Source organism: Pollicipes pollicipes, unplaced genomic scaffold (assembly GCF_011947565.3).
Source record: "Pollicipes pollicipes isolate AB1234 unplaced genomic scaffold, Ppol_2.1 Scaffold_3447;HRSCAF=4054_pilon_pilon_pilon, whole genome shotgun sequence".
Classification (NCBI taxonomy): Eukaryota; Metazoa; Arthropoda; class Thecostraca; order Pollicipedomorpha; family Pollicipedidae; genus Pollicipes; species Pollicipes pollicipes.
In genome coordinates this window covers 39748305-39891963 of record NW_023596297.1, presented here as the reverse complement: position 1 = coordinate 39891963, position 143659 = coordinate 39748305, and the positions used below count along the sequence as shown (strand labels likewise).

The 143659-nt window shown below is 53.5% G+C and overlaps 4 protein-coding genes across 4 annotated transcripts; 2 read left to right on the top strand and 2 right to left on the bottom strand.

Moving 5' to 3' along the window:
- Positions 1-17383: 17383 nt before the first annotated feature.
- Positions 17384-27254, top strand: LOC119092542 (tRNA-splicing endonuclease subunit Sen54). The gene is made up of 9 exons (XM_037215500.1): positions 17384-17398; positions 17637-17686; positions 20010-20183; positions 22046-22193; positions 23039-23204; positions 23701-24308; positions 24624-24667; positions 27101-27117; positions 27175-27254. The coding sequence occupies exons 2-9, from the start codon at positions 17664-17666 to the stop codon at positions 27252-27254; spliced, it is 1260 nt and encodes a 419-aa protein (XP_037071395.1). The 5' UTR covers positions 17384-17398; positions 17637-17663.
- Positions 27255-43100: 15846 nt separating this feature from the next.
- Positions 43101-55843, top strand: LOC119091969 (uncharacterized). The gene is made up of 6 exons (XM_037214910.1): positions 43101-43258; positions 51798-51915; positions 52321-52417; positions 53167-53367; positions 54203-54449; positions 54802-55843. Exons 1-6 carry the CDS (start codon positions 43219-43221, stop codon positions 55374-55376), a joined length of 1278 nt encoding a protein of 425 aa, XP_037070805.1. The 5' UTR covers positions 43101-43218; the 3' UTR covers positions 55377-55843.
- A 7500-nt stretch (positions 55844-63343) lies between these two features.
- On the bottom strand, positions 63344-89440 carry Dyrk3 (Dual-specificity tyrosine phosphorylation-regulated kinase 3). The gene is made up of 2 exons (XM_037213860.1): positions 88094-89440; positions 63344-65406 (listed from the first exon to the last, which is right to left on the bottom strand). The coding sequence occupies exons 1-2, from the start codon at positions 89093-89095 to the stop codon at positions 64645-64647; spliced, it is 1764 nt and encodes a 587-aa protein (XP_037069755.1). The 5' UTR covers positions 89096-89440; the 3' UTR covers positions 63344-64644.
- Positions 89441-90650: 1210 nt separating this feature from the next.
- Positions 90651-108949, bottom strand: LOC119092541 (OTU domain-containing protein 5-B). Its single transcript, XM_037215499.1, has 11 exons — positions 108552-108949; positions 105297-105469; positions 104600-104828; positions 96772-96927; positions 95751-95907; positions 94987-95207; positions 94249-94368; positions 92925-93070; positions 92835-92892; positions 92323-92428; positions 90651-91723 (listed from the first exon to the last, which is right to left on the bottom strand). The coding sequence occupies exons 1-11, from the start codon at positions 108696-108698 to the stop codon at positions 91581-91583; spliced, it is 1656 nt and encodes a 551-aa protein (XP_037071394.1). The 5' UTR covers positions 108699-108949; the 3' UTR covers positions 90651-91580.
- Positions 108950-143659: the final 34710 nt, after the last annotated feature.

Genomic DNA, 143659 nt, shown 5'->3' with positions numbered 1-143659 from the left:
TTAACCAGAGGTTTTTCTGTAGTTGTCACGGTTTGCTGACCGGCAAATGACTGTACTGTTTATATGCGCTATATTTTTAACACAGTGATACTCTAAGCTGCATAGCAATTATAGCATGAGTTAAATATTGATATGTAACAAATAGTCAAACCACCCCATTTAAAATGTGAACCCAACATCTCAAACTTTGTCATTAAATATGAATAAACAAGCCCAAATGGATGCATTTGCTGCGGCTGAAAAGGCAAGCAGCAACACTGGTATGGTCATCTAAAAGCTACGTTTTTTTTGGAGAAGAGAGATTGTTTTGTGGAGCATACCCTTATTGCCCTTGACATAGGTTAATCATGACCATCAAAATAAGTTGTTCAAAGTGATTTAAAGTGCCTTGATTTGTTTGTTGTCAGCTTGTCTAATGTCAACAAACATACACAAGTGAACTGAATAAAATGCAGGTTGAAACCAGCCAAAAAACTAACTTTAAATATCATGTTTTTATCACAAATGCTGCTGTCAACAGATAGGTGAGTTGAGATGATGTTCATCATATGGGCTACTCCAAGTTAGGCTAAGTTGGTCAAGTGCGTGGCAAGTGGCAATAGGAATTGTGCAAGAATCAGTAACTCACAACTGATGCTGTGATAGAAACAGGTTGTACAGGATGAGATGATGTAAGGCCTGTAAAGTGTTTTATGCTTGTTGCATTTTCTGTTGTTATTTTGTTATTGAATTCCTTTACTTCGTTTTGTTTTAAAAGTGCTGTAGAAGGGATTTGAAAAGTGCAGCATCAAACTATTGGCGTTAACAATTTGTTATGCTCATAACACTGTCATGGAATTACTATGTTTTAACACGCGCCTGGTTGGCCGGCTAGATACCTTTCGCTAGATACCTAGATACCTTTCGAGGGGGGGGGGGGGGGGGCGCGACAATTTGAACCCCCACCCTCTGAGATCCCGGGAACTAAGAAAGCTAGATACACCAAATTTACAGGGTGTCTTGACCTATATATATACGTGGACTCACTTAGGTTAAGGTTTCAGGTTCCTAGGTCATGATATTCAGGTCGAATAAGGTCATACAAGGTCAAATTCCAGGTTGGTCTGCAAAGCGCCCCCAAAACCTAGGCAACTGTCTGTAAGCAAAAGGTCACAAGCCCGTTTGAGGTCATTGACCTTGTTTGACCCTTTGAAGGTTATGGTGACCAAAATGATACAAGACTGCTCTGAGTTTTGCATTTGAATAAGCGACAAAGATTGCGCTAGGCAGTATGTTCCTAAAACAAAGCGTTCGACCTGGGTCATCTTAGGTCAATGGCCCGTTCTGACCTCTAAGAAGTCAATTGACGATGCATAATGCAGTTCCTGCTGTCAATAGATTCGAAATGAGCACCAGAATCTATCCCATACAGCAAGTCCTAGAGTAATAAATCAGGTTGGTTTTGACCTTGATGCGACCTTCATACCTGACCTTAAGTCAACGTAATTTGCTCATTCAATATTTGTGGTGCCTAAGAAAGCATCTCAGAGATGCATGTTTCGTCAAACACCCCGTTGTTGAATCAGATTGAACGATTCCCTTGAAATTGCTTTCGCCGAAACCATGGGCTGACTTTAACCTGCCATAGGTCAGCAACCTTACAATGTACATCTAAAATGTGTATGTCAAACGATCCGGTATGCAATTTTCTACAGCCATTCAAAATTTGGCGGAAGTACGCCGCGACGTTCAGAAACCATTCGGGGAAAAGCCCTCGGGGAGGGGGTCAATTTGCACATCCCCCCCCACCCCCCACCCGAGCGCGTGTTAATGTATTCTGTTTCACTTTAATGGCCTAAGATGTTAAAAACGAAATAGTTTTGTCAGGTTCCTGATATTGCGTCCACGCCAACTTGAAATAGATGTCTTTGTTTGCTGAAGCACCAGTCACGAGCTCATAAGCTCCATCTTTTGTGAGGTGATTTTTTCACTCCCGCGCGGTTTTTGCGATGGAATGTTTCACTCTCACCCTAGTTCAAAAGCGATTCTAGCTCCCTGTTACAGAACACACGCGCTGGAAAAGCAAGGCAAATGAAATGCAATACTCACCTCGTGGTGAGCAAGGAGTCAAATGAGGTTTCTCCTGCAGGGTCGGCTACTTCACGGAGGTACTCAGAAGGATTGAGAGAAAACTGGCTTCGCTGATCAAATCCCACGCGTCGGATATGACAATGAGTGAAAAAATGCAGGAAAGGTGATATACTCTTCTTCACAAATTGGGACGAAATTTACGTTAACAAAATCGCAGCTCATACACAATTATCTTTTTTAATCACAGTTGGACAGATGAGCGCATGCGATTTTATCCGTACAGTAGTTCTCCAAATCGAATTCTAGTTTGTTACGCCAGGTATGTATGCTTCTCCCCGGGGTCATCACCGTTTGAAGTATCAATTGCATATCAGACAGCAGCAATGCTTTATGCACAGGCGTGGGTTTTTCGGATATGACTGAGCGAGATAGTGCGGTGTTCCTGAAACGTTGGTGGTAGGTACCAGCTGTGACTAAGAAATGAGGTTTAGTGGAAAAGGAAGGAAAAGGAAGGTGAACCTATAAATTATTCAACGCTCTCGACCTCGGCTTAGCATTATATATTTAATCCACGAAGACCAGCAGGTTGTGTAAAACGTGTTTTCAGGAAATGAACTGTAGTATGTGAGTCCCGGGTTTTCAAACGAACGTGTGTTCCTTCCTGATCGCTTAATGAACGATCTTAACGTCTACAGACATATGAGTAACGTTCAAAGCAGAAGCGCTCGTGGGATAATCGCGCGTGGAAGCATGAGACAAAGTAAAAATGGATCAGACGCGTAGCAAGTGCGATCATGCAGTTCACAGTCGTCACTGCAGCCCCATATTCTGAGCATTTGAGGCTGACGCTACCTTACTACGAAATGAGATATTGGGTCGGAGTCAGTGATCATTAAAAGAGCTCAAAACCACCAAAACCGGTTACAGGCGATCTCACATTGCGACCTTATGAAAATGATCCCCATCAAGCTTTCTCCATCCAATGTGTTATGACCGACAACTATCCGTTTCAGAACACGGTGACATCTGGTTATGACAAACGATGCTGACGACAGGATCTTCAGGGTCACAGTCGGTCTCTCCGGGGTCACAGCCGTTAACGCTGAGCGAGACCATAGGAAGGACTCTTGGTAACCTCGAACGCCAGGAGACAGAGAAGCGCGCCCATGATGCTAACCGTGCGCGTTTGACGGAACAGGAGAGGGCCAAGGAAACGAACTGGCTCTCAAAGGTGGATCAGCGGCCAGCTCCCGCTGGGAAGGCTGTCCAACCATCCAGAAAGTGCATGGAGGCACCATACAACAACGGAGTGTTTGACGAAGACATACATCTCTGAGATGCTTTCTTAGGCACCTCAAATATTGAATGAGCAAATTATGTTGACCTGAAGGTGAGGTATGATGGTCAGACCAAGGTCAAAACCATCCTGATTTATTACTCTAGGGCTTGCAGTATGGGATAGTTTCTGGTGCTCATTTCGAATTCATTGATAGCGGGAACCGTATTATACATCTTCCGTGGACTTCTTAGAGTTCGGAATAGGTCGTTGACCTGGAATGATCCAGGTCAGCATTTTTTTTTTAGGAACATGCTGCCTGGCGTAATCCTTGTCGCTTATTCAAATGCAAAACCCAGAGCAGTCTTGTGTGATTTTGGTCGCTATTACCTTCAGAAGGTCAAGGAAGGTCACTGACCTTAACTGAGCATGTGAGATTTTGCTTAGAAACAGCTATCTAGGTTATGGGGGCACTTTGGAGACCAACCTGGAATTTGACATTGTTTGGCCCTATTTGACCGGAAAGTCATGACCTAGGAACCTATACTTTGACCTAAGTGAGTTCACGTACAGGTCAGCACACCCTGTAAATTTGGTGTTTGTAGTTTTCTTAGTTTCCGAGATCTCGGGGGGGTCAAATTCACACACACACACACACACACACACACACACACACACACACACACACACACACACACACACACACACACACACACACACACACACACACACACACACACACACACACACACACACACACACACACACACACACACACACACACACACACACACACACACACACACGCACACGCACACGCACACGCACACGCACGCGCACACGCACACGCACACGCGCACGCACGCACGCACACGCACACGCACACGCACACGCACACGCGCGCACACACACACACACACACACACACACACACACACACACACACACACACACACACACACACACACACACACACACACACACACACACACACACACACACACTCCCAGCCGAGCGAAGGGCATCTAGCCGGCCACCCGGGCGCGTGTTAAACACAGGGACCAGGACTCATTCCACTCCTCCATCGGGACAGGCGTCGGCACTGAGCTTGGGTATATCCAGTCCATAGTCCGTTTACAATTCCACGTGGCGAGTTGCAGGCGATGATTTTGGGAGAGGCCAATTCCCAGTATGGTGGCGTTACCGTCGTGCCTCGAAACCAGGCCACAGCGATGGAATTTTAAGAGCTAACTGGAACGCTCTCCAGATGTGGATGTAGACCACCATGAATATAGGACTGGTAGAGGAGTCTTCGTCAGTAGAGGAAATCACAACAATGCTGCTAACATCTACTTAAGATTGTGTACCGTGGACATCTGGCGCGGCTCGTCGCCACCTGTTCCATATTGGGCGGAACGATGCCGTGACGCAATTCGTGTGCGTAAGAGAGCCCTGAGAACGTTTGATCGCCACAGTACAGCCGACAATCTGACTGCGCTCAAACGAGCGCGAGTCGCGACCCGGTGAACTGTTAAGGTCCAGCGCGCGTCGTGGCGAGCGTATGCTGGTCAGTAAAACGATTACACCCCAGCATCGAATGTTTGGGCAAGTGTAGACGTATTGCTGGCCATTTCTCGGCAGCACCTTCTCCTGTGCTGTGTGTAAGCGGCCGTGACGTTCTCCATCCATTTGAAATGGCAAGCGAAATTGCCTGCGCGCTGCAAGGGCGCTGCAGAAACGGCAACGGGAACCAGCAATTTCTTAAACACAGGGCCCCACTGTGAGGCGACTCGTATCGACTTTACCACTGACGAACACATGTCTTTTAACCGACCATTCACAATGACAGCGCTGATGTCTTTTCCCGTTCCTGGTGCAGCATGGCGGAAGCTCCAGGCTTTACCCATATTGCTATGTAAAGGCAGTTGTGTCCGTTGGCAGCCAAGGCGCTGCAGGGGGCCTTGAAGCGACTGTGGGAGTCTGGCGAGTTTCCGGCGCCGTGGCGGGGCGCCACTTTAGTGCCTATACTGAAGTCCGGGAAACGTGGAACGGACCCAGCAGGTTATCGTACCAACGCACTTATTTCCTCCATGTGTAAGCTATTTCAGCGTATGCTGACTCTCCGCCTGTCGTGGTTTTAAGAACGGTACAACATTTTTGTAAATGGTCAGCGCGTTCTCAGGAGGAGCCGGAATACGTTGGATCGTTTCGCAACACTTAAAACACTTAACACTTCAGTGCGCGCCAGTTTTAAAGGGAGTGTTCCACATTTGTGTGGGCTTTTGAACTGAAATAGCCATCTTGAAGACCATTCGGCGTTGTAAACTGCTCCGATGGTCTTCAAGATGGCCATTTCAGTTCAAAACCCCATACAAATGTGGAACATCCCTTTAAGAAGACCCTAAGTGTCTGGAGGGTTTTGAAGATGACTGCACCACTCTGGTGACGGAGCACTCAATAGCCGGAGGAGTGTTTAGGTGACCAAATGATGATGGTGACCAGTACCCGCTAGACTCCCCCAGTCAGCCGTTATTAAAACGGGTGTTTATGTTGCTAATCCAAAAAGTTGTCACGCAACAGCTGTCACAAGCAATGAAATTCCATTGAAGCTACTTAATGATTTCACATTGGCTTACTAGCTCGTTCTGAACGACACATTAACACCTCACGCTAATGGGGGAGCCAATGCAACGCCCCACCCCCCTTCCATATTTTTTGAGGATATAAGTCTAGCATGTTGTGCAGTCGCGTCGAATTTTTCGGTGGCCTTTGGAGCATTTATTGCGCGTGTTTGTATATCAAAAATGCGTTTTTATCATTTCCGGTTTCTAAGAAACGATTATTTTTAGGAGCACTGCACGATGACCCACGGCTGGTGCGGGGAACTGAAGACCTGCGAACCGCACGCGGACGTCTGATACTGTTACGTATTAACCAAGCCGAGCATTTTATATGTAGGCTAAAACAGATAAAACTATATGTTGCTCTCCTTAAAATTAGCCAAGAAGTACACTTTATATTCAATGTCGCTTTCCGGCATGGTATTGGATACATCAGAATGCAAAGAAAATTAAACGGTTTGATTTTCAGGAACATTTTTTCGTTGGTGTTGCCACAGAACGCACTGACTTCGAATGGCATCGCTGGTGATGCCACGGAAGGTACGCGGCGGGCTGACATCCATGCACCATAAACGTCTGCTCAAAACATAACAGTATGCGCTTTTGTGCTTAGAATTCAACAAAGAACACGCCTGACCAAGTTCCGTGTCGCCACAAAGCTTGGTCTACCAACAAAAGTATATGTCCATCCATTCAAGTAACAAGACACCCCCCCCCCCCGTGAGGCACTACCTTTCCGTGGTGGGGGGGGGGGGGATTGCGTGCCCCAATGATCCTGCGGGCGGTTGGGGAGGCTTGTAAAGCGCCCCTTCCGGCCAAAGAGGAGGGGCCAGACGAAACGTGCCTCCCGCAAGGGCTCTGACTCGTTCAGAGTAGGGATTAGCAACCCCTTGGCCCCAGCTTCTCAGTCTTATCTGGGTCTCGCCGTACCCCGTTGGGTCCGCAGGTAGTGATGAAGGGATCCTGGTCACTGAGGGAGTTGCCCTGCGGGTCAGTCGGGGCAGCTTACCAACACGTGGCTTTGGCCCGAATTTGTGATCCTGCGGATGCCTCGTGAAGTCTCCACACGAGGAAATCGGCTGGTCAGGCGTCGTGTTTTCGTGACACTGGCTTGGAGGCAAGCAGGTCATGTGACGGGTGTTGAGGGGGGAGCTGCCGGGTGCAGTGTCTGCCTCTTGACATCATTAAAGGGGCCGTACCTCGGTTTGCCACTAGGGTGCCTGGCTGGCACCTGCGAACCGAGGCACTGGCGCCCGCAGACACGTGCCCGGTGGATCTCGCAGCAACTCTTTTGGCACACTGGCCTGCGTATAGCGTGCTGGTAGCCCTGGCGGCTCCTCTCTTAGAAGTGGACCGTCCCCGTGTTGGGCTTCGTGGTGGGCGGGGAATCAGCGCACCGAATATCAACACATACTTATGGATACTTTGTCAACAACCAACCCCCAAACCCCGACCGTCGTCCACTACCCCAGTTTCTGGTCGTAGGATCCGCCAAAGTAGAAGACCAAGGAAGGACAGTACCGCTCCGACTAAACCCATTTCAGCGCCAACAAGCATTTTCCAAGATCGGGACGCCCAAGGATGTCTTTTCGTATGCGGACGGAGGCATATAAGTGCATCTAACAGAAGACCGCGAAATCCAGCGCATGCTTAAAACGACCACACTTATGTACAAAGTGCGAGGACAGGGAGAGGTTAGGGTGCCCGTATCGGTGCACCCTCACCCCTCTAAGAACTACCCCAAGGGTGTGATTACTTGCCGGGACCTTCGCGGCGTGAGTGATGAGGATGTTGCTGAGGGCTTGCGTGAGGAAGGGTGACTGCAGTGAGACGTATCAAGAGGAGAGAGAGAGGAGAGATGACCGATACCGACTCAATTATTTTGACGTTTTGCTCTGCAAGAGTTCCAGATAGGGTCCGTGTGGGATATCAGTCGGTTCCCGTTAGGGTCTATGTACCCGATCCAGTCCGATGCTACCGATGCCAGACGTATAGTCACTTCACGGACAAGTGCTGGAAAGAAGTAAGATGCGGAAGGTGTGCGGAAATAGGCCACCAACACTCTGAGTGTAAATCAGAAACCGTGAAATGCGTCAACTGTGGTCAGGGTCACGTGGCGTCATATCACAGCTGTCAGTCCTTCTTGTCAGCGAAAGCTGTCCTGAACATCAAAGTGAGGGAAGGAGTCCTCGTTTCGGGAGGCCCAACGCCGACACAACGATGCGACCACCACAAGGACATACAAAGACGCCCTTACCAATCCGGCAAGAAATTTAGCCCAAGTAACACCGGCAGCCAACGAGGTACTGAAACTGAGTGGACTTGATGATTTCAAAGGCATGACTGTAGGCGAGTTTGTACAGCTGATACTAATCACACTTGTATCAACTGGCTCTGCTATTCCGTCGTACCGGAAGTCGGATCCTCCGGAAAAGAATCCACCTGCGGCATTGGCCGCCGCTAGAGAAGCTCAGCCTATGGGGCTGGAACCCCCTGGTGGAGCTGCCAGAGAGCCCGGGGCTGGGTCGCGACCCGGGAACGAGGGATGGACCACGGTCCAGCGAGGTCGTGGACTTCGCCCCCCCCCCCCCCCCCATCATCGCACCCCGACCCAGCCCGTGCTGAAGACACGCCCTCCCGGGCTCCATCTCCCCCTCCATCCATACCAGCTACGACAGGATCTGTCGTCGCTGGCACAGGGGCGCTACGAGAGTTGGCCCCCTCTGGCTCCCCAGCTAGTGGCCCTGCCGGAAGCGCCTGGTCCACCCGGCTCACGGGAACCGGACAAGGTTCGGCATCCCCCAGTCGTCGCTCCCTCCCGGAGCCGCCCCTCTGAAACTGTTGTTCGTCCGGGTTCTCTGGACCTTGGCCCTGCAGGACGCGCCGCCAGGTCGGCGTCTGCACAGCGGACGGGGGCCAGCTCCCGCTGTCGACTCCGCCCCACTCACCGGGAGGGTCAATGGGTCCGCCTCCCATCCCTCCACCTGGGGACGGGGTTTCGGGTCGGCCTACCCTGCAGTCCCCGGTGGCGGGTCGTGCAACAAAGCGTGCCCCTCCTTGGCCGACGTCGCCTACGGAGGGTGGAAGTCCCAAAGTTCGGCCAGGGGTCCGGCCTACCTCCACTGAAGTAGAGCGTCGCCAGGGAGATTTGTTTAGTGCAAAGCCCTAGGTGAACGCTTAAAGCAGATGTAAGCTGTACTGATGGATCTTAACCGTACACCCCACATACAAGCATACCTAGCATGCCAGTGACGTTTTTTACAATGGAACATGCGTGGCTTGAGGGCCAACATGTCGGACCTACACACACTCTTATCTTATCGTAACCCGGTTGTGGCATGCTTACAAGAAACAAAGGTATCTGATGACACCCAAATTAACGTCAAATGTTACAGCATCTTTCGGAAAGACGTGAGAACTGACTCGATCGCCCATGGTGGGGTGGCGGTTTTAGGTCATCACAGTATACCGTGTTCTCCTGTAAGTCTCAACACTGACCTTCGAGCTGTTGCTGTCGTCGTCGATCTTGGGTCGCTGAGGCTGACTGTCTGTTCTATCTACCTCCCTCCTGCTGAGGAAGTACCGGATTCGACACTACAGTCCATCTTCGATCAGCTTCCATCGCCGTTCTTGTTGCTAGGTGACTTCAACTCCCATAGCCCTTTGTGGGGCTGCAGTCACACAAGCCGCCGAGGCCGACATCTTGAGCGTTTGCTGAATACAAATAATCTTTGTGTTATTAACAACCGGCCGGCGTACCCATATATCTCTGCCGTCCAGCACTACTTCAGCGATAGATCCTTCTATCTGCTCCTCGTTTCTTTTCTGTCGGTTGTCTTGGTTCGTTGAGAGCACTACATATGGAAGCGACCATTTCCCAATATGGCTTGGGATGAATGCTGGGCACCCAGGCAGGAGGCCTTCCTGCTGGAACCTTCGACGTGCTAACTGGCAAAAGTTTACTGATGAGTGCCATATTAGAGTGCAGCCGACCGAGGACGACAATGCAACGTCTCTTGCACAACAAGTGACATCCACAATTGTCGACACTGCAAGGTCTTGCATTCCCTTGACATCACCTGAGCCGCGAAGGATCCCTGTTCCCTGGTGGTCAGAGGACTGCAAGGCGGCAATTCTCAAGCGGAAGCGGGCGTTCAGGGTTTTTAAGCGTTCTGCAACGACCAACAAGCTCATCGCTTTTAAAAAGGCCAGAGCATTTGCGAAACGCACAATACGTGAGGCAAAGCGTACATCATGGAGGGAATATGTAAATGGTTTAAATCGTCACACCCCACTGAGTGCAGTGTGGCAGCGAGTTAGTCGCATTTCCGGTAGGAGCGTCTCCACTGCAGTTCCGGTGTTGAAAGTGGCGGGAATCACGATATTGAACACACAGGAAGTTTCCAACAAAATAGGTCTCGCATTTACAGAAAGGTGCCGACATGGAACAGACGACCCACGCTTTATTCGTTACAAGGAACGAAGTGAGAAGACGGCAATCAATTTTAGAATTCCTGACTCAGAGATTTATGAGTACAACCAACCGTTTACTGTCATGGAGCTCTGCACTGCTCTTAAGAGAGCTAAGAGTGTGTCGCCTGGATTGGATAAAGTCCACAATGATATGTTGAATCGCCTAAAGAAGGAGTCCCTCTATGCCTTACTCTCACTTTTCAACTACATATGGTTGCAAGATGACTTCCCAGAGTCGTGGCGGGATGCCATTATAGTCCCGATACGGAAGCCCGGAAAGGATGGTTCCGATCCACTGCACTACCGCCCAATTTCGCTGACTTCATCCCTATGCAAAGTGCTAGAGAGGATGGTGAATGATCGTCTCATGTGGTGCCTTGAAACCCACGGTTGTCTTTCCAAAGTGCAATGCGGGTTTCGGAAGAACCGATGCACTGTTGACCACTTAACGATCTTAGACACAGCTATACGACATTCCTTTAAACAAAGACGTCACACGATAGCAGTCTTCTTTGACATTGAGCGGGCTTATGATACCACCTGGCGCTATGGCATTCTAAGCAAAGTACACAAGTGTGGACTCCGAGGTCACATGGCACTCTTCATTGAAAACTTTTTACGTCGTCGATTCTTCCGCGTCCGAGTGGGTGGCATGCTATCTGATCGCTATGAACAAGAGAACGGTGTTCCTCAAGGGAGCGTCCTTAGCGTAACCCTGTTTGCGCTGATGATCGATGATATCGCCGACCGTCTGCCACCTACCATCAGTCGGTCATTGTTTGTGGACGACTTTGCCATCTGGTGTGCGGCATCCACAACGACGTCTGCTGAGAGGCAGCTTCATTTATGCCTGATTCGACTAACTGAGTGGAGCCTTAAGAATGGCTTCAAATTTTCGACCACCAAGACTAAGTGCATGCACTTCTGCTCACGGAGTAGAGGCTGTAGAGACCCGGAGTTGCGACTGTATAATGCCACTATCCCAGTTTGTAGCGACATTTGTTTCCTGGGCCTCACGTTTGACCGTCGGCTCACGTTTAAGCAACACTTTAAGATGGTTAAGACTAAATGTCTCAAGCGCATGAACCTCATGAAAGTAATGTGTCGTATGACCTTTGGAGCCGATAGAAGCACCCTGTTGAACCTGTATAGGGCCCTAATTCGATCAGTCATCGATTATGCTAGTCCTGTCTACGATAGTGCTCCATCATCTTCAAAGCAGGTTTTGGACACAATCCACCATACATGTGTTCGTATAGCCACTGGGGCGTTTCGTACGACCCGAACAAGAAACTTACTGGTGGAAGCGAATGAACCGCCCTTGCCTCTTAGGAGACAACGACTTACTTTGAATTACGCTACAAAGGTTTCACAATTTCCAGATCACCCAGCCTTTAAGTTCATCTTCTCTCAGACGTTGATTCGTTCTTTCTTGAGGGGGCGGCCCACGTCAGCGCGGCCGATGTGCCTGCGCGTCCGGGACTGCCTGGACGAGGCGGATATTACGCTGGATGACATTGCCCCGCACACTCTTCGGGACCCAGCACCGTGGAGACGTCTGAGTATTAAGTATGATTTGGGACTCTGTCAGCATCTTAAAAATGGCACTTCACCACGAGAGTTCCTCACGTAGTCGTTGGAACAGATCTCACAATACGCGAACTCATTACAAATATTTACCGTATGTCTATGCCTCCCGCAGCACCTGTCAGTTTTTTCCTCAGAACTGTTTGCCATTTTAGCAGCGCTTCAGTACGTTGTTTGTCGTCCTTAAAGGGATATAGTGATTTTGACCGACTCGCGTAGTGCACTTTTATCATTAGACCCGACGGCGATGTCGCGTGACCACTCATTTTTGACTCGCTCAATTTGGGAGGAATTGAAATGGCTGGACAGCACTTCCTGTCGTATCACATTTGTGTGGATCCCCAGCCACATGGGAATAATGGGGAATGAAAAAGCCGACGCCGCAGCGAAAGCTGCGGCATGTGAGAGAAACCCAATACTAATTTATGTACCCGCTCGAGATCTGAAGTCAGTCATTTCCAAATACGTTCGCAATACGTGGCAGCACATGTTCGACCAACATCTCCACGCTTTCAGGGAAATCAAGCCCCAACTAGGTGATTGGGAATCCTCCCATCGCCGAAGCCGCTTCCAGGAAGTCGCCCTTTGTAGGCTTCGGTTGGGTCATACATACGCCGCACACTCGTTTTACTTGACGCGTAGGGATGTGCCACGGTGTGATAGATGCGGGGACCGGTTGTCTGTTGAACATGTGCTCGTCTCATGTAGGCGCCTTGAGACGGAGAGGCGACGATTTTTTCCTCCAGCGCCCCTTCATCGGTTACTCGGTCGAGACCCATGTGGTGAACTTGGAGACATACTCGCATTTTTAGCACACATTGACTTTGACGTTATTTTCACTCAGCCCTCAGTGTAAGTGCGCCAGTGATGCTACCTGTCATCAGCTGACAACACACTTATCGCGTCGTCGCAGAGGTAGATAACCGTCATCGAGTGGGCGCAAAATGGCCCCGATGCCGACGCGCCCTTAAAACACAAATCACCACCATCACCAAGAAAGAAGACACAAGATGGAAGACCCCAGAATGATCGAATGCGCTCGAGCAGATGAACAGATTAGGGGGAGGGAGTGACAAGAGCGTGGGGGCCTTCATTCAAATGCGAAACACCCCGACACAATGTGGAAGACCCCGGACGATCGAGCGTATCCGAGCAGGCTAACAGATAGGGCCCCTGACAAGAGCGTAGGGCCCTCCGCCCAAATAGGAAGTACCCAAGACCCAGTGTAGATAGCCCCCGAACGATCAAAGGTGCCCGAACAGGCTACCGGAAGGGCCCCGACAAGAGCGTGGGGCCCTCCATTCAAATAAGAAGTGGCTAGGGTCCAGTGTGAGGGGCCCGAAAAAGATGGAGCGTACCCGAGCATGTTATCAGATGACCCCGACAAGAGTGTAGATTCCTACATTCAAATGTCAAGACTCAGTTTGCAGGGCCCCCGAGCAATCTAGTTTGTTCAAGGAGGTGAACCGATGGGGTCCTCGACAAGTGCATAGGGACTTCCATTCAAATAGGAAGTACCCAAGACGTAAGGTGGAGCCCCCCCCCCCCCCTCCCACCCCCTCCCCCGACCGATCAAGTGTATTTGAGCTGGTTATCAGAAAGAACCCGATAACAGTTTAGTCTCAGGGTGTCCTCGAACGATGCAGCATAGCCTCTGATATGTCAGGTCACAATCATACGGCTGCCATTCTATATGTGACCCGTAACCAGTCTATATGTGAAGGTCAGTCCGCAGCCAGTCTTTCGGGCCCGTATGCTCCCTAACCGGGCCTTTGATGCACGTTTTTGTTTGGCCGCCCGGGCCCCCCCTTCGGGCCTCATTGAACACCGCCCTCTGTCGGTCGGTGCCCCCTGCTAGCACGGGGCCCTTTGTTAGGTGATGTGGCCCTGACAAATATAGGGGCCCCGACGAGTGAAAATCACTGGCCCCGGCTTTGTAGCTGATTTGGAAATGGGCGCTCAGGTCCATACCGACACGGAGCCGACTGCGCGGCACAGGTGGTACCTGACCCATATAGGTCCGTATCGACACGTGGGGTCCGCGATCGGTGCAAAAGGCTCTGTGACATTTGAGAGCTTCTCCACGCAGGCGGGGTCGCCTGCATAGGACTCCGACCAGCCCTTCGTGCCCTTAGACCCTTTAATCAAGCCCTTGATCGTCGAACCTGGTGGGCCCTCCAAGTTTTTCGAGCCTTCCCGAGCACTGCTTCTGGTCAACTCGGGGCCTTTTGCCAACACAGGGCCCTGTTAGTGGCTGTGGGGCCCCGACGAGTGAAAGACACTGGCGCCAGCATTGGTCCTAACTGAGAAATGGGCCCTCAAGACCATGTCGCCACGGATCCGACTCGGCGTTACTGGTGATGTCTGGCCAACGTATACGACATTATCGGCCCAGGGATCTCTCATTAGCGCGCAGGGCCCTCTGGCTGGCATTGGAGTGCCCGGCCCTGCGAGCGGGGACCCCTAGATACGACGTCCGGCCGGCCTTTCGGGTCCTTAATCGTAAATCCCGAGGGACCCAAATGCCCCTTGGAACCTAAGGGGGAGAGGGCGCGTATTGCCTGTGCCCTCCCTCTTCTTGCGCTACTGCTCCCAATCAGTAAAACATTGTTTTTGTTTATTTGTGCGCCCTTTACTCTCGATTGTTCTGAGACTCTTCTCACGACTGCTTTCGGTTGCCAGGAAGCCCAATTTTGTCGCGTTTCATGTAAAAAACTGCGTCTTTTCGGCCGGTTGACCCCATCGAAGCATATGGGCCCCTGTGCGGCCCAAGGGGGAGGACCATGCGTCCCCTCCCCCTCTGGATCCGACCCTGAACCTAAGGTACGGGCACAACCAGGTCCCGGTGTTTCCGGGTGCCATTACCTATAACCTATTAACAACACTGTGACACAGGATCAAAGAACATTCGGCTGATTCATACACGACGGCATAAAGTCATTACGGCTAATTGACGTTCGATGGAAGAAAATTTTGGCAAAATAGCAGTCGATTAAAAACACATGGACCATTAGCATTCGTGTAAAGGCAATGTGGCGAATAAGCGCTCGACTCAACGGAGCTTAAGTAATTAGTAATGGTAAAAAAACCCTGCATTGTAAAATCTTGCAACTTTGCAAAAACGAAACGAGATGAAACCTTTAAATGGAAAACATCGGCGTGTGGTACCCATATCCCCATTTCACATCAATGCAGATTGACCACTTAGCATCCAGCAATTAAGCACCTGACGGCATCAACTAGTGCAAGTCTGCAGTTTGGCGCATCGGCACTAGCATGTCGGGAGTCGGGAAATTACCGTTCCAACTTGCTCTACGCTCTTCAAGAACTTTCAACTATTTCATCGACTTTTGGCGACTTTTTCTCTCCATTTTTGCTAATTGCCGTTTCACCTTTTCGAGACAGCGGCAAAAGGCAAGGCTGACTGTCAATCTGCAAGTCTGTCAATCTAGTAGCAGATTAATATCCAATTGCCAGTTGGATATTCCGGGGCGTCACGATCGCCTCCAAATTTGGTGTGCAGGGCCTTCTCAACACGCTGATTCCGAAAATCACTGTCTTTGGGGTGGAATTTTGCGTAATTTCCGAGTTATACGCCGCGTAACACAACAGTTGGATATTGCGGGGCGTCTCGATTGCCTTGCAATTTGGTGTACAGGGCCTTTTCAACACGCTGATTCCAAAAATCACTGAGTTCGGTGTGGAATTTCGCGTAATTTTCGAATTATACGCCGCATAACATCCCAATGTGATGTTGCGGGGCGTCTCGATTGCCTCCAAGTTTGGTGTGCAGGGCTTTCTCAACACGCTGATTCCGAAAATCACTGCCCTTGGGGTGGAATTTTGCGTAATTTTCGAGTTATACGCCGCGTAGCATCCCATCGTGATATTGCGGGGCGCCTCAATTGCCTTGAAATTTGGTGTGCAGGGCCTTCTCAACACGCTGATTCCGAAAATCACTGCCTTTGGTGTGGAATTTTGCGTAATTTCTGAGTTATACGCCGCGTAACACAACAGTTGGATATTGTGGGGCATCTCAATTGCCTTCAATTTTGGTGTGCAGGGCCTTCTCAGCACGCTGATTCCGAAAATCGCTGTCTTTAGGGCGGGATTTTGCGTGACTTCCGAGTTATACGACGCGTGACACCTCAGTTGAGCTTTGGAATATGTGTCCTGGAATTCGCCTTTGGGCCTGTCCGTATCAGTTCACTGGAGAAGGTCAGTTCGCGACATGTGAGTGATAGCCGTGTGGTATGTCATATCATTGACTTGGTGGTATCATCCAGTGGCATCCCTTTCAGCTTTGTTTCTCTGCTGACTTTTAAGGTGGTTGAGTAACAGTCCGACGTAGTCACGGGCATTGTTTGTCCCGACCAAAAACTGACGAGATGTCGCTGGTGACCAAACCAATCGTGCCTCACCGCTGGAGCATGAAGATTTGGGTGATGCCACCGTCTGTCTTATCTCCCAAGGACGCTGGTGACGCTGGTGGAACAGCGCATGCTACTTGTGCACGCCATGCCCATGTTGTTGGCTGGCCGGCCACATCAGCCCGCTGCTCCTGACCGCGGTGGAGACGCTGCACTTCGCGAGCCTGCCGGACGGCGGTGGCGACACACCGGTGGTCAGGGGGCCCGCCAGCTGATAGCCGGCCGGACGACGGCGTCGACACACCGGCGGTCAGCGGGCCCGCCAGCTGATAGCCGGCCGGCCGGCGGCGTCGACGCGCCGGTGGTCAGCGTGTTGAGAAGGCCCTGGAAACCAAATTTGGAGGCGATCAGGACGCCCCGCAATATCCAACTGTATATCCAACGCGGCGTATGACTCGGATTTTACGCAAAATTCCACCCCAAAAGCAGTGATTTTTGTAATCAGCGCGTTGAAAAGGTCCTGCACACCAAATTTCAAAGCAATCAAGACGCCCGCAATATCCAACTGTTGTGTTACGCGGCGTATAACTCGAAAATTACGCAAAATTCCACCCCAAAGTCAGTGATTTTCAGCATTAGCGTGTCGAGAATGCCCGGTATACCACATGTCAAGGCAATCGGAACGCCCCGCAATATCCATCTGGCAATTTGCTATTAATCTGCTGCTAGATTGACAGACGTGTATTTATTTTATGTCTCCGGACGCCAATTGAATGCACGCGCGACATACGCCAGTACAGTTACCTCTGACTTATGAGTTTTATTGCCCTGCTTCTGACTACACTTATTTCTGGCACCTAAGAGTGTTTGTTGTAATGTAGGAATGGTTCTTAATGAGGAGAATTTGATCATCGTTCAGTTCTGGCGCACAAGTGGCGTTTCTATTTATGCCTGTTTCGTACAGTGTGCGTGCTGCCACATTGCCCAAGTAATCAAAGGCGGTATTGGGCATGCATCAACAATAAATACATATACATAAATGTGTGTGAATGTTACTTTAGAAAAGAAATTTAGTTTGAGAACAAACCGGGTGTGGTGGCTTCATTCACTTTTTTGGTTGCAGAAACATTGCAATCCATTTATAAGAGCAGTAGCTGAAACCGCCTCATGTGTATATACTTGAACATTGTTGTTAATAACTGTTTGCATTATGTCATTGGTTGTTGGTTTTTTGCTTAGGTCCCACATCAGTGAGTTGACCTCACTATGAATGAGGAGTTTATTGCAAGGTAAGCTTTATAAACAGAATGACAATGTGTGATAAATCAACATTGGTTGATAGATCAGCCTCCGCTGGTTGCCTGCAGCTGGGGTTTTGTAATTTGCATGTCCTGTGGCTTTTTGGCATTAGTTGTGGTTAGTTAGAATTTAAATGTGCCATTTCTGCTGGTCTTACTTTTACATTGTAGGATACCTGATTAGTTGCATGGGATATTTTCTTCATAACTACTAACAAATCAGGCTTTAAGGTATGTTTGTCATGATGAAAGTAATGAATTAGCAGTGACAGCTTGTGCCATCAGGTCTTAACATGTGCCCCCTTGGCCAGTTAGATGCCCATTGCTGAGGTGGGGGTGGTCAACTTGATCCCCCTGAGATCTTGGGAACTAAAAGAGCTAGAGACACCAAATTTACAGGGTGTCTTGACCTGTATGTGAACTCATGTAGGTCAAAGTTTGAGATTCTTAGGTCATGACCTTCACACCAAATAAGGTCAAACAAGGTCAAATTCCAGGTTGGTCTATGAAGTGCCCCCAGAACCTAGGCAACTGTTTGTAGGCAAAAGGTTACAAGCCCATTTGAGGTCAGTGACTTTGTTTGACCTTTTGAAGGTCATGGTGACCAAATTTGTACAAGACTGCTCTGAGTGTTGCATTTGAATAAGCAACAAAGATTATGCTAGGCAGTACTTAGTACTTGGGCCAGTGACCTGTTCTGACCTCTAAGAAGTCAATGGAAGATGTATAATGTGGTTCCTGCTGTCAATGAATTCAAAATGAGCACCACAAACTTTCTCACACAGCAAGACCTAGAGTAACAAATTAGGTTGGTTTTGACCTCTGTCTGACCTTCATACCTGACTTTAGGTCAACATAATGTCCTCATTCAATATTTTTGGTGCCTTAATGAAGGATCTCAGAGATGTATGACCTTGTCAACATTTCCATTCATGGTACCAGATTGGATGATTGCCTAGAAATTGCCTTTGCTGAAGACATGGCCTGACTGACCTGCCATAGGTCAGTGACCTTATGAGGTACATCTAAATTCTTCATGTCATATGATTGGCTATTTAATTGTCTACAGCTATGCAAAATTTGGTGTGGCATAGCCGCGCCATTCGGAAACCATTCTGGAAAACCCTTCGGGGGTCAACTTGACCCCCCACCCGAGAGTGTGTTAAGTGTAAGATGTGCTGATTTATAGATTAGTTGATTCTTCAAGAGATTATTTTTACACATTGATGCAGGGTTGGGTTTTGCATGCAATAAGATATCCAGAAAAGCTGGATTTATTTTACTTTTTCTTCTGTTGTAAACTTTTGAAGACATTCAGCTTATTTGACATGTATGCAGTTCATATGGAAATAGGAAAGCTATGGTTTGTGGTTCTTGTGGAAAGCTATGGTATGGTTCTTCAGTTATACCACAACAAATTCATGGGTATAAATCTGTGGTTACAAACCTGTGGTTTGCACATGTTTAAGTGGAACAGAGGGTTGTAAAGCATGACAGACCTTGCTCAAAAGTTGGTAAGGACCTCATCTTCACATAGAAGTGCGAGAAAGCACGCCTTATTTGTACAAGTGGTGTAGCTAAGACTAAAGGATTGCCAACCTCATGCAGATCATTTAGAAATGTTGTATATATGTGGACATATGATAACTGGTCTATGATGACTAAAGACATAGTCAATGGGTAGGGCAGAAGGTGTGGCTCCCCTACTCCGTTGAGGGGTTTGGGCCTCTCCAGCTGCTCAGAGGGCACCTAAAGACATGATCTATGGATCCTTCTCTTGATGTTTTGACATGAAACAATGTAAATTCAGTTTTTGTAATGCTTGTGGGAGGATCTAGGGCTCTCACTTAGCCAAAAGGATTTTGCTGGTTTGAAATGGAGCCCAGTTGTAGAGTGAGCTGAATCTGATGAGAAGGGTGAAATCCATCTCCCTAAGTGAACCCAGATTGTTTGAGCCTCCCAGCAAAATTTTGCCCCCTTGGAAAAATCATGGCTATGTGCCTGGTTCTGATGTGAGTATGAGGGCCACCAGTACATGTGACAGGCAACAGACTGCAATGTGAGGGAAAAGGGAGTATGGTTGGGCTCCATTATGCTGCATACATGTGGGGTAACTGACATCTTGAGTTCTCATGCTCTCATGTATCATGAGAGCATGCTGAGATTGTGATGTGAATGATCTCACATGAGTGATGTGAGATTATCAACATGCAATCCCACAGTTTTGGTGTTCAGCAGCTTGTGTGACAGATGTGCAAGGGACAATCAATCATGCATAGAAACAACTGTTAATGTCGGCTTGTCCCCTCCACAGCGCACGGGAGATCCTGCAAATGACACAGGGGGGCCGGTCGCGCTCGCTACCAGAGAAGGGGGACAAGATTGCCCGGTCCCTGCCGCTGGAGGATGCTTGGCTAGAGTCTCAGATGCTGCGCGCCAGGACAGAGGAGCTGCTCGCGCTCGTCAGTGAACCGCTCGCCGCTAAACGGTACGCCAGGACGGCACAGACGAGGGCCATGTCGTGGGATGAGCAGAGCATGAACCGGTGTCGAGTACATTGGAACAACTAGTAAAATACTGTGCGCAACGGTGTTAGAATCGGATACAGACCACTGTGTAACATCTGGTATCCCGTAACTATTTGATGCTTTTGTTTATCTGGACTGAAAGGGCATACGCCATATTCGTGTTGGACTGGAAGATCATACAGATGAGTTTACAGCTATGCCTTTTTAAAGACTCAAACCCTTCATGTGTTTGAGCTTGATGGCCATTACCATGTGCAGGCCATTTCAAGGTCCCTCGGGCATGCATGACGTCACAGTAAGTTCATGTGAACCTGTGAATACGGCCACCTCAGTGGCCATGTAGTACTCAAGGACAAAACAAATATGATCAACGAATCATTATCAGTGGTGTCTGGCCTACGCCAGCACTATCCGCGGTAACATCGGAGGCCAGCTGGCCTTCAGCCGAGTTATGGCGTGAAGCGCAATTCTCGAATACGAATTGCGTTTTGTGCTACATGATACAGAAAATTGGACAGTGGTGCGAGTTGTGATAGAAAAAAGACTGGGGATAGGGTCCAATAATGGAGCGCGACAACCGGGTATGCGGATGCAAGAAGACGATATAAACTCACGGACACTACGAAAAGGGTTAAAACACGAGCGCATAGCGATGTTTGGGTTCCAAAAACAAGCACGCATCATCAAACATTGCCACGTCTGGGAGAGTCGAGCCGCTATGGCCGACTCGGCCCGCTGCCTACAGTGGTAGTTCTGACACAGCGAGCCTGGCAGCGACTCTGACGTCGTGAATACTTCCCACGACTTAATCAACCGACGATGCACTGAGCAGCGTATTTACTAAATGGTGACATTTTATTTCTATAGCATTCTTTCACGCTTGAAAGCAAACCAGTAGTTACAAGGGAGCTTATTTCATAATATCTGATGCTTGCCTCAATATCTTCAAATGTGTAACATTCCCGTTAAAGCGTATTTGCTTAGGTTGTTCCGTTGTGTTTATGCATTGTCAATATTTCCTCAACTAGAAAATATCACAAAATGTCGCGTGAATCGGGCAAATCAGCCAGAGTAATGTAATGTCAACTTTCGACACATCTCGTACGAACACTGCAGCTGCGTTTACTTGTAAGCAAGACCCATTGACTGTCATATGAAACCCACAGATCCAACACGCCACCGGTGGGTAGCGAGGTTTTGATGGAGTCCTTCCATATGACGGTGCCCCACATTATCTTACGCAGCCCCTATGCAACTCTGTTTAGCTCCCTGTTCCTCTTTATCGCCCTCAGCAATGTCTCTGGCAATCAGCATTACTTGTCGTCCGATGGTTATCGGTACCCAGCCGTCATTCGCGCAGTAATCAGTATGTGAAATCAGTTTGTTGGTCCTTTCGCTTCCTGGAAAACGCCACAGCCCATTAGTGGAACCTGTTTCACCGAAAAGATGCCCATCGCACCCGTGCATTGGTTTGAGGACATACCAACTTATTTGTGTGCAATACGTTCCCGGCTGCTCGGCAGCTTTACTTCGGCTACAATATGCCGTTGTGGCCGGTGGCTGCTGTAATGTTACCTGACCTGACCTGACCTGGCCTGCCGGAGCTGTGTGGTGCTGTGTGCCGCGGTATACCTGACCGGATTTGACCTGCCGGCGCCGTGTGGGCGGTGTGTGCTGCGGTGTACGTGACCTGACCTGACCTGCCGGAGCTGTGTGGCCTATGTGTGCTGCGGTGTACGTGACTTTACCTGACCTGAACTGACCTGACATGACCTGTCGGTGCCGCGTGGCCGGCCGGCTAAGCTGCCACTGCCGGCTGCAGGTCGGAGCTACTCACAGCCGCCTGGGAGCCAGCTCGAGATGTCGCTCGTCTCAGCGCAGTGCCTGGCAAGTTCTGGCAGTACATGGGGTTCGAAGAGAACGGCTGCAAATTCCTGCATTGGGAGGAAGTCGTCATGCTGAGTGAGATGGTAAGAAGCGGATGTTTTTCGACGCCTTGAGATCACTGAGTATCTTGGCTCCGCCTGGGTTTTTCATGGCGCGTGTCCATGTCGACACGTGGACATATCGTCGTACCGTACAATGTCCTATGCCTGTTGACGCACCAGTTCGGCACCGGCATGGTCCCAGCAGCGGCATGGCATCGCTCGCTGCTCGAACCGGCGGCCCCAAGACAGTTTTCTACTTCTGGCCATAAGGTAAATGACAACCCAGAATTGTGTTGTTCAAGGTCTGGTACAAGCAGGCAAAATAGCTAATAGATGTTACCGTGATAGGGTGAGTGACAACCGGTCTCCAGTTCAGCGGAGCGTGCACTCTGACCCCCTTTTCCGCCCATAAACCTTTACGATAAAACAGTACCAAAATAGTATTACAGATTAGGGCACCGGCCGCCAGCGCCTGCCTAGCTCGCCGGGCCGACTGTGTAGCGCAGCTCGGACTCGGTGCCGGGCCCGCCGGCTGGGCTCCGTCGGGTGTCGTGCGCCGATGTCGGTGCAGCCGCCGGCCCGGACGTGTCAAGCCCCTCCTCCCCCCCCCCCCCGCCGGCCCGGACGTGTCAAGCCCTTCGCTCGCCGACCCGGACGTAGCATCCCCCCGCCGGCCCGGGCGTGTCAAGCCCCCCCCCCCCCCCGCCGGCTCGGACGTGTCAAGCGCCCCCCCCCCCCCGCCGGCCTGCACGCATCTCCCCGTCTGCCGCCGGCCCGGACGTGTCTCTTCGCTCGCCGCCGGCCCGGCTAAGGGCGCTGTGTCGGTGGTGCGCACCGCACCTGTCGTGTCAGCGTGGCCAGACCTGTGCCCCCCGACTGGCGGCCAGGGCCTGCTGCGTCTGACGGCGGAGGGCCAGCCGTGCTGCAGCCAGCAGGAGGTGCGCGCCCGCCTGCTGGCCGGCTGCGACGCCCGTGAGCGGCGCTACCGACTGTACGCGCACCTCACGCGGCTCGGCTACCGGCCCGTCCGCCACCAGGGGCCGCTGGCCACAGGTGCGTCTGGGCCGACCCCGGCAGGCGCGCGTCTGCCGGTGACGCGGCCGCCGTCGGGCCCCCGGCAGGCTTCGCTGGGCTCCGGCCGGCCCCGGCCGGCCCCGGCCGACGCACCCCTGGCCGCATATTGTGGACTGGGCCGTACGACGTCAACACGTATTTGAAGCTAACACTGTTCACGCGCGTGTGTTCCCAGTTTGCGAATGCGGAGTCACAATAAAACGAAGTCAGTGGCACGGCTGAAGGTGCAGTCGTTCATAGTATGCATGAACCTTTTGTATTGTGTAGACATCGATCGATGTAGAGGTATGGTTTTGAACGTTGGCTGGTTGATGGTGATGGTGAGTGGTATAGTCCCGTGAGTATATTGTTTGCCGCACATACTTCGTCGCTGCATTCTTTACTAGTCATTGATTTTTGTAGCGGCATCGCTTACTTTGGGTGTAAGTCTGAAACGTAATCTCATGGTGGATGAGATTTCGTTACGACGTTTCAGAGTATGAGCGCAAGATCCGTCTCGACCAGTACCTCCGAGAGCGCAAGGACAAACGTCACCGCACGGCCTCGCCGGGCACCAGCCCGGATCCCAAGGTGCTGCGAACCAGCGAGGATGCATCCAAGGGCTCCAGTCACGCATCTGAGCGGCAAGACCAGGAGCCTGAGCACACGTCGGATCTCTTGGGGGTGACGCGCAATGACGCCGGAGGTGGCCGCGACCTGGCGGTTTCAGGAGCCGTCGGCGCCGAGGACTGTTGTGCGCGGTCGTCGGCGAGTCCGACGGAGTGCTCGGAGCGCCTCGACGCCCCACTCGACGCCGGCCAGGCGCGAGGCGGAGCACCGCTCAGGCAGCTCGATTTCACCGAAGAAAAGCGCCTGTTGCCAAACGTAATCGGGTGCGCCACCTGGGTGAGGATGCGGCCGCCGGACAAGGACCTACTGCCGCCTAACGTCACGCCGCGTAACGAGTACTTGCTCGACATGGCCGCCGTGCGGCGCAGTGTGCGTGCGCCCGTCTGCAGAGAGGAATCTCAGCGGGACAGATATCCGAGCTGCATTCCCGTCTTGAAGACGCCTGCGCGCAACTGGTCCGAGTTTAAGACGTGGGTGAGTGTTTTAACCAGCGATGTGTTGAGTCTCTAAGAAGTGAGTTTTGGTCAACAGATCTTTAGTGCGGGTGGTTAATAAAACCTGCCGCTTTAGCAGCGGTTTTCTTTTTCCACTGACAAGCCTTGAAGGCACGTACGGTATGACAATTCTTGGACCGGCTTTAATTAATTCTGTCTAATAGCCGCAAATTTGATGCTCCCAATAGTTCAGAGCCATCGTGGCATCGTTCTCTCGTACCTAAACTATAAGTGATATCAGTGCTGGCTGCCAGGCCGAGGCCCACGTGTGTACCGCGCCGCCTCCGCCGTGCAGATGGTCATGCTTCCGTCAGCGGACGGCGACGGGTCGAGCCTGGTGCCGGCCGGGTGGCGCGGCTCGGCGGCCGAGCTGCTGTCACGTCTGCGCCTGGCGCCGCCCCCGCCGCCGCCGGCCCTGTCCGCCGGTCTGCCGCCGCCTCTGTACGACGTCTACGGGCCGTCCGACCCCTACCGCAAGTCACTGCCGCCGCCGCCCGAGTTCCGCGTGCTCATCGTCAGGTGAGGGTCGGGGTCGGTGCCATCGTCGGCCGGTGACGGCAGGCTGCCGCCGAGGTCGGTGCCAACGTCGGCCGGTAACAGCTGGCTGTCGCCGGGGTCGATGCCATCGTCGGCCGGTAACAGCTGGCTGCTGCCGGGGTCGGTGCCATCGTCGGCCGGCGACGGCAGGCTGCCGGCGGCGCCATCGTCGGCCGGTAACAGCTGGCTGTCGCCGGGGTCGGTGCCATCGTCGGCCGGCAACAGCTGGCTGCTGCCGGGGTCGGTGCCAACGTCGGCCGGTAACAGCTGGCTGTCGCCGGGGTCGGTGCCATCGTTGTCCGGTAACAGCTGGCTGCTGCCGGGGGTCGGTGCCATCGTCGGCCGGTAACAGCTGGCTGCTGCCGGGGTCGGTGCCAACGTCGGCCGGTAACAGCTGGCTGTCGCCGGGGTCGGTGCCATCGTCGGCCGGTAACAGCTGGCTGCTGCCGGGGTCGGTGCCATCGTCTGCCGGTAGCAGCTGGCTGCTGCCGGGGTCGGTGCCAACGTCGGCCGGTAACAGCTGGCTGTCGCCGGGGTCGGTGCCATCGTCTGCCGGTAGCAGCTGGCTGCTGCCGGGGTCGGTGCCATCGTCGGCCGGTAACAGCTGGCTGTCGCCGGGGTCGGTGCCATCGTCGGCCGGTAACAGCTGGCTGCTGCCGGGGTCGGTGCCAACGTCGGCCGGTAACAGCTGGCTGTCGCCGGGGTCGGTGCCATCGTCGGCCGGTAACAGCTGGCTGCTGCCGGGGTCGGTGCCATCGTCGGCCGGTGACGGCAGGCTGCCGGTGGTGCCATCGTCGGCCGGTAACAGCTGGCTGTCGCCGGGGTCGGTGCCATCGTCGGGCGGTAACAGCTGGCTGCTGCCGGGGTCGGTGCCATCGTTGGCCGGTGACGGCTGGCTGCCGGCGGTGCCGTGCAGCTGGGTGTGCGGACCATAACCACCGGAGCGGCCGTGGCCGGGGCCGGCGCGTTCTGCCGGCTGTGGGTACTGTAGAGGGACGATCTCTTGTGCTGCTTCATCCAGCGGACAGTCTGCACAGCCGCTGGAAATGTGTTCTTTCTTGTAGTTGTTCTCTTTTCGAACGTTCTTGTTTGAGATTGCGTCGGCTAGGTTGGTCATGTCGCCGCGAGTTAGGCCTGACTGCAGGCCTGTGTTCATTGAAAGCATCGAAACGCCGGATATTTTCCACCGCTGTGCTCGGTGGAACTCTCTAGTTTACTGTTTTTACGTGCTCCCCTGTTCATTTTTTTGTTTGTCATTGATATCTTAATGCCAAAGATGCGTGACTTAGGCATGCCAGCTGGCAGCAACATTGTTAGTTTGCCAGTTGATGTATAAGTCTTCTGTCCATCTAACTAGATCGTTTTCGAGCCTGTCACCTGGGATGCCAGCCTTGTCGGTGCCTCAGGCCGGAGGTGCCCTGCTGTGTCACACCCGGCTGATGCGTGCGACCCGAGGTGTTTCTGTGGCCAGTGGCGGCGACTTGAGTCATCCATATGGGGCTGAACCTCCAAAATTCGGTGCTGGCCCCGCCCACAACCTAGCCTAACCTGAGTAATCTAGTCTAATCCGACTTAGCCTGGCCTAGTATAACTGCCCGGTCCGGCCCGGCCTAGTCTAGCCTAGCCTAGCCTAGCCTAGCCTAGCCTAGCCTAGCCTAGCCTAGCCTAGCCTAGCCTAGCCTAGCCTAGCCTAGCCTAGCCTAGCCTAGCCTAGCCTAGCCTAGCCTAGCCTTGCCTTGCCTTGCCTTGCCTTGCCTTGCCTTGCCTTGCCTTGCCTTGCCTTGCCTTGCCTTGCCTTGCCTTGCCTTGCCTTGCCTTGCCTGCCTTGCCTAACATAACCCAACTTGACCTGACCTAGCTTAGCCCGGTCACGGTGCAAACAAACACTGCGGTTGGCGCGTTCTTAAAACCAATGTCTATTAGTACTACCCAAGCTCAATGTCACCCGACATGTCTCACTAGCTGTTGCAACTTTCGGAAGCCATGTAGTCTTGAGGTGACCTAAGTGGCCTAAGGTCCCCCATGGGACTGTATCTGTGGCTGGAGGTGCCTCGTTCCAGCGGCGCCTATTGCAGGCGCTGCCTTGTTTGACTCTCGCCTATCACCTGAACGCGCTCTGTGGTCCTTACATGGCCAGTGCTGGTGACTGGAGGTGCGCTGTCCGATTGGTGTTCGTGACAAGCACGTGTGACGGGTGGCCGTGGCCTGATTTGACCCTGTGTGACTGACACGCAGACCGGAGGACGAGCTGGGTGAGCTGGCTGCGCCGCCGGAGGACGGTGTGCCGCTCTGCGCCGCCGTCCTAGCAGACACGGGCTCGCCGGCGCTCTACACTGTCCAGCGGGGCACCCTGCCGCTCGAGACGTCCGTGCTGCACCAGGCGCTCTAGGTCAGGTCTGGGTGTCAGCCCCTGCCACCAGGCGCTCTAAGTCGGGTTCGGGCATCAGCCGCTGCCACCAGGCGCTCTAGACCAGGTCTGGGCGCCAGCCGCTGCCACCAGGCGCTCTAGGTCGGGTTCGGGCATCAGCCGCTGCTACCAAGCGCTCTAGGCCAGGTCTGGACGTCAGCCGCTGCCACCAGGCGCTCTAGGTCAGGTCTGGGTGTCAGCCGCTGCCACCAGGCGCTCTAGGTCGGATCCGGTTATCAGTCACTGCCACCAGGCGCTCTAGGTCAGGTCTGGGTGTCAGCCGCTGCCACCAGGCGCCTTAGGCCAGGTCTGGGCGCCAGCCGCTGCCGGCGCCGGCCGTGCTATGGCGACGACAGCACTGCCTCTACCGCAGCCTGCCACCGAGCTGGTTGAGCTGGCGCTCACCTGCTGCAGGGTGGACCGGCGCTTCCGCTTACTATCCAAGCGCAGCATGATCTGCGGTCGCTGACCTGAGGCGTGCCCGTGGTAGCTGAGCATTCAGTAGGTGCTGCCAGAGGCCGGAGGCGATATGCGGGTGGATAGTTTTTCGAGGCAAACTAGGGTGCAGTGCGGCTGACCCAGTGAACTTTGTCCTGGTATTGCGTAGAGCGTAACTTCTGTTTGTTGTTCTTTAACATGTGATTTGATCTTGTCTCTTAGGAGGGGCAGCTACGGACTGACTTTGATCATTGCCAACGAGGATACTTCAGCGCTACGTTTGTTCCCAACCAATTCTGATTGTCGGTTGGGTCGTGGCAACTGCTCGGTGCAAAAAAATTCCCCTGCGACGCTTTGGTTCAGCGAATGGGAAGATGTATTCCGTGCATCAGGGTAATGCATACCAAATACATTTTCCAACCGTTCTTTGCGTGTTTGTCTTCCATCAGTTTTCAATAAGCCATGGGAGGTGCTTATCACGGATCAGTTGAGACACAGACATTAGTATGAACTTTTATCCCCACCCCAACTATGATTGCAGTTGGCAATTTATTCAGCGATTTATTCAGCGTCGAGTTTCAATTTCACTGAGCAAACGTCAGTTGTCAATTATGGCGCGTGAACACCGAAAAGGGCGTTTATTTTGCAACATTTTGTGACCTTAAAGGTCAAATTCAGAAAAAGGCATGAAGAACTCCATATTACCAAAAAGTTGGAGGTGGATTTAACTATTTAAACATCAGAATATTCACCTGCGCAAGAACTACCAGCCGTCAAAAATCCTGGCTTTTCAAGGTCAGTCTTTGAAGTTAAATTCAGGTTCAAATGACAAACTCCTTATCACCAAAAAACAGCCGGCCGATTGGGGATTTTTAAGTACCAAAATAACCATTAGCGCATGAACTATCGTCTGTCAAAAAAACCTGACCTGTCAAGGTCATCTTGAAAGGTCAAATTCAGCCTCAACTGACGGAGCACCGAATATCACCCAGAAATTACTGGCCAATGCAACTTTTCTCAAATCGGGCCCAAAATTCTGTGTCCCGAGGGTCCAAATGTGGGCGGGAGCATGTGTCCCCTACGCCCCCTGCCTCACATGTCCTCACATGTCACATGTCAGCCTCATATGCCTGTACATGGAATGATGGTGACATCACCCGCTGCTCAGCTCCTGCCTTCGGGCCTGTGTGCCCGCAATCGTGTGCGATTGTGTTGGCCGGCATATCCCGTAAAACCCTGCGTGTCCCCTTATCGTAAAGAACGAGTCTGGTACCCACTTTGTCTCTTGCAGCTGGTGCTGGTGCTGCAGCTCAGTCTCGGCAAACAACGGTCTGGAGCTCTCGTGCGTTCGCTCTTAGGCCTATGCAGCTGTACTGTCAAAACACGTGTAAAGAAGCATGTTGAAATTGGGTTGAGATAGGACCGGATTAGAACAAGAAAGGTTTAAAAGACCTGAGAAGGACCAACCTTGCAGGACCCACGGTAGTCATGCAATGCCACCGTGAAGTCCCGAATCGCAGTCAGCCGCACTGAGGCCTTGAGGTCCAAGGCGCACACGCGCGCTGCCGCCTGTGAGAGATGAATGCTGTCTATTGGTCCTCCCACATCTGTGGGAGGAACCAGGCGGACCACGTTTCTCCGGTCACACACGGAGACGACGCCAGCGAAGCGATGGCGGAGGATGTAGCGGCGGTAGCGGAGGATGCAACGCAGTGTGGCACCGCAGCCCGCAGGGGCCCGAGGGGCCTCTTTTTGTCTTCTGGGCGGCGGGACGGTCTCCCGAGAAAGGGTAACCTCATATCTCGCTCCGTACAGCCGGCTCGCTGCCTTCGCCCGCTCCTGGTGCGCCAGACGCGCCTGCTTGCCTGGCGCGGAAAGGTGCCCGAGCGGTGTGCGTATTGTGTTGCCGGCGTGGCGCTCTGGATACACTGCCAAGCTCAGAGATGTGAGCCAGGTGTGCAGGCTTCCATTTCCTGGCGTGGGTAATGGATGACCAAGCCGGGAGCTGCTGGTCGCGTGTAAGATTCTCATCTGAACTGAAAATGAATCTTCCCAGTGATGCGTTGCTGGAGACGGTCATCAAGCTGCCGAAACTCTGCTGTAGGCGGTCATCAAGCTGCCGAAAATATGCTGTACGCGGTCATCAAGCTGCTGAGAATCTGCTGTAGGCGGTCATCAAGCTGCCGACAATCTGCTGTAGGCGGTCATCGAGCTGCCGAAAATATGCTGTACGCGGTCATCAAGCTGCCGAGAATCTGCTGTAGGCGGTCATCAAGCTGCCGACAATCTGCTGTACGCGGTCATCAAGATGCCGAGAATCTGCTGTAGGCGGTCATCAAGCTGCCGACAGTCTGCTGTAGGCGGTCATCAAGCTGCCGACAATCTGCTGTAGGCGGTCATCGAGCTGCCGAAAATATGCTGTACGCGGTCATCAAGCTGCCGAGAATCTGCTGTAGGCGGTCATCAAGCTGCGGACAATCTGCTGTAGGCGGTCATCAAGCTGCCGACAATCTGCTGTAGGCGGTCATCAAGCTGTCGACAATCTGCTTTAGGCGGTCATCAAGCTGCCGACAATCTGCTGTAGGCGGTCATCAAGCTGCCGACAATCTGCTGTAGGCGGTCATCAAGCTGCCGACAATCTGCTGTAGGCGGTCACCAAGCTGTCGACAATCTGCTTTAGGCGGCCATCAAGCTGCCGAAAATCTGTCGAAGCTCTGGGGTGACGTGTCTGATCACACAAGGTAGAAAAACGATGATTCGATATAACGGCACGAACGGCACGTCTTTAACCACGGGACCATTTCTCGGGCACAGGGCTAGTTCTGATCGCTGTGTTGATGACTAGGACGCAGGAATCCGCAACACATCTCACCAGGCAGTCACGTGATTTCACGAACAAGAAACGAAATAAGCAGAGGGATTGTATTGCAGGTCAAAACCCATACAATCACCACTGGCCATGATCCGCACGTTCTTGTGTTGTCGCCTCTCCGTGTACCGGGACGCGACTTAAACGAGTGGTCCATTAGAACGAAGGCCCTTCGTTGGCGTATATCTGTATTTTTGACACTTAGGAGCCGAGATAAGAGCTTTGGGTCAGCTAACCCATGCGATAACTAAACTCGCTCTCCCGTACTTCTGGGCGTCTACGAAGACACGAAAATAGACTACATTTAACATAAAGCTACCGCGGCACTGACCTCAGCGAGCCCGGGGATAACGCCAGTCATGAAGACGACAGACTCGATGAATCGTCATGATTTTTTCATTCGTGACCGTGACCAAAGTATTGGGATGTGGGTGGCCTGGTGCCAGCGGGACTCCGCGCCGCCGATATCTGAGTACGCTTTCTACCCGTGTCGTGCAGCTATAGCGTAATCGGCCGCTCTTACATTTCTAATGATAGTGGAATGGACAATGAAGAAATATTATGCTAACAACTGACCACGTCAAAGTGATGTTTTTATCGCGTTACAATGAGTCGGAAAGATAGTATCTCATCGAATAGCCTGTTAGAAGTAATTACATTTGCACATGAAAGGAAATGAATCAGCGCTTCATGAATCGGTGGTTGCAACCTTACAATCTTTAGGAGAACCGGATGGTCTGGCTGAACCCAGCTGTATAAACTGAAAATATTCATCCTTGTTCGAGTAAGCTCGCTTGACCTATATGTTCGCCATCAAATATTGCGATTCATGTACCAGTTATTCAAAACTGCATTCCCGACGAAAATGGTACGTGCCTTTTACCTTTAAAATTTGCTTGTACTTTTAAACTTTTGCTTGTAGCTTGTGCTTTCAAAAATTTTCACAGCTTGTGTCTTGCTACCGTATCGGTGACTTATGCAATTCCCAGAATTAGGGGATTCGGGCGATGTTAAAAAGAATGTCCCACCTTTGTATGGAGTTTGGAACTGAAATGACCATTTGACAAATGACCAAATGACCAGAGATCATTGAGTGCAGCTCACAGCCCTGCCCCTCTTAAGACCCTCTGGTTTCTAAGCTTGACTCCCGCGAACTTATGCGGCCTATTCCGTGTAGGCTGCTTCAGGGTCACCCAGGTATGCATGACACCATAGAAACACAACACGACTGCCATTTCATTGGTCATTGGGTGCTCAAGGCGATGCAAAAAGTAATTATTGAGTTGTTCGTGTCTGGCGAGCGCCAGCACGATTTCTTGCACCAACAGACTTCAGTTAGCCCTCAATCAATGTGATGCGTTCACAGCACCTTTTGAGCACCGATCACGTTCTGTGCATGCAAGGATTTGGGTCGTGCGCTGCCCAAATTCCACTGCAGTGGTGCGAGTTATGACGGAAATAAGACGAAAAATCTGATCAGTTAAGAAAAGCGCCATAACCGAGCAAGCGAATGCGCTTGAGCAATATTAAATCACGGGCAAGGGCGTCACGAGAAAGGGCAAAGACACGTTCACATAACAATATCTGGGTTCTGCAAACAACACACCGATCAACAAGACACCTGTCGACAGGTTTAAGTACTACAAGTGAGTTAGCCCGTTCGCTACGGTAGCAGTTTCGCACGATAAGTTTAGCAGCCACTCTAACGTCATATAAACGTTTCATGACGCAATGAAGCGATAACGTATTAAGGAACACATTCACCGAAAAGTAAAATTCTGTTGTCTAGCCCAGTCTTTCGCAGTAAGAAGCACACCAAAAGTTACAAGTGAGTTTGGTTTCATCACATGCGTTGTTTGCCTCAATGTTTTCAAATGCAGAACATTCCCTTTACGCCGGGTTCAAGATGAACTTTCTTACATATTGTTGTGTTTTATGTGTACATATATAGATACCATTTATTAGATATATATATATATATATATATATATATATATATATATATATATATATATATATATATATATATATATATATATATATATGTGTGTGTGTGTGTGTGTGTGTGTGTGTGTGTGTGTGTGTGTGTGTGTGTGTGTATGTGTGTGTTCGGAAAGCACTGAAATAGATGCCTAAATATATTGTGGTGACTAACAGCTACTGGAAGTCCCATGCTTACGCTCGACCTTGTACTGGTGCCAGACGTTGCAGCGTCCGAGGATGTGGGCCGTCAGAGTGGCGGTCCAACAACAGCCGCGACGCCGCCCGGCAGTCGGTGTCCGCCGGCCGACACTGATATCGCGCGGCTCATGCAGGCCGCTGGACGGCCGTGTCGCCGACCCGGGCGGCCGGCTGCGTCGGCCGGTCACGCGGAGCCGCGGCGACGATAGCGGCGCACGGCCGCCAACACTTCCGCTTCCGCGTGTGCGTTCCGGCCGGACTTTCCGCAGTCTCGCCGTCTTTAGCGGGAACGGCGGCGGCTCTGCGAGGAGACGCGCTCGTTGGACGGACTGTATTGAGCTCACGGATGGGCTGGGCTATATTAGCGAGAACGGCGACAGTTCTGCGACGGCACGCGCTCGTTGAGCGGACTCTATTCAGCTCACGGGCGGGCAGTAGCTGGGGTGACTCGGCGTCAAAAAGCCTGCTTATCATGAGAAAACTATTCCGGATCGGGTTGTTGGAGTTTTTGTCTCTCCTGAGGAGACTTGGTCTTTCCATGTTTGTCTCCATTTCCTGAGCATAGGGATCCAAATCACGCACGAACTTCTTCCCCCAGCTTCTGGTTACCCAAATGATGTCTACATTTCGTTTGTTGCATGTTGATTGCCTACGTGTTTTATCTTTTGGCCCTCAAATGGCTTTTAAAACTTATGTCCCATTATTTCTCTTATGCTTGTGTCTCATTGGTATCTCATCTCGTTGTTTGGTATGCATAGACACCAGATGAACGCGTCCGCGCATGGCCCTCCAGCCAACGGGAGTCGGAAAGCCGCCTTTGCAACGGCCGCCTGCAAACGAAACGATGAGCATTCCGCACTGTCATGACCTTTAGGCATCTCGAATATGTGTCATGGCTGCTTGCATGTATTGCTGAGCTGAAATTCAGATTGATAGTAGAATGTGGGTTGCACTGTTCCTGCAATAAAAGAACTAATGTCATCCACAGTATTGACGTGTGAATGGTTGCATGCGAGGCACTGATGAGATTGGGTCTATGTTTGGTGCGGTATTTCTCGGCACCAGTCTCGCGCCGCCGCGGGCCCATTTGGATCCGTCGGACGAACCCGGACGGCCACGCCCTAGCCTGACGGGCGCGGCGGTCTCCCTCACCGATGCCAGCCCGGAACGGACGGCGCCGAGTGAAGCCAGCTGCCAAGCCAGCTGTAGCGTGCACAACTGCCTGCTGGTTGCGCCAGGTACATTTGTTGTGGGCATCTGGGCGGAAACTCCATGTAGTCCTTGCTATTTGCCAAGCCATGTTCGTTCTGGGCTGCAGAGCCTAAGATTACACTCGTGACTGCAGCATTAGGGACGACGGGGACGGGAGGCCCCTGCCTTTTGTAAAGTTCAGCATTAAATCAACGGCGAGGCACGGACAGCGGCGGCTCGAAGAGGGCGTGGCCCTCCCACTGCCGTAGCCGCCCGACATTACGGTTCACTGCCGTAGCCGCCCTACATCACGGCTGCCGGTTCGTCACGCGGGATAGCTGAAACTTGTTTCGTAGCATGAATATTCCAAGGTTATTGTTTGCTTTGCTGTCTTCTTTCTTGACAAGAGTTGCGCCCTCCACGCAATTGTGTGCAACGTTGAGTGCGTACTATTACATGGTTGTTGTAACTCTGATCAGCTATTTTACAGGACTGTGAATACTGAACGAAAGACCGGTGAACATGCTGGACTACGGTGCATGCTACTCTGCTAAACGTGTGGACTCCCACTTGAAATGTTGAAGGGCTACAGAAAAGCCAAAAGAGAGCAGGCCCGACAAACATCATCTGATTTCCTAACGCGTCGCCGAGGACAAGAACTGGTCCCGTTGTGTGCGCCGCTGACTGTCGACATCTTGGCCGCAGCTGGCGCAGCTGCGGCCGGCGGCGACAGTCTGGCGCGTGAGTCATCTCCGACAGGTCTGCGTTACGCTCGGTTGGCCGGCCAGCCACACACGCGGCGTGCGTCAGCGAGGCGGGGCCGTCGCCTGGGGGAGCACCGAGCTCGGCGCCCCCCCCCCCCCCTCGGCGACCTGACGCGCGGCCGCACCCGTCGCCTCGAACCGGCGGTGGGCTGAAGCGTGGCCCACGTCGCTTTTTGAACAAAATCGGCTGCACCTCGGCCATATCGCTGGGACTGCCTGAATGGGCCGGCGCACTGCGTGCCACCGAGCTCCGAGGTGTGCGGCACTCCTGGGGCGCACGGAGGTGCACGGACGTGATTGTGTGTGGGCGTCGCTAGCGGAGAACGATCTGCTGCACGTGCCATGATGCCTGTATCGATCAAGAACAGTACACCAGTGTCCACTTTCGTCTGCAAGCATGCGGGGTTCCATTCATTGTGTTTCCTCTATTGCATTATCTTACGCTGTAGGCGTGTGTCATCATCCCAGGAAGTGGAGTACTACAGCCGTCACGCATATCGCGGTCAGTCCATGACGTGTCGCTGTCCATTGTCCGCGGCGGCGAAAAAAATGGCCTCGATGCAGTGCGCGACAGCGGGATGAGGCGGATCGGTCCGCTAGACAACAACTAGACAATACCGAACCAGTCTTAAGCTGGATTAGGCGGCGCCAAACGTGGTGTGAGGACACCATTGACCGTCTCAGCGTCTGGATGGCTAGTCTCAGCTCCAGTGTGTGCCCTGATTGTCAGCTTCTACTCCGGTGTATGCCTTGATAGCGTTAAAACCGTCCAAGCTCCCTGCACCAAGACACGAATTCAGGGCCTTCGCAAATGGAGGCTCGAATCTTTGAAGAAGAGCCACAGGCTGTTAGGGGCTCCGTTCAAAGGCTTACTACTTTTTTGACTTGGAGTAGACTGCACGCATGACGCTGGATGAGGCAAGCCGCCATACATTGCACGCAAATCGTGCATATTATGATCTTCGTCGCGCCACGTCATGACTGACCTATGTCATGCCTAACGTTCTGACCATGACTCAAAAGCGATGCTTTGCGCCCGTGTAGAACGGAATCTGGTTGACAGCTCTGCAAATTCCACACTCTAACTTTGTACTCCGCTTCTATCTCTCATTGGAGTCTGGCTATGAGCCTGTGGGTGATCGAACTCTTCTCCCGTCTCACGGCGGGTAGAACGGACCAGCGGCGGAGAGCTCAGTCCCGTCTCACGGCGGGCAGAGCGGACCAGCAGCGGCGAGCTCAGTCCCGTCTCACGGCGGGCAGAGCGGACCAGCAGCGGAGAGCTCAGTCCCGTCTCACGGCGGGCAGGGCGGGCCAGCAGCGGCGAGCTCAGTCCCGTCTCACGGCGGGCAGAGCGGACCAGCAGCGGAGAGCTCAGTCCCGTCTCACGGCGGGCAGAGCGGGCCAGCAGCGGGGAGCTCAGTCCCGTCTCACGGCGGCAGGGCGGACCAGCAGCGGAGAGCTCAGTCCCGTCTCACGGCGGGCGGAGCGGACCAGCAGCGGAGAGCTCAGTCCCGTCTCACGACGGGCAGGGCGGGCCAGCAGCGGCGAGCTCAGTCCCGTCTCACGGCGGGCAGAGCGGACCAGCAGCGGAGAATCCAGGCCTCGCTATGCCGCCGCCGGAGCCGATCGTCTCTGTCTCGCAGCGTTGGAGCCGATCGACTCTGTCTCGTGGCGTCGGAGCCGATCGACTCTGTCTCGCAGCGTTGGAGCCGATCGACTCTGTCTCGTGGCGTCGGAGCCGATCTCTCTGTCTCGCAGCGTCGGAGCCGATCGACTCTGTCTCGTGGCGTCGGACTCGATCGACTCTGCCTCGCGGCGTCGGAGTCGTGCCGTCCCACTCCAGCTGGCCTGAGTCACGCTCGGCGGCAGCGTGACGGGCCGTCACGCCTGCGGGCACCGTCACACGTGCCAGCGCCGCCTACGCTTCCCCCGTCCCCCTCCCCCACACCCCGCCAGCCGGCCGCTGGCGCTGATTAAGAGTGGGCCCGCCCTGCTCCCGGTGACGTTTATTCTGATTATACTGGAACAGGGGCGTTCAGTTGTCGCCGATGACGTAGGTCCGATATCGCTGGGCATGAGGGTATTGTTACGTTAGATTGAATACAGGTAGTTGATAAGCTGCCTCGTTTTCTGAAGAAGCCATGGGGGAGGGGGGCGCACAATGAAGCTAAATCATTGTCCACCTCCATTCGTACCCATTAGTCCCCAATTATGCTGCTATCCCGCACATAACCCTATCGTCGCAGTTCTCCCTCAATGGCTTGGTAACGCCCCTGCTGGAATAGCTCTGTTCCTGGAAACAATGCGCACGCCGGATGTGAGTGGCGTGCCGGGGGGCTGTCAGGCGAGGCCCGAGCGTGCTCCGGTCGTGCGGCTCTAGACTTTGAGGCATTGTCTTCTGATCCACTCGGATCACGTACGCGCCCAGTCAGTAGTTCGGTATGTCAAACCGCGGGTTTTTACCTCGGCATTTGTGGCTGCGTGATGCCATGCAAAATGCGTTGTAATTTATTGGAAAATTAAGGCACTTTCCAGTCAGAGGCGACAGAATAAGGAGGGCCAGAGATATCTCTCCAACTTATGTAAAACTTTACTTCAACAGTATGACGTCGCATTGAAAGAAGAAACGAATTCGTTGTTCATGACCCAGGGATATCCAGAGCATGATGTGTATGACATCGAGCGTAAGGTAATTTGTCTCATGAAATCGAAAATGCTTGGATTGTTGACTTAAAAACGAACAACTGACTGAGTGAGCGCGGATGCTTACACTCTGTTAAGCTATAGGTCACAGCAAGGAATGCATGTATAACTGAACTGGGAGCTAAAGCAGCTTGACGAACCTTTCCGCTACCCAAGCCACACGATATTGGTCAACACAATGCCTATACATATAAGCAGCCATCAAAATGAAGCATCTATGATGTACGAAGTGCACTAGTTTTTAGCACTCCCGCTGGCCGGAAATCGACTTCACCCTTCACTGGGAACTGCTTTACCAGGTGGCACGAGCTTTCATAGTTCACCAGTATGCCACCCTTTGCGGCGTGGGACGAGTGAGGTGACAGCAAGCGCGATGGCCTTCACCATTTAGGTCACATTGAAACATCATCGATGGAAAGCTTTGCCTTTTGGATACCGTTTGATTACACATACCCAAAGCATTGGAATTTCCTTCTTCTTCTTGCGTTCAGAAGGCTGAGGTGCGTCGATGTTTGGAATCGCTCACATAGCTCGAATGGCATTGTTGAATGTTGGTAAGCTTTGAATCTGCCAGGGCCCGGCAGGCGGCCGAATGGATGTGGACGGATGGTCGTCACAACAAACTGGGCGCTATGCTATGCAGCTGTCAATGGCCCTTTCAGTTTCGGTTTAGACCACGGCAGGTTGTATTTGAGGCCATTTTTGTAAAAGGTGTTATGCCTTGGTTGCTTCTTGGTCCGTCCCTGGCCCGTACTGGTCGGGCAGTGTTGCGATCACAGTATGGTTGGTAGATGGCGTGTCCACCCACACCACACAACTGGTTTCATGTCTCTACTTGCTCTCACTGCTGGGATCTGACATCAATCCTTAAAAACGCCCGAAAATGGGAAGATCCGTGGTTTGCCCACGATTGCGCGCCATAGTCCGTGAGCATCGGCCAACATCTTCGCCGGCACAGCTGTGCGTATTCTCTTCTGCTAGTACTACTTAATCCCATCTGGCTGTAACGCCTGACCTCCCTGATCTAGATCTGCTTCCGACAAATGTTCTCAGGCGTTTCAGCGATTCAAGCATTTGAACTTTTCCGTATTGATCAAATGGGGAGGTGAACCACCGGTGATATTGCAACATTGCAGAAATACGACACTTGATCCAACAGCTTGCTTGCGCCTGGTAAGTACTGCAGCACAAGCTAAATGAATGTGGTACTTCTGGCTGAAAATGGTGGCACGATCACTGTCTGCAAAGATAACAGCCATTCCAAAGCGTGACTAGCCGGGCCGGGCCGGGGCCGCTAAAGCTCCACAGTTTCCTGTTCGTGGACGTTAGACACGCTTGGTCCGCGACGTCCGCTTGTAACCAGCTCTGTACCATGCCTGTACCAGGGGCCGTTTGTGGGTAGTAATTTGTTGGCGTGGTAATGGGATGGCAAGGTGCCTGCGCCACGAGGTCTTGTCCAAGCCGGCTGCATTGTTAAAAGGTCGTATATTATACCAGCATTGCAAAAGGACATAGCCGGTTAGATCTGCACATGGACATAGTATCTTGTCACCTATTAAGCTTGAGAAGGAGCGCACGTTTTTGTTGAGTTCTGGGTTATGAACAGTTCATATGCCTGCTTCACAGCTATTCACATGGTTATTAATTTGCAGATACGGCTATCGCACATGCTTACTATGTGTTTGTTTTGCATTAAGTGACACAATTTACAAAGGTGCATGCATAGTTGGATGTTGCCTACATGGTTCTTGGCATCGCAAAATTCGAACGGGCAGGTTTCCGCTGTGTGTGTCCTTATGATAAAGCTGGTCTGGTCTGAGTGTTTTGAACTTATCAGGATACCTCATGCAGCTGTCTTAAAATCATGACACAAAGACAAATATCAGAAGCATGTGTATGTACCAACAGTTTAATAAAACACGCGGAATCCGATGATGTTCATAGCGGATGTCCGAAGTCAGTATTTGATCTTGTTACCTTATAAATATTTAAAACCAGGTTTTAGTTGGATAAGACCTACTTAATTTTTCAGTTCATGATGCCAGAATGTGGGCTATGATATTTGGAGTTGTTTTCAATGGTCATTGGTCAATTATATTTGCTTTAGCAAACTTGCTTCTCTAGAATGGCATTTCGGGTCATTTCGAATCATCTGTCTCCACGATACAGAGCCCGTGCGCAACCTCAAATAGGGTCAATTATGGTCAATATGGTCAATTATATTTGCTTTAGCAAACTTGCTTCTCTAGAATGGCATTTCGGGTCATTTCGAATCATCTGTCTCCACAATACAGAGCCCGTGCGCAACCTCATAATAATTTTGAATTCCAGTCCATCCAAAATCCAAAACTTTTCATGAACTTAATTTCCCTGTCTGCTTTTCACGTGAGGTTTTGTGACAGGATTTCAGGTTCCAAACAAATTTGGAGGCTTCAAATACTGCCTGCCAAAGCCAGGTGATAAAATCCAAAAAACACGGGCTTCTTCTCTCAATATCAAGTCACAGAATTTAAGCCGTTCTTTTTGGTTGTTGCTTGCCTGCACCCTACCGCCTCACGTCGTCGGCGGCCACCGCCCTGGACCGGCTACCCGTCGGCGACAACTACCCGCATGACCGACCGAGAACCGATTGTGTAATTGCTTTGTTGCGTGTTTGTGGATCATCACCACCACTTATTGGCATGTGAGGCGGGTTCGACGTCTGTCACCCGACCTATGTCCGAACTATCTACCCTTGCACCACACCACGGCAGAATATGCTCTTTCGGAAACTGACTGCCCCAGGTATGAACTGGCTTACTGGGCACTCAATTCGATATAGCGTCTGGGTCTACTTTTTATGTAAAACGAAGATACACTTTTCTCAGACCAGTAAGCCAGTAAGCACGTCTCTAGCTGTCGTAAGCGCTTAACGTAGCCCGATGTTCTGGGAAAAGAGTTGGCGTTTCATGTGTCATGCATAATCGATTTTGCCTGTACCTCCAATTTATTACGCTATCTTACCGGAAAATGTTGGTCGTCAACCGAATCACTATCAGCTAGCGGTTGCCTTCTATGCTATCATCATTATTATCTTAATGCCTACGTGCAATTACCATTTGTACAACATGCATTTGTTTACAGTATACGCAAACAAATGCGTACTAATTGTTAGATAGTTCATGACACAATCAAAATTAAGGCTGACTAAACTGTGCTTAAATTTCCTTGGATAACATCATATACTTGACGTGCAATTAAACGATTCATGAGCTTTCCCTCTCATGGAAGCACTAGCTCCTCAGGCGGCGACCACGTGGTTCTCAGCTGTCGCAAGCTTGCGATTCGGCGGTCGATCTTTGGGGCATTACCCATATGTTTGAAATGGTCCTGGCTCCCGCAGTCGTGTCCAAGTAGTTTAGACTCTGATACCAGCACGTGGTAGGTACCTGGCGTTCAGTCCCAGGGGCGGCAGATTGTTTGACCCGGCAGATGCCAGTAGGTGGGAGGCGAAAGGACCTTCACGACCATACGGCATGACCGTTCCAACGCATTTGGTGGCACGTCAAAGGTTCCCCGGACGATTTCAGGCAACATTTGTTGTCAAAATGGGGGAGGGCAGTCTCAAACAGTTATGTCTGCAAACCATTTAGACCAGACTGCAAAGCGATAGATTAAGAAATTTTCGAGAAGAAAACAACACTGATATTGACGTGGCACAACATAAGCAGTGCTCAGAGATAATAATAGACGGCGGCAACCCTCTTCTTCAAAAACTTTGCTGGTGTAGGACTTAAAAACATTGTCATTTGTCTGAGTCTACTTGCTGACGCAGGACGCCGAATTGCGACATCTATACAAGCGCTTTGCTTGCGTTGTGCAGCACTTGCGACGTGCGGTGCTGTACTGTTTTGCTCCTATCCGACAAGCGCACCTGGTGAACCCCCGCCCCTCAAATCAGAATCGCTCAGACATACTAACAGCCAAGTCCTGGCTTTCTGATCGTCGCTGCTGGCCGCGGCGGTCGCCGGCACTTGCGCGAGCGTCCCGGCACGCAACTGAAGACTCACTCTGAATACACTGTGTATTTGAAACGGCGACTACCGCACGGCTGACGCACGCGGAGCTAGTGTAGTTAATCGTGTCCTGTAAGACGAAACTGCAATGAGCAACACTGATGGCTCGATCAAACAACAAACACAGAATGGCTTCGTAACATAAGATATGCTGTTTTTTAGTATACCAAATGTCTCTGGCATGGTTGTAGACACTGAAATACACATGCTCAATTCAATTTCGATGATTACATTTTAATCATAAAAACAGGCCAAAATGTGCAACGAGCTCCCGACCTTCAGCCATCTACGGTTGTCCATCGGCACGGGGCACCCACAGTCCGCAAATCCAGACCAAAGGTAAGTGTTGGTGGTCGCCAAGAACGGCCCGCAAGGCGGCCAGCTCAGCACTCAGGCCGCCTTCATCGCTCATTTGGGGTACAGCGGAACACGGCAATCCTGATAAGACTGAGGGCTGGGGACGAGGGCCCCTTATCCCCACCTTATCCGAGGGCCCCTTATCCCCACCTTATCCGAGGGCCCCTTATCCCCACCTTATCCGAGGGCCCCTTATCCCCACCTTATCCGAGGGCCCCTTATCCCCACCTTATCCGAGGGCCCCTTATCCCCACCTTATCCGAGGGCCCCTTATCCCCACCTTATCCGAGGGCCCCTTATCCCCACCCTGACCGAGGGCCCCTTATCCCCACCCTGACCGAAGATAGCGCCCTTGCGGGGGGCGCATTCAGTCCGTCGCCTCCCCTTTCGCAGGAAGGGACGTTTTACAATCTTTCCCAACTGTCCGCAGGATCACTGGAGCTCGCAATCCCCCAGCACGGAAAGGTCGTGCCTCATGAGGGTGAAAGTCATATGTTTATTGGCCCTGGCCACAATATGGCCATTGAGGGGCCGGAATTTGTATGGTGTTTCTATGACGTCACACATCTATTGGTTAGCGCGAAATAGTCTACATAAAATTGCGTGTGCTTAGCTCAGAAGGTTTTCAGGAGAGGGTTTGACGTTCTAAAAAGGACATAACTGTAAATTGCGGGAAATGCGTTTGAAAATGGCTATCTCAGTTTAAGCCACATACAAATGTGGAACAGTGCTGTACCCCAATTATTCCCTTCAGTCAATGAGCCGCACGGATGGCGTGTTGTTTCATTTGCCGAGACAGCCTCTAATCCCACTCAAAAGGTATCCATGGCGTTTGGCATCAGCGTCCCATCTTCCAAATCACCATTCCCCTCCCACAAACTGCAGTCCCGCTCGCGCCCACTTGTATGGCTTCGATGAGGTGTGTATATACCGGTCGATAGTAAGTTTTCGTTGTGCGTGTTACCGGCAGATAACGCGTAAGCGCGTGCGTGCGTGACTGTGCCCGCCTTCGGTGCGTGTTCGGCGTGGCCCGTCTGCGGCCGATAGTGTGGGCCGAGCACCGCCCACCGGCGGCACCGGCGGCCGCCAAAGGCGTTCAGCTCTCGGCCCCAGTTCTCGGACCGGCGCACGGGCGGCCCAGCTTTCTCCTCCCGAAAACCATGCGTGTGACGTCACCGACGCTGAGTCAGCGACAGGTGACGTCAGCGGGCCGGGTCGCGGCGCGGGTGGCGTGCCGCCCCCGACGGCAGTCGCGCTGCTGTAACCCACGGAGGCGGCGGGTGACGGCGACTATCGTGCGTGCAGCTGGACACGCTCGCGAGCGCGGAGAGGCGGCGAGGCTGCAGACAGCGGCTGGCCCACACAGTGCTCCATCGCCGACCGGGAAGATGACGCGCGCCAACGCCACCCTCCTGCTTCTGGCCTTGTGTAAGACGCAGCTGGAAGCAGCACGAAGACGCTGTATTTCTCGCTTTTGGTTATATTCGTCTGCTGCACTACTTACCGAGCTTGCCCAGTATTGGGCTGTTTCTGCACGTGATGCTCGTTCGTTAGCCCACGTCGTCATTTACAAGATAACCTGAGGCAAAGCACGAGCTATCTTTTTAGGTGCTCAAAACTGGGGTCACGGCATGGATGATGTTTGTCTGGTATATCCTATTTGGTTAAGTTTGAGAGACACGGAGGCCCTGCTTTTCTCGAAATGAGTTATCTAAATGCGTATTGCGTTACCTATGAGTCGATATTTTATGCTCAGTGTACAGTACCACGATGAGCATGCAAAACAAAACATTTTAGATCGCTGAGCCTAGAGCTCATGCTAAGAACATACCACGTTGCTGCAAGTGTGGTGCACCAGGGCGGTAAGGTGCCGGTGTGGGGGTGATGCACCAGGGCGGTAAGGTGCCGGTGTAGGGGAGCCAGATGACAGCGGCGCAATATTTACCAAAAACAGCCCCTATACCTGTGTGTGTGTTGTGCGCGTGCGTGCGTGCGTGCGTGCGTGCGTGCGTGCGTGTATGCGTGCGTGCGTGCTGTGCGTGCGTGTGCGTGTATGCGTGTGTGTGTGTGTGTGGTGTGGTGTGTGTGTGTGTGTGTGTGTGTGTGTGTGTGTGTGTGTGTGTGTGTGTGTGTGTGTGTGTGTGTGTGTGTGTGTGTGTGTGTGGTGGTGTGTGTGGTGTGTGTGTGTGTGTGTGTGTGTGTGTGTGTGTGTGTGTGTGTGTGGTGTGTGTGTGTGTGTGTGTGTGTGTGTGTGTGTGGGTGTGTGTGTGTGTGTGGTGTGTGTGTTGGTGTGTGTGTGGTGTGGTGTGTGGTGTGTGTGTGTGTGTGTGTGTGTGTGTGGCAACAAATAATCGGGCCGTCACCTTGGGGGACCATACAAACGATACATACGGATACGACACAAACGGATCTTATCAGTGTATTGGAAAGTCCGACTTGGGGAACTTAAGTAGGCAGGGCTTCACTGCTGTAACATTCTTGCACTGCTCCGCGAGTACCACTGCTCTAACGCCGGCTAACTGTGGGCCTGGCATCATCGGCACAGATCTATTGACTATGGATCTGGCAAGGCCTGAACATCCCAGTCGCCGAGATTGACGAGTGTGTAGTGTTTGGTAGCCGTGACTTGTTCACAGTGAACTGGGCTTCACACCTGTGTAGCTTGCGCGGCTCCTGGTTTTGGCCGCTGCGTGCTGCGTTCGTGACTGTGTTGGAACAGGTCACATGGGCTGCCTCCCAGCCGACCGCTGGCGCACCCATGGGTCGGGCACTGTTGAGAGCGCGTAGTGGGCAGTGCTACGCAGTGATATGGTAAAGTCGCCTGCCCGTTGGGATAGTTCTGCGGTTGCATGTGGTCTAGTTGCCGGCATTTGACATGACTGCTTCCAAGCGGCCCAGGGCGGCCGGGTCCGTTGAGAGCGGCCGGCTGGCGTGACTAGCCGCTCAGGGTCCGTTGAGAGCGGCCGGCCGGCGTAACCAGCTGCTCAGGGTCCGTTGAGAGCGGCCGGCTGGCGTGACTAGCCGCTCAGGGTCCGTTGAGAGCGGCCGGCTGGCGTGACTAGCCGCTCAGGGTCCGTTGAGGGCGGCCGGCCGGCGTGATCAGCTGCTCAGGGTCCGTTGAGAGCGGCCGGCCGGCGTGATCAGCTGCTCAGGGTCCGTTGAGAGCGGCCGGCCGGCGTGATCAGCTGCTCAGGGTCCGTTGAGAGCGGCCGGCCGGCGTGATCAGCTGCTCAGGGTCCGTTGAGAGCGGCCGGCCGGCGTGATCAGCTGCTCAGGGTCCGTTGAGAGCGGCCGGCCGGCGTGATCAGCTGCTCAGGGTCCGTTGAGAGCGGCCGGCCGGCGTAACCAGCTGCTCAGGGTCCGTTGAGAGCGGCCGGCCGGCGTGATCAGCTGCTCAGGGTCCGTTGAGGGCGGCCGGCCGGCGTAACCAGCTGCTCAGGGTCCGTTGAGAGCGGCCGGCCGGCGTGATCAGCTGCTCAGGGTCCGTTGAGAGCGGCCGGCCGGCGAACCAGCCGCTCATCATGGACCCGCATACTTGTCAGCATGGTTGCCCATTCTCTCGCCCCATCACAATGTGATGTTTACATGATTATGTGACGGTGGAACGCTGCCATCTCAGTCTGGTTTTGATACGCATTGTGACGTTTTTCACGATTACAAAACTTGCGTTTCCCTTTTCATGTGATTTGAATGGGGAGGGTTATACTTCGCTTCAATTGCAATGCTGCGGGGAAATTACGCCTGGTTAAGCAGCAAGTGTGTAAATATCTTGGAATGTATGTAACACAATTGTTAACAATTGCACTTCGTGCTGCTGAGAACAATACGGCACAACGACCAATGACTGCAGGCTGCGTCAATTAACTTCCAGAAGGCTGAACAGTCCGACCGGGCAGGGTCGTTCCAGTTGACAATTGACTTATTGTTCAGGTAAAACGCACGTGGCCTGCAGCTGTGTTCGTGATTATAGGGAGCTTATCTATAAGACGCGACCTTTGTGTATGAAGTACCCACTTGACCAATAACGTCCTAGCAAAGCAATTAGACAGGAACTGTCTTCACTCTCCCGGATCCGCCCTACTCGGTAGCATATCATTTTTCGCTCATTATGAACGCGCCCATCATGGTGTGATGATGCAAAATGGTGATAAATGATAAATAAATAAATATATTTATGCATATATATCCCACCGCTCGATATAAATATCCCTGCCGCTTTTGACTTCCATTAATACATAAAGGCGACAATTTTCCCATAAATCCCAAGAGTTGGGGTTTTATACGGCATTCTTTATACTGCAGGTGAATCATTTGATGCGTGTACAGGGAAGGAAGTTCGAAAAGAACAAGACAGCACAAAAATTTTCAACTTTTGCTACACGGCTCTGACAAAAGGCACCTTTTTAAGTTTTGAAGCGCCCAGACTGATTCCACTGGGGTTAAAGGTGTTTTGAAGCGCCTAGACTGACATCACTGGGGTTAAAGGTGTTTTGGAGCGCCCAGACCGGCATCACTGGGGTTAAAGGTGTTTTAGAGCGCCCAGACTGGCATCACTGGGGTTAAAGGTGTTTTGGAGCGCCCAGACCGGCATCACTGGGGTTAAAGGTGTTTTGGAGCGCCCAGACTGACATCACTGGGGTTAAAGGTGTTTTGGAGCGCCCAGACTGACATCACTGGGGTGAAAGGTGTTTTGGAGCGCCCAGACCGGCATCACTGGGGATTGAAGGTGTTTTGGAGCGCCCAGACCGGCATCACTGAGGTTAAAGGTGTTTTGAAGAGCCCAGACAGACATCACTGGGGTCGAAGGTGTTTTGAAGAGCCCATACTGACATCACTGGGGTGAAAGGTGTTTTGACGAGCCCAGACTGGTATCAAGGTGTTTTGAAGCGTGGGAGCATTCCTTGATTATCGGCGACCAAGGCAGAAATTTGAAGTACATAAATTAGCGAACACTGGCACGCGGGAATAGACAGGCCTTTATAGAGCTTAGCTTGTGAACTTGATCGTGTGGACCTTGGATCGTAGAAATTCTCCGCGGAACCGAAACCTGCCGGAAGGTTGAAGGCTCTGACGATTAAGCCCACCTCGCCACACCGGAAAGCTTGCTGCTCTGAAGTGTAAAATCAAGATCCTGCTCGAGCGTTTTTATGCGCCAAATCACCTTTGCTCTCTGTCGGGCCGTGAAGGTCAGTCGGTTCGCCAGGTGGAGTGCGAGGCATGCTCGCGGCATCCGCCCTGCCGTCTGTTGGGCGGGACGCCACCCGGCCACACACACCTCTAACGTCCGTAGCCAACATACGGACCTCCCACGTACACGACTGGACTGAAAGGGTCCCACGTCCGTGGCGGCCTGACAAACCCCGCACGTCTGTAATGGCAGGGCAGGCCTCTCACTCCGTAATCGCCATACGGGCCGTGACGCAGCCAGCGAAGAGGCCTCCCATTTCTGCAACGATTGAAAGAACCTTCTACGTTCGAAACGCCTGGACAGATCTCCCGCGCCCAAAGCGATCTCTCGCGCCTCCCACGTCCAGAACATTCCACGTCCATAACACCCACTCAGACGTGCCATAGTCGTAACGACCGGACCGCCACGGTACGCCGTGACATACAGCCGCGGTACGCCGTGACATACGGCCGCGGTACGCCGTAACATACCGCCACGGTACGCCGTGACATACAGCCACGGTACGCCGTGACATACAGCCACGGCACGCCGTAACATACAGCCACGGCACACTGTGACATACAGCCGCGGTACGCCGTGACACACAGCCACGACACGCCGTGACATACAGCCACGGCACGCCGTGACATACAGCCACGGCACGCCGTGACGTACGGCCGCAGTACGCCGTGACATACTGCCCCGGCACGCCGTGACTTACAGCCACGGCACGCCGTGACATACAGCCACGGCACGCCGTGACATACAGCCGCAGTACGCCGTGACACACAGCCATGGCACGCGGTGACATACATTACGTACATACATTACATACGGCCACGGTACGCCGTGACATACATTGCGTACATACACTACATACAGCCACGGTACGCCGTGACATACAGCCACGGCACGCCGTGACATACAACCACTGCACGCCGTGACATACATACATACATACATACATTACATACAGCCACGGTACGCCGTGGCTGTACGTCAGTCGCAGTACGTCGTGACATACAGCCACGGCACGCCGTGACATACAGACACGGTACACCGTGACGGACAGACAGGCACTTCTTCTGGTCGTCACACGCTCGTAACGGTGTGACAAGCCTGTTACCTCGGTCAACTGCCTACACCTGCAACCTTCATAACAGCTGGACGAACCTGTCACGTCCGCATCGATTGGACTCTCTTTTCCCGCGTCCGTCAGGTCGGTTAAAGAGACATCATTTGCGGTCCGCTGGGGCAAACTTGCTTACCCCACATCAGAGCGGATCCACTGCATCTAGTAATACGTGGCCGCGTGCCCGTGCGTCAGCCTCGACCCGTCGTGCGTGCGCGGTCTGGGCGCCCGTCGACCTCCGTCCCCCCAGGAGCCGCGCCGCCGACCTCCGTCCCCCCAGGAGCCGCGCCGCCAACCTCCGTCCCCCAGGAGCCGCGCCGCCGACCTCCTTCCCTCCAGGAGCCGGCCGCTCAGGGCCGTGCCGGTCGGGGCTGAGCGCCACACGCCTGGCCGCAAAGGTGTGCTGGGACCGCGCCCTCATGCGGTTGGCCGGCCTTCACAGCAGTGGCGTGTGAGGCCGGCGCGGTGAGCTGCGGACCATGGCGCCTCCAGCGGCCGGTATGGGTCCGGGAGCTTTCGTTGTCCCGGGGCAACCCAATAAGAGCACTTGCCTGGCTAGGTTGGGCAACAGAACCGTTGTTGCGCAACCATTGGCGCCTTCAATGTAAGTGGTAATACTTTTTTCTGATTTTCCGACAGCGATCGCTGACTTGTGGCATTCGCCATGCGTTTGGCTGGACGTTCACTGTCGTCATTGGTTTGTGCTCGCAAAATATAAGACCCAGTTGGAGTGGAGCCTCAGAATAGCTGGACATGGGAGAGTGCCGCTGACCACAAACTGGTGAGCCGTGAAGTTTCAAGGATCTTAAACGCCGGCGAACATTTATCACAATCCAGTACGTGATCTCGATGTCTGCTGTGAATGTCGCGCTGGGCGGACGCGCTGATCTGCGGGGCGTTCAGGGTTGTGGGGTGGGGCCCCGGTCAGGCGGCGGCGGTCAGGCGGCGGCGATAGGCCCAGCCGGTGCCTGGCGCGCTCCGCGCCGCGCCAGCCACTGTCCTCCGGCCGAGTGGCATCAGCACGGAAGGCCGACAGGAAACAACCGAGCCGCCAGCTGCAGGAGCACGGGACCCGGCGCGGCCCGGCACGCGGCGCAAAACACGCCTCCCGACCGCGGTGGCGGGCTGGCCACTGACTCAGCCGCCACCAGCGGGCCGGGGGCCGGCGCACATCCCGGCCACAATCAATAGCGGGTGCGCCTCGGTCGGCTGCGGACGCCTGAGTCACGCGCACACGGGCGCGCCGCAGCCGTGCGGCCGCCGCGCGGGCCCTGGAGATGACGGCTGTCGGGGCGTCGGAAGTCCGCGAGTAGACAGCATGCACGCGACCGTGTCACGTGGCCACGTGAACCCACCTCACCATGACACTCCTGTGTCAACAGTACATATGCTCATGTGAAAATTATCGCGCTGAGCAGCTTGACCACCGGGGAAATGTTACATCTAGCAGATGTTCACTGAATTGGGCTATCTTCAAGTAATAGCCGCGACGACCGTGGAAATGTCTAAACCGTTCTGCCTACGCGGTAGTTGTGTGCAATGAAACTTTGCAGTTGGTAAAGCAAATTTTCATCACTGATTCAAGTGAGGTAGAATGCACCTCACCCGCCGACACCGCTCTGTCGTCCTCCATCACGCTCCTGTCTTCCGCAATGAGAAATTATCTGGACAATCAGTTTCTTACTGCCGAGGGAACTGATCGACGATGCCGAGGCTCACATTCTTTGCCTCTTCCTATACTGATGGACTCATTGTTGGACCGGATTTGGACACGATGAGTAGGCCGTTTTCCAGTTCTCAATGGGTGGCGAAAGGACGTGCAAACGTATTCACGAAATGATCTCCCTAAGCTCCCAGTGCAGTAGTGTTTGCGCTTTTGTAACCTGTCCTCATCACAAAAATACAAGTAGCCGTAATCTACGTCATATAATTCGAACCTGACATGTACAACATGAACTGCACCGCAGTTCATGTAAAAGGCCAGCATTCGCTCGCACGGCCTTCCAGATGCACCACAAATGTCAGCTTCAGGACGGGCACGACATACAGCCTGCTAACGGTATGTGGTGGTCTCGACCTGCCGCCCTCCCCCCCCCCCCCCCCCTCTGAACCGCTGCGCCAGAACCGCTGGCGGTGAAGGTACCGGCCTCGCGGTGCGCCAGGTGGGCCGGCGCGGCCGCGGCGCCGTCCGGTGCCCGGTCCGGTGCCGGCCGCGGCGCCGTCCGGTACCCGGTCCGGTGCCGGCCGCGTCGCCCCGGCGGTCGTCACCGCCGCCCTGTTCCGCGGCGCGGTCAGCAGAAATGGACTGACGTTTTTACAATTGCTGCGGCTGACTATCAACGGACAGCCGTGAAATTGGTTTCTACTGGGTATGTGACGCTGCGAGTGGGCTAACGTGGCACATAAAGCCATTGTGCCAAGGCTCATGTGACGGCTCGGTTGCGCCGATTCTCTCTTTTTGCGCTACACAATACGATCATAACTTTCAAGAAAAGTTAATAAACTACAGCTTCCTGAACTTAACGCTTCAGATGTGAATGTACTTCAGGAGAGAGTAAGCAGGATAAACGTATTAGGAGTTCATTATGATCTACCCGCTGCCAGTTGGAGCATGTCTGCAGCACCCCAGCTGTGCCGGGGGGGGGGGGGGGAGGCTGGGACGATCGACACGACGTCTCAGCTGAGAGGGAATCAGCTGCCCCCGAATACCGAGGCGCTTTTACGGCGGAGCGTGGGCGGAACGCTTAAAACGCACAGAACGCGGCCTGCGCCACATTCCATTCCGAGAGAGCACTGAGTACCAGGGCGTGTCTGTATTCAGTCCCGGCCACCACAGAGGCCAGCTGGGTGGGACTGACCGGCCGCGTGTCTGTATTCAGTCCCGGCCACCACAGAGGTCAGCTGGGTGGGACTGACCGGCCGCGTGTCTGTATTCAGTCCCGGCCACCACAGAGGCCAGCTGGGTGGGACTGACCGGCCGCGTGCCTGTATTCAGTGCCGCCCACCACAGAGGCCAGCTGGGTGGGACTGACCGGCCCCGTGCCTGTATTCAGTGCCGGCCACCACAGAAGCCAGCCGGGACTGACCGGCCGCGTGTGTGTATTCGGTGCCGGCCACCACAGAAGCCAGCCGGGACTGACCGGCCGCGTGTCTGTATTCAGTGCCGGCCACCACAGAAGCCAGCCGGGACTGACCGGCCGCGTGTCTGTATTCAGTGCCGCCCACCACAGAGGCCAGCTGGGTGGGACTGACCGGCCGCGTGTCTGTATTCAGTGCCGGCCACCACAGAGGCCAGCTGGGTGGGACTGACCGGCCGCGTGTCTGTATTCAGTGTCGGCCACCACAGAGGTCAGCTGGGTGGGACTGACCGGCCGCGTGTCTGTATTCAGTGCCGGCCACCACAGAGGCCAGCTGGGTGGGACTGACCGGCCGCGTGTCTGTATTCAGTGCCGCCCACCACAGAGGCCAGCTGGGTGGGACTGACCGGCCGCGTGTCTGTATTCAGTGCCGCCCACCACAGAAACCAGCCGGGATTGATCGGCCGCTTGTCTGTATTCAGTCCCGATCGTCACAGAAGCCAGCCGGGACTGACCGGCCGCGTGTCTGTATTCAGTGCCGGCCACCACAGAGGCCAGCCGGGACTGATCGGCCGCGTGTTCTGTCCGCAGGCCTGGCGGCCGCCGCTGCCGAGACGGCCATCATCGAGCAGCCCGCTGACGTGCTGGTCACTGAGGGCGACGAGGCCGTGCTCAAATGCAAAACCGACGGCGAGGCCACCAGGTGCAAGTAAGTACCCGAAGCCACGCCGCGCCGGTGTGTGAGTACCCAAGGCCCTGCAACGCCGGTGTGTGAGCCCTGCTGGCTCGCCACGCGGCCACGGTTATAAGAATCACAGTACTACGCACGGTTTTGATATCTGAGTCATCGGTTTGATATCTGACACTCAGGGTACGTTCTTGATGGTTCATCCTGACTGTTTCGTTTGCATATCGCATCTACTGATGCATACCCTACACACTTTATTCGGTATGAATAAATACTTTTTTGTTATTTATATGAAAAGCCTTCACCATTAAAAAACCTCGCATGGAACAGCTCCGCATTTGAAAGTAAGTTGCACCACCGTTTCAATTGTGTTAGGGAATCATCGCAAGCAAATAGTGGGGGTCTCACCTGCAACTCTCTCGGCAGATGGCTCCTGAACCGTACTGACAATCCGTACGAGCTGGTCAAGGTGAAGGAGTTCTACCCGAAGCGTGATGGCGACTGCAGCATTCGGATCAAACAGGTCAGCGAGTTCAGTCTGCCCGTCCCGCCTGGTGGCTGAGAGTGGTGCGAGCGACAGGGCTGGTGGCTGAGGGCGGTGTGAGCGACAGGGCTGGTGGCTGACAGCGGTGTGAGTGACAGGACTGGTGGCTGAGAGCGGTGTGAGCGACAGGGCTGGTGGTTCAGTGAGAGCGGTGTGAGCGACAGGGCTAGTGGTTGAGAGCGGTGTGCGCGACAGGGCTGGTGGTTGAGAGCGGTGTGAACGACAGGGCTGGTGGTTGAGAGCGGTGTGAATGACAGGGCTGGTGGCTGAGAGCGGTACGAGCGACAGGCTAGTGGTTGAGAGCAATGCGAGGGATAGAGCTGGTGGCTGAGGACGGTGCGAGCGACAGGCTGGTGGTTGAGAGCAGTGCGAGGGATAGAGCTGGTGGCTGAGAGCGGTGGGAGCGAAAGGGCTGGCCGCTCGTGCGCGCCTGAAGCATTTGCCTAACGGGAACGCCGGTCATGATGACATCATGCTTGAGACATGACCGAGATTGGTTTGCCGGGTCGTTGTTCGCCATGTGCGCGACACCATCCGCTGCCCAGTGCTTTGTCAGTTACACCCACTGGTGCTGTGAAGATGCAGAGACGTACCGACATAGCCAGGCCTCGAGCTAGTCCCGACACCTGACTCGGCTAGGTAGCAGCCATGGTCCCCGCCGCGTGGTCGGGCGTTGTGGTACGTGACCCAGACCAGCGCGTCGTGTAACTCGGTCGCCCGCTCTCCAGGTGCGCCAGGTACACGTCGGCCGCTGGGTGTGCAGTGTGCACATCTCGCTGCTGCAGGACGAGCTGGTCTCTCGGCCCGCCACGGTTGCCATAGCGACGCTGGAGCCGCGGCCGCGCCACCCGGCCATCGCGACCCACCCGGTCAACACCAGCGCGTTGGCCGGCCAGCCGGTGGACCTCAGCTGCCGCATCAGCTCAGAGGTTTGTGCTCCGCCGCTCCTGCGGCGACAGCGCCCTATCTGAGGCTTATCAAGCTTGGGTGCTCTTGATCACATGGGTGGAATCTTTTGGCGGGAAAAAAAAGACCGCTTTAGTAGTAGAAGCATGCTCGATTATGCATAGAATGCACCCGAGTGACAGTCTCGAATGGGTTGACACGAAATCTGCGGCTTTATTCGGTCCATTCGTGTGACTGATGTCATAGTGGCTGCTGTGTTTGCACTTAACTGTAACTGTTTATTTTTTCACTTCGCGTCATCGATGGTTGCCTTGATCCGCTCTGGCTTTGTTAACAGAAGTATGGCGGTAGAGAGGGAGTGGCTTTGAGCAGTTGGAACCTCGCCCTGCCATATTTGCCCGCATCAAATACGTAGGCGTACGTTCGGGGCTCTCTGGGTGACGTGTCACCTTTACTTGTGGAGAACGCTGAGCATTAATCCTACGGCAACTCATGGAAAGAATCGAATTCTAAATTTATAATCGCATCCCTTCTTTCTGAAATGCCCCTCCGTCGTATGACCAAACGGATACCAATTTACCGGGCTTTGGCTCCGTGGCGGCACGCGGTGGCGCTCCGTATCAGAGTATGATCCTGCCGTATCACCCTGCCGGCACTGTTACAGTCTGAGCCTCGCCGTGTTGTACTGCGACCCTATTGCACCACGCTGTACCGTGCTGAGCATCACTACGATACTGCTGCATGACGCTGTGACCTGTGACCCTGTCACATCCCTCTGTGCCACCGCTGTGCCGCCCTGTGACCCTGGCGCCGCCTCATGTGCCGCCGCCGCGCCGTGACGCCGCCGCCGTCCGGCAGGTGTCGGCCTGCGGCTGGGCCATGCCCGACGACGTGGTGATCACGTTAAGCCGCACCACCATGTCGCTGCTGGACGACGTGCCGCTCTCCTTCCGCGGCGACCTGGCCGCCGGCGACTGCTCGCTCCGGCTGGGCGCCATGGAGCCGCGCTTCGCCGGTCAGTGGAGCTGCTTCTTCCAGGTGGACGGCGACACGGTGTGGACGAGCCCGGCGCACCTGGAGCTGGCGGCCGCGCAGGCCCGCACAGGTTAGAGTCTTGGTCAGGTGGCGTGGCCCGGCCAGTAGACCGCGACTGCGCTGGGAGGCGGCGTCGGGTCCGCTGGCTGACGGCGGCTGCAACTTACATAAATCTGGTGTAGTGTTACAAGGCGCCGACCAGAACACTATTGGCAGGTTGTCCTGCTGTGCTGAAATAATTTGATGCTGAAAAGTGGTGTTTTAATCATGCACTAATTGCTGCATTGTTATGATTGTCATATGTGTATTCCAGTAAGTCACGGGCTGCAACATGCAATTCGATGCTACGTGTTTCTTTTAGGATGTTTTGTGGATCAGAAGCCAGTGCACCAAAATGACGCCGAGTTTCCTGCCGTCGCCAGGCTCGGCACTGGCCTCCGTAAGCACGACCATGGCCGCCATCCTGGTCTTGGTGCTCGTGACCTTCGCTGCCGCCGTCGTTGGCGCCGTCATCTACCGGCGTCGACGATCCAAACTGCACCACGCCAAGATGGTGGATAATCCGCTGTACGGCATCAAAAACCTACAGATGGCTGCCGCCGCCAGCGCCGCAGAGCGGAAGGCGAAGGAAGAGAATCGTCTGAACAGCGTTACCGTGGTGGCGCCACCGTCGGCCAAGGGTCTCCAGGAGCTGGGTCTCGTGGGACGCGCCCCTCCCAACGATTATTCCATGAAGGGCAAGGCGCCGACCGGCGAGGACGAGCACAAGTACGCGCACGTGTACGACACGCCGCGCAAGGGACACCTTTACGCCGTGCCCAGCTCCAAGGAGGCGTACCAGGTGCCCCGCTCCTCATACGAGATCCCGCCACCGCCCGTCAAGGTCGACTCCGGCGTCGACCCCGAGAACAACGTATACGAGGAGGTCAGGTCAGTGCTATTCCGCGACGAGGACATGGACGGCTATCTGATCCCCAAGGAGAAGCTGAAGCCCTAGTGTGCACCTGAGAGCGGTGGTGCGCGGAATGATGCCGGCTGCGGGGCGGAGGAGGCCGGGGCACGGGACTGCCTGCGACGGACGTGACGCGCAGATGGGGCTCCGTGCAGGGCTGATTGCCTCTCCTTGCGCTGCGCTGTTCACCTCAAGAAAGAAGTCAGAGCCTCGTCAGAGAGCAAGCTACTGTTAACGTCATTCCGTGTCCTTGGATTGCTCTGTGCAATTCTGTCAGAGGCGATCTGGCTTGGTGATCGTGGTGTAGTGTCTCTATGTCCTGTTCTGTTTAAACTTGTGTGTGTCTGTGTATGAAGATGGGACGGGCCGTACCCTGAATGGCCTGGCACGTTCCATTGCGCGCGGGATACTACGTTACGGCGCTGCCAGTATGCAGTGCTGAAGCTGTTATCCGCCGGTCGTCCGCAAATACCAAAGACCTTTGTGAGATAATATACACTGTCCACGTCAGCCGTGGTTGTCTACGCTGCGGGGATGATATGGATAGCACAGTACGCAGTCAGAGAACTGACCGTCGTTTGTTTTGTGCCTAATTTTGAGTACTGATGCGGAGCAATGCTAAGGATTAGTGCCTCGTTCAGGCGCGGCCATTCAGGGAGACAGATCATTGATATGATGCGATGGGATGCCCACTGACTGCCTCCCAAGTCTGCTTCACCGGCTCGGAAGGCTTATTAGAAATTGAGTGCCTAGCCTTTTCTTATACGTGCCCAGCCGATTCCCAGCCTTCAGGGATATTGTTGTGCGACATGCGCGGTCGGTCTTCAGTCACGGAATTCATTTCTCCAGAGCTCATAAGGTTTGGTTAGACCTTACGGAGAAAAAACAGGCGTACCACAGGCTTAGAAATATCTGTTCGAAGCGTTTTCTATGGACTCTGATTTCAGTAAAGGTGTCTGTTGAACGCTGTATATATGAATTACACTTAAACACACAATTTAAATTGCATTCGTGTTATACCCAGGCACATCCGGGACGACGAATGACAAGACGCTGGATTGTACTTCACAAGCAATTTGTCTCATCGGCGCTGCGACGCTTACCACGGACACGGGTCTCCGATGCCGTGCAGAACACGTTGCCATGAGGCAGAACTCAAGGACACGGGTCTCCGATGCCGTGCAGAACACGTTGCCATGAGGCAGAACTCAAGGACATGGGTCTCCGATGCCGTGCAGAACACGTTGCCATGAGGCAGAACTCAAGGACACGGGTCTCCGATGCCGTGCAGAACACGTTGCCATGAGGCAGAACTCAAGGACACGGGTCTCCGATGCCGTGCAGAACACGTTGCCATGAGGCAGAACTCAAGGACACGGGTCTCCGATGCCGTGCAGAACACGTTGCCATGAGGCAGAACTCAAGGCTCCTGGCCCGAGAAGTCCCGGACGGATGGCGATAAGTATGAAAGGATACCACGAAGCACATTGAGAAGGCACGTTAGTTAACAAGCGCCTGCATGTTAATGTCGCTGTTGCGCTAAGATTGACGGAATTTCCCGAAAATGAGTGTTTATCGGAACAATGGGTCTAAGGTTATATATAATGCAAAACAAGCCCATCAGTAAGCGTTCAGCTTATGCGCATCACCGAGCGCTGGTCGAGCTTCAAATTATGCGCCTCACCGAGCGCTGGTCGGGCTTCAAATTACGCACATCACCGAGCGCCGGTCGGACCTCAGCTTATGCGCCTCACCGAGTGCTGGTCGGGCTTCAAATTATGCGCCTCACCGAGCGCTGGTCGAGCTTCAGCTTATGCGCATCACCGAGCGCCGGTCGGACCTCAGCTTATGCGCCTCACCGAGCGCTGGTCAGGCTTCAAATTATGCGCATCACCGAGCGCTGGTCGAGCTTCAGCTTATGCGCATCACCGAGCGCTGGTCGGGTTTCAGGTTATGCGCATCACCGAGCGCTGGCCGAAACCGCTGGAGCCTCTCATTTTACGATGGTCCACCGGACTCTTTTTAAACTAATTATTCGGAAGTTTTGTCGGAGTTTTGATCTGGGCACTTCACGGATAGTTAGGACCCTTTTTGCATATTTCTATTGTAGATAAAAATTTTCAGCAATTTGCATTAACATGGCTTGGCCATGTTTGCCTGAAAATGTTTAACATACAGTCAAAATCGATTAGTCATAAAAATTGTGCTATGCAGGTTTGAACATGCGCGCTCCTAAATCTTAGCAACAAAAAAAAAAACTGACTCCAGGCGCAGAACACCAAATCATGCATCAAAAAGGTAGCCTGGGCATATATTTCACTCGTGCGACTTTTAAATTTATGATAAGAACGGGTTGGCCTGGAAATTGGTCTGGAAAAGCAGACAGAATCTCAGTACCTCGTGTTGCTGCAACTGTTCATCTATCCAGAGGACAAACTCGAAGTTGCTAAAGATATGCTTACGCTAAGCCTAATCTTTGGACATCACGACGTATCTTTTAAAGACATTGGAAAACATGATTTCATGACGATCGTTCTCTCGCGCACGGCTCCCGCCGCCTGGTGTTACTTGCGAGGGCCCACGCCGTTCGGTTTTATGGAAATTGGAACTCTGAATGCGACGTCCAGCTGGCCTATCAGACCCTTAATTGTAGGTTCTGATGGTCCCTTTGGGCCTCTTAGAACCTAAGGTGAGGGATGTGCCTCCTTTGCCCCCCTCGCCAGCGCTGCTGGCTGCCCCAGCCCTTGGTTTGCAGCTGAACTCGAACCGCTGTTTCGGACACCGCCCTGGATTAATTGGGCGTTCGGCAGCGCAACAACTGGCCAACGCTTCGCCAGATGGCCCTTGGGCTCACGCCGTTAGGATGGCGACCAGTTCTGACGGCGAGGCGCGGCGCTGCGGTAGAGGCCTCCCACACCCGCCGCGGCAGAGGCCCCGCACCCGCTCCGGCAGAGACCCCGCACACACGCTCCGGCAGAGGCCTCCCACACCCGCTGCGGCAGAGGCTCCCGCACCCGCTCTGGCAGAGGCCCCCACACCCGCTCTGGCAGAGGCCTCCCACACCCACTGCGGCAGAGGCCTCCCACACCCGCTGTGGCAGAGGCCCCCGCACCCGCTGCGGCAGAGGTCTCCCACACCCGGAGGCGAGATTTGGGCTGCTCCATTTGTTTACTGCAGGACAAGATATGAAAGGGGAAGGTGGGTAGTGGCCAACACTGGAGCCGTCATCGGACGTTTGCGCCAACGAGCCTTAATTCGCATAAGGGGCCCTGTTTTTAGCCTGCGCAGGCACTCGGCTAGGGTTCCGGCCAGCGCCAGGGCGCCCGTGAAGCTGGGTCATGGCCGATGGCCGCGGCATACCCCGATAAGAGTATTTAAGACGGGGCAAGGAGGGGAGCGCAGAGATGATGCGTTATTTTCTCTTGACTTTGTTGAATGTAAGCGTCTCGCACCGGACGGACGCTTGCGCGTTGTCATTAGTGAGTTTTCCTTGGTACGCGAGGCAATCAAGGTCAGAAAAACATCAGGGAGAGAGGAGCATGCGCATAGGAGCAACGGGGAGAGGGGGGTATGTAACCCTCTTCTTGAGATTGCTTAATATTAATCCTGTGGCGATGCATGCAGAGGCATCAAATCTGCATGCATGCATGCAGAACTGACCTCCAAGTTGGCCTTGACTCCATCCCCCCACATTTTCTGAGAAGTTCCTACATCTATAAAAGGAGCAAAGGAGGGTAAAAAAGACTTACGTGGCTCAGGAACTCAAAAAGCTGATGAAGTATTTGCGGACAACCATCACCTAAAATGGCCTGAAACAAATGTCTGTGGCAGATCGACGACCACAGTTCTCAAGTGTCTCGGGAGTACGCGCATTTGTTGCAATAGACAAAGGTGGCGCGCATCGTTAGGGTACGGCGACAGGGAGGGCACCGTTGTCGCGCCTTTAATTAAAGGGAGCATTCCACATCTGCGCTTTTCAACTGAACTACTCATTTTGAAGATTATTCGGTGCAATTCACAGCCCTGCCCTCCTTGCCTAAGCCTCTGATTATTTGAAGATTATTCGGTGCAATTCACAGCCCTGCCTTTACCTAAGCCTCTCTTGCTTCTGAGCTAGACGTCCGCGAGGATGTGTAGACCATTTTGGGGAAACTATTTCAAGGTTACCCAGGCATCCATGACGCCATGATAACGTCACGAAAATTCTGCCATTCCATTAGCCATGCAGCGATCAAGACCAGAAAAAGCGTGATTGTCGAGTCGATCATATCCAGCGTCCCTGAGCATGATTTCCAGACATTACGGCTGTCAATTGGCTCTCGATCAGTGCTGTGCAAGGCACGATGACGTAATCAAACAATGACGTGTTGAAGAGCATGTTTACTACATATGAAAATCGTGTTTCTAGATCAGTCCTTTTCACTTAAAGGTATACCATTAGTTATAAGTGAGCGTATTCCATCATATTTGATGTTAACTGAAATATGTTCAAATGTTTATGAACATTCATTTTAAGTGATGAACGTGCGAGTGGGTCTAGTGTGTCTCACTCAGGCACCATAGTTCTTTTATTTGTACTTATTTTTCCGACGCGGAAGTCCAAAGTCCTATGTCACCTTCTATTGGCGCGGGCTGTCATAGTATCAATGTCTGTCAATCCTTGTTGCCAGAACTGTCGCATGGACGCGCGGATGCAACCTTCGGTGCTGTTGTGGTCCGTGGAAGTGTCGGCGGTGTGATAGCCTGTTAGAGTGACTTTAGCTTTTTGGTCAGAACGCTCGTTACCCGGGTTGCCATTGCCGGGGTGTAATCACTCAGGATGCCATTGCCGGGATGCCATTACCCGGGATGTCATTGCCGGTGTGTCATTACCCGGGATGCCATTACCCGGCTGCCGTTGCTGGGATGTCATTGCCGGGGTGTTCATTACCCGGGATGGTCTTAAATCAACAAATAGCATGACGTGGACGCACCGCGCATGCGGGCGTGGCCGAGCAGATGGCTACGGGCCGTGTGCGAGGGCATCACCGTTCAATGCGTCGGACAGCGAGAATCCTCGCGTAGAGGAAAACTCTATGAATAGATGTCCCGTCAAGAGCGTGGCACAAATCGGGTCAATGCTTACTACAAACGCTACCGAACTGGGCCGGTTGTAAACAGCTAAAACCAACCGCATGAACGAACAGCAGTCTGGGTACTCATTCTGGAGGGAAAAGCACATTTGTTGGAGGTAAGACCGTACGTTTTGCAAGCTCTCAAGGAGGCGATAAGACAGTGCCACAAGTGCTGGCGAGGCAGCTACATGTGACGGCGGCAGAAAGAGCATACTCGCATAACGCCAGTTTGCATTCTTGCACCACGTCAGGCAAGGGAACGACGCGCCCGCCACAAACGGAGCTCCAGCAGATCAGGAGACCGACATCTCATAACCGCCCCAACCGGAGCTCCGGCAAACCAGGAGACGGACACGACACGCTGGCCCCAACCGGAGCTCCAACAGATCAGGAGACGGACACGACACGCTGGCCCCAACCGGAGCTCCGACACATCAGAAGACGGACACGACACGACCGCCCCAAACGGAGCTCCAACAGATCAGGAGACGGACACGACACACTGGCCCCAACCGGAGCTCCGACAGATCAGGAGACGGACACGACACGCCCGCCCCAAACGGAGCTCCAACAAATCAGGAGACGGACACGACACGCCCGCCCCAACCGGAGCTCCGACAGATCAGGAGACGGACACGACACACTGGCCCCAACCGGAGCTCCGACAGATCGGGAGACGGACGCGACACAATACATCCGACCGCAGCTGCGACAGAACCTTATAATCATACGCGAAGAGGAGCCCAGAGTAGAGGTAGCACCCTGACAGGTGTTCCGGGCATGGGGAGTCTGACAGCGGCGTTTTGGCTGAAAAAGCTGTGTTCTTGAGTGAGCCGCGACCTGAACACGAGTGGTGACCTTGACCTCGAGAGATCCGTCAGCAGAAGCTTCGATTTTAACATTTGCGGTATCGGATCCTCTCGAACCTCGACTTGTATCGAATCCTCTCCAACCTGGAGCTGTATCGGATCCACGAGCCTGGCGCTGTATGAGATTCTCTCGAGCCTGGAGCTGTATTGGATCCTCTCGAGCCTGGAGCTGTATCGGATCCGCTCGAGCCTGGAGCTGTATCGGATTCGTTCGAGCCTTGGGTTGTATCGGACCCGCTCGAGCCTGGAGCTGTGTGAGATCTGCTCGAGCCTGGAGCTGTATCGGATCCGCTCGAGCCTGGAGCTGTATCAGATCCGCTTGAGCCTGGTCCTGTTTCGAACATCAATATATCGATTTTGCGAAACACATTTTGTTTAGTGAACTGGATCACTTCATTAAAGCCGAGTAAGCTTAGACTGGTCGGAAGCTGGGCAGTCAGCAACAGCCCCCGATTAGCAAGCGTCAGGAGCAGACACGAGAGGAGCGCGAGACTGAGTCGGTGATGGAGGGCTCAGGTATGTGTGTCGGCGGTGGCACTACCGGACCGACACCTGGGCGTGCGCGAGAGGCCGGGTGGTCGAGGCGCAGCGGTGAGGGGTATGCGAACGCCAGCAGCGGTTGCCTCGCTGGACGCAGCGCGTGCGGGGGGAGAGTGTCACGATGGAGACTTCGGCGGGACGCAGCGCCTTGCGGGGGGAGAGTGTCACGATGTAGACTTCAGCGGGACGGAGCGCGTGCGGGGGGGGGGAGTGTCACGATGTAGACTTCAGCGGGACGCAGCGCGTGCGCGGGGAGAGTGTCACGATGTAGACTTCAGCGGGACGGAGCGCGTGCGGGGGGGGGGAGTGTCACGATGGAGACTTCGGCGGGACGGAGCGCGTGCGGGGGGAGAGTGTCACGATGGAGACTTCAGCGGGACGGAGCGCGTGCGGGGGGAGAGTGCCACGATTGAGACTTCAGCGGGACGGAGCGCGTGCGGGGGGAGAGTGTCACGATGGAGACTTCAGCGGGACGGGGCCGGCCGTCGGACGAATATCGCGCGGGCGCGCTGTCAACCGCTGAAGTGGAACGGAGCGATTCGACACGGAGACCTGCTTCTCCTTGACCATGCTTGAGCATACCCGTCGCTGGAGGCCCGCGACCAGCTGTGCGAACGAGCCCCACACCGGGAACGCGGCACACGAACTCCCTGGCCCAGCCTGGTCACAACAGGAGGAACACCATCGCAACAAAACTCCGCAGAAAGGCTGGACACTTGGCAGAAGAGGACGGTGGAAGGCGTTGACTTTAAACTAATCGCTTTTGTTGTGCTTGACATTCATATTTTGTTCACTTGGTTTTCATATCGATAAACGGTAGCATTAGTCCCATTCCTCGGGAAAAAACCGGGAGAATGGATACATAGTTGGGTTGATACCCCCGCAGCATGCATTTATCGAAACAACAGCAGAATTGCGTTTCGATAAAGGCATGATGCCGAAATGTCAACCTGACTATATCTACATTCCCTTGGGTTCCTTCCCCAATGAATAAGGCTAATACTACTGTCTTATCTATGTGAATAATGCTCCTCGCTAATGGACTGAATTTACGTAATTCATTTGGTTTTCGTTCATTTATTCATTGCCATCCTTTTGGCCAGCAATGACCATTTCAGGGGTGTGCTATGACATGAAGAAGAGAGGCAAGTCGCGAGGCAATGCTGCGGCCCCCGTACGCACCTCCGCTAGCAAGCCTTATCCCGCAACACGTACCCTCTTAGGGGGCACGCGGTGCGGGCGCTGGGGCGGGGCTCCTGCCGGGCCGGCACTGAGCCGGCTCGCACCCGGTGGTCACAGCCCACTCCGGCGAGACGACGCCTAGCGAGGACTCATGATGGGGAGGTGAGTGAGACAAGCAGGCTGTACTCTGCGGATGTCCGTCTGTGCATTGCCCGGGAGTGTCGTCCGTTTCCAAATGGAACAGCTTCTTACAAACCTCGCACTGTGCATTAGCGCCACAATTAGGTGTTTTTACTCTGTATGTCACTAATACACTCTGACTCGTATATTTTCATATATCAGCGCGCTCATACGTTCAGATTCAGACAACTCCACCGTAGAAAACCGTACCGCAGGCAACGGCATCTATCACAAAGAACGGCAGGCACAAGTTGCCCAGATTTGCCACTAGAGCGCGCGGCAGGTGCTACCATCTGACGAGGATTCTGTACAACAGGGCAGGGATGGGAGCAACATGAGTGAGCACAACAGCGTGCATTTACCACATTCCAATTTCTTGTCTTTTACCACTTGCAAATTTAGTCTCACCGGCTCATCCACAGAGCAACATTTTTGTTTGATTTTCAGTAAAAATGCCAACCAACGGCGAGACACACCATAATATCAGCAATGCACTAGCGTCACAGTGCTAGAACCTACCTATGGTATCAAAGTATAAATCGTCACGATTCGAGGTTTGCCGGGTAAAATTTGTCCAAAAGGACAACGCAAGGGGACTGTGTAAAGACGAAACCAGTTGACAATACCGTTAACGGATAAAAGGACCCCGCCTTCGTAGCGTTGCAAGAAGCCGGCGGTCCAGACACGCACGGGACAACAGAACAAGAGAGGGATGGCGTGGAACAATTTGGGCAGTGCGCACCTCTGCGTCGCAATGTTCCCGACAAGAATCGGCATCAACAGACACACGTTCACTCCAGTGTCGTCGCCCGCCCGGCGGACTCGCAGGGAATCGAATCCGCGCGGCGTTAAGTATCAGCTGAGTTCGGCGGCCGGTCGGCCGCGGTCCCGCGCAGCGGCAGGGGCCCCGAGCCGGCGGATTTCACCCCTTTCCATCGTGCATCAGAGGCTGGCGTTGCAGCTGCGCAGGTAGAAAGACTTGCCATGCAGGCAACTCAACAAACTAAGCCGTCAGGCGCACTGTTCCGGGCCTGCTTTTGCCTATGCAGTTTTGAACGGAAATTGAGCCGGACTCGTTCAAATCACTAATACTGTGACTGAAGCTGATGCAAATATCACGTGATGGTGGTATCCCAAAGCCGTGAGACGCAAGAGCAGCTGGTCTCCAATGCCCGAGGATTTACAGTGCGCAGACACGGTCACATCGGGCGGCGCCTGGCCGCCGGCGGCACCAGGCCTGAGCCCAGGCCCAGGCCCGAGGCGCGGCGCGGCGCCGGCTGGCCGGCGGGCCGACCGCCGCCAGACTCACTGGCGCGGCCCGGCAGGCGGCGCCACCTGTCCTGGTAACATCGAGACAAGCCACGGCGGGACGCCGGCACGGCGCCGTCCCGCCAGAGATCAAACGCCCGAGGCCGCGGTCCGAGCCCGTCACGGAATCATCCGCTCCACCGGCACACTGGGCAGCTTGGTGTGCAGGCGCGTCTGCATCGTGCTGGCGCCATCGTCGGCCACCGAGACGCGCATCTTGCCGGCGCCTGAGCCGGCGCTGCCGATCGTGTTCAGTTTGCTGCTGCTGCCCGTGTTGAGGCGGCCGGAGCCGGAGGCGCGCAGTCCACCGCCGCCCGAGACGGGGCTCGATGCCACCGAGTCATCAGCCGGCGGCCGCGGCAGCCGGCGCCGCAGCCACGGGTGGCGCAGCGCATTGCCCGGCGTGATCCGCGTGCTCGGGTCCCACTCGAGACACCGGCGCAGAAAGTCAATGAACAGCGAGTCGTTGCAGTTCTTGAGCGCCTTAGCGAAGCTGTTGGAGCCGGGCGGACCGCGCGTCTTGCCACGCCGCGAGCGGCCGCCGCCCAGTACCACCTCGCCGTCGGGCAGCGTGGTCACGCGCGAGTAGCGCGGGTAGCCCTTGCTGCTGAAGAAGTTCTTGGTGCGCTTCGACGAGTCGAGCAGCTTCTGCGGCGGCATGCCGAGCAGCTCGATGATGCAGGCCAGCTGGTCGGATTCGTCTTCGCCCGGCAGCAGCGGGTAGCCGGTCAGCAGCTCGGCCAGGATGCAACCCAGAGACCAGATGTCAATCGGCATACCGTACTTGGCGCCCAGGATCACCTCCGGCGCCCGGTAGAAGCGCGACTGGATGTACGTGTACACCCGCTGGTGCTCGTAGCAGCTCGACCCGAAGTCGATCACCTGCAACGGAGGCGGACGGTCACACATGGGCCGCCCGATACGGCCGGCGAACAGGACCCGCTCAGTGCTCGAAGGCGAGCCGCTCATATGGCCGGCACACGAGCGTCAGGAGAGGCCATACGGCCGGCGAACGGGACCCGCTCAGTGCTCGAAGGCGAGCCGCTCGTATGGTCGGCACACGAGCGTCAGGAGAGGCCATACGGCCGGCGAACGGGACCCGCTCAGTGCTCGAAGACGAGCCGCTCGTATGGCCGGCACACGAGCGTCAGGAGGGGCCACACGGCCGGCGAGATTTCCAGCACACAAACTTCTCCGACAGAAAGTCACAAAATACTCCGGGCACCTAGAGTAGCTGTGAGCTTTGGAGCTTGGCCGCCTCCATCCTCTGCTTGTCATGTCCAGGAATAAATTCAAGGCTCGGAGGGAGCAGGAATGTTTAGAATACGAGCTAACGTATTGTCCAAGGGGCGCAATTCGCAGATTCCACTCGTTCAAAATTGTGATAAACAGCTGACATGGTCACTTCAACATTCCCGGGCCGCCTTGCTATTTACGCACCACTGTTCAAGTTATCCGATCAGTTCCTTTGATCCTACCTGAAGAACTGGTATCCTGTTTATCATCCCTAACTACTGCCTGAATATTCATCTCGAATCATACGCATGATGAAAAGCAGGATTCAACGTAACGGAATCCCAAATAAATGAAACCTAGAGATAACGGCAACGACAAGCGTGAGGTGTCCGGTGCCAATACTGCTGTTGGAGCGACACGGGCGTGGGTGTTAAGGCCGCAGGGACGCGCGTGCAGTGCGTGAGGGCGAGCCACTCGTGTAACGAGCCGAGCGTGGCTAGCAAGACGGGTTGCACGGCAACTCGGCGAGATTTCCAGGCGAGATGTCCTTGTCATCTCCCATGGTACCCATTATCGAACTTTGTGTGACAACTTGACGAAAGAGGCTGCCCCATGTTACAAACAACTATACAGGGGAGCACCAACTGCTTGTTGTGAATGCCAGGCCCCTCCCGGTCAGCCGCAGCCGCAGCAGCAGCAAAGGTTCGTGTGTGCCGCTGGGAGTCCGCCGGGCCGGCAGCGGTGGCTCGTGTCGACGGCGGCGGCTGTGCGCCGCTCGCAGCTCAGCTGGCGGCGCGGCTGGCCCGCCGCCCGATCGATCGGTCGGTGCCGATCCGACGGCCGCTGCTGAGCACCCGGCGACGCCGCCGTCGCCGCCGCCGCCACCGCCGGCCAGCTGCTGCTGCAGCCGGCCGGCCGGCCGGCCCTTATACGCCCCTCGCCAAGGTCGTGGCCGCCAGCCCCCGCCCGCCACGAACGCCGATAGCTCGGCAGGGCACGCGGCGGCCGGCCCGGCCGCTGCCGGCCCGGTCGGCTGGGCGGCGGCGCGTCGCGCGAGCGGTCCCGTTAGCAGCGCGCCGGGCCCGGCCGGCCGCAGCGGCCGCCGCACCGTCGGCCGTTCACCCGCCGGCCGCCGGCAGCGGCGGAAACGGCGCACGGCTGCCGCCGCCGCCGCCTCTGTGCGGCGGTCAGCGGCGTCACGGCCGGGGGTCGCGAACTCGTCACCCGCCGGGTGGCCCTGAACCGCGGCTGGCGGCGGTCGCCAGACCCCAGCCAGCCCTCCCAGCCGCACGCGCCCGCTGCCTGAAAGTGAAAGCGGCGGCGGTGGCGGCGGCGCGCCCCCTCTGGCCGACAGATGCGTGTGGTGGCCCGGCGCGCGTGCCGACGGAGCGTCACGCGCCACCCGAGGCGCCACACTCGAGTGCCGAGCGGGCAGCCGCGCTTCGGCTGTCGCACTGCCGCGGCGTCACTAACCACGGTGAACCGCTGAGCCCAAGCAGCAGCGAGTCAGCCAGCACAGACAACGACGGTAGGGCGGACAGGAGGACAATAAGGCCGCTAGCGTCGATCGCGGGCAGGTCTCGGCTGACTCTCTCCCCGACTGCGGGGCCTGGAGCCGAAAGCTAAGCCGCTCTTGAGAACAAGGCGAGACTGCAGATGTTCCTTGACGAGGCGATATAATGGACGGCAGAAAAAGTCATAGCAGAGTGTTGAGCACATAGACATGGTGGGATGTGTGTCACTCGCCCATCACTGTGCTTGCATATGTCAATAGGACACTTCCCGCTGCGTCTGCCTATGAGGAGACATTCGGTTTGCCGCGGAGTGTCTTTCCCCCCCCCCCCCCCCCATACAGCCCTGTGCTCAGTTAGCAGCCAGTTACCCTTTATCGGCCGAAGACACTTTATAGCCTTGTAGTTTCCAGTCAGCTGCGCATCTCCCTTCCCTCCGGAATGACAAGTTTGCCTCCTTCTGAAGGCATGGGGTCAACACTGCCCCAGCCACTCCGACTGAAGTCAAAACGGCAGGAGGGCAGACCCAGCACCGGGTGGGCAGCCCGGGCCGGCTGGGGCGTCGCTCGGGGTCTCCTGGGGCAGGCTCCAACCCTGTCCGGCGCCGCCCCGGCGTCGTCGCAGCGACCGCCCCATCGGTTCGGGCCGAGCCGAGCCAGACCGGGCCATCGGTTCGGGCCGAGCCAAGCCAGACCGGGCCATCGGTCCGGGCTGAGCCGAGCCAGACCGGGCCAGAAGGTCCGGGCCGAGCCGAGCCAGACCGGGCCGTTGGTTCGGACCGAGCCGAGCCAGACCGGGCCATCGGTCCGGGCCGAGCCGAGCCAGACCGGGCCATTGGTCCGGGCCGAGCCGAACCAAACCGGACCATTGGTCCGGGCCGAGCCCAGCCAGACCGGGCCAGAAGGTCCGGCCGAGCCGAGCAAGACCGGGCCATTGGTCCAGGCCGAGCCAAGCCAGACCGGGCCAGAAGGTCCGGCCGAGCCGAGCCAGACCGGGCCAGAAGGTCCGGCCGAGCCGAGCCAGACCGGGCCAGAAGGTCCGGCCGAGCCGAGCCAGACTGGGCCAGAATATGCCGCCACCTGGCGACGCCAGACCGGCCACACTAAACCGGGCCAGCCGGCCGCCGAATGTGTGCCACGAGCTCGCGCCGCGGCCAGCCGCACTTCCACGCTTCTGTCGCCGCCAGGCTTTAGGGCAGCACTGCGGCCGCCACCATCATGATCCGCTTTCCCACGTTCGGCAGTGGAGGTTCCACTCCCGGCGCAGCAACCAAGGCCCGGAAAATGGGTCAGCGCGCACGCGGCGCGCCGCACAGGCCGTCGAGGCTGGCTGCCCCAGACCCGTGACCGACTTGTCACCGGCCTCCCTCACAGCCGCTTGTAGAGCAGGAAAGCTGGACGGGTTCGGCCACAAATGCCCTCGTTCGCGATACGAAATATGCCGAGTAATCGACACCAATGCGGGTGACGGGAAGGCTGCCTTTACAATGGAATGCAAAGAGACACGCGCAAAACCCGCCATTCGGCACGTTTCGTGGACACCGTGCCAGCTCACCAGGCGCTGGGTCCACGTGACCCCATCGGTCTCCTCGCCGCCGGGAGGGCACGGGTCACGATGGCTAAACCAACGCTGGTCGAAGGGACCCCACCAACGGCAGACCTCAAGTGACAGCAAAACGCGACCACTGCGCCGATCACTGAATGGTGGTCGCGTTGTTCTGGTAACGCCAAGCTGGCCGTTGAGTCGGCTCTACCAGAGCCGCATAAGAGAAATAGGGGTCGATTCATCGTCTAACACTGTGCAACCCACACTGATATAAACATTCCATTTCGGCTGGCCATTTGAAATCTCGCTCATGCGGCTCACCACAGGGAAGCCGTTTGCAGGCTATGCCTGTGTCATGCTACGTCGGGAATATGTTACTTCGAGCCCGACCCATCACGGCCCTGACGCCCCAGCCCGTGACGTCAGCGAGGAATCACGCCCGTCTCTGACGTCACGCGACCCAGGGAGCCCGTCTCTGATCCGCGTAGGACTCATGGTCGTATTCTTACATGGCGTGCCGCCACCGGCTCGTAAGTCGCTGATTAACAGGCGCCGCCACCACCACCGGCCCGGAAGCGGGCGGTCCCCTCGCCGGCTGGCGTCGGCCGAAAGCACCGCTGGCGGCCGGCGTGCGCCCGAATTCCGCTGCGGCCACGTCAGGCCTCTTCCGTCCACAGATAAACAAAGGCGGCGCAGACGTCAGCGGACCGGCGGACGTGACCGAGCCGAGCCGAGCCGGGCCGAGCCTAGCCGAGCCTAGCCGAGCCGAGCCGAGCCGGGCCGGGCCGGGCCGGGCCGGGCCGGGCCGAGCCGAGCCGAGCCGAGCCGAGCCGAGCCGAGCCGAGCCGAGCCGAGCCGAGCCGAGCCGAGCCGAGCCGAGCCGAGCCGAGCCGAGCCGAGCCGAGCCGAGCCGAGCCGAGCCGAGCCGAGCCGAGCCGAGCCGAGCCGAGCCGAGCCGAGCCGAGCCGAGCCGAGCCAAAGCGAGCCGAGACGAGCCGGGACCCAGTCAGGTTCAGAAAGGTTGGGTCGGCCGATCGTCCACACCCAGGGAACGCGACACCGCCGCCGCTCAGGACTCCCGTCGCTGCGACAACACCGGAAACCGATCGGCTCACGCGATCCGAAAAAGGCGGCCTGGGGTATTTTGGCCGATTTCACCTTGGTGAACTGTCGGCACCGCTGATGGCGGCGATGTCAGAAGATACGCCACCTACGCCGGCGAACAGGCGCGTCTGGGTCCGGCCGTCGAAGCCGACGCGACGCCTGGCGGCCGACGGCGGCGCCCGAGCGGGCGTCGACCTCAGCGGCGACGCGCGGAGACAGGTCAGACCGGACGCGCCGGCTGGGCCGGTCGCTGGCCGCTCGCCCGTCTTCCAGCCGTTTCCGACGACTCAAACTGGGTCGCCACGACAGGCCGGCGTGTGGCCGAGGCGTAAAAAGCGAGAGGACTGGCCGGCGCGAGGCGCGGTGCCGGCACGCCCTGCCGGGACCAACCCGAGCCGCGCGTAAATACCTGGCGCCAACCGCCCCGTCTCGTCGCTGACAGGTGCCGAGACCACCTGCTGCGCTGCTGCCGCAGCCCACAACACAGCGGGCGACCAGCCAGCGACGGTAACACTCAAGCAGGCGACCAGCCAGCGACGGTTACACTCAAGCGGGCGACCAGCCAGCAACGGTTTAACTCAAGCGGGCGACCAGCCAGCGACGGCTACACTCAAGCGCGCCGCGGCCGCGCGACACCTCGCTACGCCAATGACGCAGCGCACCGGCAGTGCAGCGCTCGCCAGGGTCTCCGCCGGCCGCGTTCTGACTGGCTTCATTGCGGCCGGCTGATCATGTTATGGCTACACTCCTGCCGGTGCTGCGATCCAATCGCGGTCGGCACGGGCGCGGCCGGCCGGCCGGACCGGCTGCCCGGTCTGGCCGGGCCGCCGGGTCCGGCCGACCGCTCTCGGCAGCGGCAGCTGACGGCCGCGTCTGTTGCCCTTCGCACCGCGCAGCACGGCAACGCACAGCTGCAGGCCGGGGCTTCGACCGCACGAACGAGGAAGAGCAACCGACGACGAATGGGTCACACTCCGCGGCGGGCCAAAACCGCCGCTTATCGCCCGCATGGATGATGCAACGCAATGCGAGGCGGAATGTGATCTACAATGCACCGCAGGCGGATGGATTATGACATGAGCGCTGGGCAACGCCACGCAGCTCTTCGTGTTTGACCCATGGCTTCTTCCAGCGAGGTATATATCAAACAATGCTCAAACTACGAAGAACCTCCAGCAGCCCGCTCATCTTTCACACCAACGAGAATGTTCGCAAAAACAGATTATATCATAACTTGCAGCGGCGGTATCAAAAGTGATCTTCACGCCGCGTCCCATATAGCCAGCCGCACATAGACCACTAGGCCTGCCGAATGGACGTCCCTAACCGGGCGCAGCCGGGCCGTGTGCCGCCCGGATTATGAGGGGCGGTGCCTCGCCTGGCGATCCGACGGCCAGCGATGCCCGGTCCCGCTGACCGGGGCCCTCGGCAGAGATGGCACCAACGGCGTCACCACGGTCCGGACAGGCGCCGCCCCGCCACCGGACAAACGTCATCGCATCACCGAAAGGCGCACGCAGTGCCACCGCCGAACGAACCCATCTAAAGCAGGACGAACCTGCACGGCGCCGTCACAAACAGGGCACAGTTCTACCGCAAGAGGCGGAGCTTGGGTGCTAATTGGGGGCGGGCCTGCGCCAACGTTCCAGAAACGTAGCACTGGGTCTATGGCGTTGCTTGGGAAAAATGAACGCATACATCCCTGTTTGCATCCCGACGTTTTTTGCATCGTTCGGAAATCACTATCAGCTAAAGACAAAGGCCCGGAGGCCGCCCGAGGTGCGGCGCCAGCCTACAGTACACGAGGCACGTGCCCGTCTGACCCCAGCCGAGTACACAGGGACTTAATCAGGTCCGCCTCATTAAGTTGCCCTGGTGTGACGCGGCCCGTGTCTGGCAACCTCGATTCGGTCAGAGCGGGACCTGTTCAGCAGTCAATCCGGGCTAGCATGAGTCATCTCTAGCACTGACCACAATGTCCTGACTTCCCGAAGGTCAGTCAGTTGCCACAAAACTTGGCACTCGTCCAAGAAACACGTCCAGGTTCGCGAAATATGATGCAGCATGCGGGATGGAAGGCGAAACATATTTGGAGTCTATATGAAAGAATGCACCTGTGATCTCCTGCCCGGTGACTCAGGAATGCTGCATTTTCCAGTTTGTAGGATACCACGCGCCAGCTTAGAGTCATGAATCATCGTTCTCTGGTGCAAGTAAAAAACATACGAACAGCTCAGAAATGGAGCCCCCTAGGCTTTCCAGCGATGAAGTCGTGCGCTTAAAAGATGTTTTATGTTTATGTTATGTTTATGCTTTAGTCAGATATGTTAAAGCCTGCTGCACAGTCTCCTCATTATATGCTCTTTATTTTTACCGGGAGTTTCCTCTCTACGCCGTAATAATTCTGCGAGGTTCTGGCCTAAACACTGCGCAGTGGATGGGGAGGGCGAGGAGTACCTCCGAGCGATACTGCCAAGATAGCAGCACTTCTATCCACAGAGTTACGACGGAAGACAATGTCAAAAAGGAAATATTTTATGGTGTTCCTAAGTTGTTGGGGACGAGGAGTTTAGGGCTTAAGTCCAGAGTTTTTGCTTGTTTCATGGCAAATTAATTAATATTTTTATGGTCTGTCTAGTCCCTTTCAAAGACCTGGGCCAACCGAAGATCGCCCCGACGTAATGTATGTTGGGAGACTCCCCCCCCCCCCCACGATTCAATGGCTATGTTGTAATCAAGCCCTCTCTCCGTGTTATTTTTGGGGGAAATGTTGTCCTTATTGGAAACCAGACCATAGAAGGGATGCCTTTCATTAACCACGCCGTTACGGCTTTGGAGGGTGGTATTTCAGTTATTCGACCCTTGCTCGAGTCCCACTGTCGCTGTAAGGATTGAACGTATTGTGCTTGTTCCAGAAAAAAGTACCATTTGGGAGCTTGTTCGTCCTTTTAACCCCTTGCCCTACAAATAACGGGTAGCCAACATCAGAGCCCGCTCCCTCATAGGCAACTTACTTACCTGGGGCTTATATCTTGCGACGACGCAGGTAACGCCTCACAAACGAGCCACTGTTTTCCAAAGCAAGGGACTATTTTGACGTGCTTCCGACATCACAAGCTGTAGCTTGGGGTCAGCACTTGACGATGGAGAACGGGACCCTGATGGAACCTCACAACGGGGAAAAAACACAGTATACCGGTCAGCGGGAGTGTCCGGGTCGACTCGGACCGCCCCGCGAGAACACTACCGCTCATTCCTGGCTGGGCCCAGGGTCCGGCTGGTGTCACCTGACACCCATCCGTGTCAGGCGTGTGGCACGGACACGTGACCGCCGGCCTACCGGGTGCCACCTGAGGCCAACTGTGACGGACCGTGGCCGCTCGCCAGTGACTACTCACCACCAGCAAACATTGCCGCCAGCTCTGACAACGCCGACACGCTGCAGTCAATCTTGACGACCCACAACCAAACATGACCACCAGGGTCCACTCATGGTCTGCTCCGCAGCGACCACATATTTCGGCCCGTTCTGACCGGCCGGGAGTTAGCCGCACAGACCATCTGTGATCGGCTAACCCGGCGTCGTCGCTCTGCGGTCGCGACAGACGCCGACGCCGATCAATGGCGCCTGGCGTCGCCGAGAAACGCCGGCCAAGCGACGGGCGCACTGCCGAGGGCGAGAGCTACGCTCGGGGAGGGCGGCGCAGGGAGCCAGGCGGCCGCCCCTCACGACTCCCACTGCAGCTCGAGCGCCACTGACAGACTCGCGAATTGTCCCGGTCGTTGGCTTTCCTGCAGCGGGCCTGCCAAGGGAACCGTAACAAAGCCGGCTCGGACAGACGCCTTTCGGCGCGGCGACCACGCCGGACGGTGTCATTTAGCGGCGGCGAGCTCGGCTGACCTTACGGCACCAGACGGCGGCCGTAGCCCCGGCCCACGCGCGGCCGCCGACCCGGGGACGCGGCCGGCGACGAATCCCAGCGTCCATTAGCGGCGGCCGACTGCGGGCCCCGATCGATGATGGCGCACTGGCCGCTGCGAGGCCGGCCGGGCCGGGCCGCGCTCCGCCGCTGACCTGTTGCCGTCGCCCGACCCGACCCGACCCGACCCGACCCGACCCGACCCGACCCGACCCGACCCGACCCGGCCCGGCCCGGCCCAACGCGGCCCGGCGCCACTTCACGCCGGTCGCCGATGTGGGCCTCGGTCTCGGCCGCGGAACGCTCGAAAGCGGGCCCGTGCCGGAAACAGACGCCGTCCGCGGCGCCAACGACCCCGTGCGCCAGCTGCACGGAGATCAACAGCGTGCGTGCGGCTCAGCGGCGCGGTACGTCGCCCGCGTGAGGTGTGACGGCCACGGGGAGAGGGGGAAGGGGGAGGGCGCTGCGCAGTACGCAGTTCGTCTGCAGCCGGAGCCTGGGAGCGGGGCGCGTGGCGCCGGCGGCTGTCTGTTTGCAGAGTAACTGAGCCGGGTGCGCCGGCTGTTGGCCGATTGACGGCGCCCAGGGTCGCGTCCGGCCGGGCGCTGACACGGCCGCGGCGCCGCCGGCCGGTCAGAGGTGACGGGGCCACGCCCAGGCCACACGGGAACGACCCGCGGGCGGGGTTGCCGCGAGCCCAGAAGGGCGGGGTGTCCGCATAGCCGAGCGGCGCAGCCGGTGTGGGCTGCGCCCAGCTGCCGACGACCGCGGCCCAGCCTGGCCGACTTTCCCGGCGCTAACTTTAGCGGTCGTCCGCGCCGGCAGCCACGTCTCCGCGCGCCGGGTCGTGCTGGACAGACGCACCGCCGGCGGCCGCGTCTCCGTGCGTGGCCGGGCCGTGCTGGACCGGCACACCGCCGGCGGCCGCGGCCGCCGTGCGGCCCGACAGCAAGTCGCCGCTCTAGGTCGAGAGGAAAGATCCGCCGTGGAGAGCTCTTGGGCGGCGTCATCCCATCCGAAGAATTTAAAGACGACGCCGATGTTTGGCGTTCATTGGCATACGACGGCGTCATCGTTTTACGCCCCAATCCCCCCCAAAGAACGATCAGCATACCATTGTTCAGCTGAGTTATTACCGTTGCCTACCAACCACAACACAAAAGGCCATAAGACGAGCAGACTCTGATAGTGCCGGAGCTCTACGAGAGTGAGCGGCCGGCCCGGATAAACGCAGCAGGTGGATCGCTGAGTGTGACGGCAGGGGGAATGACAAGCTTCCTCACGTCAGCTCTGCTGCAGAGAATGCTGACGGCCCATCAGTGCCGTCTCCGGACTCAACACAAGCGTATGATCTTGACACGTCCTTTCGTGATGGGCATCTGCGACTGCACATACTCGGGTCCACGATGAACACGACGGTGATTAGTCCTACAACAACTGCCTCCTCACGCACGTGGTGTCGACTGAAGAGCAAGTGGATGAAGGTCGACCGATCTAGCCGGGCAATGCTCACACGGTCGCTACAAGGTGTCCAGTTTGAAATGCAGATGTGCCGGGCCATACCACTCCGACATTGCGTCACACTTCACGAGCTGGCTAACTTTGTGCCAACGCAGCCATCACCCCACCGCATTCATTGGGAGGCCTTCTCAGCAACAGCGATGTAGCAGTGGGGGTTTCCCAAATAGCCAGTGGTCGGCATGTGCGGTCTAAGGGCCGCGGCGAAGGGTAGTTCCCAGGCCCAACACAAAAGGCAAGTGTCGCTTGCCTTTCTCTGGGAGGCAACAACCCTTGCTTGAATTTATGGCTTTATTCCAACCCCAAGTATGAGCCAGATGCTGTAGCGAGCACATTCCCGTCAGTGTGTTGACCCTAAGACCGGGAATCAGAAATCGGTAGCAGGCTGTGGAGCCACTGCGCCGGAAAAGAATTCGACATACAACTGGAAACCTGTATTTCGACGGCAACCACAGACCTACAAATCGCTGGGATTTCAAGTAACTCAACACACGCTGGGTGCCGCACATGACAAATTAACACTTTAATTACGTCTCATATGGCCAAGAATGACTTATTGACGTCACTAATCAGACTCCCGCATGCCTCTCAAAATAATCCCAAAATACTCTCATCAGGGGATTAATGGACGCACAGGGGCGCCGTAACCCGAGCGCGCAATGCACAGCAGGGACAGTTAAGGCGCGTGATCCAATGTTCCAGTAGCCCAATTAGTAACACCGAGTTCAGTTCACCATCGACGTTCATAGAAGGGAATTTTCCACATCTGAAGATAATGAAGCAATCATCAGACATGACGAAACAAGCCCACTTATATCTATAGGTGTACTTTGAAGTGAAAGACTGATCTACACATTACCATTTCTCTGTTTACTAAATAAGCTCCTCAATACGCCATCCTTTGATTGTGTCAGTTGCACAGCATTGGTTGATAGCCAATTGACGGCCATTATATCTGGAAATCGTGCTCATGAACGCCAGATATGACCGACTGGACAATCGTATTTGTCGTAATCTCAGCCTCCCGCACGGCCAATGGAATGGCAGGATTTGAATGACGTCATGGTCTTACAGATGCCTCGGTGACCTTGAAATGGTCTGCATCTTCGTAAATCTTCGAAATGGCCTGCGCATCTTCGCGGTTTGTAGCTAAGAAACTAAAGGGTTAAGTCTTAAGAAAAGGCAGGGCTGTAAACAGCACCAAATGATCTTCAAGCCGGACATTCAGTTCAAGATATCATACAAATGTGGAAAACTCCCTCTTAAGGGAATGTATTATATATACATTACATACACTCCCTCTTAATGAATGTATATGAATAATTAAGGGAACATGGATATTGGCAAGGGATAAATGTCGATCATTTCAAAGCTATTATGCGGTTTTTATGTGGTGTAACTGCATGATGCATCCGCTCAAGCAGAGCAAACACCATGTAGGAGGCTAGCTCCGGCTCTTCAATGAGAAATGCGCCATTGTGGCGATAGTGACACGGTCAAATGACGGTTGTTTTATAGATATTGCGATGACCTATTACTTCTTATGACTTACGACACCCAGCATTGTTTATTCTTTTAGTGCAAAGCTACCGATTAATGCATGCAGTTTTAGAAGAAATGGCCTGTGGGCCATTGAGATGAGGTAGAAGGGCGACATCTTTGGAGCACTCTGGTGAAAGGCTAATTTAATTTCCACCATCTTCCTTCCCATCTGTAGTTGAAAGCTGGTGTCAAAGTGTTTAAGATCTTCTTTGGGGCATTATACATTTCATTGCGCAGGCACTCTGATCGCTGCTCTCTGAGCAACGTCACTGATGTTGACCAAAGAATGTCATTTCTTAGAAGACACATGTCATTTATGTCATTATGCACACTTCAGTGCATAGTCATAGTGATAACTGACCGGCTCCAATGATCAGTGATAACGCTAAGTGATAACTTAAACATTGCAATAAATCAGTCCTCGCAGGCTGATGGTGGATCAGCATTGTAGCGTGGCGGGCTTTTCCGGTCTGGATCACCAGCATGGCGGGGCGAGCTGGGTTCCGGACTGACGTTTTGGAGAAAATTGTCTCTTGACGGGACCCGCAGGTTGCATGGGGACGGGACCGTCCCGCCGTCCGTGTGGGGACGGTACCCGCCGGCCGTGTGGGGACGGGACCGTCCCGCCGTCCGTGTGGGGACGGGACCGTCCCTCCGTCCGTGTGGGGACGGGACCCATCGGCCGTATGTGACGTCCGGAAGAGCGGCTGGCCGGCGTCCCGTTAACGGTCCGCTCTCCGGCTGACGCGGGCGGCTGCGGTTCATCAGACCGGCCGGCGCCGAACCAGCCGGCCCGAGCAAGCAGTGGCGCTGACGTCCGTCCACTGGCCGGACCGGCGCCGCGGCACGTGACGGGGACAGCGCCGGGGAACGGGCCGCAGCCGGGCAGGGGCCGGCCCGGACGGCAGCGGCCGCCGGCGCAAAGCCACCAACCGGACTGAACCGCACTCGTGTCGGAAGCGGACGGACGTATCAGAGGCTGCAGACGGGTCAGAGCGGCGGGAGCTGGGAGCGAGCGGCTCTCAGCGGACCGCACGGACAGTGGCCGGTAGCGCCATAGCACCAGATCGCAGTCAATAACCGGCGCTCACGGTCACCGACGGTCAGAGCGGCGGGAGCTGGGAGCGAGCGGCTCTCAGCGGACCGCACGGACAGTGGCCGGCAGCGCCACAGCACCAGATCGCAGTCAATAACCGGCGCTCACGGTCCCAGAGGCTCACACAGGAGGCGTCCGTCACGACGCGGCACTCGATGAACCCGATATGTCGAGCGCAGAGCACGAACTTGACGGGGATGGTGACGCCATAAGTGACAGCGCCGGACAGAGCCAGACAGCTTCTCGTCATTAGACGCGAGTCACAACCTATTTTTACAGCAACCCGACGTACTTCGCACGCACAGGGGTTGGCTACATCTTTACAGGATTGAAAAATAGGAGACAGTAGATCCTGCCTTTAAAAATAAATCATACTGACATACCAGGATGCGTGTCGCTTCCTTTTCCACCGTACGTGAATCATGCCTGTTTGAACAGTCATTATCATAACAAAGCAATTGCGATTTGATTGTACACACTAACAGCATGCTGACATGGCACGCTTTGCAACTTTTAACGGGACATCATGTCGTTGATATACAACATGACCGCAGCATCAATTTATAACAACGCCTTTGCGAGTCTCTTAAGGTGCCGACAAGACATCTAATTTCATCCAGACATTTCAGCGTTTTAGGGCAGCAAGCAACTGGACCTTTGCACCCAGCTTTGCCGTAATTTCACCTGATGCCAACACACCAATCGAACCAGCTTTTCCCATGAAAATGGTACGACGAAGTGCTAATATTCAAAAATCCGTGTTTCGTCAGTCAATTTTATCACCAAATGAATGAAGGGCGTCGATGCATCTGGTGCGCAGGCCACGCTGACTCGATACAAAATTCATAAAAATGGAGAACAGCTTATGGTTAATGATCGTGAGGAACGGCCAAAGCGATTTGAGCCCAGCGTCCGTTAAGTCTTAAGATTAGATCGATACGAATTAATACAACGCGATAGAAGTGACATAGAAGTACCATTTAGCGCATGGACTGCACTTAAGAACTCAGCTACCTGTCACGTGTACTTCGAACATTTCTTCAACCAGTGCTCGACGAAGTAACGTACAGCGTAGCTGAAGGCCACGGGCGAACGGCTGAACGATCGGTCATATTCGACCTTACAATTGTGAACAAATTGTATCGCCTGGTGCAATTCACCTCAAGCAAAGCAAAAAAATAGCTAATTCAACACCAAAGATCACTCTGTAAATCCATATCAGCGGCGGGCAGATGGGCCACTTTATCGGCGTCAGGGGTAGATTGGGGCGGTGCTCCTAGCTGTCGCTTGCATCACGGCCGACCCGCGGATTCCGTTGGCTGACGACTTCCGGCTACCGCTCTCTGAGAGACAGCGGCGCTCCCCTACCCGCCTGCCATCACACACACACACACACACGGTGACCAGTGTTGGACGCGCCCGCACGCTCAGGTGCTGCGCCACCGCCGCTGTCCGGCGGCATATCGCGGCTGCCCCTGAGGGCGCTGTAGCACTGCCGCTGTCCCGCGGCACGCTCAGGTGCTGCGCCACCGCCGCTGTCCGGCGGCAGATCGCGGCTACTCCTGAGGGCGCTGTAGCACTGCCGCTGTCCCGCGGCATGCTCAGGTGCTGCGCCACAGCCGCTGTCCGGCGGCAGATCGCGGCTGCCCCTGAGGGCGCGCACGCTCAAGTGCTGCGCCACCGCCGCTGTCCGGCGGCAGATCGCGGCTGCCCCTGAGGGCGCGCACGCTCAGGTGCTGCGCCACCGCCGCTGTCCCGCGGCAGATCGCGGCCACTCCAGAGGGCGCGCACGCTCAGGTGCTGCGCCACCGCCGCTGTCCGGCGGCAGATCGCGGCTGCCCCTGAGGGCGCGCACGCTCAGGTGCTGCGCCACCGCCGCTGTCCCGCGGCAGATCGCGGCCACTCCAGAGGGCGCGACCCGCACTTATCCGCGACGACGCCGCGGGTCAACAGCCCAGAGCAGACACTACACACCGACAGAGTCCGCGCCTTAAACACCGGTTCGGCACACGAGTGGCGAGCAAGCAAGATGAGTCGAATAGCACCAGCCAATTCGGATACACGGCAAGCGTTTTAACTAACGGCCTTGAAAATAAGGAGCCGGTTCCCTTCATCCAAACCTATGCAAACACGGGCTTGATGATCATGATCGGCCATACTTTTACCAATCCAGGCGTTGCGTCAGCCGTGGCTTTGGGAAGCACGCAACACTTACAGCTATTAGGTGCTTTATTTTGCCCCGTCGGCCAGACGAAATTGCCGCGTAATCTGTGCCGCTTGGAAGGCGGGTCAGGGTCGCACGCAACGCACACGATCACCTCAACACCGCGGGTTACGTATGCCCTCACGCACAAGTGTGCAAGTGAAACACCAGCGAATGCCCGCCGGTCAGCCTTTTGCTGGGATCTGTTCCCACTAGGCGCGATTGATCGCAGAGTCGCTGGACGTTTGCCGTCCGTTGCCATCGCAACCTCGATGGCTGCTGTCTTGGCGAAGGTCACGGATACCAGCTGAGATTTACGTAGACGCCGCGAGTCGATTCTCGGCAAAACAGGGATGTCCTTCGCACCAGCGGCAAACAAGCCGCTGCAGGTGGCAGGCGGGATGGGCGGCCACCGCGGCCCAGCTCGACCCCGGCCTTCGGGGCGCTGTGGTGACCTCTATTGGATGGCCGAGCAGCCCACAACCCTTTGCCTCCTCCGACCCCTGCCCCGAGGAGCCGGCCGTCGCCGGGTGGCGCGGCTCAGGCTGGTCCTCAGCGCCTCACGCACAGGCCGGCCGGTTGGCACGCAGCGTCGGCGGCCGACATCGATCAACAGCGGCGGCGGCGGCGGCGGCGGCGCCCGGACGGTGTCCCGCCCCAGCTGTGGAGCGGCGCTGCGATCGAACCGAATCCAGGCCAGTCGTCGACCCGGCGGCGGCGGCGGCGGCGCGCGCCGGCTCACGCACCGCGCCCACAGAGCGGTCCGCCGCCCAAAGTCGATACGGCGCCGGAGACGCGCGGGCCGCTCCAGATGACACGCGCGGGGGCCAGCGCTCAGAGACGCGGCTGCCGCGGCAGGCAGCCGCGCGACGCCAGTCGGTGGCGTCCGTTGTACGGCGACGGCCTGAGAAATGTTTGCAACCGGCTCCCGCCCTAACCGGAAGCGGCACCAATCGGCGGCACAAATACAGCCCGAAAACACCAAGTGGGCCAAGGCCCTGTGATCCGGCAGGGCGGCTGCGTGAGATACCGCCCTGGCGTGCCGCTTGCGTCCGACAGAGATCTGGAGAGGCTGCGACGCTGCCGCAACCCGCCCCGCACGCCAAACAAAGGGCAACCGGCACTGACACGCGGTCGCCGCCGCGCCGAGCTGGCACGCCCGCTCGTGTTCAGCCGAGGGGAGGAGCCGCCCGGTCACGGCTGGCCGGCCTGGCGGCGGGACGCGCCGCTGCCGCCGGCCGGCCGTGGGAGCCCGGCAGGCGCACCGCTCACAAGCCGGTGCCCACCGCCCGCCTGGATGTGGGTTAGCACTAATGCTTGGCGGGCGGTGCCGGGCGCCAGCAGCGCGCGGCACCGCGACACCGCCGCCGCCGCTGTCGAGAGCGGGGCGCCACAACACCCACAGATTTCACAAGGCTCGCTGCGCGGAAGAAAGAAGCCGGCTCACGGCGACGGGACGCGCGGTGTGTTTTGTCTGGTTGCAACAGGCGGCTGTGGTGCAGTCGTGGCGGACCAGCGGCGGGCCCGCGGCGCCGCGTGCCCGCCGTGTGGGGCAGGCGGCCCGGCCGCTGGCCGCCCGTGGCGCCGCTCGATCGGGCGCCGCTCTGACGTCAGCCGCCGCCGCGCTGCCAGCGCACGTCAGACGCCAGTAATAGACCGCGCACGCCGGCCGCGAGCAGCGGCGTCGCACGCAGAGCTGGTCCGCTGGCGTGCGCCAGCAGCTGGGCGCTGGTCGCCCATCTGCCGGCCGTGCAGCCGCTAACGGGTCCGGCGCCGCGCCTGCCGCCAACCCCTGCCGGCCGCAGATGACGCCGGCAGGAGGCGCGTCTCGGCCGGCCGTCGTTCGGCGGGGGCCGCCCGATCGGCGCCGCGCCCGTCACGCCTCCTCCCGCCCGCTCGCCCGCTGACACTGCAGATACGGCCACAAAGCGCAACGTGCCGCTGCAGACTGCCGACAGCCGATCGCACGTGGCGGCTAACGGTGACACGAGCGAGGCGGACGCCGATGCCCGTTTTCTTTCGTTGTGGTCGGTCAGGCCCCTAAGATACCGGTCGCGGTCTCGTGGTGGACCGGTCCAGATGCCGGGAGCTTGTCACTTGCGTGGAGTTGGGCCGACCGGAATAACTGGATACGATGTATGAACAGCGCGTGTCGAGACGCATTACACCAGGCGCGCGATGGTTCGGATCCACGCAGGTCTACCGTGACTCTGAATTGATGTCGTGACGATACGGGCGGGATGTTCGCGTCGTCAGATAGCCAGGTGCACATGCAGCTTATTCAATATACTAAAACCCATCCTCCACGGGCACGGCCACATCCCGAAATCCGGAACCCAGATGCACCAGACGAGACTTACTACATACTATACTACGCCCCCCTTAAAACACAGAACACTACGCCCATCTTCTTCTCCAGTGAATTCGTTGCGTCAATACCCTCTGGGTGAGCCGGTCAACAGACAATGCCCATGACTGGCTGTAAGTTTTGAAGTTAGGCACAAATTTGTCGTGTTCTACTAGAGCAGTTTCGTCGCATGTGTACTTGGCAATGTTTCGGAAGATAAGAAAAACAAACATTTGAGTGCAGGAAGGTCGGTTGCCCTGAGGAAGTCTTTCGAATGCATCGCATGGCATAACATCCGACGCATTCAAAGGACAGTTCATGCTTTCCGGTCTGCCACGGTCTGGGCGATTGAAGAAACAGGAACAAATCAAAGTTGGCGAGAAAATGAGTCAGCAGAGCTCTCAGTCGAAAACCCCAGGCTGGCGCCGGGTGCTTGGCCAGCTGCCGGTGCCGCGCCCCACCGCCAACCGATGCGAGCCGTGCATAATTAATGTGGAGGCCGGAGCCGAGTGCGCCGCTCCGGACGGAGTCGGCGGCGAGGGAGGGCCCGGACGGCCGGCCGGAAGGGAGGGAGGCCAGGAGGGAGGCCGGAGCCGAGTGCGCCGCTCCGGACGGAGTCGGCGGCGAGGGAGGGCCCGGACGGCCGGCCGGGAGGTAGGGAGGTCAGGATCCCAGCACAAATCAGCAGCTGCTCCGCCGCCACGGGCGTGACGCTCCCAGCGGGGATGCCACGCGCCGTCGGTCCGCTCTCAGACGTACACAGTCCACCCCGTTCAGGACACGGTGCGCTCCAGTGTTGCAACCCAATTTGAAATGGGAAAGCCGAGGGTATATTGTTGCAGCATTAACGGACAACGGGCGGCTAAGATAAGATTGCTTATCCTGGCTTGCATTCACGCTAGTTATTGGCGTGGCAATCTATCACATCGACAGGCAGAACAGCTGGCGGACACAGTCAGACGTACAGTGATAAGTGAGCAACATGATCTAGTGGTCACAGATCCCTCCCCTAATCGCGATGAAGGATAGGCGTGGCTTTGTCGCCCGTCAAAGGGTGAGTCTTGGCCTGCGTGAATGGCTGGTGGCCTTCAATTGCCGCGGAATCCTGGGCCTGAGTTTACTTATCAAAAACAAGAGTCCACAACAAGTCAGCTATCACATCATCTTAATAAAGCTCATTCTTCTCCTTCACGTTCTCAACGAGCAAAGATCTTTTGCCACGGTTTCAGCACCGATGGCAGTTAATCCTGAGTCACGAACAGAACAGCAAGGCTTGTCCGCCACAAATGCACTGGACAGCTAATCCTGACTCACGAACAGAACAGTAAGGCTGTGAGCCACAAATGCCGTGCACCGACGCCGTGCAGTGAGCCCCACGCCGCGCAGTTCACAATACAGCCCGCACGCCCAGGTTGGAGCGCGCCGCGACCTTCGAGCGGCGCACGCAGAACCCGTTCCGTAGCGGCGACAAAAACCGGGCGCCGTTTCCGCGGGAGGCGTCATCGGCCGGCGCTGGCGCTGCGGCGCGGTCAGCCGGCCGACTTGGGCTGGCGATGCCGCGACCAGTTCTTGGCAGGCGTCGGACGCGCTGGCAGCCGACGCCGCGCCGCCGATGCCGGCAGGTCAACAATCGGCCGCAACAGTTTGGCCGGCAGCGGCCGGAAACCGGGCCGCGCGCGCGGCGCCGAGCCAAACGCCGCGCCGCACGCGCCCGCCGGCGCATTGTCCACGTGACTTATCCGCGCATCAGTGTGCAAGCCTGCATACTGGCGGCTGCGGCTGCGGCGGCGGCGGCGGCGGCCGGCCGGCGCCGCACGGACGTCACGGGCTGGCCGTTGCTGAGAGCCGTGAGGTGGGGGAAGGGGGGGGGGGCCGAGGGGGGCTGGCAGGCGGCCTGTGCAGGTGCACTGAGCCGCGCCGTGCCGCGCCGGCAGGGCAGCGATGGCTGGCGGGGGGACGGCGGCCGGCGCTGGACCCGAGGCCGCCGGCCAGCCCGGGCGTATCGAGCGCACGGCCGCCTGCGGCCGTCCGGCATTGAGAGGGTTGCCCGGCAACGGCGCCGTCAACACGGCCGACTGGCGGTCGCGGCCGGGCCGCGTGCGTCTCATCCGACCGCCGCAATGCTGGCCGAGATCGCCTAATGCCTCTGTCGATGAGACGCGAGTACCTGATCGGCCGACGCCGCCCGAGGTCGACTTTGCGCCGCGGCGAAGCGTCGCCGCCGCACGACAATCGATGCGTCGTCAGGGGCATTGGGTTCGCGTCGCGGCGTCGCTCCACGAGTCAGCTGGCGCCGCGCCGTGCCCGGTGCGCCGGGCGGCGGCTGACGGCAAGCTCGGCCGAGGCGTGCGCACGCCCGCCGGCCGGGATGCCGGCAGATCGGGCCCGCCCGTCAAATTACTGCCGACCGTACATCCGGCGCCGGCGCGGCGAGCGACGCTGTGTTAGCAGCCGTCGCCAGCGCTGACGGACACGCCCGGAGTCCCGTCAGGCCGGCACGCACAGGCTGGGGGCGCCGCTGATGCCGCGCACAACGTCAGAGAAGGCGGGTCACAACAACCGGACTGGTCGATGATTGGTGCATGAGCAATGCCTACACGAATATTTCGAGTCGATTGGTCTGACCTGCTCGCATTCAAAGCTGCAGGACTGGTCGAAAAGAGCGAGGGCGAAGAAGGTAGAGTTGAGGTGCCCCCGCGCCACGTAGGGGCTGCATTCATAGATCGCGGTGATCTTCTCCGGATCTACGCATGATCAGTGCAAAACTGGCACCACCGCAGCCAACGCCAGATCCTTTAACTAAATGTTGGAAACCCAACGATCCCCACAATAGTCGGCAAACAACTGCCATAATAAAACTGGCTTCAACCGCAATGCTGGATTGTGTGATGCTTATTCAAAACCATCAACCGATACGAATAACAGGCATAACTATGCCACCAAATCATGTTGCGTAAGCCGCGGAAACAGCAAACTGGGGATGAAAACTGTTTTGAAATATCTAATTTTGAGGCTTCTACTCTCAAGCTCCAACCATGCGCGTTCCATTATTTGCGATCAATACTACTCCAATTCTGCAGCCAATAGCTGAAGCCGTATTCGCGGCAATCAGTAATAGAGGGTATAACCGAGGAGGCTGAATGAGCTACGAATAAGACGGGAATCTTGAAACACCAACTATACTTTTCGTGACGTTCAAGAACTACCAGTTATGCTGGCAATAGCTCTAAATTGAACGCGCATGTGTGCATGTGCAATACTGACTGAAAGAATCCGGCTAAAACAGCTTCTATCAGTCGGTTTCTACTGGTTGAAGTCGCCTGACAGAAACTGTTGGTGGCAAGAACAAAACAACGCAGAAGCTGGTTGACAACTAGCCAAAACTAAACAAAGTAAATCAACCGTTATGTGTGATCAACTAACCATACCGCAGTTGACTACCAGAATGCATTTATAACAACTCTCAGCTAATCCAACGCAGTGGAAATGTGCGTCAGCGTGTGCTAAGTTCCGAGTCTCTGTGTGTGGGGTGGCAGCCTAGGTGGGAAGCACAAGACAGAATAGCAGCTTAGTACGGGGGGACTGCACATCCCGCGAACTCCAGGGATGATAGCTTATTTCGAATCTCGGCAGAGTTGTCGGCATGCTTCTGCAACGTGAAAACGAAAGGAATGAACCACAACGGAAGCCACCGGAGCACTGAACGAAATACCCCTTCCTGAATAGAATGATTAAACTCGGCACACACAGTACACGCACAATACTGAGAAAAGAAGTGCCCTGCAGAAACTGGATTTCTCCAAAGAAATGAATCCCGGTCATGAATCATTAGGCGCCAACGCACGATTGCAATGGATGAGTAATTCTCCAGTCTATTTCTTGGCAACACTCGCTGTTCAGTCGGACGCTGCAGGCTGCCCTAACCTTGCGCTGGACACCAGACAGCCCGCTTCTATCTTTAAACAGCTCTGCACCACACCAAGCTCCAGTATTCAGTCACGTGCAGCACAAAGGACCAGGTGCCCGGGTGTTTGGTCAGCGTGGACTAAATCCTATCCCAGAGAGGTTTCGTTACGGGGCATCTCAAACCTGCAAGCACGTTCATAATCATAGGACGCTGCTGAGGAAAACGAACCAGCCCCCGACCTGGAGTCATCGAATCCGACTTACAACACGGGGAGCACGGCTGCGACCGGGCGAACAGCCCAGACAAGCCGGCTCTGCCTATCACACGAATCCTGCTCCTCAGATAGCTTTCCTAATATGATTTCCCCGAGCCGACAGCAGCGCACTGGCCTGGGGAGGGTTGCCGTCCCAGGAGGGGTTTGATATCGATCACGCGGCCTGTTCGCCTGCCGCCCTGCCCCTCCCCGCGCCCGAGATGTGGCCTGGCCGCTGGAGGTCGACCGATCGCGGTCTGGCCGAATCTGGCACGTGCGCCGCCCCCGCTGCTGGCGCAGGGGACCACTGCACGACACACACACACACACACACACACACCAGGCACCAAGCAGTGTGCATCCTACCAGTTTGTGTTGAAGATACCTTGTTGAGGACTGCTGTTCAGTTCTGATGATGATGATGGACAGGGGCAGGTGGTTAAATGTGTGGAAAACCCATAATGGGCTGCATCAGCCCCATTTTGACAAAAAAGGTGGGGATGCTGAAAGCACTCTGGTAAAGCAAAGAATAGAAGATTATGTTTTTTCAAAGAATTTAAGAGGATGACGTCTCCAATACCTCCCCCCCCCCCCACTTCCTGTGTCAAAACATTACAACAAACATTGTCAGTCCTGCAAATATACACCTTTCAAAAGCATGTACCATTTCCAAATGTTGCATGCAAATTGTAAATTAAAAAAACCCAACCTGAAAAACATACTGATGATGTCTTAGATACATGTAGAGATGGACCTGTAGCTAAATGTGAACTCCTCCCAGATGCTAGCTAGCAGTCAGAACATAAAATGCTTCAGGATTTTTTTTTTAAACTAACAGATCAAGCCTGGTCACTTTTGAATGATGCAGTTTTAAAATGCACTGGCAACTTAGTTAATTTGTGTGGGAGCATACTGAGAATGAACTGCATATTTGCAGCCACTGTGCAGCTCAGAACCACTTAACCAAGTAGCTTAAGCATCCCTAAACAAACTTGTTATTTTTGTCTTCTACCACTGTCAGTATGTGTATGTGGGATGGATGAAGGGAGTCTCATTTTGTTTTGTTTCTTCCTGAGTACCATTCTAAGCCTAACCTTTGTTTTCAAAGTTGATATGCCCATTATCCTTCTCTAACAGTCATCAGATATCAGCATGCTTGCTCACTGTGAGGTGGCAAGCTTATATGTAAGTCTTAAAAATTGTACCTCCCACCTGGGAATGAACAATACCTACTGAAAAACACTGCTTAACCATTCAATTAAAGGTGACTTCTCTGCTGGCTTGCAAATGGCTGAAAATGTAATAGACCCCTCAACACTCTTTTCAAAATTGCTGGATAGTCATATTTCGGTCTAGGGCAGTAACATTCTTGTTCCAGGTGACTTACCTTGATTCCACTCCTTCCCTGCTGCTTCAGGAGCACATTCTCGGGCTTCAGATCACAATGAATGATTTTGTTCCTATACAGCACATCCAGACATTGAAGAAGTGAATGTGCAAACTTCCGCACCAGCTGCAGACTAAACCCCTGGAACTTGTTCTTCTTGATGAGTTCATACAGGTTGATTGAAAGAAGCTCAAATGTGATGCATATATGGTTCCGAAACGTGAAGTGATCATACATATGGATGATATTGAAGGTATTGTACTTGTCCTGCTTTCTGAGATGTTCTAGGATTTTGATCTCCTCCTGTGCCTGCTTGTGGAACCTTTTCTCATTCCTCACCATCTTCAAAGCAACATGAATATGATGCTTGTGGTCATAGGCCTTTACAACTTGCCCAAAGCTCCCTTTTCCTATCACTTTCAGCACCTCATATCGGTAGGATACATGATCATGGATGATGTGAATGTAAGAACCCTGGTCATCATCATAACCACAGTTGTTACTACTTCCTATGATCCCTGGTTTTTTCTTGGCATTTGCCCCAATGTAGTAGATCTCTGGGTATGAGTAGATCTCCTGCTGCTCATAGGGTGTCAATTTGCTTTTGTACACCCTGAGAATTTGTTCTGGAGTAGCAACTACATTCTTTGGCTTTGCTGCAGATCCATTCTTCATAGGGCTACTGGAGCTCTGGCTGTTCCCATCAGTTGTTGTCCCAGGCCGCATAAGTGGCAATGTCTGACTCTGGTCATTGTTCTGGCCATTTTGCACAGTCTGAGCATCACCATTTGTTTGTGTTGTGTCTTGGTAGAACATGTTGAGCTGCTGTACTTGCATTGCCTCTCCATTCTGATTCGTACCATTCTGGTTTTTCAAGGGAGGCAGATGAACTACACTGCTATTATCTCCAATGTTCTGAATGTATCCATCTGTAGCACCAGGGGTGTTAGATGTTGTACCATTCATATTTCCTAATAAAGATCTTGTGCGGTACAGGGGCATGGTCGAGTTCCGGGCACTTTCACTGGCGGCTCGGCTCACACCTATCTATTCGCATGTTTCTCTTCTCAGAGCCTCCCACGCTGAATCACGGCGATGATCCTGCGGACCGCCACTGTACACTGGTGCAGCACCACACAAAGGTTTCTCGACAAAAGCCGCAAAATGGAGCTTTGTGCTTTCTGTCCGCCATACCCACCTCAGAAGGTGGTTATAAAAACTGTTTCATACCATTGTGGATAAAAATGGTGATAAAACGTACTTCAATTCATGCACTTATCCCGAACTTCGGCGCCGCCCGCTCACCGCCTCCACTCCACAATCCACGTCCCGCTCGCCCACCGTCGGTCTCCGTCTTGGCTTGGAAAATGGCGACGCGTCAATGCCCCATGACGTCATTGGGCGCTGACCAATCACAAAGTGGGCTCAGTGGATCAGCTGTTAGAGGTGCTGATTCCAAAACGCGGCAAAGCCCGGTACGAAGACGGGAATAGCGCCCCGAAATGAGAGCAGCGCCGTTTGATCGACTGGGACAAAGAACCGACCGTACTTTATCGGACTTCTGGTAATCAATGCATGTATCCCCCAGCGCTGCCCGGAGGTGATGTACGAAAACTGAGAAGGTAAGTTGCACAGCAGTCAACGATTTGAACACAACCCCTCAATGGGCTCACGAACAGCTGTTCAATCCCCTTTGTTGTCTGTGTGCGGTTTTGGAAGGTTCAGAGGCGTCAAGCTGCGCGACGCGCGCCCGATGGGGCGACGTCAAAGAGGTGCTCCACACTGGTCACTCACACGTAGATTTGACTAAGCAATCCACTGATCGCATAATGCATTGCTGTCGGCCAGATATTAATTATATATCCGACGTAAATCGGACCTCAAGGCGGATCAGAATGGACGTTGTTGAGGTGAGACAGCACTACACAACCAGCATCTCGCCCCAGTTAGTAACGTTTCCGTCCAGGTAGTCAGTGACACACCCAGGACGGCGTCCAGGGTGGAGGATAGCGGTGGGACAAGTCCCACCAATGGGCCATGGTATTTGAAATTCACAAAAGTAAAGCCCCTCGAACAGTCGCAAACTGCCGAAACGCACCGTCGAGAGGCGTTCATCCCCAGTTGCCCCCCGACCTCCCGGATCAAAGATGGGCACCCCACCCCCTCCTGCTTGTTGAACACGCTCCTGAAGTAGCCTGCATCAGACATTCCACCGCGGGCCTCCCTGCATGACAGTGTCTGAACACGAGAAACCGCCAATCACCGCAACTCCAGATAGTAGCTGGCAACACGCCGCTGGATTACCACTTCGATTGCACCATGTTCGAACGGAGCTCAATACGCTCAGCTCGACTCAACAGAAGCCTGATCAATATTTCCGATTTGCCTTCTGCGTACCACTATGAGTGTAATTCCTTGAGCCTGGCTCAATTTTCCTTGCACCAAATGATTTCCAAAACCCACCGAATATTTCCTGTCGCCCTCTAGTAAAAGAACCATCACGTCGCTGGTCAATATCATATACACAACCACTGACGTTCTTGCCAGAAACAAGATGACGTAAAGCCACGGATATATTGACATATTTGCTCACGGGATCAGACTAGAGAACGATCGAAGTCCACTGACGTAACATTATGAGTAAATAAACTGGGATTCAAAACCGATTTGTTCAAAAGAAGACTACAAACCTTAAATCTTCCATAATCACAAACTTAAAATCACGTTATCAATGCAATATCCCCGATACAGATTTACAGTGGCACGGCACTTGTTTCAGTGAGGGCGACCAAGCCATCAGCCCTCGCGGTCCCTCCGTGGCATCCCGCCAATTTGTGCGCGCAGGTGGCTTTCAGCCGCTTCTACGGAACACCGCACCAACCTGCGCCCCCTGCCTGGTCAACTGACACCGCTGCTCCGGGGATATGTACACACTACGGCCACCTGCCTGTCCCCCCCCCCCCTTCCCACGCATACACAAGGTCAACGGGCGATCGGTCCAACGTCCATTGCCGCCGCCGTGTGCGGCTGTACGCGGTAGGGTTAAACGCACATCGGCCACGGGCGTCAAGAGGCGTCCCACTTCATCGCGCCTGATGGGTCGCGTGCAGCCAAATCCACGGTCGGTCCCTTATAAGGGCTATGGTGTAGGACACGCCTCAACGAAATCCAGTACCAGGCTAACGCTCGGAAGAATGCAGCAAAACGTAACGTTTTATCGCCCAGACAATGTACAGTGGTAGATAACGGGCAAGTTCGTACAAACCATTGTAAGGATTTGGCAGATCAGTGCTTTAACAGACTAATGGATCATACGTAGAAATCGGTGATGAGACGCGTGGAAAATATTTGACGGCAAGGAATTCAGCCGAATACACTACAATTACGCTTCTCTAACGAATACTGCTATTTGCACATTCTCCCCATCACTGCATTCGCTCTGCATGCAAACAAAAAACGCTACACCAAGCACTGCCACCTAGTGCCGTTAACTTGAAGTTGAAGGTCCGGCGCCATCTGCACTGCGACCACCATTTTCGTCTTTGCTCTTCTTCAGACTGTCCAGGTACTCTTGCTGAGATGCGGCAAGAACTTGGGCCAGTATGCCAGCATCCTCCCATTCAGACAAACCTTAAAGAGAATGTCACAATGAATGTGTGAGATAAAAACGTCAGGAATGAACCTGTGAGTGGGAATACATGAGTGGTCCGTTGACAACAGCTTGAGTGTAATTCGCAAAGGGCGCATGATACGCGCAGTTGTCAGGTCAGCACTGCTATTGACAAGAAACATTACGGTACAAACCAACGGTCGTTTCGTACGCAAAAAACATGGAGCAATGTTGCAATCTACAGAAACACTTCACACCCAGCTGAGATCAATGTCAGGAAAAGTGAAGAACAGTTGCAGAATTCAAGTCACATGGGAACAAAGGTATAAGGCGCAGAATTTAAGTCACATGGGAACGAGGATATAAGGAAAGCAGAAACAGGTTGCTTATACTGTGAAGAGAACCACGAACGACCCATGAACAGTCAGCACATGCTGCATTGTTATGACCATGGGAGGACATCCAGTGATCTTAGGTCGACTGACAACAGCGGGCGGCGCGTGCCTGCTTCGTGTCACGCCCAAGATGGGGTCCGTATTCGGTCTTTTCCTGAAAGAACCAGGGCACAACGCGCCCGCCTGCCCCGGCACCTGGCGGGGGAGGGGGACGGGGCTCCTACCGAACATGGCCGGCGGCAGCTGATTCATGAAGGTGGCTGTCTCCAGCAGCGGGAAGCCAAGGTCTCTGCTAGGCCCGGGTGCGGCCAGCGGTGAGCCCACGCGGTCCTGCCGGCGCGCCCAGCCGTGTCAGGCCAACAGCGTCACAGACTGGCGTGCACACAGGTGGGGACACACACGTGCGAGCAGGCGACATAGGGACAGGGAGACCGGTCGGGAGCGCATACAGCCAGATGGGGTTACCCTTGAAAAAAAAACCGAGTACCCACACTTAAATCTATTATTTAACAAAAAACACTAATTTCGGAGCTAAGAAGCACCAAAAGACCCGAAATATCTACCCAGAACCATAAGCAAGCACAGATAAACACAAAATACGCTGGAATTGCAAAGAAACAATACAGCCCTGCATATAGCTGTACGTTACCCTGTCTTGGGCACGCCTCTGTCACATACCCTGACAGAAGTCAGACATGGCCACGGCAGCTGTGTGGGCGAGTCTCACCGTACTGACCTGGGCGGCGGTGGCCGGGCCGGCGGCGGCGGCAGCGGCGGCGGCGGCGGCGGCGGCGTCGGCGGCCGCCGCGGCGAGGCTAGCGGTGACGGTTTGGCGGCGCCGCGCGGCGAGCCGCGCCCGCTGGACGAGCGGCCCGGCGACGGCTGGCTGGTGGCCGACGGACTTCGCGCCGGCAATGGTCGCGGGGAACGCACCTCAGCCGACGTCGCCGTCGACGACGACGCGCATGAGGTCTGCCGCCGAGCGTCGGCGGTCAGCGAGAGGGCACCGTCCGAGTGCGACGGAGGCGGGGTACGTGGAAGCAGGTGTACGAGGTTCGCTGCCGAGCGTCGGCGGTCAGCGAGAGGGCACCGTCCGAATGCGACGGAGGTGGGGTACGTGGAAGCAAGTGTGCGAGGTTCGCCGCCGAGCGCCGGCCATGAGCCGGAGAAGAAACGATCACGGGGGGGGGGGGGAGGAGGAAGTACTGACAGCAAAAGATATTGGTCAGAATCAGGACCCGCAGCGACCCGGAAAACTTCTTACAATAAGCTGTCATCACAAGTCGGTGGCAGTAACGAATGCGATCAAGACAACACGATATACACAAGCCAGGTGAAGCATCAGCGGAAGTCCTGCCTGCTGCAGAAAAGAGTCGCCGAAACCCATCGCAACGCAAGTGTTATAGAATAGAAGACAATAGGTGTGAGGAGCAATGTTGCGGTATACTATGATATCCCAGTGTTCCATCTTCAAACGTTTAAGCCGTCAGAAATGCTTGAAACCGGAAATATTTTATGACCACATACGCACGCACGCACGCACGCACGCACGCACGCACACACACCCACACGCATACATACATACATATACATATATATATATATATATATATATATATATATATATACATATATATATATATATATATATATATATATATATATATATATATATATATATATATATATATATATATAGTCGCGCATCTATCAGCTCGATGATGCGGCCCAACGCTACAAAAAGAACGTTTGTTTTTGGAAAAAAACAAAAACGATTAACTTCCTTTACCAGCTTGGGAGAGAAGTCCATTTTACTCATGCTGGTGACTCCCAGTGAATACCGTATTCTGTTGCAAAATACACAACCTGCATTTCATTATTCAGAGCTGCTTCAATATTCATCAATGCATGGACGTGTAGCGGAATGGATCGCAATGGTGTACTCCAAACATCGGTGGACTATCAGGCCATCAGGTTTATCAACCATATCCCCACTCCAACAGTGAGAAAGTGGACCAGCACAGACCACTGTATGACTGGGCAAGCCAGCGACCCAGACCGGCCCTCCCTCGGGACGCCGGCGACCCAGACCGGCCCTCCCTCGGGCCGCCAGCGACCCAGATCGGCCCTCTCTCGGGACGTCGGCCGACCTTGTTGCGTTTTTCGTTGTCCTTGAGCCACTGGAGGTAGCTCTCGCGCGCCACCTGCTCCGAGATGGTTTCGTTGGTGGCCTCCCAGTCGGTGGCCTTCAGCTTGTCCTCCAGCATGGTCTGTCGCGCAGAGGGGTCACATCAGCGTCCGACCGAGCCCGGCTGGCGACGCGCGACGTCTCCACATAACACCGCACACTGGGCACGGCGACGTGCGACGTGGATGTGGCGCAACACGAGCTGGATTTCCTGCGACAAAAACAACACAGCAGGGGAGAAACGCCCGACTGTGCGCAGTCAGGACGTCGGAGCGGCACTGCACAGCATGTAAATAGACGCATCAACAGCTTCGCAGGTCCCGAATAAAAATAATGACTGGGGCTTTACGCCTCACCCACTGCCGGGATAATTTTCAGATAGATGTCTGTATTAGGTATCATCGCATGATCTGAGTTTACCCCAAAAGTCATTTGAAAATCAAATAATTGACCAGTCACAAGATCTCAAGGTTCGTATGTCGATTTTGATAACGCGCGTCGCCGCGCAACGCTTTTATAGTGATTTCAGTGATTAGATGGTCCGATGTCAGTGGCCATAAGAGTGGCCAGGGGTCATGGCCTCAGCCGGCAACTGAAGCCCCAGGTGTTGCCACAGCGCCCCCTCGTGCACCCGCCGCCGCTGCAGCGCTCCCAGCTCGGGACAGCACCCGCTCTGCGGCGGGCCGGCCGGTGAGCGCACCTGCTCGATGTGTAGGTCTTCGCTCTTCTTGGTGGCGTCCAGTAGCAGGTTGTGGTCGGCCAGGCCGGGCACGAAGCCGGGAAGCCCCAGACCGACGCCGATGGTAGCTTTGTACGGGTTCACCACCGAGTTGTAGTGGGTGCCGCGGTGGTAGGAGAGGCGGATCGGCTCGTTGGTCGTGCCCGTCGGCTCCTGGTGCGCGTGGAAGATGTTGATGGCCTCTGGGAGCAGACCAAACCCGTTTTGGAGTGAGTGCGCGGGTGTCGCAAATTTCCTAACACAGCTTGAGAACAGGTACACGCGGAGCCATATATCTGAAGTGCATGGCGTTGTTTTTGTTCTTGTGTTAATTTTTGTGTTCCAGGTCATTTAAAATCAGTGACTACAGGCAGGTCAACGATGATCATGTAACGAAACAACCTTTCAGCGTGCTGCAGCTGATTAACGACAAAACACATCCTGCCGTACCGTTAAGCTTTACAACTGAAGGACATGTCGAGATCATTGACCTAATATAAGGATATTTCGTACCAGCTGTTGACGAAGTTCTGAGAGCAAACGAAATTCAGAACACCAGTTCTCAAATGGCTGGTCTACATATGTGTGCAACAACACAGCTGCATTAAGAGGGAATATCTGAGTCGGGACAAACATTGCGAGTCCAGAGGACAACTAAAGCAGCAAACCTTTCAAACATTACGCCTTTACAGGTCGCGAGAGGCTGTGGGGAGCGCCACCGACAGAATGGTCTTTCGATATCTCACCAGAGCTATAGCAGAGCACTTCTATGGTGCGGCTGTACATTTCACTCATCGCCTGGATCTCGATGTGATTGCCATGCACCCATGGCTTACTCTTGCGGCGCACGTACTCCCGAAAATCCTCCGTTATGTACTGCGAGAAGTAATCCTCGTTGGAACCCTGAAATACAGACACAAATTCGTTGGATTAACACCCGTCAATGCAGTTCACATCAGGCAAACAGGGCATTTCGCGATATTCGGAATTTGGCATGATTGGCAACAGTGCGGGATAATGAAAGCTGTATTCGGATTGCAATACACAGCAGTACGCTATCTTTGAGAAAATGCCGTGTATGGGTTCTCTAGAATCTACACAATCAAAATATACCCACCGTGCCTAATAAACATGTATCTCTCCCATGTCCCAGCCTCTAGAAAGAAGACTTTATGATTCCTAAAACCAGCTTGTCAACCAAATCCTATGTGAAACATAAAAAATGATCAGAGCACTCTGCCGCGTACAGCAGCCTGTGAGTAATATGCGTAAAGGGTTACCATAGAATGCAAGCTAAGGACAAGCTTCACGAATATCACAGCTGCTGCAGGGTAGCAAAGACGATAAAAAATGTGTCATTTGATCTGGCGTGATGACGTTGATACACAGCACGTGAAGCAAAAAAGCTTTCAGCCAGCACAATCATTTTAAATGATATAATCCAGATGCCATATAAAAGCGTGAGTGTTTTTGCACCTAACTTGAGGCACTAATCAAGTCTCAGGGCTAGTGGATCTTAACGGCTGAGTGGGAGCGGACCGCGAGCTGCTCTACATGCAGTGAAGTAAGGCCAGCCGGCGACAGCAGGCCTCCGTGGCACAACGCCCTGGTTCACACGTCAGCCTACGCTCGACACATCTTAATGGGGGCTAGCTTACCTTACAGGGAGCTCAGACAGCACAAAGAGAGACCACTGCCAGCAGCACGGGAGCGACCCTTCCCCACCACCGCCCGTTGGTCAGACCCGGTGGCATCCATGCCGCTCACAATATACTCCATGCAGTATTTGCGGACGGTGTGGTGCATCTCCTCGTCACCGAAGATCTGGTCGGCCACGGCGCGAAAGAGGCAGGCGCCATCCTCTACAGTTCGCTTGATCGTCAGGCCCTTCTTCTTCAGCTTCTTCTCGAACTGACGCTCCTTCTGTGGGACACATACGAACATTACGCATGGAAAACGTGCGCGACGTAGCACATCACGGAAAACACCGCAAAAACTTCTAAAACTGTTCTACGACTTTCATATTCAGCAGCTCCAAAAAAGATTAAATGCTTGTTAGCCAACTCTGAGCAAAATAACGTCCTCTTTTCTTTGTTTCCAGCTAAACGACGAACCGTAATCTACGATGAGATGATAACTGGTTCGTAAAAAGCGTCTGAATAGCTGTCCGCTTCATTACAAACGGGCAGCTGACATGATCTGATTCGGCTTTTGGGGGATTATTTGGCCTGTCGTTTGTTGTTGACCTAACATGACATCGTTTGGTAAGCCAATTGCAATTTGAAAAAAGCACTTCCAAAAGCTATTTTCAAAAACGTAGGGGACACGTGCGGGCCGTCACTACTGACGTCACATCGTCGAGACTAGTGATAGCTTTGAAATGCATTTCCTGTCAAATGGTATCATATTAAGCGCCCGACAACCATCTAAAATTCCGTGGACCATTACGTAAGTATCGACGATTCAAAACTTACGTAATGTGAGACGGTCACCTCTGGCTCAATCGTCCCAAAGTCGTGCCTTGCCAATGAGCTCGGCGCTGTTGTCATTGGGACTTTACGGCAAAGAGGATTGCAAAAGTGCTGCCTGGCACAAGTTTAACTGCAGTACTAATTTCAATGCTACGCCTTAAGTGCTACAGATGTCATGTGAGGTGATGCGGACGAGGCGTGGTGTCAACCCCTCTCCCCTCCCCATCGGCGGCGGCCCAACCACGCGCCAAGGTCACGCGTCCCGGTGAGTCATGCTGGTTGACTCAGACAATAGATAAGGCATGTCGGCGAACAAGGCCGCATGCTCGGGCTCGGGCTGCGCGGGGCGTTAGACCGTCACTGGGCGGCAATTGACCCGGCGCTTGCCGGCGCTGACATTCGCATACCCTCACAGTCCTCGCAAGACAGTGACATCCGACGACAAGCGTGAGAACAAAGAGACGGGCATGCCACATTACCACCTCTGGCCCCAGCGACATTTCATAGGACGGCATTAGCAATACTGGCACCAGAACGCGACCGCATCCCACGTGCCCAGACTGTGCCAGTGACGCGCAGGACTGATTTCTCCCCTGCGGGACTTTCCACCGACCAACTTCAAATTATGAACAGTACTCGCAAACGCTGGTCTGTGCACGTCACCCCGGCGTGGAGCGCGCCGCGCCGCGCCAAGCCGGGCCGCGCCGCAGCGCGCAGGACGGCAGGGGAGAGTACAAAGGAGGCGGCGTCGGCCGGCGGTCGATGCCGCGGGCTGCCCGCCCCGCGCCGCGGCCGCCTTCCATCGAGCAGGCTCACTGGACGGCGCCGGTCCGCCCGGCTGTGGCCAGACCACCACCGGGGGGACAGGCCGTCTCCACCGTACGGTCCGCCCGGCTGTGGCCAGACCACCACCGGCGGGACAGGCCGCCTCCACCGTACGGCTCACACCTGTCGAATTCCCGCCTACGATGGCCACTGGCGCTTCACACGCCATTAGCAACGCATGCACCTATCCTTGTTCATACCACAGCAACTACAAGCACAGCTACCGTAGCTTAGGCAGAAAAATACTCGGGAAATGTGCGAGACATGAATTATGATACCGGGATCAAAGATCTAGTCAGGGGCTATCATATATACCAGCGCACTTATTTGGAACACAGAGATAGTGATATAACACCAATATTTGACTCTAGGGCAAAGGAATGAACTTAGAATTAATCGCACTTAGCGTGTGGAGCGCTGAATAAATGACAGATAGCACGCATTTGGATCAATCGCGTAATTTCATCGCGCACTACATCACGATAAATTCGAACCAATAACCACGTTGGTATCATACTCTAAACTAATTCAAAGAGCATTTGTCATATACAAATCGAGACAACAGGAAAGGTCCAAGTTTGCCACGTCATGCAATGAACGGACTAATCCGACAGACAGCAGTTCCGTGAACCATTTCTGGTATGATCACTCGCCGCAGGTCAGTGATAGGATCCGGCCTGACCCTGCTTAGACCACACATGCCACTGGTCAGTGGTGCGATCCGGCCTAATCCTACACAGGTCGCTGGTCAGCGGTGGGATCCAGCTTTACCCTGTACAGGTCACTGGTCAGTGATGGGATCCAGCCTGACCCTGCAGGTCCCTGATCAGTGGTGGGATCCAGCTTGACCCTACACAGGTCGCTGACCAGCGATGGGACCTGGCCTGACACTGTACAGATCACTGGGCAGCGGTGGGATCCAGCCTGACCCTACACAGGTCACTGGTCGGTGGTGGGATACAGCCTGACCCTACACAGGTCACTGGTCAGCGGTGGGATCCAGCTTGGCCCTACACCGGTCACTGGTCAGCGGTGGGATCCAGCCTGACCCTACACAGGTCCCTGGTCAGCGGTGGGATCCAGCTTGACCCTACACAGGTCCCTGGTCAGCGGTGGGATTCGGCCTGGACCTAAGACCTGACCCTACACAGGTCCCTGGTCAGCGGTGGGATTCGGCCTGACCCTACACAGGTCCCTGGTCAGCGGTGGGATTCGGCCTGACCCTACACAGGTCCCTGGTCAGCGGTGGGATTCGGCCTGACCCTACACAGGTCCCTGGTCAGCGGTGGGATTCGGCCTGACCCTACACAGGTCCCTGGTCAGCGGTGGGATTCGGCCTGACCCTACACAGGTCCCTGGTCAGCGGTGGGATTCGGCCTGACCCTACACAGGTCCCTGGTCAGCGGTGGGATTCGGCCTGACCCTACACAGGTCCCTGGTCAGCGGTGGGATTCGGCCTGACCCTACACAGGTCCCTGGTCAGCGGTGGGATTCGGCCTGACCCTACACAGGTCCCTGGTCAGCGGTGGGATCCAGCCCGACCCTACACAGGTCCCTGGTCAGCGGTGGGATTCGGCTGACCCTACACAGGTCCCTGGCAGCGTGGGATTCGGCGACCCTACACAGGTCCCTGGTCAGCGGTGGGATTCGGCCTGACCCTACACAGGTCCCTGGTCAGCTGGTGGGATTCGGCCTGACCCTACACAGGTCCCTGGTCAGCGGTGGGATTCGGCCTGACCCTACACAGGTCCCTGGTCAGCGGTGGGATTCGGCCTGACCCTACACAGGTCCCTGGTCAGCGTGGGATTGTCCTGACCCTACACAGGTCCCTGGTCAGCGTGGGATCCACTTGACCTACCAGGTCCTGGTCAGCGGTTGGATTCGGCCTGACCCTACACAGGTCCCTGGTCAGCGGTGGATTCGGCCTGACCCTACACAGGTCCCTGTCAGCGGTGGGATTCGGCCTGACCCTACACAGGTCCCTGGTCAGCGGTGGGATCCAGCCTGACCCTACACATTCCTGGTCAGCGTGGGATCCAGCCTTGACCCCTACACAGTCCCTGGTCAGCGTGGGGATTCGGCTGACCCTAACACAGGTCCTGGTCAGCGGTGGATTCGGCCTGACCCTACACAGGTCCCTGGTCAGCGGTGGGATTCGGCCGACCTACACAGGTCCCTGGTCAGCGGTGGGATTCGGCCTGACCGCTACACAGGTCCCCTGGTCAGGTGGATTCGGCTTGACCCTACACAGGTCCCTGGTCAGCGGTGGGTTCGGCTGACCCTACACAGGTCCCTGGTCAGCGGTGGGATCCAGCCTGACCCTACACAGTCCCTGTTCAGCGGTGGGATTCGGCCTGACCCTACAGGTTCCCTGGTCAGCGGTGGGATTCGGCCTGACCCTACACAGGTCCCTGGTCAGCGTGGGATTCGGGCCTGACCCTACACAGGTCCCTGGTCACGGTGGGATCCAGCCTGACCCTACACAGGTCCCTGGTTCAGCGGTGGGATTCGGCCTGACCCACACAGGTCCCGGTCAGCGGTGGGATCCAGCCTGACCCTACACGGTCCCTGGTCAGCGGTGGGATTCGGCCTGACCTACACAGGTCCCTGGCAGCGGTGGGATCCAGCCTGACCCTACACAGGTCCCTGGTCAGCGGTGGGATCGGCCTGACCCTACACAGGTCCCTGGTCAGCGTGGGATCCAGCTGACCCTACACAGGTCCCTGGTCAAGCGGTGGGATTCGGCCTGACCCTACACAGGTCCTGGTCAGCGGTGGGATCCAGCCTGACCCTACAGGTCCCTGGTCAGCGGTGGGATCCAGCCTGACCCTACCAGTCCCTGGTCAGCGGTGGGATTCGGCCTGACCCTACACAGGTCCCTGGTCACGTGGGATTCGGCCTGACCCTACACAGGTCCCTGGTCACGGTGGGATCGGCCTGACCCTACACAGTCCCTGGTCAGCGGTGGGATCCAGCCTGACCCTACACAGGTCCATGGTCAGCGGTGGGATTCGGCCTGACCCTACACAGGTCCCTGGTCAGCGGTGGGATTCGGCCTGACCCTACACAGGTCCCTGGTCAGCGGGGGATTCGGCCTGACCCTACACAGGTCACTGGTCAGCGGTGGGATACAGCCAGACCCTACACAGGTCCCTGGTCAGCGGTGGGATTCGGCCTGACCCTACACAGGTCCCTGGTCAGCGGTGGGATCCAGCCTGACCCTACACAGGTCCCTGGTCAGCGGTGGGATCCAGCTTGACCCTACACAGGTCCCTGGTCAGCGGTGGGATTCGGCCTGACCCTACACAGGTCCCTGGTCAGCGGTGGGATTAGGCCTGACCCTACACAGGTCCCTGGTCAGCGGTGGGATTCAGGCCTGACCCTACACAGGTCCCTGGTCAGCGGTGGGATTCGGCCTGACCCTACACAGGTCCCTGGTCAGCGGTGGGATTCGGCCTGACCCTACACAGGTCCCTGGTCAGCGGTGGGATTCGGCCTGACCCTACACAGGTCCCTGGTCAGCGGTGGGATTCGGCCTGACCCTACACAGGTCCCTGGTCAGCGGTGGGATCCAGCCTGACCCTACACAGGTCCCTGGTCAGCGGTGGGATTCGGCCTGACCCTACACAGGTCCCTGGTCAGCGGTGGGATTCGGCCTGACCCTACACAGGTCCCTGGTCAGCGGTGGGATTCGGCCTGACCTTGTGCAGGCGGCTGGCCGTCAGCTCGCAGTGAGCGCACGTCTCGCCAGTGGTCGTCGGTGAGCTTGAGCTTGTTTAACATATCATCTGTCCGCAGTGTGGCCTGAACCCATTGATCGTTGGTAATCGCCCAACTACTCCATGCGCCACCAATAGTCATCAGCAAGCCTGTGCTGGCCACCCCTGGCACCACCCATCAGTGAGAGCTCCAGATCAGCCCACCTCCTGTCACTGGGTAACTACGAACCATCGGCAGGCTCCAGCCATCCCCAGCCAACCTACATCCTGTCACTGGGTATCTACGAACCATCGGCAGCAGTCTTGGAAAACTTGATGTTTCCCGGTACAATGTAAACCAAGAGATTTTGTATTCCAGGTTGGTGACTAGGTAAAATGAAATAAAAAATGTTTGGAAAAACTAATTGCATTTCCCTGTTTCAGCACAGAATTAAACCAGGTGCAACAGCTTGAGACTTGCTGCTTCCATCCTGAGCCATGTATTGATATCTGCCAGAGCACAAATCTTGCACCTACCAGACTAAGATGCCCAATAGCAACCAGCCTGTGTTACCACTTAGGTATATGATAAACCATGTATGGACGTATGAAAAATAAAGCATGTGAATGTTGGATGGAATCGCCTTTCAACAATACCGGGAAATGAGAAACGAGTAGCAGAATCGCACTCGTCTGTAGATTAGCGCAGCTCTCACTTCCTACGCCATACGCAGACCAACTCAAACTTGAACATGACCTAACTGAACATTGACGACGGACCGCATTAATCGCCAAGGATGCAATGAACGGTCAAAGAACACCACACAACCAAACACGTATACAGACGGCTGGCTACTCACGCGCCACCACTGTGTCATGGCAATGCAAATAAGAGATTACTCGCAATTCAGTGTCGGAAACGTCTAAACTATTCAGCGGCTTGCGCCCGCCTCCCAGCTCACGTTGTAGGTTGAACACAGCAAAACTCTGCAATTGGTTTTAATGATTCGCCTCCTCGTGACTGATTTGTCAAGAACATACATATTCTGTTCGCGCTCATGCCTTGGACAGATTTGTAAACATTCGGAGGGAAGCTGTAGAGATGGGCATCCCGATTATGACGAAGGACTTATTAGTACTCGTCCAGAACCGCCCTGTGGTAGGATTGTTTGCCACTTCCTGGTATCCGGAGTACACAAATGTAATGACAGCTGGGGATCTAAATCAAGTTCAGTTTGTCACTTAAGGGTGTGAAATTAAAGCTGGTTATTCAAGCGTTACAAAAATATACTTTTAAGTCGAAAAACGTTGCTATAAATAGCCCAAAAAATTGTTCGGAGACAGCCATCTCACTGCGGCAAAACACCAGGACACCAGAGTAACATGAACCCATATTTTTGGCACGGCAAATTAAGTAGAAGGGTTTATTAGGTCCAAAACACCAATGGATTGCAACATAGATTATCATATCTCGCAATGGCATGGGTAAAAGCACATCAAAATCCATAAATACCTTGTATTATCCGCCGGAGTGAGCGGAGTCACTGACTCCGATCCCTTTTGGCCAGCCTAGACGGGTCTGTCAGGCATTGTACTTGCGCTGGCTCGGTGAATCGGTTGACAGTGATGCCTGTCTCTATTACTCGGCTGGAACGTGCTGGCCTTGTGTGTTGCCCGGGAGGTGGAGGGCATGAATGCTTACACCGTTTTTAAAACCAGTTAGCTGGTGGAGCGTGAGTACCGTGACCGTGGTGGAGCGCGAGTGGCGTGATCGTGGTGGAGGACAAGTAGGTGGCACGTTCATTTGCATTTTGTGTATACCATTTTTCTCTGGCTGTGCGTATCGTAGCCACTGTCCATGTTGGAGGGTGTATAAACCCGGTACGTAGCCACCCTCCATTTTGGAGGGTGTATCAGCCCAGTGCGTAACCATCCGCCGTTTTGGAGGGTGTACAAACACAGTTTGCCATAAATTGCAAACCCATATATATCCAACTATGTTTCATAGTAAAAGGCCTGAGACCGTGTTCTTTCAGTGCGCCATGTTTAATAATGATGCTTCCTTTCATTTAAAGTGCTTTTGCATGAATTGCTGTGTTGGGTATGAAAAGGGGGACTTTTGTTGAGTACCACCCATTGTACTGATATCTCTCAAAGATAATCGAAATAAAATTGCAATGACCACGGCGCTTGGATATTTTTGTACTCCGCTATAGAACATTTGCACTCCGCCACCAGAATTTTTTTTGAATTTCCAGCACTGATCGGCAGGCTCGCCGGTCGGCCTACCTCCTGCCACTGGGTAACTACGAGCCATCGGCAGGCTCGCCGGCCGGCCTACCTCCTGCCACCGGGTAACTACGAACCATCGGCAGGCTCGCCAGTCGGCCTACCTCCTGCCACTGGGTAACTACGAGCCATCGGCAGGCTCGCCGGTCGGCCTACCTCCTGCCACTGGGTAACTACGAGCCATCGGCAGGCTCGCCGGCCGGCCTACCTCCTGCCACCGGGTAACTACGAACCATCGGCAGGCTCGCCAGTCGGCCTACCTCCTGCCACTGGGTAACTACGAGCCATCGGCAGGCTCGCCGGTCGGCCTACCTCCTGCCACTGGTCGTCGGTGAGATCCCAGCAGTCGGCGCCGTACTCGTCGCCCGAGTTGTAGCCGGCGGCGTCCGTATCGATGCGGCCAACCGACGGGCCAGGCACGCCCAGCGGGCCGGACACGCCGGCCACCAGCGGCGGCCCGGCCGCCGGCGGCGCAACCGCGTGGAACGTCGGTGAGGCCGTGCTGCGTTCGGCACGCTCGCGGTGCTTGGCTCGCACCGACCTGCGACGACACGGGCAGGCCAGGTCATGTGCCGGCGGGCAGGGATAAAAGGATGGCAGCCAGCCCGATGGGCCGACGATGCACAGAATTGGGAGGTGATGAAGTAGGGATGAGCCAGCTGTGATTTGAGCCTTACAGCTGCATTTCAGGCAGGATTGCAGGGTGAAAATGGCTTTCACGTATTGAAGCAAGAAACAGGAATGAAGCGGGGAAATTTGCAGGCATATGGAATTATGTGAGCATCAACTAGTTGTCAAACATATGCTCTACCACGGCGCGCGTCATGGATTTTCAGTGCCATGCCTCCTGTACGTGACGCATTCTCGGTTTTTGTGGGTGTACTTAATACTGCAAAACATTTCAAAGGCACTGCGCTGCATGCGCTGTCGGCTGTCCACCGTCAGCCAGCACCTGACGCTGGCGTCCCGGGGCCCGGGTCCCGGGGCGAGGCCGGTGCAGCAGTCCCACCTGTGCGGGCTGGCGCGGTGGCGCCGCTTGCCCGGGTTGGGCGGCGGCTCGCGGGTGTCGTACTCCTCGTACTGTGCTCCGGCCTCGTCACGAGATGGCGCCAGCGGCCAGACGGGCGGCGAGTTGGAGCCGGCCGCGAAAAGACGCTCCAAGTCGGTGCGGGCCACTGGCAGCTGGCAACACAATATAGCGGTGCAGTGCTGTACCCACCATACTCATATGGTATGCTGCTGAGTACCAAACATTGACAGGGAAAGGTGAATCAGCTTCTGAGTAGTGTTATATCAACTGATCCCACAGCAACCTGCTGGGGTTCTTCAATCTTACTCAGCACATAATAATAATTACACACACACAAATACCACTGATAACTTGTGCTGAAGCAGTGCAACATGGAAAGCCCATCACGAAACACATATTCAATATACCATGACAATGGACACAGCTGAGAGGGTGGGGGGCACAGGGGTCATGGACCCCTTCACACTAGATACTGGGGGCTTCATAGGAACCCAGGTAAATTCACAGGAATTTGACTATGCTGAAATTTCAAAATCTGCACCATTGCCCAATGAAAACCTTGTCAGTGTGTCAGACCAAGACAGACTAATGGATGAATGCCATGTTTTTGGACAATGTTTAAATGCTTGAGGAACACAAGTTTTGTTTCCCATAGCATCAAATTATCAAAAATGAGCCATCTGAACTGCTGGGTGCACGTGCGCGACCACTTTCTCCATAATCCTGTGCGGCAACTCCGGGTTAAATTTGCACATAGTTCTTTCAATCCTGACCTGTAACTGCTTGTCTGATCATGCTTGCCCGTCTCCCCCATACATTGGTCCCTTGATCAGACCCCACATGTTTGCTATTGGTCAGACCTGGGGAGTGTATGGTGGCTTTATCTCTTGGGGAAGATACTGTGTGCCAGTCTCTCCAAGCATCTGTAGTGTCCAACATGTGTAATGTGTCCAGGTGAGATCTGGCCAGAAGATGCACTGGTTATCACCACAGTGGGTTCTTAGAAAAGCTAAATGAATGTCCTTTATGCACTTCTGATGTTATGTTGATCATCCACATTCTTGCTACTGGTTACAATCACCAGGTGGGTGATCTTCAACACTGTCACCATCACCATGATCATCCACATGGCGAAACCACACCAGCAACCTGTGTTGGCTTCATCCCTCAATCTTATATCAAGGACACCTTCTCTACCCGCAAGTGTAAAAATCAGAGTTTCCTGGCATTTGAGTGCCAGAATGTGAATTAGGATTTGTCACCTTGTTGGACACTGGTCCTTGGGACAAGTTATGGATGTGAGTCCCTTGGAGCATTCCTTGATCTCCAGAAGCCTCTGGTGTCTTTACTGACTTCCTGAATTTGCATTCATCCCATAAAGTGTCCTCACCAGCCATTGCCTAAGTTCTTGTTTCAGGGTGTTCTTCCCTTTCTGGCAAGCTGAAACTTCTCTGGTACACTAAATTTGCAATCTTGTTTCCAGATTGTCAAAAGAACTAATAGCAGTGACTCACGTCAATCCAATATCTTTTAAAATATTGGGCAGCAGCAGGTTTGGAAACACTGGAACTGTCCTAGGCATGTTTTGAGATGAGGTTGCAAACCCCTGGTCTGATATGGTATCATTATCTGGTCAGACTGTATCACCTTCATACTCCAAAAAGAACAGAGATGACAGGGACTTGCTGCATTCAAACCTCTGCCAGTCAAAATGCATCAAAAAATATAGGTCTCACCTAGTCAAACAAACTGTGCAAGTGGAGCAATCAATCCATTTTCCCACATCCTGAAGTAGTTTTGCACAACATGCAGAAATCAGGCCAACAAAGTTTTGAGATCACATGTGTCACCTTTGCCATGGAATCATTCCCTTCTTGTTTGCACAAAAGCTTAAAGTTCCTGAACCCAGGCAATCTCAATGGGTCATGGTGATCATTCATGATTATCTTTTCCTTTACTACAAGGCAATTGTGATCTGAAAAATATGGTGATGCATCTTTAACATCCCGCATGACATAGAAGTAGCACCAACCCAGATGTCAAACCTCATGTTTTTCTTGAGGATTCTGATTGCCTAGCTTCCAGATAAGCAAAATTACAGAAATTTGAAACCTTACAAAAAGAAACTGGCCATCATGATAGGCACCCATACACAACTGAGCTTTCTAGACACTTACAAACCAACTCAGCTTAGAAAATACTGATCACCATCTCATTCATGCACAAACATCACAGTCATCCCTCTTACATATATCCATTTGCATAAATAATTATGAAGAAGTTGTGTAAATGTTCTCAAACATTAGGTGATACTATTTGAGCTACTTCTCATTTAGTTGGACAAATCTGCAGTTACCTCATAAATAATTGATGCTGTAAGAGAATTATGTTACACCACATGTTCCTATAGAAAAATTTCAATTTCAAGAGAACAATCCCTGCACACTAAATGGCAGGGATTTTACAGGTGGTAAAAACAATTGCAACAAACTCTTAACACAACAAGATAAACAAAATGATCAACATGCTTCTTATTACATTGTGCACCACTGACATTTACAACCCAAGTTCAAGGAATCACAATAAAACAGCTTGCGAGTTACACAGGATGAAGCTAATTACTTGGCTAGACCAACTGAAAACTGGAACAAAATAATAACAGTCAAATAAATGATACTATTAGATCAATTAAGAACTAGCAAGGGCTGACAGCAGGCAAACTTTACTTCAGGAATGTACAAGGAGCCAGATCTCTGAAAATGAGCTTTCTGAATTCACTCCATGCTTCAAAATTCAAATAATTTATATTTATGTACAAGCAAAGAATAAAGAAAAAGGGTGGAGCTGGCCAATGAGGTCTCAAAAAGTGATATTATCCAAAGAACAGTGAAATGTAAGAACATTTTAAAGAAAGCCACAAGTTTGCATATCAACTTTTACTGAACTTGGGAACTGTTTTCCCTAAACTTATGATGAATTAAGGACCAGATCCTTTATAAAACTGATAGACATCATCAAAACTGACATCCAGAACCATATGTGTACATGACAAATTATGCCATTAAGGATGACATTTTAACACAGATATAAAATAGATGACATGCACAAAATGCATCTGACACACCATACATGAACAAACACAAAACATATTTACACCACCAAAGTCGCATATGGTCAGCACATTGAAGAACATTGATGATTGCTGGGACCCCTCCCTCATTTATTGATTCATACCTGACCAAGACCATTTGCCTGTTGGTTTATGTTTACTTGATGTTGATTGTGATGTCCCAAAAGAGGTCCTCCATGCAGGCTTGTCCCTTCGGAGTTTTCATTTTCCAATGGGCGCTCAGCATTCTTCTTTTTGTGTTTAATGGTCATGGCGTCATGAAGTGCTAAACGCAATCTAGTCTATTATTCCTTCACAGAACAAATTTCGCTCCGACTCGTAATGTCCTAACACACAAGAATGTACTAAGAAGGGTAATTTACACCACCAAGCTCTCTATCGATGAAAATCCACGAAAGCACCTCCGCTATCTCCCAAATACAAAACCCCAGTCCTATGATGGCGACCATCCACAGCTGCTCATTGTTTATTTTCCTTCAGAGAAAAGAGATGGTACGTAGGTGTACGAACTTATTGAAGTGATGGACACGAGTACTTGGGAACAATTTATGAATTCTGCAGAGATATTGCTGACAATATTATACGATGCCTGCGCGAAAGGAATTTCAAACCTTCTTCGAACATTGCGCAGCTCATATAACCACGAGTGAGAAAGTTAAAGCCATTGTTTGGCCCCCTTTTAATAGATCACCAAATATGAAGTAAAATAACCAAAATGAGCATTCTACTAAAGTGGACGAATCACATTCAAATAAACCTTTGGCCAGTGATTAGATTATTGCCATCAATATGGACATTGTCACGACTGGTTTAACGGATCCGCTAACCATGATGCCTATTCAAGTCACCAAATACACGAAGGAAACGTCCAGACAAAAATACTATTCACCAGTTTAACTGAGTTTGCACCAAATAGTTCAGACACTCATCAACCAGCAAAACGACTATATTCTAAACCAGACTGGCGCGAATGTTTTGCGAGGCAGATGCCATTATTTGCATTGGTGGTGCGTTCTAAGCGTGAGTCGCTGACTAGCATTGAGTTTCGTGCATACTTCGACACCTAGAAGCGCACCCAGGTGTGGGGGGGGGGGGGGGGGCGCATCATCCCGCTTGGCCCCGGGCGACCTTCGGAACCCTCGGCAGACTCGGCAGACGATCAGCGGCCTGACTGGAGGGCCTGAAGGGCTGGCCGGGGTATGAGCCCGGGGTCAGGGCCTGACCCTGAATTGTCACCCAAAGGGACTCGTTGCGCCTGTCGTGGGTCCTCGGGGCGACGAAGGCGTCATGCAGGTCTGAAACCACTAACGCTGACCAGTTGAAACCTTCCCCCTAGCCCCTCCCATCACCAAAACCCCCTGATCACCCCCTGATCACCAGCTGAATCAGCAAGCCAAAACGGTAGTTCATCACCAGGATCGATGATACACCACAAATGGTTGCAGTTCAAATTTAGTATTGTCAACACAGACGAGGCATGAGGACTAAAATGTCCATTTTCAGGCGGAAAGTTAGAAGTGATCACAAAAGTGAATTAAAATGTAACTAAAATCCCAGCTTGTCGCCTTCCATAACTCAATCGGTATCAGCTCCCGGCGATCCCAACCCACCTATGGCGGTGTCAGGGTTTAACACGTTCCCGGATGGCCGGTTGGATACCCTTTGCCCGGGTGGGGTGGGGGGGGGGGGGGTCAATTTGACACTATTGAGATCTCAGGAACTCAGAGAGCTAGAGACACTAAATTTACAGTGTGTTGATCTGTACGTGAGTTCCCTTAAGGTCAAGTTCCAGGTGCCTAGGTCATGACCGTCGGTTCAAATAAGGTCAAACAAAGTCAAATTTTAGTCTGGTTGGTCTCCGAAGGGCCCCTAGCACCTAGATAACTGTTCTAAGCAAAAGGCCACATACTCATCTAATGTCAGTGACCTTGTTTTTGTTCGATCTTTTGAACGTCATTGTGACCAAAATCATACAAGACCGCTTTGAGCTTTGCATTTGGATAAGCTACAAAGATAACTCCAGGCATTATGTTCCTGAAATCGAAATGTCGACCTGGGTCATTTTAGGCCAGTGACCTATTCTGAGCTTCAAGAAGTGTATGGAAGGTGTATAATGCGGTTCCTGCAATCAATGAATTTGAAAAGAGGACTAGAAACCACCCCATACAGCAAGCGCTAGAGTAATAAAACAGGCTTGTTTTGACCTTGGTCTGACCTTTATATCTGCCCTTAGGTCAAAATAATTTGTTCGTCCAATTGTCGTGTTGCCTAAGAAAGTATCTCAGAGATGCATGGATTCGTCTAACACTCCGTCGCTGGATCAGATTGAACGATTCCCTGGGAATTGCCTTCGCTAAAATCATAGCCTGGCTTTGACCTACCATACCTCAGCGACCTTACAAGGCACATCTGAATTTTTGATGCCAGGCGATCCGCTTTTCATTTGTCAAGCAAAATTGGCAAATGGCAAATTGGCAAATGGCAAAACAGCCATGCAAAATTTGGCGTGGCCTAGCCCGGTCGTTCGGAAACTGTTCCGGAAAACCTTCGGGGGGAGTCAATTTGACCCCCACCCGAGCGCGTGTTAAGTTGCTATACTCGCTCACAGGGGCGCCGCCAGGGATGCCTAAAGAGGGTGGGGGAAGCCCAGTGAGAAATCGCCATCCTTTTTTTTGAGGAGCCATATTCGATTCCAGAACAGCTATACTAAAAGAAAAACAATCCGGTGCTAAAAGAAAAATGTCGGCTTTCGGGGTAGGGCTGGTGGAAGTAGGGAAAGGCCTTGGCATCGTCTCTTAGCAGCGTATATGTGCGCGCTCTATTTGACCCCTAATTTGGAAAGTCTGCGGCAGCTGGCAGCGCCCCTTCACTGACAGAAAAGTCAAAGGGCAGCTATACCTAGCATTACAGCATGTTTAACTTGTTCCATAAAGCTCCGCCGTAGAATCGGATTTTACAAGAGGAACCTGGGCGAGCACACGCAACTCTGTTTTGCGAGGGCTCTGATCTCGAACATTCAATCAAACATGTTCGAAAAATCTGTGACAATAACTGTGCCATTCAAACATATATTAGCCAAATTTAGGGTTATCGGGCCCCTCACTAAAACAAGCCTCGGGAGTATTTTAAGACCCGAACGACCTGAACGGCCCCCGTTATTACTGGGGCCAGTAACTAACAGGGCCCCTCCATTGTCTCGTTGTGGATCAGCTCATTGTCATTTCTCGTATCGATCACCTCAATGTCAGAGAACACCGGCCAAAGTAAGAGGGTCTCAAAATTAATGGTTCAGCCCCACTCCTCGTCAAAAAATGTATCCATGGACGATGAGGATCTCCTTGCCGACACAGGCTTTCCTGTTAAGCACTGGCGGCCAATGGCCGATGCATGGGCGATACGTCGCTTTGGGGGCTGCGACCAACGCAGGTGCTTCGTGAATGAGGGGCGAGGGCTCAAGCCGGCACGGAGCCAGCTGTTCAGCATTAGGAATGTTCCACATTTAAAGATACTGAAGCAAAATCAGATGTGATGAAATAAGCTCACTTATAGCTAGTGGTTTACTTAAAAGTGGAAAAGACTGCTCTAGACAGCATAAACTTACAATTTAGTACATATGTGCCCCAGTGCGTCATAATTGATCGCGTTATCGTAACTTGCACAACATTGATCGGCAACCATTTGACGGCCTTTGTATTTGGAAATCGTGCCCACGAACGCCAGACATGAGCTTCTCGACATAGATGTTTGTATCGGCCTTGATAACCGCAAGGCCAATGCAGGGGCGGATCCAGAAGGGGGGGGGGGGTAGCACGGGACCATGGCTTCCTCCCTTGGGCCCCGAATGGGCCCATAGGCATCGAAGTGGCCCATAGCTGACGTAACAAACGCAGTTTCTCTCTCATTCACAAAACGGAACAAAATGAGACGTCTTTGGGCTTCCAGGCGACAAACAATAGTCGCAGGGGGAAGCAGAGGGCCCATGGGCATACAAAAATCATTTTTCATCGCCTAAGAGGGTAGTGATTGGGAGGTTTTAAGAATCATTACGCTGTCCACAGACCCTTCGCTGCTTCCGAAGTCCCTACATGTCCACGTGCGAGGTCAATCGTTAAGGAGCTTTCTACACTGCCCTTGATTTATTTGCATCTTCTCGGAGGGCCCTGCGCTATTGCTGGAGCCCTTTTTGCCGGCGTGGCGGGAAACTCTCGTCAATCAGAAGCCTCCCACTGATTCTGTTCCATTCGCCTGAAAGGCTCTATATGCTATAGCCGGGGCACCACGTGTTTACCTGTTGGGTTATTTTCGGTTGCTCAAGGGCCCTTCACGTTGATCTCGATTAATCTGCCGACACACTCACGATATGCCCATGGGCCCTCGGCATTAGCTTAGGACATTTTTGATTTTCTTACTTGCTTAGGGTCCCATGCTCTTGTCGGAGGTCTGTCTGTCCATCTGTTAACTTGCATGGACACATTGGATTTTGGGGGTCCTGCACATTGGGTTTTGGTATTCAAATATAGGACCCTACGCTTTTGCGGGGACTGGTAGCTTGCTTGCGTAAGTCGATCTTTAGGGGCTCACCACACCGTGTTTTGGGTATTTCCTACCTGAATGGAGACCCCTACGCTTTTCGGGAGTCCTATATGTCAATTTGCTCCGGCCCACTCGATAATTCCTGAACTCTCCATACTGTGTCTTGGATACCTCTTGTTTAAATGGATGGCGCTATGTTCTTGCTAGGGTCACATCTATTAAAAATCTCGAGCCAGCGGCGGACATTTCGAGGCTTATTACGCTGTCCAGAGGCGTAGCGCTGCTGCCGGGTCCTACTCGTTCACTTGCCGGGTCAATCCTATCGCTAAGGATCCTTCCACGTTGTCCTTGATCTCTGCATTTTCTCGTAGGGCCCTACGATGCCGTTGGGGCACTGTCCGCTTTCATGCCCGGGCACTCTTGATATATCAGCGGCTCTCCGCGGATTTATCTCATTCGTCCAGATGGCTCTCGACGCTTTTGCTGGGGCCATATATAGCGGGGCACACTCAGCTGTTCAGGGACCCTTCATGTAAGTTTCGGGTTCTCCCCACTTTCTTGGAAAGCTTGTGCTGTTGCTGGGGCCATGTAAGGTAAGATACTGGAATGCTCGATGCTCAGGGGCTCTCTACATTGAGTTGGTGCTCTTTCCCTTTTATCTCATTTGTGGATGACCATTTGCTCCTATCGGGACCGTTTTTGTTAACTTGCCCGGGCACTCTTCATCACAGAGGTGCATTAATTCACGCACTCTGGAATTGAGTTATTCCCCTTTGCTCAGAGGATGCTACGCCTGGGGCCCTATAAGTCAGACTACCGGGGCATTCCCGACCGCTCAGGGGCTCACCACGTTGGTTGGTCCCTTACCCCTCCCCCCAGTTCCTAAACCCATAAGGGAAACGATTGCACCGTAGGAGGTGTGGCGCAAATGTTAAATATTATGTCACTGTCTTAATAAATACTATTTCTATCACCGTCTTAAGAAATACGCCAACTTCCATAAAGATGTCCACGCCTTGGAAACACCTTGTGTATCCTACACCTCTCAATGCACATGCGGTCAAAAAAAACATTTTTAGAAAATCTGTGGGACCACAAGTAACATGGAAAAGCTGTTGCCTTTGCTGGTAACATCACGTGCCCCGTGGACACCGGAAAGGCGTGACTGCGACACCTTCAAAAATTACTAATGCTCGAGCGAGGGGAGTGGAACTGTGCGCGTTTGATGGTGCTGTAGCTCGGGGCTATCAGGTGACTCCGAATCATTGGCCTCTTCCTTATGGCGATCGATGTCAGTTAACGTCACTGCGCCTGTACTCTTAAACGCCCATGGTGTCACTCTCCTCACTGGAAAATAAATAGGCTTGAAAAGGTTCTATGGTTTCGCTCAGCTGGTTTGTTCGTACCTTGTGACGTCATTGTCGCTGGGCTGGGATGTGCCAAAATTACATCCGGGTCACCTATGGTGCTTCAGCAGGTGTCGAATGCAAGTGCCGGCATGCAGCCAGCATGAGTTTCATTCTGCATGAGCCCACCCCTGTGGAGTGCCTGCCCACCTTCCATTGTCATTCCCCGTCATTTACCATACCAGGGGCAAACCAAATAGCCGACTGAAGGCCGCCGGTGGACGGGTCCGATGTTTGAATGTGTTTTAGTAGTTTTGCACTAGTGCTGCCAAATATGCATGTTAGGCTTCCCTCTCCTTGCTTGACTATATATTTTCTTAATGGTGCCGTGATTTTGCCCAACGAGTTTCAAAGTGGCAAGTGAGGTCAGGGGCAGGCTCCATAGCTTTGCCAACAAAATTTCGTTGCAGCCGTGTATAAATTGGTTACGCGTGGAGGGAGGCTGGGGGTTTTATGGAGCGTAACGGAAGCATGTCAGGGGAGGGAGGGGGAGGTTTTGGATAACGCAACGTTACTCTCAGGTGTGGTTGCAAATGATGCTAAAATCTGTTAAAGCAAATCAAAGTCTTAAAGCCAGATTCAGTTGACTTCCTGTCATGACAATGAACACGCCCATTTCATGTTTCGCGTTTCAGGCACAATTGGGAGCCAGCGGACATTACTTTTTCAGTGCGTTACACTTAACACATCATAACCAGAGGGAGGGCGTTATCCAGCGTAACCAGGATGTAATAAAAGGGGGCAGTGAGGGTTGAATATGCCAAAATACGTAACGTTATTCATGAACGACCCCTCATCAGCAAACGTGCATTGGTTTTCGCTGAATTCCTGTTAATAGCGCATACACGCTGCTTGCATTGCTTTTTATTGTTTGAGTTTCCTGAGGGGACATGCTCCGTTGTGTTTGTTGTATGATTTTCGAAAGTGTCAAGGGCTCGACTTGGCGGCTGGGGGCTCCAAGGTTATAATTAAGTTTGTGCTCTGAGACCGAATATGTATCCTTATCAAAAACTTTGCTATCGTACATTTCGATTGTGCTGGTTTCGGAGAGCCTGGATATGACACCTACTATGACATGAAATATGACACGTGTGTAGCTCCAAGATCTTTCTTCCGTTGTTTGTGTAACAGCACGCATTGTAGCACATTCATAAGAGCTGTGTCGCCGCCATTGGTTCTGCCCAATTTAACTAGGGTGTTATAAGACCGAGCAATCAATGTGTCCGAGACGCAGATTAGTATCAACTGTTTCACTCCGCCTTCCCCGAATATGGGGAAATGCTTTGTGTGCAATTGATCAGGGACCTGTACAGGACTCGCATCCATCTACCAAGACATGCGAGTGCCATACATATCGGTCTCACCGCGAGCGCAGGGCCTCTTGTCACGGATAACTGGGGGAGCCCGACCTCGTTGGCGTGGGAACCACTGAGTGCAGTTGTCATTTTCCTTTTGCTCTGCATGATTGGGGCATCAACTTTGCTTTCTTTTAGAAGCCGTGGACAGCTTTGATTGCAGCTTTGTAACTTGTCGCAACTTGCATGCATTTCATCCAACGTTGGCAAATTACGATTTACCTTCAAAGCTGACATTTGTAGCTCGCCAGCAGCGATTGACGGGATGATACGCAGGACGTGCTCACGACCCGAGTCGCCGACTTAAGGCCGCGCGCTGGGCGCGTGAGGCCTGAGGATAGAGTGTCGTGGAGGGGTGCTGTCTGCGCGTGGCACCCTGTCGCCGCCACTGGATAATGTGTTGGTAACCCGGCCAGCCTTGGGAAGTCTCAGCATAACGACCGGTACATTGCGTGCCGAAACTGCCACCAGCAGACCTGGTTTGTGCTATGACGACTTCCGTCAAGATCCGACCTTTGTCGGTACTTGTTTGAGGTTGAGTCCATTTCTCGTCGCTCAGGGTAGGCGACGGTCATCATTTGCAGTCAGAGGGTGTCTAAATGAAAAATAGCACCATCAGAAATTCATTCTTGCAAGGAGTGTTCCATATGTGTAGGGGGTTTTGGCCTGAAATAACCGTTTTAAAGATTATTATGTGCAGTTCACAGCACTGCCCTTCTCAAGATCTACGCTCTCCTAGTTATTGAGCTACGCTCTCGCGCAACTATGCAGGCTTTTACGTATAGAGTATTTCAAGGTCATGCAGGCATGCGTGACACCAGAGTATCTCAAAATACTGTCAATGTTACTACTCTTCATTTTGTTTTACCGCGTACTTCCGTGTCACCTGCTTTAACTGTACCACCATGGCAGATGTCAATAATCGAAATAGGTATTTTCTTTACACTGATGGCTCCAAAGTCAATGACCATCTGCTTTTCCTCGTGCGTTACAACACATTCAACAGCGCATTTATACCACCAGAACACTAATGATCTGTTCCGATTCTCGGACAGCTCTATACTCACTCATCGAACGCGGCATATCTCACAACCTCCTTGTGAACTTCATCAATCTTCATCACCTATTACACACACAGGACATGGACATAACATGCTTGTGGATCCCAGGCCATAGAGGCATCGCGGGAATGAGCGTGCTGACCAGCTGGCCAAGGAGGCTTTGGCAGCCTTTCATATAACAGACATCTCGTTTGATAATGATCTATGAAATATTTCGTTCACTGACAAAATATTTTTTGTTAAGGCATTTGACAGACCTCACAGGAACACAGCTCCATGACATTAAACCTTACATTACGACTTGGCCATCGCCCACCGGCATACCGTGCGGACTGTTGGAAGAGAAGGTATTGGTTCGTCTGGGGATTGGGGACACCACACTCATTGGTGTTGACTTCTGACAGATTGGAGGGACAGACTCGTGGAAGTCGTTATGAAGGGACAGGGCCAAAAGCTTCTCGTATTTCGTGCCTAATGCTCTGGTTACCAGTTATATATGTATATACATATATATATATATATATGCATATATATATGCATGTATATATATATACGTATACATATACATATATATATATATATATATATATATATATATATATATATGTATACATATATACCATGGAACCGTATATTTTTAAAGCGCATGCGTGTTGCCACAGCAATAATGCATGGAAGCCTCGCAGATTGCATATGGTTTTGATAAAGGTACCTGTCCGGTGAAGCTGAAAGGATGAAGTTGCATTTCTCCCCTGCATGCTGAAAAATAGGTCGGCGTAGAATTTACCATCATGTGCTTAGGATTTTTGTATTTATTCTTCCGTTCACGAGAATTGCTCATTGTCCACAATATATGTGTCTGCCACAACCCATTTATATGCGGGTTCTCAATACACCAAAATTTTATCGATAAAACATATGTGCTTTAGTGCATATCAATATTAACGGATTCATGTACATTGCTGATAATGTTCATTCCACGTATAAGCTAAGGACATGGTTTTCAACCTTTCTGCAAACACTCTCAGGCAGATGCCCCCATGTTGGAAGTCCTTTTTCCCCCGCCCTTTTAAATAAACACGAAATTCAAGCCCGCTATTCGCCTGTGGGACACCATCGCGAGCTGCTGCGTCTTGGAAGGAAAGCAACCCTCGCCAGGCCTACTTCGAGCGTGTAAAAAATGAAACACCCGTCATATCAATGTCGTCCGTAATGCAGGTTGATTGCAATACCGTTGCTAGTTGAGCTGGCTTTTCCGTTACAATGGAATTATGTCTACACACGCATACTCGGTGCTCGATGAGCGTACCGACACAGGGACACAGCCAGAGTCTTGGTGACTGAGGGGTGGGACACAGTGTTGGCCAGGTCCTTCCCTGTGGTAAGAAGACCCCGCCCAAAAATAGAAGTCATCGGATATGGCCCACTTGATTTCGAGGGGAACCCCGCTCTTCTTAAAAGCCAGGAGTCGCCAATAAATACAATGTTGCTTGTATGTTAAAGTTGCTAAACTGAAGGAAACACACCGGTGCTATTCATTCTATAATGTTTCGGTGGACGCTATCGGCTTGGACGCCAAGCCGATAGCGCTCAGGGGCTGTAACGGAATTTTTCTGGGTTGCACAGGGGCTCGTGAACGTAGATCTTGGATCGAAATAAGGCCGTAAATTTGCATTCATATCAGCCTGTTTTTGTCACAGAATGCTCATCTTTGCTCAGAATCAAGTAGGGGGAGGGTTAGATAACCCAGTTTTGGACATGCGCGTTCGCAAGTCTTATAACAAAAACCCGGCGCCCGGCGTTGCAGTCTCTTAAGGCCATGCCGCGTCAGTCCTGTCTCTACCATTAGGTGGTGCTCTTAGGGCCATGCCGCGTCAGTCCTGTCTCTGCCATTAGGTGGTGCTCTTAGGGCCATGCCGCGTCAGTCCTGTCTTTACCATTAGGTGATGGCCAACGGCCGGACGAGAGTGACAGCGTTTCTGAAGGAACTACCTTTGAATGCTTTAGGATGTCGGCTGGAACGCTTGGAAGGCGTTTCGGGAGTATATGTCATCTGTGCAATTTTCAGATTTTTAATATGAACGGATTAACAATCATAGCACTGCGAACCGTTGCAAGAATTTGATGGTAGAATCAGACAAGCAAACGTAGATTCTCTATTTTCGTGTTGCTGTCGTTGCTTATCCCTTCAGAGGACAAGCTCAAAATAAGATAAGTTGAATGTACGCCGCCGTCCAACTTCTTAGCGGTACGAATTGATTTGAAAAACAAACTTTTGGCAACACTATTTCACGATGGCTGATCTCGGGCGGCAGGCGAGCACGCCACCACCAGGTGTTAGCTGCAGTGGCCAACGCCGCTCGGTCCCATGGAAACTGCAACCTCGGCCATTGGTGCTTTTGCTCGCCTCAAATGATGATCCTGAACAAGGATGAACGCCTCGGTTGTGTTGGCCTTTTCATTTTTGGCCTCGTTGTGTTTCCTGCTGTTTAACACTAAGGAAATCCTTCTCCTTTTCCGGTCAAGGGACCCAGTGGTTAGAACCATGGGAGGCACATTACATTTGGCGGTCAGGGGCTTCAGGGCCATACGGGTACACCATGGGGTGCCTGCCGGCCGTCATGCCGGTGACACAAGGGCGGGACGTCACGGTCGATACGGAAACCCTTGGACGGATACATCATACATTGGTCGCTTCCCTGAAGCCCGAGAACCCATGATTCGGCCATTTGTTCCCAAATAGACGCAGGAGCCCTCATTGATGCAAAAGATCCCTCATCGTTGCAGGCATCCAATAATTGGCACAGAGACTACAGTTCGGCACAACTGACCCCTGGCTGAAGTAGGATGGAAAGCCCTTCACTCGGTACTGGGACCCTGTTTGACAAAGGGCCTCCCATTATCGCGTTGTGAACTCATATTGTTAACTCCCATTTCCACTTTCATTGTCAAAGGGCCGCGAACAACGCAAGAGGCCCCTGGCTTTCGGGTCCCGTCCCTGTCCCAGTCTAACAGATGTTCCCCCGGCCAACTCGAAGCCACTTGCAAACGTTGGGCTCCCTACTAGGCACTGTGGGTCTCTGACCAACAGAGACCCTCAATGCCTTAAAGGTCCCGGCCAGTGCAGATAGCGGGCTCCCACCCACCTTGTCCCTGATTAGGAAATGGGCCCTTAGGGCTCAGACCAACACAGAGCCGAATGTTCGGTGTTGGTGGTCTATGATCGAAATTAAACCCTCTTTGTCTCCCTAAACGGTGCAAAAGACCCTCTATCTGACATTCGATGGCCCGGCCCCGCCTTCGAGCACTCCGATCGGGCACTTGATCATCTCTCCCGAGGGACTCTTCGGCTCCTCTGCGGGCCCCTCAAACTATGTCCCAGACCGAATCTGAGGTCCTTGCCGATGCCGTACCTTGTTAGGCACTGTGGTCCCCTGACTGACACAGGAGTCACTCATTGACTTAAGGGTCCCGGTCAATGTAAATCAGCGATCTCGGCCTTGTCTTTGCTTTGGAAATGAGCCTCGAGTCCCAGATTTGACCCAGGAGTATAATTTGGTGACGAATCGTGTACACGTCACGGTAGACTATCATAGCAATGAGTTTCGCAAAATAAGACTGGTGAGGCTGAGCAGGAAAAAAAATAGTGCCAAATACGCTAGAAACGGGTTTCTTCCCGTATTTAACCCAATTTTCTATCAGTGATGTTACGGAGTTGGAGCCCCTCAAACAACAGAGAAAAAATACGTACCTGGTCCTATACGTCTGCTTGTTCTGTCTTGGCGAAAGATGCTGTCGTTGGGCATCAATATAATTTTGTTTGGCGTCGATCGCCGAAACCAGGTTCCGGTAATTGACGTAGAGTCGATGTTATATGGCTTCAGACGTTGTTGGGCGGACAGGGCTTCGGGAACAAGGAGTCTTGGTTGATTGGCGCGATTGATAATGTCTGCCATGGAAATCCCGCTGACTGCCGCCATGTGGAGCCGGGCGCGTCATCCCCATCAGGCATGGTGTTCGACACGGACAGTGTCAGCGGTCATGGTCGGACGATTACCGCCATCGGTTTGGTCGGCTGGTGTCGTTCATCAGGCTTGTGCAGCTGTTTCATTGAACATTCATTGAGTTCTACACATTTGAAGAGTTCCTCTGCATGTAGACGGCTTATAACTTTATAGTACCTTATTTTCATTTTTCCAATGAGACATCGAAGCAAAACAACACAACTTGCTGCGGTCTGTTTAAATTAAGCATTGCTGAATAACACAAGAACACTCCAACAGTAGTACGAAAGTGGAATATAGTCAACCATAGATATAATTCGTGTAGTCAAAACATGCAGTGTACAGGAAAAAAACAAGAAAAAACTCAAGTAAACACGGAATGGCCACGGATCTTTAAATGTGACTAACTCGGTCAGGTGCACTAAACTAGACATCAAATCGCTGTTTCCATTTTCTTTTGTTCTTCTTCCTGTGAACAGCTTAGTAGAAACCTTCTTTAAATGTTATCTAGTTTCGAGCTTCTATTTGTAATGTTCTACATGAGCTTGGGCCCCAGAAGGTTGTGGGGCCAAACTTATAGTTGGGGGGGGGGGGCAGATTGAATATTTTTGGGGGGAATGTCCCACCCAAAAGAATGCAAATCTACACCCGTAACCACACTTACACATAGCCACATATATCTGCATCACCCTCGTCCCCAGGGTGACCCGTGCGATCATCCACTTTCGGTTAAACACATCATTAGTGAATGCATCAAATCTCGGGAACAACGCGAAGATATGTAGGCCTGTTGCTGTCGACACAACGTCGGACTCTCTTTTAAAGTCATCCTTGGTGAAGACCATCCTTATTTGCTCGATCTACTTTTCAATTTTCCTAGACTTACCAACCTGTTCCAACCAATGCAAACGTCCATAAAGAACGCCTCTTTCTCATTTTGTTTGCTTGCATAACCGCACTGCTGATTTCAAATAATACTTTTCGCGCGTGAAATGGTCCGCATGGGTCGAAGCGCCCAAAAACAAACCAAATGAATATGAAGTCAAACGTTACTCACGACTGAAGCATGTAGAGCTTGCTCTCCATTGATTGAGAGCCAATTGGCGTCCATTTTATTTGGAAATTGTCCTGGCGGACGCCAGATCTGGACCGTTCGACTATCTTATTCGGTTTGGCCTGGAGCGCCGCATGATCTATGGGGTGGCAGAATTCGAATGACGTTGCTATAGTGTGAAGTGGCAGGATTCAAATGACGTTGCTATGGTGTCCTCAATGGCCTTGAAATAGTATGCACGTAATAGTCTGCACAGCTTCGCGGGCGTATAGCTCAGTAACTAGAGGATTTTCGGTCTTAGAAGGGCAGGATTGCAAACTGCACTGAATGGTCTTAAATCAAAACCCTACACAAATATAGTCTGGAGCACTCATTATAGGAATGAATATCTGGTGGTGTTCTTTTGTATTTAAGGACACTCTTTGAGTTGGGGAGTGGCAGCAATGGACTGCTGAATGTAGGTTTGCCAAGAATCCCGCTGGCACTCCTGATAACCCGTCTCCTTCGGGCAAGAGGTGAGGTAATTCATGATGGCGACGAAAGCAGTGGAAGGCATGACGTGCAACAGCATTCTTCACATCGGTGGTCCGCCACGGCCCTAGGCTGCGCTGTGATGGGGGTTCTCTGCAGCATGGACGACATATTTAATAAGGCTGCATGTGCACCACGCTCTGGTGATTCATAACGCTGATGGATAACGAAACAAAATTTCCGAAGCTTGGCCCAGTTGGCTTTCGGCTGTGACCGCTGCAATCATCGAGCATGAGAAAATGGTTGCGAAATGGGTAATTAGACGGTCAAGCTGCCGTCAGAGTTCCGCGCTAGCATAATAGGCGAATGCACAAAAAAACATGCATCAATGTTGCGACCGTTAGGTCGCAGAGAATATCCAACAGCTTAAAGATATGGTGAGTGAAAAATGCATGCATGTGACTTCGTTTTTTATATAACGCGCCAACCCAGCCCGGTGACGGGTATCGCCTGCGTCATCACAACAATATAGGAGTAATTTGGCAGTTTTAAGTTATATGGGTCGAAAGGACGAAACCAACTTTCTTGTATGGTATAATAATTGTAGCTGATGCGGCAAAAAGTGTTTTCATTTCAGAACATTTTGCAAAAGACTATGACAATTCCCGTGTCAGAGAAAACAGATACAATGGCATACGGACCGCTTCCCACTGGCTGGTGGAATCGCTCGAACGAGACTGGCTGTGGCCGACCCATAACCAACCTGACATAGGGCGGGGCCGGCGGTGTTCGCTCGGGCTTGCTGTGGCAGGTGTTGTGCAGAGGGAGGGAGAGGTCGTTGGTGCAGCGGCCGGAGGGACCCGGCTGCTGACCGGTCATAGTCGGAGGACTGGAACGCCGGGCAGCCTGAGGACGTGAGTGCACGGGCCCCTGGCCGTCCGAACGCCCGGCTAGGGGCGACTCGACAGCGTTAGTCATCTGGATCTGCGTGGTTGACTTACTTGGACAGATGTAGACAGGACAGGGCGGCAATAGTTTTCAGGGGAGGAAGCTGGGAAATAGAGCCAGTGTGTGTTCCGCCTGTGGCCATCCTGACTTTTTCCTGCCCGCGCATATGTTTTGATGGACTGTGGGGATGCTTTTTCCTCGCCGGTGTGCCTTGTCTTGGAATTCGGCACGGCTGTCTCAGCATTTTTGGAGCAAATTCATTTTCCTTTTTTCATGTTGCGCACTGGGAAGAGTTTGCACTGCCATCAGCGCTCCCCTAGCTGAGACGGTGTTGCGGTGATGTGCAGGCAGACCCTTCGCGAGGAGTTTCGCCGCACTCGAGGCATCTGACACTATGTTTGCAGTACTTTCTGTCGTGTCCAGACCGTTGGCAGTTGAAACATCAGAAAAGATTTGGTTCACCTATGCTGACTTCAAAGCGAAGGTAGCCAGTTATAAAGGTCTGGAAGTTGGATGGTCGCGAAGGCTAGAACAAGAAGGCTAGTGTACCGGCACTGGCCGTCTCGGAACGTCGTCAGCCGTCGGGCAAGGAAGGAAGCTATTTTTGTCTCTGAGCTCCGCCAGGATCTCCTCCTCCAGCGCGGTCTGGTACGGGCAGCGCGGTCTGGTGCGGGCAGCGTGGTCTGGTACGAACAGCTTGTTTGTACCGGCAGCGCGGTCCGGCACGGGCAGCGCGTTTTGGACTGGGCAGCACATTCTGGTGCAGGCAGCGTGGTCTGGTGCGGGTAGCGTGGTCTGGTTTGGGCAGGGTGGTGGCACCAGCAGCATGATCTGGTACGAACAGCGTGAGCTGGTACGGACAGCGCAGTCTGGTACGGGCAGGGTGGTGGTACCAGCAGCGTGGTTCGGTACGGGCAGCGCAGTCTGGTACAGGCACGGTGGTGGTACCAACAGCGTGGTCTGGCACGGACAGCGTGAGCTGGTACGGGCAGCGCAGTCTGGTACGGGCAGGGTGGTGGTACCAGCAGCGTGGTCTGGTACGGACAGCGCAGTCTCCTGCGCAGTCGCTGGTCGCGGCTCTGCTCGTGAGCTGGCCGATTCGCTCACGCTGAACCCGTACAACTTGGTGTGCTGGGCGGAAACGAAGAGCCAGGAGCGTTTGAGGCGGTTTTATCAGTATGGTTCCTGTAAGTCATGCTCAGTCAGCCTGGTGTTCAAGTTGTATGAAAACCGTCGGGAGCCATACAATTTCAGTAATCAGCAGTATGGAGCGGTGTTCGCTCGATCCAGCACAGAACGTGCACAGGCGGGCCGGGGTAATCTGACCCTCTCCCAGGATCGAACACTCTCAGCATGGCAGCAGAGCTACGCCCAAGGAAAGCGGCGACGCTAACATGATCGAGGGATTATAACAGGAAATGTACGGCCTCATGATGCTGACTGCCGGACGTGCTGTGGAACATTGCCCTGAAATGTACATGGCCGCTGTGCATGTCAAAAGCTGGCGTTCACTTACCGCATCAGCGGGCTCACTCCAGGATTTAAGGAGTGATAAGACGCCATTCGTTCGCAAACTTAGTAAAGCTTTAGGTTCTCAAACAGTGTCTTTATCTGAATTTGCGGTCACGGCCCATGCTCGCATACAAAGCATAGAAAGAACAAGAGGTGGTGTCCGTTCTTTTCTAGGCTTGTAATGCGAACATGAGCCGTGCCCGAAACTTCGTTCAAAGATTCACTCTCATTGTTAATACGGCTGCGTGCGACCGAGATAGATAGTGGGCAACTGAGGAGTCAGCTGTTGGGTCAGGTCAGCCGAATGCAGCTGACTGAGTCAGACTGAGTCAGAAGCTCCGCGTTAGGCAGTGTACTTTGAGTTGTTTGCGTTGCACCCGTGTAAATTTAGTTTCAATGTAACCATATTTGCTTTTGCTCGCCGTTACAGTACTGTGTGTGGTGCGTGTACATCACACTGACGAAATATTTGAGCCTTTAGGTTTGGTGGTCAGTGCGTTTTACACGTTTTAGCCGTGGTGTTATAGATATATAATGCCATTTCATGGGAAAAGACTACGCCCAGAGTGTACAGTCGGCAAAGAGAGACATAATGCTTCGCGTTAAACAAAACCCACATTTGTAAGCGTGAGGGGATTAGATTGACGATAACATTTACGACGCAAGCAAAAGAAGTTGTCGAGTGCGTTTGTGAGGAACATTATACATATAGATAAAACAGTACGTTAGCTTGATTCCTCGTATATAAAATGAGCTTGAAAATGGAGGGGCAGATGCCCTGAAATTTCAGGAACACGCCTCTGCCAAAACAAAGATCAGCAGTTAACTAAAAGGTCAAAATTGCCTGCCAATCCCAATTTATATTTACTTTTTTTGGAAGCGCCGAGCTACAGTTTTGGATGCCCCCAGCAATCAGTGGATTAAACCAGGAGCAATTGCCAGTCATTAATGTAATACGGTGCATATCGACTAAGGATTAAAATGCGCGAAAAAGACGTGCACGTGCAAACGAGTTCAAATAAACAAGCATCACGCGTCACGCATCAGTCATACCTGCAAGCGATTTTAAGTTTACAAGCATCACGCATTACTATGAGGCCATCTGGTCGTTTTGCTTTTTCGGAAAGCTACTGGATGAGCGTCGTCCTCCACCCGTGAACCGGGTACCGATAACGCCGTCGAGCGCACATGAAGGTGTGGTGCACCTAGCTTGCAGTTTAAGATTGCTAGAAAATGTGCTGATATCATGAGGTTATTGAAACTAGAAACGATCGTGTCCCGTGCAATGAGGTCGTGCTTGTGAATTACTGACCAATTTAATTGTGATATTATTCATAACGTAATGGGCCTTATATGTGCTGATGTGCATGCAAATTTGCATTTCGAAAAGGCAACAAGCATGTGTTAAGTATCTGAGTGTCCGATGATTTATGGCGGCCCATTGCACTTTTTAGTGGCAATTAACAAACGCCTAAAATCTAAGGTGCTTACATCAATCCAATTTGCTGCGAAAACTTTAAAAAGTCCTTAATGTGGAAGTGAAGATGCAGAGATTCCTTTGAGAAAATCTTCTGGTATGTCGGACCGGACCGGACCTTCTGGTATTTCGGGCCGGACCGGATCTTCTGGTATGTCGGACCGGACCGGATTGGATTGAAAAACCTGGGAAAACCGGATTGGCAGACAGACTGGATCTGGGTTAGTCGGACTGGACTGGACCGAATCCTGAAAATTAAACTCGTTAAGTGCTCTATTGCCTGGCATCACGTAGTATCGGCGCACACCAAGCCATGCATGCAGCTCAGGAGATAGGTCGATGTCTACTACGGCCCGGATAATTTTGATAGGGGCAAATTAGTGCACCAAAACATCACAGAAACATTTATACAAATGAGACGGCTCTTGTTGCCGGCGCCATGCGATCAACGCGATGTTAGTTTTGGCTGGATTGGCGTTGTGACTTTTCCAAGGACTACCTGCGCGCAGTGTTCACGGGGTTTGGGTCCGCGCCTGAAGATGTGTCAAAGTTTGGGAATGGCACTGATCCAGAAAGTAGACATTATCGGCATCTAGGACTATGTTATTCACATTCTGCTCGCCAAATCCTATATGAGATTTTAAAATCCGCATTCCAAGGTGAAATCGGTGTCCAAATAAAACTTCCATGGTTTGTTGTTTTTTTAAATAATTTGGGGTTAACGTGTTGTCAGATTCGGATTCGAATTCTGCCAACCGGAATCCGCCATGCTCCACGTTCTTTGGTACTTTGAAAGCAAACTATATCCACACCCATCCTTCACGGAGTGGACGAAAAAATATCACGCTGTTTACAAGAGGACTCCCAAAATGCACCCTAAAACCCTTTAACTGTGGTAGTTTATGATTTTTCGGCTCGAACAACAGCCGCTATCTTCTTTGAAATGTATGGGGCTGGCTAGGACAGGTCAAGCTTGCTTTCTTTTGTCTAACTGATTTGTCAACCATTACGGCCAAGTACAAAATAGGCCTATTGCGAATAGAGGCAAATGGATGTACAGAACAGGATGACGTCACTTAAAACTTCAAAAACACCGCAATCCCGTAGAAAGCATAAAATTTGCTGTCGGACAATACCCCTTTTCTCGAGATTTTGGAAAACGTTTCGAAAATCTGCGCTACTGTAACCAATAAACGGAAGATAACAATCGCGTGCATTGGGGCTGACACAAGCCACAAGGTGAACCGCCTGATTGAGTAATGTCCTGTTTAGGGTAGGCTAGATTTGAATCACTTATCGTCTGTGCTGGCAAATGCTGGCCCAGGTCGTCTGAGCCGCATATACAGGGATGAAAGGCTGAGTTTCCAGTCAACTTTCGGCCGGCTGCTTTTGTTTCCGTCGTGAGGTGTCATTGTGTCTTTTGTTTCCGTCGTAAGGTGTCATTGTGTCTTTTGTTTCCGTCGTGAGGTGTCACTGTGTCAGTGCATTGACTCTTTTGGTGTTGCTGGAACATTAGTTGAAACTGACAAATGTTCCGTTAAGCGACAGTAAAGTTTTGATGGTCATTTCGCACAACATCCGCAACTAGGCAATTCATCATTCGTACCGGCTTGTCGTGGTCCAGTTTCAGGCACGTGTCATTTTCTGTTTGCCGGTGGGAGAAAACGCTGTTTCTCGCAACGCTTTTCAGTACCCTGGGAAGAAACAAGTTCGCGCGCGACAGGAAGTTCTATACAAGGAAGAAACTGAAGTCGTAGAGTAGGAAAGCCGGTTTAGGGGGGGGGGGAGTGGGTGTAAGATTAGTGGCCAATTGCGTATAAAAACTCACGCGAGTAAGTTTTGATTTAAAACAAGTATCGGCGCCATGTACGTGCGTAATTCCCTAAGTCATCGCAAGCAACTGTAATGCACTTCAAAATATAGTACCTCAAGTACATCTCTTCTTGCTTTCACTGCTGCGGTATGCTTAAGAAAGCGTTGTTCGTATGCACACACTTAAAATTTTACAGCATTAAATGACTAATTTACCAACGTATGACGATAAATCCCATATATTCAGTCGCATGTGTGCTAAGTTTGATGAGCACTACGGGTCCATCAGAATGAGGACCACCGAACGATATTATCGCACACAGCTACAACAGAGAAAAATGCAAGAGTAATCACAAGCCATGAGTATTTAACGCAAGCCATGAGTATTTAACGCAGGCCATGAGTATTTAACACAGGGCCTGACCATGGCTGCATGCCCTGCCAATACTCTTCCCACAGGGCCTGACCATGGCTGCATGCCCTGTCAATACTCTTCCCACAGGGCCTGACCATGGCTGCATGCCCTGCCAATACTCTTCCCACAGGGCCTGACCATGGCTGCATGCCCTGCCAATACTCTTCCCACAGGGCCTGACCATGGCTGCATGCCCTGCCAATACTCTTCCCACAGGGCCTGACCATGGCTGCATGCCCTGTCAATACTCGCCTTGGTACTTTATCTTAGGTATCGTGTGTCCTCGGGTTCATTAGATATAACGAAAATATATAATAGAAAAATCCGCCGTCACCAAGACTATAAGAGACAGCAAGGACGAAGCCTGATGTGCTTAATGCCAAGAAACAAGACGTTTTCGCTTGTGTGGCCGCCTCCCATCCATCTCTACGCGCCCAGTCCCCACGCCCCTGCGGAAACAGAGGTCAAGACTCTAGCCTGGGCCGACGGGGGCTGGATGGGCAGGCGCCGGCCGCTCGCCACCATGTGTTGCTTGCCATGCCTGACGGGGGCTGGATCGGCAGGCGCCGGCCGCTCGCCACCATGTGTTGCTTGCCATGCCTGACGGGGGTTGGATCGGCAGGCGCCGGCCGCTCGCCACCATGCGTTGCTTGACATGCCTGACGGGGGCTGGATGGGCAGGCGCCGGCCGCTCGCCACCATGTGTTGCTTGACATGCCTGACGGGGGCTGGATCGGCAGGCGCTGGCCGCTCGCCACCATCCGTTGCTTGCCATGCCTGACGGGGGCTGGATCGGCAGGCGCCAGCCGCTCGCCACCATGTGTTGCTTGGCATGCCTGACGGGGGCTGGATCGGCAGGCGCCGGCCGCTCGCCACCATCCGTTGCTTGCCATGCCTGACGGGGGCTGGATCGGCAGGCGCCGGCCGCTCGCCACCATGTGTTGCTTGACATGCCTGACGGGGGCTGGATCGGCGGGCGCCGGCCGCTCGCCACCATGTGTTGCTTGACATGCCTGACGGGGGCTGGATGGGCAGGCGCCGGCCGCTCGCCACCATGTGTTGTTTGACATGCCTGACGGGGGCTGGATCGGCAGGCGCCGGCCGCTCGCCACCATGTGTTGCTTGCCATGCCTGACGGGGGCTGGATGGGCAGGCGCCGGCCGCTCGCCACCATGTGTTGCTTGCCATGCCTGACGGGGGCTGGATGGGCAGGCGCCGGCCGCTCGCCACCATGTGTTGCTTGCCATGCCTGACGGGGGCTGGATCGGCAGGCGCCGGCCGCTCGCCACCATGCGTTGCTTGACATGCCTGACGGGGGCTGGATGGGCAGGCGCCGGCCGCTCGCCACCATGTGTTGCTTGACATGCCTGACGGGGGCTGGATCGGCAGGCGCCGGCCGCTCGCCACCATGTGTTGCTTGACATGCCTGACGGGGGGCGCACGATGCTGGAGCACGCAGAGCTCCGCTCAAATCGTAATTTTCCTCCTGGCCGAGGCTGTCGAGCGCCGAGTCGAGCTACTCGGCCGTCACGGTGAGTCTTGGTCCTGCGATAAGAGCAAGTGGTCGTCGGCAGGTCCTGGTTCTCGACAGGTCCTGCGATAAGAGCAAGTGGTCGTCGGCAGGTCCTGGTTCTCGACAGGTCCTGCGATAAGAGCAAGTGGTCGTCGGCAGGTCCTGGTTCTCGACAGGTCCTGCGATAAGAGCAAGTGGTCGTCGGCAGGTCCTGGTTCTCGACAGGTCCTGCGATAAGAGCAAGTGGTCGTCGGCAGGTCCTGGTTCTCGACAGGTCCTGCGATAAGAGCAAGTGGTCGTCGGCAGGTCCTGGTTCTCGACAGGTCCTGCGATATGGGAGGGTAGCGTGTTATACGCAAGATCATGGCGAGATGTTGCGCAGCGTATCTGTTCTGTCGCAGAAGGAGGAAATATTCTGGGGCAGGAAATGTTGGGACACTTAGTGCGGTAGAACCTTTGCAGGAAAACCCTCTCCATCACACCATAATTAGCAAAAGAGTGCTCCTGGTATCTACTATATCTGCACGCCGCCATTGTGCATGGAACCATGCCTGTTACCGCAGGCAGCGCTACCCGTTGCAGTCGTCGTCACATACGGCCGTGGGTCAGCGGACTTGCTGCAAAGTGAGAGTCTGAATATTCAACATCGCGAACAAAACCGGCGTGAACAATGAAAAAATTGCCATAAGATCGCCGAGAGCACCGTGTTTGTTCGTGCGTGTCACCATATAGCTATCGGAGATCGTTTCTCTACGCAACATGACACTGCTGCTCTCCTGAAGCACGCAAACATGGTATAAAGCATCAGTTCCTCGAATGTTAAAAAAGCACAAGCGTTTATGCAAAGACAAACGCATTATAGATTACATTGTTAACAAGCATCAGCCCGAAGGGAAGTGTTGGAAAAGTGCTGTTGACGTTGGTGCGTCGATCAAAAGCGCCACGGAATGTGCACTTTGTGCTGAAACGGCCCACGGCGCGTGGCCACTATAAACCATGCAGCTGTTACATGAAAAAGCAGCCGATGACCATGGCCTACTTGCCACATTTGAAAAAAAAACGTTGCAGTAAATCGGTTATGTACTTTATTGGACACATTCCATGGCCAACATTGAGAACTGTGAATGCCTGAGAGAAACAGACGTTACGTCATGACCGTTAGAACAGAACATAACTTGTGGCCAGGCTAGTGACCTTGAGCGGCGCGCATCGTCGCTTGTGGCCAGGCTAGTGACCTTGAGCGGCGCGTATCATCGCTTGTGGCCAGGCTAGTGATCTTGAGCGGCGCGCATCATCGCTTGTGGCCAGTCTAGTGACCTTGAGCGGCGCGCATCATCGCTTGTGACCAGTCTAGTGACCTTGAGCGGCGCGTATCACCGCTCCGTCTCACTCTAGCCATTCATGATCGCAGTTGCTGTCGCATTTAAGGCCGATATTTGGCCGCTCGTCGTTGATGGTGGCTTGGAAAATCGGTGCTGAATATAACACATGATACTGCCAACACTGTATACTGATACACTGATACTGATACTCATACTGTATAACAACACTGATACTGTATGAGTCCGCTATGCCTTAACACAAATATTGCTGGTACTCCTACTCCTGTGGACATAACTGATATGGATATTATCTATGGGCGGTCCGAGACAATAATCTATTGGCATTAACACCAGTGATGGGCACCTTCAACACCAGCGCAGTAGTTTTAGGCTTTTCTCACCACATATCAGGATTTTACATCAGAGTGACAAATTTGCTGTTGATTACACGTAGAGCAAAAGGAAAAAGTAGACGCGAAAACGATGCCAGCTCTTGTCGTGCCAGTTCCTACGATTTTAAAATATATAATGGAATTGAGAATATTGGCTCAGAGCTCAATAGAAAAGAAAAATAAAAAGGTGCTCGCAAAGTTTTAATCTAACACTAGAGACTAAAACCATCGCCGTTTCGTTTCACACCTTTAGGTGATTGCAGAACGCGACCCATGCAAACCTCTAACTACACCACAGGTGCGAGGTCTGCTAGGAACCCTTTCAGTGGTTTTGAAAATCTGACCAGATGGAAACTTGACTTTGAACAAGTAAGACAACGGTTAGCTATTTAGAAGCATTTCAGATTTTCGCGCTCTGTACTGCAAAGCCCCGTGTGCTGACGTCCGGTGGTTACATCAGATAGCGCTCGTATCCGGCACGCCAGGAAAGTGGTGGCGGCGTCAGACACAGACACCGGAGGTCGAGATGAAAGAATTCGCGAGACAGCGGTGCACGGCTGGCCGGCGGGTCGCTCGGCGGCCGGGCGTGCCTCGCTGTTGGAGCTGCTGCCGCCAGTCGCAGAACCGGGGCCGCGCCATGTGGACGACCAAGGTAGGCTGCCGCTCGGCCGCTGCCGAACGGCACATCCCGCCCCACAGCTGCTCGGACGGCACGGCAGGAGTGAGCGAGTAAAACCGCTTGCTAAAGGCCGGGGAGCTTCCGAACGTTTTGTCTGACGTTGGAATCCACAGACAGGACGCAGAGAACAAAGGACATGGCAGCTGAAACTTAGACATATATAGACGAAATCTTCTCCGCAGTGACCAAGCGGAGGTCGCAAGACTGCGCTGTGCGGCGGACATGTGGGTTCGCGTCCGCACAAATGGCGCTGAGTTGTTCCGTCAGTGACGACCGATGGGCGACTGGATAAGAGCGTCATGCTGGCAGGTTCGACCTCGTGGCGATATGGGTGAGCCAAACCATTTCGACAAAGGAAAATGAAAGCTTGATGCGTGAAATGTTTATCTCCAACTACAAGGGAGAACCTAAGTAATCAAATGAGAGTAGATAACGAGAAGCCTTAGACCGACATTGAAATTGTGTTTGTTTTGAGGTCAATAACTCAATACTCTTCCCATGCACGCTGTAGAACACACGAAAATATAACATCGATGTATGTGTGTGCCTCGGTGTGTGCGGCGGATGCCTTAAATTATATGCATATACATTCATATATATATATATATATATATATATATATATTGCACACAAAATATTTCATTCCTGTGTGGATGTGTGCGACAGATACATTAATGAAGCACATGTGTTATATATGCCGTGTGAGTAAATTAATTATAGCCTCCCAAAACGGCTTCGGTTGTGCTTTCAACGCCAAACATGCTGTCCTGTGACTGGTGCGGATTTGAATCGTTCCTCGACAAAGCAGTGCAATCGAAACTGTCCTAGTGGGTCACTCGCGCATGGTCTCGGTTTGTTCTGTGACCATACGTTTTAGCGGCATCGCGTTTTGGTGCCGGTTATGGCGGCGTATTTGTTAAAAGCGTGTTGTCTTGGCTGTGTTACTTTGTGGCCAATACTGTGGCTGTGCGTTTGTCGCTTTACGTCTGAGCTTTACCTGTACATCGTTTTAGTCTCGTGTAGCTGGTCCCGTTTGTCCCGTCCCGTCGATGTGTGTTTTCTGTATGGCGTCTTGGTACGTAGTGCTAGTGTTCCGTGACTAAAAATTTTACTTTTGCGCCGTTGGAATTAAATTCCAGAATTTTGCTTGAACAGACACGGCTTGGGGGCTGAAATGACTAGGGGATACCACATGGCAAGAGTTCACCGTTCCTCAATAAAGCAGTTTCGCTGCTCCTTACTTTGTTATTTCACAATGTCTGTCTTCATACCGTTCCCTGTTACTCTGCGGAGGGTCTCATTAGTTACTTTGCCATGTGACTCTTTTATTCCACAGAACGTTCAAGAAAACGCAGAACATCGTTTATACACGTTTCCTACATCAGTTATATTCCCTCAAATCATAGTATGAAACTGCTCACAAGATAAACTAACCTGCATACATACGGCAGACATCGCTTTGCTCTCACTGTGCCCATTATGAGTGTGCTCCTCACCGCTCGTAAAGCCTATTACATGGTCACCACGCCGCCGAAGAAGCAGGGTAAGCGAGAGTCATGACTTGACTTTCGCTGCGCTCACTGCGCACTGTGAGGGGTAGCACACCACTTTCTGTTCGTGTAGCCTCTAACATAATTTCTACGTTGTGGAAGGACAGGGTAACCGAACGGCTGCAAGACACGGGATCGCCAGGCATTTCCTAAAAGTTACACATCTATTGGATGGAAATAGCTCACAAGCGATCGAAACGGAAATTCTTGGTCACTGGAACGCTTTCCTTTGGGGCCGGATTCACAGGAATATGCGCGGCATCGCTGGTGGCGAAGGTGGCGATACTTGTAGGTTTACAGGATGGCGGCGGCGGCGAGAAGGGCACATATTTGACTCTGCCTTAGCAAAACCCTCTCAATTCCCTTAAGCTCTGCGCAAGGGAACGGTTTTCTGTTCTCCCTGAAACATGCCTTGAAACGCCCTAGATTTGAAGAATCACTGTGGATCTGGTAACTGTGGATAAGAGCAAACAATTATTAATGAGTCGCTTTATCTTTCACATATGATAACACGTCATCTGTATGATTCCAAGGCATGTACATTTTTTATTCTGACTTTCCCGAACCGGGACAAAAAGGTACCAGCCACGCACACTTTCCTTCCTCGTGCACGTACAAGACATTAGAAATCTCGTGGCTGTTGTATTTTTGTGTAGCCGAAACGAAACACATTCCCGCAGATCAAGTAGTAAGTTTGCGCCACGACTAGTAATGCATAATCAATTCCAGGGGTCAGCGCGCAAAATAGTTTCCAAAAGGGGCTTGCTTTTCGTTTGTCAGTATTAATGTCTCTCAACAACTGCGCCACAAAACCGATACTATCGGAGTGCCAGAGAAGCGAAGTAACGGAAGACATCGTAAGGAAGCAGGGGTGGATCCAGAGGGGGCAATGGGGCCATGACCCCCCTTGGGCCCAGAAGGGGTCCATTGGCTCCGAAGAGGCTCCATAGCCGGCCGAACAGCTGCAGTTAAAAAAAGAAAACAAGGCAAAACTGGGTATCTCTGGACTTCCATGCCACGAAGAACAGTTGTTAGCGAAAGTGAAGGGCCTATGTGCAATCAAGAAATTGTTCAATGATTAGAAAAGTTGTGAACTGGAAATATTAGGTCCCGTTACACTGTCCAAGGGTCCCGTGCTGTTTCCGGGGGCCTATACGCCCACTTGCAGGACTATTTCGATAGTTAAGGAGCATTCCACGTTGCCATTTATTTCTTCGCATTTGCTCGCAAGGGGGGGGGGGGGCTGTGCTGTTGCTGGGCCCTTCATGCTAGCGTGCCGGGGCTCTTTGTCAAGCACGGGCCCTTCCACGTGTTTTTCCATCCGCCAGAAAGGCTCTGTGAGCTATAGCCGGAGTCCCATATCTTAACCTGACGGTGTATTTTTGGTTGCTCGGGGGCCCTTTACGTGGGTCTCGGTTAACCTACCGACACACTTGCGATATGCTCATGGGCCCTCTCCATTGGTCTTGGGCGTTTCCAGATCTCTGTCACTTGCTTAGGGTCCTACACGCTTGTCGGGGTCTCGTCTGGTGGCCTGCTTGGGCACACTCAGTCGTTCGGGGACCCTCCCCACTGGGTCTTGCGTACTTCTTTTCTGAATGGGGGCCATACCCCCTCGTGGAGGGCCTATCTGATAACCTGCTCGGGCACATTCGATCGTTCAGGGGCCCTCTACATTGGGCCTTGGGCACGTGCCATTTGAATGGGGCCCTACGCATTGTCAGGGACCCCCTCTGTTCGCCTCCTCGACCACACTGGATTGCTGGGGGGCCCTGCACATTGGCTCTTGGTGTTTGAGTTTAAAGCCTCCTACTCCTATCCGGGTCATCTGACAACCTGTTCTGGTACAGTCCATCTTTCGGGGCCCTCTGCACCGGGTTTTGGGTGCTTCTCATTTGAATGGAGGGCCTTACGCTGCTGTCGGGGCCCCCTCTGATAAGATGCTCGGCTCTATTCGATCGTGGAGGACCTCTTCATCTGGTTTTGGCACCTCCTTTTTTAATGGAGGACCCTCCGATCTTTTCGGGGACATTATCTGTTAATCTGTCCTGGCACACTCCATTATTCGGGGTGGGTATTCTACACATTCTGTCGTGTCTACATTGTGTCGAGGGTATTTCATAACTGAACGAAAGGCCTTATGCTTTTGCCGGGGCCTCATCTGTTAACCTGTTCGGGCATACTTGAATATCCGGGGGCCCTCCACATAGTGTCTTGGGTACTTACTACCTGAACGGGAGACCCAACGCACTTGTCGGGGACCCCATCTGTTCGTCATCTGTTCGCCGCTTTGGCCACACTGGACTGTTCGGGAACCCTATATATTGGGTCCTGGTGAGTCCTACACTCCTGTCCGGGTCACCTGATAATCTGCTTGAGTATACTCCATCTTTCGGATGCCCAACGTACTGGGTTTTGGTACTTTTTATTCGAATGGAGGGCCCTACGCTCTTGTCGGTCCCCTTCTGATGCGCTGCTCGGGCACATTCCATCATCATGGAGCCATTGACATCGGGTCTTCGGTGTTTCCCATCCCAATGGAGGGCCCTACGCTCTTGTTGGCAGCCCTGTTTGTTAACCTGCTCGGGCACACTCAATCATTCGGGGGCCTCTACATTGGGTCTTGGGTACTACCTATTCGAATGGAGGGCCATGCGCTCTCGACGGAGCTCTGTATGTTAACGTGCTCAGGAGCACTCGATGGTTCAGAGCCCTGCACATTGCGTCGTAAGTATTTATTATTTGAACGAATGGTTCCTGTATTCTTAGCGGAGCCCCATCCACTCAGCTGATCAGGCCGGTGGCGGGTGCAGAGGGGGTGGCGGGAGGCATAGGACCATGCCCCATGGACCATGCCGAGGAGACCTAAAGGCTCCGAAGGGGCCATAACCGGCCAGATAGACGCAGTTTTCTTACAGCAAAAAAACACAACAAAATTGGATGCCTTTGGGCCCACAGACGGCCAAGAACTATTGTTAGCAAAAACAAAGAGTTCATAAGTAAACGAAGTTTATTCTTTGCTGATTGAGAAAATGTTGCTTGGGTGAAATTTTGGCGCCTTGCGCTGCCTAGAGACATTACGCTGTTGGTTGCCTGGCCCTATATGTCCATTTGACGAGTCAATCTGGTCGCTAAGGAGCTTTCCACGTTGCCCTTGATCTCTTTGCATTTTCTCGCAGGGCCCAATGTGCTGTTAGGACGCTATCTGCCTCCATGCCTGAGCACTGTTGATCGATCAGGTTTTCCTCGACGGGTTCTTTCCATTCGCTCGAAAGGCTCTATGCGCTTTTTTCCGGGGCTCCATATGCTAGGGCACACTCAGTTACTCAGGGTCCCTTCATATAAGTCTCATATTCTTTCCACCTGCTCGGAGGGCCTTCTGCTGTTGCTAGTGTTCCTATAAGGCATGGCACGGAGACACTTGATGCTCAGGGGCCCACTATTTTGGTCGGGGGCTCTTTCCCTTTGGTCTCATTTGCGGAGAACTCCTCACTCCCATCGAGGCTCGTGTTGTTAACCTACCCGTGCACTCTTGATCGCACAATGGTATTAATTTATGGTCTTAGATAATTCCTCTTTGTTCGGAGGGTTCTGTGCTCTGGCCGGAGCTTTATATGCCAGCCTGCCGAGGCACTGAAGGCCGTTCAAGGCCCCCCACGATGGTCTTGTGTTCTTTGGCTTGCTCTGAGGACCCTATACTTGTTGACGGAAGCCACTTTGTTGGCCTCCTGCGGCACCCATGATCGCTCAGGTTTCATCCCTATTGGCCTTGGTGCCCTCGCCTTAGAGCAGCAGTCGAATATTTGGATTAAATTTTACGCGCATTGCCGGACGTAATTTTACATACCGCCGACGTCCCATGTGTCATTTCCATTGGCTATCGAGCGTGTGACACTTATTATACTAATCATGTCCACTGCATCATGTTCTTAACACATTTTGAATGCCAACATATGTTGCACTCCTTTATAACGAGGGAAAAATTCCGCATTAGTCATCAGCCAGCAGCTGACTGCATCGCCCAGCAGTACAGGTTAACTTGTAGCCATCTGAATACAACAATTCTGAGGCCGCGTAAATAAGCAGCATTAAAAACATGCATTGAAGACCACGCTTGAAATGCGGGATGGTTCTGCAAAGTTTGTGAGGTGCTTTCATAAAAATGAAGGCATCCGTCGCTTTAACCAGTCTAGAACTGAAATCCTAGCAAGCCACGATACTAAACTTAACCTGTAATGATGACGTTTGATCTTGTTCAACCAGTTACCGAGTCAAACGCTTTTCAGGGTCAATCCTATTCAGTGACATGTTGTAGCCTTCTGGGGCAAAATGTACCACGCAGATGAAGGAGCGACTCGGTCCAGTGTCAATACGAACAAAAAAGGACAAGTTGTGTGGGTACAGTGCACACTTGTGATGATAACATTCCAAGAAATGTCACTTCTGAGCAGTAGCGCAGGCAGGGGCACAGAGTGTACGTGCCCCTTCCGCCGCCCCCCCCCCCATCCAAGGCTCCGAGGGGGCCCTTCGGGCCCCTCGGAACTTGCGATTAAGGGCCCGATCTGAGGGCACTAAGGCCCCGAAAAGCCAGCCCGGGTCTCATTCAGGGGCCACAGCCCGCAGTGCCGGGCACTCCAACGCCAGCCAGAGGGTCCTGCGCGCTGATCAGGGGCCCACTGAGTCACTAGGGGCTTATGTTTCGTTCAGACCCCAGCAGTAACTCAAAGTTGGCTCCGTGGCGGCATGGGCCTGAGGACCCATCCCCCCCAGCAGGTGCAAAGCCGGAGTCAGTGATTTATATCGCGCGGGCCCCACGACGCCTAACGGGGGCCCCGTGTTGTCAAGGGGCCCAGGTCGGCCAGAGGCAAGGCTTGTTTGAGGAAGCCCGAAGAGACTAAAGGGCGTGCGGGTCCGACGATCAAGGACCTGATTGGAGGCTCTAAGGGCATAAAACGGCTGGCCAGAGTCTTATTCAGGGGCTCCAACCTGTGACGACGGACCCTCAAATAACGGTCGAAGGGCCCTTTGCGCCGATCGGAGACCCACTGAGTCGATATGGGCATATCTGTTGGCCAGGCACTACCAGTATCGCACAGTCGGCTCCGTGTCGGTATAGGCCTGATGGCCTACTTCCAAATCAGCTACAAAGCCGGACCAGTGTTTTACGCTGGTCAGGGCCTCTGTGTCTGTTAGGGGCCCACAGTGTCTAACGGAGGGACCTGTGCTCGCAAGGGTCCCCGCGCCGACCAAGGACAGTGTTTGATCAGACCCGAAGAGGGTCCTGGGCGGCCCACGGGAACCAACGATCAAAGGTCCGGTTGGAGGGCATAATGACCCAAAGCACTGGCTGCAGGTTACATAGAGAATCGCGGTTCATAGAGTAGTGACCTGAAATATCAGTCAGTGGCCCTTTTGCAACATTTGAGGAACCCCTGAGGCAACGCGGAAGTATAAGTCGGTCAGAGATCACGAACACCGAACAGTCGGCTCCATGTTTGTCTGAGCCCTTAAGACCCATTACCCAAGAAGAAACGAGGCCGGGGTCCCTGACACAACTAGGGGCTCTTGTGTTGGTTCGGGGCGTGCCGAACAGGGGTCCCGTGGCGGCAAGTGACCACGAGTTGGAGCGGTGTTTGAGCGGGCCCGAAGAGAGGCTGAAGGGTCGCTCGAGACCAAAGATCAAGGGCCCGATGGGATGGCTGAGGGTTCCGAGGGGTGGCTGTAGGTCACATTAAGGACCACCGCCCACAGGGCCCTGATCTCAAACATCAGTGAGATGGCCTCTTGCACTGCTAGGGACCGCTGAGATAGAGTATTCCTCTATTTCGACCAGGGATCACGTACAACGAACAGTCGGCTCCGTGTTTGTCTCAGCTCTGGGGGCCCATTTCTCAACCAGGCGCAAGGCAGGGCACACGATTTACGTTGTTCAGGCTCCTGTGTCGTTCAGGGGCCTACAGTGCCTAACAGGGCATTCTGTGTCAACAAGAGGCCTCAATTCAGCCAGGGGAAGATTTGTTCAACACGAACGGGGACGGGAGCGCGAATGGCAGAGGGTATCTTGCGTTGGTCGGGGCCCTTTGACAATTAAAGGTAACATGAGAACTCACAATGAGTGGTCAAACTGAGTTACTAGAAGAGTCCTTTGCCAGTCAGGTCCTCCAGTACCGAGCGGTGGGCGCTCCAACCCTATTCCAGTATGGACCCATTAAGCCCAGCTGGAGTCTATGTGCTATATATTTGACCACCTGCCGCGAGCAGCGATCCTGCTGCGTTAATGACGGTTCATGCGTCGATCCGGGGTCAACCGCGCGGATCAGAAGGCCTCCCGCGTAGGGGAGCGGACCAATGAGATATGATGAATCCCTCTAGGGGCCTCCAGATCAGCCAGGGGATGCCGTCCTGTGTCGCCAGAATGACGGCCGGAAAACACACCGCGGTGGGACAGAATGTCCCTGCAGCCATTACACGGAAACAACAATGTGCCCCGTAGTGTCGTACTTAAGAGGGGTCCTTTACAGGAAAGGGCGTCATTAGTGTGGGGTTGGGCGCGGAGTGCACAACAATGCCCATTGTAATATGATGTTTCTTGATGTCTTTTAAAATTAATTTGTGCGGCTCAAAAATTACGTGGGCAAATTTTTTTACAGTTTTGAGTGTGTCCTCTGGATAGATTAACACTTACGGCAAAACGGAAAATAGATATTTTATTTTAGTCTTCCAGTTTCACGACCAGGTTTCCGGTACCACTTCGCGGTGCTGTAATGGCCAAAACGTTATTGTCAGTCGTCTAAAAACCGCATATGTGATATCTACACCGGAATATGGTGTCCAAAAACGTTCAAAAGGTATTTCTTTCATAAGCGGCACCATTTTCGTCCACCTGCTGGCCACAGCTTAGTGTTAGCCGCGGAACAGACCTTGCACGGCCTAAAGAGACTACAACGCCTAGCGTCGAGTTTTTGGTACCAAAATATGCGAGCGCGCATGCTCAAAACTACGCTACATAATCAGTACCATTAATCAATTCTGGCCAAATGTTGAACATATCCAGACAAACTAATTTTGATCATCAATCTACATTCGCGGAAACCTTGCTAGCTCTGTACAACCCAGATAAAAATTCTGACAAAATTTATGAGTATTATCCGTTTAAAAGAATCCACTGGACCATTGTAAAATGAAGAACGCCGACGATTTATTTTATGCAGTCATTTGGCGCATAATTCTGTCACTGTGTTTACTGTAAACTCAAGGCAGAATTGATCTCGCGGTGGCGTCTGGCCTTTATTCCAGTTATAGAGGGTAAAAATGTCATAAACATATATATATATATATATATATATATATATATATATATATATATATATATGTATATATATATACATATATATATATGACATTTTTATAGATACAAATGCATATATATATATATATATATATATATATATATATATGAACAACATGTCCTCCATAACAAAAAGGCCATATCCGGCAATTTTGGGGGCCTTTTTAATGTCAGGAGGCCCTTTTACAACCCTGTGCACCCCTTGGCAAAGCTTTGCCTGCGCTTCTACTCGTGAGCATAGAAATGACGCTGTCATCTGTGAGAATAGATACAATCATCATCTTGCAGAAGTAGAGAGCACTTCCCCAAAAGGGATTATGCACAATAACGCATTTGTTTATGGACTGCCATCGACTACTCCGAACTGGCTTGCATACAATTTTTGAAAAACATGATTGCCAGTATACCATGACGCCGGCAACGAACGTTCATGCACAACCAAAAGCAACTGTGTGCCGAAATTAAGGGCACATTTTGATGGATGCCCAAAATAAAACGATTGGTATTGCGACCAGGTTCCGCCATGTATTCGTCAATTTGAGACCAATATTCACGGCGAACTGGCAGTTATTGAACAGCTGGGCCACAAATACTTTCTCGGAGGTTTTATCAGATTCTATAACCATACGCATCACCTTGACTGCTACACATAATACCAGTTTTAAAATAATCAAACTCATCAGAGTCAAGTTAACACTAAGCCGTTCCTACATTATCGCATCCCAATATCACTTACTTGCAAGCTTTTACTCTGGTAAACACACAGAGCTCGTGTGCTGTCAACTTAACCCTTTCATTTTTTTTTTTTTGATTTGTTGATGACTTTGCAGTACAGTTGGGCGCTAAATCGTTTTTATGTTTTCGGTCTTTAATTTCCTCGAGCAATAAGCGCTGACTCCGCCTCGTCACCTAACTCGAAGAAATAAACGGGCGAGAGCTAATATCATATTCAGTCACATTTTAGTCCGGATGGCACAACTAAAACGTACCTAGGTCGTTAACGTGACATTAACTGAATCCCCAAATTTTAGAGCACCTCTGACATATGGGAAATTCAGTAAAGAAGGCATCGAGAGCATGGCCCCATCCGTGCTGCGGTTTTTCATAATGTCTCGGGTACGGGCGGATACTCGGTTACCCGGGTACCCGGTCCCTCCCATTTGGCTCGAGCTGGTCAAAGTTTGCTATAAACCGATTGCCGACAAGATCAGCCACAGCACACCGGCATTGATCTACTAGCACAACAGACTGACTTGACCCCTGCCATCGTCAGGCTCTTCCCCACCACACCCAACATTGATCCGCAAGCACAGCAAGTTGACCCCTAGCGTTGTCAGGCTCATCCCCAGCACATCTATAATTGGTCCGCTAGCACAGTTGGTAATATCTACCGTTATCAGGTTGACCCCCAGCACAACTAACACTGATCCGCTCGCGCAGTACCCTGACCCCTGTCGTTGTTCAACACAAACACATTTCAAAGAAGGTTTGAACACGGCGCTCGGCCCATATGGGTGGTTTGCGGCATCCCTGTACAGACGTCACGGGCTGGGGGCTTATCCCACCCATGATGCACTAGTTCACACGCATCTGGAAAAGCGGAAGCGCCGGCCGTTCTAACTGGCGCCAAGTGACGTCAAACCAGGGACAAGCCAGCTGATGCGTCTGTTGAATGTCGTAGTCTGCCATCGCTTCACCTCCGAGCGAAAGCTCAGATTTAATTAAGAGGTGAAAGGCGCTAGTACTGAAAACATTACAGTCATGCCAGTGGGATTAACAGATGGTTTGACCACTTTCTTATTTCTTAGCAAAATTATTTGAGTCTCAGCTTTCGCTTGCAGGCGAAGCGAAAGCTGAAATTTGGTTGGGTGAAAGGCACTAGTAATGAAAACATTTAGTTTATGCCAGTGCAATAAGCAGATTGTTTTGTCACTTTTTTATTTCGAAGCATGCACTTACCCTAGCTGTGGGAATGTAACTGTGTGTCACATCACTGAGGGGACGCTGTTTGACAGTCAAGTGGATTACCCGCGAACGGTTCGGCAACTTCAAGGTTTAGCTATGCACCGTTTTGGTCTCCAGTGGCGTGGTTGCGTAATTTCCACCGTTTCACGTGCAACTGTGAAGGTGACCGGCGCTGTCCGTGTTTCAGCTGGTACTGCTGGTGGTTGTAGGCGCGCAGACGCTGCTGGCGAGGGCCAACGAGGCACCACCAAGCGGCAGTGGCTCGCACCACCCGTACAACATACGGGGTTACGACCAAAACCATGATAACAGCTACGACGTCGTCGGAGAACACGATTCCAGCCAATACAGTCATAGCCGACAAGATCATGGACAGTACGTGCCCAACTATCATA

Bases quoted from the DNA above. Each gene is read 5' to 3' on its own strand.
- LOC119092542 (XM_037215500.1), top strand. From the start codon at position 17,664: ATGAATGAGGAGTTTATTGCAAG. The intron at 22,194-23,038 runs GTAAGAAGCGGA...ACTGGCGGCCAG, and splicing joins TCGTCATGCTGAGTGAGATG to GGCCTGCTGCGTCTGACGGC. The intron at 23,205-23,700 runs GTGCGTCTGGGC...ACGACGTTTCAG, and splicing joins CCAGGGGCCGCTGGCCACAG to AGTATGAGCGCAAGATCCGT.
- LOC119091969 (XM_037214910.1), top strand. From the start codon at position 43,219: ATGACGCGCGCCAACGCCACCCTCCTGCTTCTGGCCTTGT. The intron at 51,916-52,320 runs GTAAGTACCCGA...CTCTCTCGGCAG, and splicing joins GGCGAGGCCACCAGGTGCAA to ATGGCTCCTGAACCGTACTG. The intron at 54,450-54,801 runs GTTAGAGTCTTG...TGCCGTCGCCAG, and splicing joins GGCCGCGCAGGCCCGCACAG to GCTCGGCACTGGCCTCCGTA.
- Dyrk3 (XM_037213860.1), bottom strand. From the start codon at position 89,095: ATGCCCCTGTACCGCACAAGATCTTTATTAGGAAATATGAATGGTACA. The intron at 65,407-88,093 runs GTAAGTCACCTG...CCTCCGTTGCAG, and splicing joins AGGGAAGGAGTGGAATCAAG to GTGATCGACTTCGGGTCGAG.
- LOC119092541 (XM_037215499.1), bottom strand. From the start codon at position 108,698: ATGACCATTAAACACAAAAAGAAGAATGCTGAGCGCCCATTGGAAAAT. The intron at 105,470-108,551 runs GTATGAATCAAT...TTGTGTTGCCAG, and splicing joins AGGCAAATGGTCTTGGTCAG to CTGCCAGTGGCCCGCACCGA. The intron at 94,369-94,986 runs GTGCGCTCACCG...TCTGCGCGACAG, and splicing joins AAGACCTACACATCGAGCAG to ACCATGCTGGAGGACAAGCT.